The 144,179-nt window shown below is 40.4% G+C and overlaps 1 protein-coding gene across 2 annotated transcripts; it reads left to right on the top strand.

Moving 5' to 3' along the window:
• Nucleotides 1-26,653: 26,653 nt before the first annotated feature.
• SOCS5 (suppressor of cytokine signaling 5) lies at nt 26,654-85,461 on the top strand. Of its 2 annotated transcripts, none has more exons than XM_065891145.1 (2): nt 26,654-26,868; nt 82,374-85,461. In XM_065891145.1, exon 2 carries the CDS (start codon nt 82,386-82,388, stop codon nt 83,994-83,996), a length of 1,611 nt encoding a protein of 536 aa, XP_065747217.1. In that variant the 5' UTR covers nt 26,654-26,868; nt 82,374-82,385; the 3' UTR covers nt 83,997-85,461. The 2 variants fall into 2 exon arrangements, with proteins under 2 accessions (XP_065747217.1, XP_065747218.1); XM_065891146.1 differs by lacking the exon at nt 26,654-26,868 and adding an exon at nt 26,988-27,156.
• Nucleotides 85,462-144,179: the final 58,718 nt, after the last annotated feature.

Genomic DNA, 144,179 nt, shown 5'->3' with positions numbered 1-144,179 from the left:
CTCCAAACTTGTGGTGGCATACCCCGATGTGATGTATCCACACAACCCTAACTCTTACACTTTGTCCTTAGGAATCACTCAAGAGTATTGTTATTGCCATTATTTAGAGACCTCACTTGACCCTGGTCCTCCTGGATGCCTGCAAATCTCCAGCCCCGAGCCTCAGACCCTTGCCTCTCTTGACAGGGCTTTTCTAGGCTGCCAAACAGCTCCCTGTTGTATGTATTAGTTAATTTTGATCTCGTTCATGGCAGCTCTGCTGTGAAATGTCAGTCCTGTTAGTAGCTCACCATCAGGCTCTGTGCTTATCTTCTCAGAGTCGTACCTCAGGACTAACCTTTACCTTCTTTTATGATACCAGAACATTGACAGACTCTCTCAAATGCCATAAATAATAATTTTCTGAAACTCATCCGCCTTGTAACTGAAACACGTCATGAGCACCAGCCAATTCTTCTGAAACAATATTGATGTAAGTGACAGGCACACAAGGAAATGATAGGTATTTTTGCCTCCAGATTCAAATGGAGTGTTTTGATATTGTTTCTCAGACCAGAAGACTTACATGGTGGAGAACTTTCCTGGACTGAATCTTTCTTGCTTACTTGAATATTAAGAGAGACTTCCTCAAGGGGTCCAGACAGTGTTGCTCTAATTATTTAAATGGAGCAACATTAGTTCTTGTCTTGTTCATACTTGGTAACCAGCGTAACTTCTGCATGATGTTAATGTACTTTCCCACTATGGTTGGACCTCTGCCCTTGTGACTCCTGCTTCTGCACAATAGGTTGATGAGGGAGCCCGGGATTCTCCCAATCAGAGAAACCTGAGACGGGCCCCAAATCAGTTAGCCTAGGGAACAGAAGCAACGGGGGCAGGACATTGCTACCCAGCCCCAATTCCATGGCCATCCCATCCTCATTTCTTTTCCTGGAGTTGCCATGAGCTCCACTTGAGGTAGAAGCTCTGGTGCTTGCTCAGGAAGGAGATGCCTGGGGAACTATTCCATGATGAAAACTGGACTCCTTAAGGCTCTGCTGCATAGAGGTTTGGTCTAGCTTTCCTAGGATAACTCATCCCACCAGAGGAAATGAGCTCATCTGGTCACTGACCTGACAGATGGCAATGATTTGGGTCCAGAGTGCCAAGGAAAACTCCCCAGAAGATTGCTGCTCCTCCCTGCGGCTTTAGTGGCAGTGCCACATGGATGGATCTGTCTGCCTGGTAGCCTTCTCACACCCACAGAGTGTAAATACCAAGAGCAGCCACGTTCCTTGGGATCTGCATAGGGGATGCCTCTGAGGGCATCTGACCTGATTTGAGTCAGCAGAGGAGAATCTGTCAAGCCAGATCTCATTCGGGAAATGTGGAGCTGTTTTTAGACTCTGACCTGGTAGAGTCCATCCTGGAACCATGAGCTGAGGAAAATTGGCTGAAAAGAGTAAGACTCATTTAAGAAGCTGCGATGGAGGAACACCCATCCTGCCCTGGTGGCTGGCTGCCAAAGTAGATTGGCTCCAGGTAAGTCACTGGCAAAGAAAAGAATACTTCTTCCTGCTCTGCCTCAGTAAACTGTGCATGGATCATGAGCTGCTGGAGCAAGGGCACGCCGTGGAATTGGAAGGGCACCAGGAGGGTTTTGCAGCCTGTACTCCTGGGGCTTAATGAATTCTTCCATCTGATCTCCTACTTCCAGGAGGCTTCCTCTCCTCACTTCTCTCCAGGTACCGTGATAGGCCTTTCATTTGATATCGAACAGCTATTTCCATACCATCTCTGTCCATGCCTTCATCTAAGAGAATTTGTTGTGTTCTTGGCTGACCGGGGTGAATACAATCTGGGCTTTTTTTCCCCCAGTTTCTTTCACTTGTAACTGAGAAATGAGATTACCGTGCAGTAAGTACTCTAGGAAGAAGGTACACATATTTGCTGTTACCAAGAGTATCTAAATCCATAGCAATTCGTGTTAGAGGGAAAGGCACAGCAGTTTTCCTTTTTCAAGAGTTTTCCCTCTGATTGTTCATTTTGTCCTTGTAACTCTTAGGACCTCGTAGGAACGAGTCAAATTACCTCCATTTGACAGCTGAGGACAATGCAGCTCCACAGTGACTTGTCTGAGGGAGTCCAGAGAATTGGTGACAAAACTGATGTCTGGTCCTGATTTCCATTCCAGGGTTCTTTTTACCAATCTTCCTTATTTCATTCACTCAGTGTAGCAACTGAAGTGAAAAATTGCCTACTACATGACATGGTAGAAACAGGTTTGTAGTCTCATCTCCCACAGCCTGCCCACATAAACCATCTGTCCAGCCACACCAAAATAGCATCGTGTTTCAGGCTCTGCACCTTTGCTCCTGCATGTCACTTGCTTGAACTGCCCTCCCCCAATTCTCTGCTTAATGAAACTTAACCATCCCTCAAGCCCAAGCTCAACTGCCCTCCCTTCTATATTGCTCTCCTGATTATAGCAGCAAGAAGTAGTTTTTCTTGCTTGGGATGGAGTTAATAAAAAAGGGGCAACTTTGATGCCATCATATACTGCCTTGGATTATAGCTTTTTGCAGGTGAATTTTATCTCCCCCAAAAAACTGTGAGTCAAAAGGAGACAGAAATTTGTTTCACAGATCTTATGTTCCCTAGTGAGTCTTGCATAGACTATAAGCTCAGTATTTACTGAATGAGCAAATGCGACATGGAGGAGGTTAAGTGGCTCCTCTACAGTTTCACAGTACTGAGACTTGAATTCAGAATTCCAGAAGCTGGTCTCCATGTTCTTTCCACCAAGTCATGCTGAAAACAATGCAGTTTTCACTATGATTAGCCTCTTTGCAGGTCAAAAATGGTTGAAAGTAGGCTACTTCATATCGGCTCAATCTAATACAATGCATATTGAGTTATTCTGAAAGAACAGAATAGTTTAAATGATTGGGCTCAAAAGCTGAACTTCCTGGGCTGTTGGCTTGCATGAAATGAGCAGCCCTTTCCCAGGGATGCCACTTCCTTTCATAAGTTTGAATTGATTCTCACCATGAGTCAATATGGGAATAAAATATGGTGGTCATTAAGGTGCCTTCATGGGCCAAACAAAGAGGAGAATGAGAGAGTGACCCAGTGTTACCTTCTTTTGATCATCCACGCACTATTTACATCTGCGCTGACTAAGCATGCTCTGCCCATAGTGGACCAGTTAATGTAGATACAGAAGTAACACAAAAAATCCCTAATGGAATGCCAATCTAGTGACTATCTACGGCTACTGCAAATCATTTAAGTAAGAATCTTAAATTCAGCGGAATTTTTTGTCTCTCTTCTTTTTGTTTCATCTGAAGAGTTGAATTAAGGTTGGAACTCCAGGTATCATTCTATAAATGAAATGTATACGCAGTCTGTATACTGAATCAATCTATATACTGAAATGGAATCAAATAGAGATAATTATGCTTACTTGGAACCTCTCAGGAAGCTGCTTGGGGAGGGAGACTCCCAAGGGAGTTACTCAAGTGACAGCAGAAGTGTGCTCGCCTGCCTTCAGAGAGGGGTGGGGTGTGGTCAACTGTAGAGCTCTTCTGCTGAGCAGAGGGTACAAGTTTGGGTCAGAACTAAATTTCTCAAGGCAATAGAGAAGAGACAGATTCTATCCTCTTTCTCTTGTGGTTGTCAGGCTGTCTTTAAATAAATATTAAGCCCATATTTAAGATTATGTGTTTGAAGCAATACCAAATTGGCCCATTAAGGCAGCTGTCTGTCTTGGTCTAGCCTTGTTTATCGGCATCATTTTACTTATCAAAGGAAATAGGCCACTCCTTGAGCAGTCACAGAAACCACAATGGAACGCAGGTATCTTAACCCAGTCTTGCATCCTCTGCATTAACATCCCATTGCTAATACCAATTCATTCCATTTGTTTATTTATTAATGACAATTATCTGCATTGCTCAAATGACTTCCTCATCCAAATTAAATATTAGGATATTAGGTCAACAACATCAGTTTTCTGAAGGCCATTCCTCTCTGAAGTACAAAAGAGAGTTAATAAATCAAGCAAAGACCAACAGCCTACTTCCTACCAGGCGCTGTGCTGGGCACTGGATGTCACAGTAGGTTAGATCTAGTTTGGTTTATTCAGAAGACAACTCTGGTAGACAAACCAAGGAATGTTTTTGTAGAAGGATAAAAATAGTCTTTAGTACATAATCTTTACAAAATTATAGACACACCCTAAGCAGCTCTTGCTTCCTTTAACAACTCATTGTGAATTCTTTATCCACGCAGTTACCTACGTTCCTATAGCATTTATTTTGCTCATGTCTCCCGTGCTTCTTGGTATGATGAATTTATAACTCAAAGACTAAAAGTAGAATTTCCTCTTACATGTTCTAAAATTACTCCCTTCAAAGTTCAGTGGCTCCTTCTTCCCTTTAGTTTTAGTGATGGAAAATCTGGTGAATCATTCCTGATTACACAGTGTATAAACTTCATATTTTCATAAAATCTAATCATGTTTCTGTTCAGTCTTCTTTCCAAAGTGCTTCACCCCATTCAGTAAGTCAACAGTCCTCAAGTCATTTCTGAGACCTTTCTGGAACTTTTCTAGATCTTCATGTTTATATTGATGTGTATTGTTTCTAGGAGAGAAGGCAATAAGTACTTGAGGTATAGACTACCACAGTTCTATATATATCCAGGTTGATGTCTACATAGTTCTTTAATAATAAACAGGTCAAGGAAGACATACGGGAACATATGTATATGTATAACTGATTCACTTTGTTATAAAGCAGAAACTAACACACCATTGTAAAGCAATTATACCCCAATAAAGATGTTTTAAAAAAAAAACATAAAACGAGTAGAAGAACAAAAAAAAATAATAAACAGGTCAGTATTTCACACCACAGTTTGTCATTAATCCATGCTTCTTACCCAGATATTTCATTGCTATATAAATTTCCTTACTGCAAAAACAAACAAAACACCTCTACTGAAGCAAACACCTGTCTAGAACATTCCTTCAAAACTCCTTGTCTACTGCTACATTCTCTTCCCTGATTTTGGTTTTCTGTGTACACTTAAGCACTCATCTATGTGCTCAAAATAAACAAACATGCAAAACAAGAGAAAACCAACATATCCTTCCTTTTCTCCTGCAAAATACAAATCAACAAACCCTCTCCTTATTCCCTACACATCCAAATTTTTCTCCTGACCATACTTCTACTCCCTCACTAAACTCCATTTTCTCTTCTGGCCCATAGGGGTTCTTTGTCATCTTTCTTTTTTTTTTCCACTGGGTATATGTTGAAAACACAACAAAAAGAAAAGACTTCCCACTCTCCAACTAATGTGTAGCTGATGCAGCAAGGGGAAAGTAGGTCTCTTAGGCCAGATAAATTTTAGCAGTTAACAGTATCTTCTGTGCCTCGTACTTAAAAATACAGCTTTTGACATTTCATACTTCACAAACGTCAATTGTGAAACTTACATTTAGGTAATAATTAAATACTTTAAAAATAGACTCCACAACATTGACTATGATTTAGCATGGCGCCCTGTGTATAGAAAATGTATAGTAAATAATTGATGAGGCTTTACTCTGATAACTACGTGAGAAATACCTCACTATCCTATAGGTTATACTTCTTACTGCAGATGTCTGGTGGTAGTTTAGTCAGCTCTATGAATGTTTTTGTTGGATGGATAGAAATCATGTGGTGAATTGATGAGGAATGGATGGAGTGTATGGGTTTTAAGTTTTTAGGAGGTAATATTCCCTTTGGGACCTTCTAGATATTTTGAGGGCTAGTACTCTGCAGAATTAACACAAATATGACAGCGATATATATTTAAGTAAATTAATTAGTTCTAGAAAATGATGCGTTTTAATGTTTCATTGGTGTATCTTCAAAAAAGGCAGCATTGTATCCATTCACTCAGGAAAAGCTTTTTTTAAAAAAGCTTATTAAAATTGGAAAATTGTCCAGGGTGTCTTTAATCTTTCACTGAACTGTCCGCTCTAAGTACTTTTAGTCTAGGGAATCATCATTGCCCTCAAAACTTCCCAAAGAAAGCCTCTACTGAGTTTTTATCCTGAGTTTTCTAGTGACAGGTTCAATGCCAGTAGGGCTGCATGGACATGTAAGTGGGATCTTCACCTTTACATACTCAGGCCACTGAGTAGGTGGCATCATATTTCAGTACTGGGAGTGAACACAAAATTCACAGGGACAAATGTTGACCCAAGCATAAGAAGATTGTTGAGTCTAATATTCTAAAATATATAATTAGTCAATGACTAGGAACCCTTCCACACATCAGTCTGGAAAGATAGTCAAATACAGAATGTTTTCTTTTTCTTAAATGTCTGCACTAGTTAAGTAGACAATACTATGTCCGTTGCTAATTTTTGAGGCCTTGGACCCAATTTTACAGTATAGACATAAACAAAATATGAGGACAAAAAAAGCAATTTTTTGGAGAACATAATGAAAGTCCCTGTCAGAAGCTACATGTTGTTCATGAGAATCCTGTTGAAATAGAAGAATATAATAAAAACCAACTGTCCTTTCCTGCTGACTTACTTTTTGAAGAAAGCTGAAAAAACACAGACATATGACTTGTGATTTGAGAGATGCCCAAATAAACTCCTTCAACATATTTATATACAAATGACCCCACAGAGATCTTCAGTTTCTGCTTCAAAGATGCTATGGATTATGGAAGGATCCATGTGCACCCTCCTCCTAACTGGGCCTCTGAAAGGCAGTATGCTTCCCTGTCCTCCAGCTGCCTTATTCATCTCAGAGCAGTCCATAAAGATTCTATAAAAATTCTACAGAGTTGAAGATCACACCAGCTCTTATTTACAAAGCTCTCTGATACCTATTCACAGACTTTTGGTTCAGAATGAAAATGCACAGGACATACAGCCTCTTCCTAGAATATTCACTATTTTCCTTTTGCTATTTAAGAATAGGAAGTGTATTAATTTAAAGCAAACGTCCACAGAAAGCACATCATCCTCCAGGTAATTTGGTCATATCTACCAAATTTTAAAGCGAGGAGGGAATTCTGGGAAGATGGAGGAAGTGGTAGCATAGCTTTGAATGCCCCCGATCCCTTCCCCAAAACAAAGTAACTAGGAAGCAAAACTCAAAACCCTTGAAAATATTTACAGTAAAGCTAGGTGACAAAGTAGCTCCATGAATATAAAAATATCAATGAAAGGGGATAGCCAGAAGACCTGCATGTTATCAGCACCTATGCAGGAGGAAGCAGAGAAATCCAAGAGAAACAGCGTATCCGAAAGATCTGGGGACAGGAAAGTTCCACAATAGCTGAGGGGTATTCACTGGAAAGCATTATGGGCTCATGTGACAACAACCCTGAGTTCTTCAACAGAGAAATTGCATGGAAAAGAAACATTTGGAAGGGAAAACTGCATATTTAAAGACATTTAAAAGATACATCAAAAGTTTTTTTAATGGACAAAACTAAACTATCATGTTTATGGATGCCACTTGGGTGGTAAAACCACAAAAAAATAGAAGGAAGTGATTTCTATAAAAGTCAGAATAGTGGTTATTTTCAGGGAGGGAGGGAGTTTTGATCACAGAGCACACGGAGGGCTTCTTTCATTGCTGACAAAGGTCTGTTTCTTGATCTGGGTGATGGGTAAAGGGGCCTTGCCTTATAACAATCCATTAAGCTCTGCATTTACTTTGTTTGGTTTTCTGTATTTGTATTTTATAATAAAAAGAGGCTTTAAAATTTTTTAATGCACATATCCTTTGTCCTAGCAATTCCACTGCGAGGGATTTGTCTATAAGATATACTCACCAAAGTATGCAAAGATAGGCATGCCCATTGCATTACTGTTTGAAATTGCCAAAAAGTTGGGGGTGGTGGGGGTGGAAATGAATGTCTGTTAGGTGGGGACTCTGAATAAATTTTGATACAGCCAGCCATATGACAGAATACTATACAGTCAAGAAAAAAGTGAGATGGGTCTGGTCTATGGGTTCCCAGGCATACCATTAAGTTTTTAAAAGAGAGAGGCATACAACAATATTACCGTGATCCCTTGTGTGTAAATACACACAGAGACACACATTGTATTTGCATTTAAAATATTTGGAAGAATAAGAAACAGTTAAATTCTTTTACCTTTAAAGTTGAGGTGGGACTAGGGATGGAGTCAAAGGGTGAGAATTCACTTGTCATTTTATATGCTTTTATACTTTTCAAAAGTATGTATATATTTTACTTTTATAATTTTTAAAAAGCTGATGCCTTGATTGCAGTCTTGTGAGAGGCCCTGAGTGGGAGAAACCAGCTAAGCTGTACCTGGATTCCTGACAGAAAGAAACTGTAAGATAATAAATATTGTTGTAAGCTCTCAGTTTTGGGATATTTGTTACACAGCAACATAGAATTAATACGGTTGACTAAATCCCATCCCTTTTGGAAGTAGACCACCTAAGGAAAAACACTTGCCTTTGGGAGAATATCTGGCACATTGGGTGGATGTAGTAAAGTCACGATGGTTTGTTTTTTAGCAAATGTCCTCACCTGTGCCACTTTGTTTGGTTTCAACCCTTCCGGTGAGGTGACCTTATCTGTGAAGGCTTAGTTCAAAATGGGCTTTCTTTACAAATTCATTTTGTTTTCTGGCATTGAGTTTTTTCAATCTCATATTTAAAAAAAATAACTTTATTTATTTATGTATTTTTGGCTGTGTTGGGTCTTCGTTGCTGCTCGCGTGCTTTCTCTAGTTGCGGCGAGCAGGGGCTACTCTTCGTTGCGGTGCGTGGGCTTCTCATTGCAGTGGCTTCTCTTGTTGTGGAGCACGGGCGCTAGGCATGTGGGCTTCAGTAGTTGTGGCTCACGGGCTCTAGAGCGCAGGCTCAATAGTTGTGAGGCATGGGCTTTGTTGCTCCATGGCATGTGGGATCTTCCCGGACCAGGGCTCGAACTCATGTCCCCTGCATTGGCAGGCGGATTCTTAACCACTGTGCCACCAAGGAAGTCCCTCAATCTCATTTTTAATTTGAAAACTGCAATTTGAAAGTGATTTAGTTAAGAATCATCCCAGACTCCAATTTATTACTCTATACACTTATTATTTTCTGTCCTTGACTGCTTTTCTCCATTGTCTGCATTCTTCTACCTTTCTTTGAAGTTTTTCTTAATTCTTTCAGCTCTTGGATGGCGCATAAGAATCTACTTGAGTAAGATCTCATATTATTTCCACATTTCAACATTTTTTCTTTTCTTTTTCTGGCTGGAACTGCATTTTTTATATCATAGTCATTGCTCTGAAAGCTTGTGCATGACTTCCTTTTATTTCTCATTTAATTAAAAAAGAAGGAATAAATTCTACTTTAAGAGATAGACCATATGACCACATTTAGTAGTGGGAGAACAATATTTGCATTATTTTTTGCAGAATTGTCAGAATACTTGTTCTTTGAACAACATAAGGAATCCAGATTTAGGAGGTCTGAAATTAGAGGGGTGCTCTTCCCTCCTCTCCCCACCACATCTCAGAATGGCAATTCCTCAGCTATATGGGAGAATTTAGAAAGATAAGTGGAAAGGGAAGATTTCTGAATACCATTTTACTTTGTTTACCAAGTTCTGAGAAAGCCTATTTGGCATGAAACACAAAGGGATCCAAAGATTATTTTGACTGAATCAAGATTATAGGCTCTCTGGGACTTCCCTGGTGGTCCAGTGATAAAGAATCCGCCTTCCCAGGGAGATCAGCTCGGTGCTTTGTGACCACGTAGAGGGGTGGGACAGGGAGGGTGGGAGGGAGGGAGACGCAAGAGGGAAGAGATATGGGAACATATGTATATGTATAACTGATTCACTTTGTTATAAAGCAGAAACTAACACACCATTGTAAAGCAATTATACTCCAATAAAGATTAAAAAAAAAAAAAAAAAAAGAAGTGCAAGGCAGACTCAGATAAGGGCTGCATTAAAATATTCAATCCAGCCATGGAAAGACAGATGACAATATGCTGGTAGTAGTATTTATCTCTGGTAGGATCATGTTTTATCTACACTTTGGTATATCATATGTATACTTTATATTTTCCAGGATCCCTACCATAATTATGCATTACTTTAGGAAAAAATGTCTATTATTAAAGGCTGTGACAGTCCAAAATGATGATTCAGTTATGAATAAAACAGGACTCATGAATATAATATGTACTACAAAAAAAAAAAAAGAATCCGCCTTCCAATGCAGGAGATGTGGGTTAGATCCCTGGTCGGGGAACTAAGATCCCACATGCCGCGGGGCAACTAAGCCTGCGGGCCACAACTACTGAGCTCGCGTGCCTCAATGACAGAGCCCGCGTGCCACAAACTACAGAGCCCACGTGCCCTGGAGCCCACGTGCCACAACTAGAGAGAGAAAACCTGCACACAACTAGAGAGAAACCCACGTGCCACAACTAGAGAGAAACCCGTGTGCCACAATGAAGAGCCCATGCCACAATGAAGGATCCCGCATGCCTCAACTAAGACCTGATGCAGCCAAAAAAAAAATTAATTAAAAAAAAATGAACAATGTATTAAACACATTTAAAGCATTAAAAAGAAAAGATTTTAGGCTCTCTAAGTTACAAATAATAATAATAAAAAAACAAACAAAAAAATACATCACTTTTCCTTCTAAAATATTTAAAGAGAGATGCACGCAATGTGAGGAAAATGGCCTTAGAAGAGCATAGCAATATATGTCTTCTACCACAAAAAAACACACATGAGATCATGTCAAATAAGAGATCCAAAAAGCTGGCAACCAATCCTGCAAGGTTTTTACTTGCACTAAGTATTTTACCCCTTTCTAAGTGTAGCACAGACCTGACATAGTAAACGTACTCTTCACCAATCAAACCACAGGGGCAACAACAACAAAGACATGCATAAAAAATTTGTTAAATTTTATTTTGTTCGTTTGTTTAATTAGCACATGGCTCCAGAAAAGCTAACCGAAGACTCAGTCCTCTAGCTCTGTGGTGTTACTCTAAGTTGGTCCTCAGGGCAATTCAGACATCAGATATGGTACTTGAAGAAGAAAGATACTCCTTTCCAACCTAGAAGAAAATATTCAAGGATTTGGGAGAGAGCATATGATATTTTGCAAGGTGCCACCAGTCTTTCTCAATAAAATATCACCAGTGAAAAAACATGGAGGCCAGAAAGGGCTGGTGAGGGAGAAGTATGACAAGGAGGGTTGGCAAGAGTAAACCCTTGGTGAATTCAACCCAAGGGAAAATACAGAGAGAGAACATAAGTGAGTATTTCTCAAAAGTTTTTCTCACCAAATTCCTTTCATTTTAGAGTCGAGGAAACTGAAACGTGGGCATAGTGACCAAAGGCATACAACTAGTAACTGACAGAGCTGGTTCTTTCTACTATATCACAGTGCCTCTTCACGTTCCTAATTTCCTACCTCTGTTCTATTCTAAATTGCCCTTGTTAATTGGCATTAAAGTCTCTGCACCTAGTGTTTTAGACATATTCGGAAACTTTTTTAAACACGTTGATACATTCATTCAGGGCTGAATTATTTGTGACAGCAGTAACAACTCCACCCTGGGGCGTATCCAACAAGGTGAGGGATTCAGGAATCAATCATGTTGTGTTCCATTCTTCTAGGCTCTCCATATTTCCACAGAAGAGAAATCAGTTTCCTGAGCGTGCACAAGCCCCAAAAAGCCATCATAAGGGTGTCTGTGGAGAAAAGAAGGCAAAGTCCCATGGGTCCAGCCCTCCACAATCATCCTTAGAATGACCTTGGGGAACCTGATTCCTCCTTTGGCAAGGATGTATGTGGATTGGGTGATTTGGGAGAGGCAGGTTAACGAGCTATATGTATGTAGTTAAGTCTTTGGTCCTTCTTAGCATCAGCTGGCAAGACCATGTCCTTGTCGCACTGCCTCTGAGAGCCACTGCCTCTAGGCAGGGAGAGGAAGAGGGAGTGATATTGCCTCTGACTTTGAGAGTAACCATTACCGTTTCAGTGTGCAAATGACATGTTCCAATGGGCAGGGTAGGAGTGCACAGGATTGTCTACCTATCTTGTATATTATAGGCATGGTCTAATTCTTCCTCATATTCTTTCTTCTAATAATGAATTGTGAGAGAACAGGATGTACTGTTGTGCTTTATAATTCAGGAAAACAATACAGGTATTGGCTAACATTGACATGATCAGCTGCTTTTAAAATTTTTTTTTAAAGCCAGTCTGGCAGAAAAGCATTGGCCTATTGTGGGAGTTGCGTTGGCCCTTCCAACACTTTTCAGTCCAGTCCATCAATCAGCAGCAGAATTGCCAAGAGACCACATTACTACGCTGTAGCTCAAAAAGGTCTGTGGTTGTGAGTGGGTTGACTGGGAACAAAGTTATATCATTCCAATTCTGATTGATTAATGCTGAAGTCCTTGCTAAATAATGATTACCAGTCCCAGTCTCCACAAATCATTCAGTGGTGAATAAGGACTAAGTTAAACAAACTTGGGCCTGTGAACACAGATTCTTCTTGCAGTGGGGGGCAGAGGTGTAGAGATGGTAGGAGAGGGGAGAGAAAATCTAGATTTGACTGAATAAGTGAAGAAAAAACAACTGCAGTCTGGTTTCTCATGGCACCTTGGGCACTTCCCTTCCTTCTGCTGTTGCCTTGTCCCCATCTCTGCATTCGCCATCTCTCTGCAGTCAGATTACCTCCAAATGGTACCACCATAGTCACTCCCTTCTATCACCCTTGGCTCTTTCGTTACAGATGCCCATTACTAGCCAGATGGAGTTATTGCCTAGTCAAATGGTTTAAACCTCCCCTCTCTGAAGGCTTTTCTACCCAAATTCTCCAACTCCCCCCAATTCCTTCCAATTACTTGTTTCTAGCAAAGTACATTCCAAGTCATTCCCTTTGTCTCTTTCTCCCAATTTCTCTTCTTTTTCACTCCCATATCCAAGTATGCTCATGCGTGGAAAGATAGCATTCTTCTGCTTCGGTTAGATGGCCTTTTCAAAAATGCTCAGTGTATTTCCACCAATCCTGGACATGGAGTAGGTAGGGTATTAGAGTTGCAAGAATATTTTGGACAATATCAAATTTAAATATTGCTTTTCTGTTTGGGGTTCTTTGAGACATATCCAAACAATAATGGGGAAATTTTTTTTTTCAGTTTTCTGTAAGCTCTGGTTGCTTCAGTGTCAGCAATCTCAAGTGCTGCTTCTTGCCAGCTTTCCATTTGGTAGAAGGTGCTTCCTAAAGATGAACTTCTGTGAAGTCAGAACCAGCATAGACTGAGCCAAATCACGATTAAAACGCTTGCTGGCTGCTCCTGTTGCCAGTATAGTTCTGTGTCTCCACTTGTTGGAAAGCTATCTGCCTATCAATGTTTGCAAACGCCAGTACCTTTTGTTATAACAAACTCACAGTGTTCCTCTTCAAGAATGCCAGCATTCATAATTTTTAAGCCTCCAACTTTGAAGAAATGGAAGCCTCTGAATTTCTCTGCATTTAAAAGTAGAAATGGTAATATTACATAGCTAGAAATTTCTGTAAAGTGGACTGGCAATAATGTTATTTATGCTTTCAAAAATAGGGTTCTTCTAAATTTATGCCTGTGTATCAGTCACAAGCTAATAAATTCTTTGACTTTAAATGACTTTCTTTCTTGTCCTAGAAATCCTGAATGATTGCTACGATGTAGACATTTACAGAAGTTTGACTTGAGACAAAATGTTTCAAAACTCAGGTAGATGTAAATTATAATTTATTACTGGCAGGAAAACACTTAGTTCCAACATCTCTGACTGGAAAATTTTTGAATTTTCTAGATATGACAAATAAAGATTTATGAGGTATGATTTCACAGAAGAAAAAGCATTTTGATGAAAACTCTTTTTGGTAGGTAAAATAGGAAATCACAAGAGTAACCAGGATGAACTTCAGTGGAAATCATCTGTGAGCTTAATTGATCAAATGAAATCCATTAAACTCTGGGAAACTAAACATACATGTTTATTATTTAGTTTCTGGTATTGAGTCCTTTCCATTTCCCTACAGAGTTGTTTGTGGGATCTGTTATTTGGAAAACATGCTATTTTAACTTGCGTTGTCAATAACTTGATCCTGGTAATTTGGTAGAAAGGGCATTAGATTAGGAACCAGATGGCCAGGGTTTCATTCTCACTCTGCTACTCACCGAGTTTGTGACTCTGGACATCTCTCTTCCATACTTTGGACCTCTGTCTTCTCATCTGTTCGACAATAAGAAGAAATACCTGATCCTGTTGCCTCTTAATGTTGTTGTGAGGATCAAAGAAGGTCCTAGTTGTTAAATCATTTTGAAACTATAAAGTGCTGTATAATATAAGGCAGTCTACAGTCTACTCATTATCACCTCAGAATTCCTCTCAGATTACATTGCCTCAAATGCATTATTTAGCAAAAGCACAAACTTGGATACCATATGGAGTCCCTGTTGACGCTGCAGATGTTGGTTAATTTTAGATTCTAAAAGAACAAAAGAACAGAAGCACCACCAAGCAAATTAGCCTCTCTTTAGCTTTTTCTTCGAAATCTCCTATTAGACAAATACCAAACTAAAACTGGCATGCTAAATATTATAGAAAATTACATCATTTGAAGCATTGAAATTCTGTATATCCAAGCCTTTTTGCAGTTTATTTTTGCAGGAGTTTATCCCCTTCAAAGCACATCACCAATGAATTTAATGCTACAAGATTAATTATGGTTATTTCTTCGAGGACCAAGTAAGAGGATTTTAATCTTAAACTTTAACCTCAAATAGCACAGAGACAGGGGAAACATAAAAGTTTCAGAAGAGTCACAAAAAGACACGCAATCCATTTTGGTGGTCATAGTCTCTCTTGAACTAATGGAAAACTGAACTAAGCTCAGCTGGCCTTGGGTTCTGATTCTGAAGGTTCATATTTACGAGTGGGAATTTCCTTGTAGAACAGGTGTGACAGACTTGCACATACTCATGACAACCGCTCTTACAGCCTCATCAGTTTGGGAAGACCTGTTCTGCTCATGTGTGCCATCTGTAAGACATCTCTTTACATTGTGTCAAATCTGACTCCCTGCTTACACATGCACCAGCAAGAGGTGTTTTTGTAAAATATATAGATGGCATCTGTCTTTCTATCTCTTGTTTGTATACCACCCACTAACAAAAAATATCCTGGAACAAGCTGAGCATTCTGTAAGTGTCTTGAAATTATTTATATTATAAATATATAATGATTTTATATATATATATATATATAAAGGTCCAGTTGATATTCTAAACCTAGATTTTTACTTTTTATTTTAGAGGATAATCAATGTCCCCAAATTGTTCACTAAGTCTTAATGCCTTGAGATATTGACAGACTATCAATTTAATTAGAAAAAATTTTCAAACTCAGGCCATAAATGTTTCACCTACAAGACACTTGCTCCTCTAAAAGAGGCAAAATTTTCAAAGTATGTTTCAACCTATCTTTTAGTGATTGGGTGGATACTATACGATATTTCAAAATATGCTCTCATGTGGATTAGAAACATTAAAAGAAAATCCAAAGAGTAGATTTTATGACACAGCTTATTACGGATGCAGTCTAGGCTGATTATTTTCGTATTAAGTATACTATTAATCACCTCCCTCTCCTGCCCATATGCTACCTCTTTTAGCACAAAATGCCTAACAAGACGGGTGCAACTTGATTCTACGTTACATAGTTCTGTCAAACTGGAACAAAATTTTAACTCCCCCCAATATTTTCTCCTTGTGAAGGACTTTGGATTACTGCAGATGATTACAGGCCTAAACCAGAAATGGATTCAAACAACTCTCATTCACTGCTGAAACTGAACTGGAACTGACCCCCAAAATACATTGGCTTAATTCCCTATAAGAGGAATATGAATCAGGTTGCCATCTGTTCCCTTCTTTCTTTAACTTCACCAGTGGGCTGGGTTTAAACATAGAACTGGAAGAGTCTTTAGGGGAAGGGGAAGAGAATTCTGGTTTGGTGTCTAGACAGGTATGCTGCAAGGGTAGATTCACTCTAGATGCAAGAAGAAAGGAGTCTGTGTATTAGCTGGGGAAATCATGTAATTTGGCAAACCGTGGGAACAACGTGAGTTTAATTTGTCTAATTTTGTTTGAAGATGTTGCATCAACTAAAAATCCTTTGCTCTCCAGAGGTGAGAAACATAATCCAAAGTAGTTTAGTCAAAAAGGTAAATTTACTGGCTCATGTAACTGAATAATTTAGAGTATCTGGTTCAGGTGAAGCTTGATGCAGTGCTCAAACAGTATGACCTAGGACTTGGTTTCTCTCTCTCCATTTCTCAATTCAGCATCTTCAACATTGGCTCCATTCTTGGGCAATCTCTCACCTCGTGTACCCAATATCGATGCAAACTGCTACTTACCTCTAGGTTCAAACCCAGAGCCAACTTTTCTAGTAGATCTAGAATGGATCACTGTGACCAGGGAATAGGATATACTGATGACCTAGACCAAGGTCACATGTTTCACCCCTGAGGCATGGGGGTAGAGATATCGCTATTCTGTCCAAGCCCTGCGAGTATGGAGGACCAGAGTCCCCAGAACAAAATTACAGTGTGGTCAGTGGAACTGATGTTCTCTACAAATACTCAGGGACCAGGTGCACAAATAATTTTATCTAGTATTATTCCTCACTTAAGCAGGAATTCTGGCTATCTCCTAAAGACAGAGTCCAAGTCTTACCAACTGAAGAGAAAAAAGGAGAATGTATAATTGACATTTCCTCATGTTCACATAGAAGAGTTAGTGCTTAATGAAAACTTGAAGGATAAATATTGCAAATAGAGAAACCAAAATATATGAGAAGGAATTTAAAAATTAATTAATTTAAAAACAAAAAAGGGGGGGGGACGTAATGGCCAAAAGAGAGACTGTAGAATCCTCATGTGAGACATTTAAAAAATTGAAGATAGTTTCAGTTAGAGCTGGGACTAGATACTCTTCAGAGATATTGTACACTTCTAGTTCTACAATTTGTAGATTTTGTGATTTCTGAGGAAGAGAGCTTTAGAGCTAAGGAAAGCTTTCTAGATGGCTGTTGGCTGAAACTTGTCAATTTCATGGTTTTTTTTTTTCTTTTAATAAATTTATTTATTTATTTATTTTTGGCTTTGTTGGGTCTTCGTTGCTACACGCTTTCTCTAGTTGCTACACCCTTTCTCTAGTTGCAGCAAGTGGGGGCTACTCTTCATTGCGGTATGCGGGCTTCTCATTGCAATGGCTTCTCTGGTCGCGGAGCATGGGCTCTAGGTGTGCAGGCTTCAGTAGTTGCGGCACACGGGCTCAGTAGTTGTGGCTCACAGGCTCTAGAATGCAGGCTCAGTAGTCACGGCCCACGGGCTTAGTTGCTCTGTGGCATGTGGGATCTTCCTGGACCAGGGCTCGAACCCATGTCCCCTGCATTGGCAGGCGGATTCTTAACCACTGCGCCACCATGGAAGTCCCTCATGGTTTGTTTTTAAATACTTCCTTTCATGCTACAATTAAAATGAACAAGCAAATAAACAAACCGCCCCACACATAAAATGGAACCAAAGAGAAGTTCTGTGTGGAAAGATAATTTTATTTTCTAATAATGATAGTAATATGGATGGGCTATCTTCTTAAGATGTATACATATATTTTTTAAATGGCAGCTCTCACTGACACATTACTTGTACATATTTCTACATCTGTATATGCTCTCCTAAATATTTCATGTAAATTAAGTGCCCTAGGATTCTTCCATCCTGGTCTCATGTATCTGGAATCTAATAAATAAGAAAAAATATGAGTGGTGGCTAGTGTAAGTACAGGATACTTACTTTACATGGCTCAGTTATAAAGCACATTTACCGAAGTCTACCCATTTCACCAAGCCATTAAACCTATTTTCCAAAAGCAACTATGGAAAACTGAAGAATTACAAAGAGAAATGTAAAGGGGTGCTAATAAAAAAAGGCTGAAGGATATTTGACCCTGGGGCTAGGGTAGCACTAGAGCTGTTTGGGGCAGTGTATACCTTACAAGTTCTCAACTCCAAACCCATCAATCCCATCTGAGACTTCTTTCTAGAGATGCTTCTATAGGTTGAATTAAGAAAACTCAAGTATTTTCTAGAGCTTAAAATTCATTAACTGGGGCATAATCAAGCTGAATTTTATTCTCTTTTTTCTTCTTTTATAAAACATTATGCCAGCTATTACTGGTTGCAGGAGAAAGATTAAATATTTTAAAAATTTCCTTTTTGGGGCTTCCCTAGTGGCGCAGTGGTTAAGAATCCACCCTCCAATGCAGGGGACAGGGGTTCGAGCCCTGGTCCGGGAAGATCCCACATGCCACGGAGCAGCTAAGCCTGTGCACCACAACTATTGAGCCTGCGCTCTAGAGCCTGCGAGCCACGACTACTGAAACCCGCGCACCTAGAGCCCGTGCTCCGCAACAAGAAGCCACTGCAGTGAGAAGCCCCCGCACCGCAACAAAGAGTAGCCCCCGCTCGCCGCAACTAGAGAAAGCCCGTGCACAGCAATGAAGACCCAATGCAGCCAAAAATAAACAAATAAATAAATTTATTTTAAAAAATTCCTTTTTGGAAAAAATACAAGGATATAATTCACAGGCCAACGAATGAGGAACTATGCTTAATGGAACGTGAGAGTTAATCCTTGGAAAGCTAAGGTTCTACTTTGGAAATCTAGTCATACCACCTTAGAATATTCCTTTAGAAGATTTTATTAAAGTGTTTGGGAGACTTCTGGGGATTTATCCTACGGATAAAGCTGCAGACATACGTGTCAGGTTATTCATCACAGCATTGTTTGTAACAAATAGCAAAGATTGTAAACAGCCCAAGTGTTCATCAATAGGGGAATGGTTAAATAAACTGTAATGTAATGCTGTGCAGCTATTTAGAAGAATGAGGATGCTCTCTTAGTACTGATATGAAAGATCTCCAAGAGACGTTGTCAGAGGGAAAGCAAGATGCAGGTCAGGAGATATAATATGCCACCTCTTGTGTAAGAAGGGAGGAAGAGAAGAAAGAAGAATTGCTTGTACTTGTGTGAAGAAACACTGTAAGGACACATGGGAAAACAATATAAATAGTTATCTTGACCTATGAGGGTGGGTGGGCATGGAGAATGGGGTGGAAGAAGCAAGGTGGGAGGGAGACTTTTCGCCATATACCTTTTAATTTTGTTTTGATTTTTGAAACGTGAATATATCAGCTGGTCAAATATTAAAAATTAAATAAATACCAGAAAGAAAAAAGCTTGAGAAAAGTCATTCAGGAGTCATATGGTAACCTCATAAAAGTTCCAGTTACAATAAAAAGAAGAAGAAATCTGAATTCATCGTCAACCAAAGGTCTACTGTTGGCCTGGTACGAGTAGGTGGGTACAGTAGAAGCTCAGACCATACTGATTCCCATTCCTGTTAGCTGAGCACCTTGCTTCTGTCCAGCATCTTTAACCTACTGGCTGTTTTTCCATATCCTTCCTTCCTCTTCTCTTAAAAAAAAAAAAAGTCCAAGATCCTGGAAGATGCTGCTGACAACTATGGAAAGTTATTCATAAAGAGTTAAATTAAAGCTTTATCTAGAATGTGGATTGCTGCACGTATTCACAAAAGCCAAGAAAGTGCCCATTATCTTCCCAAGAGAATAGGCCTCCTGGTTCACTTAGCTGGACTAGACTAGGGGCCAATGCAGGGGACACGGGAGCTCCTTCCTGACACTCTCAGTGGAGACTAGGGGCTCCTTCCTGACACTCTCAGTGCAGAGCTCTGACATTGTGCTTAAAACATCCCACAGAAATCACCGGGGTAGGAGGCAGACCTCCCCACTAGCCTGGGTTTTTTGAGAGCAAGTACTGTGTCTTAGTGGGCTTTGTGTTCTCAGAGCCTAACACAGCGCCTCCGTAGGCACTGTGTCAACTCAGTAAACTGAACTTTTATCCACCTCACTGCTTAGCTCCTAATCCTAAGAGTGATCTTTAATGTCTTTCCCTCACTCACTGTCACTAAATCCATCAGTTAGACTGGTCAATTCTATCTGCCAAACATACACCCAAACCTACTACTCTTTCCAGTCTTCAGGCTACCACCCTAATCCAGACCACCACCATCTCTAGTCTGGACCAAGATCACTAGGCTGCTTTCTGATCCTCTCTCCCATTGCCCCCAGAACACATTCTCCATATGTAGTTAGGGAGATCCTTTTAAAAAACAATCAAATCATATCATACTCCTGCTTAAAATCCTTCAGAGGTTTCTATTACAATTAGAATACAATTTAAACTCTTTACCCTGCCCTTCCAAGCCCTGTCTGCTTCTTTGACTTCACCTCCTACCACTACCCCTCCCTTCCTCCACACCATGTCGGCCTTCTCTCAGTTCCTCACATCTCCTTTGCCTTCTCCTGTCTCAGGGCCTCTGTCTGTGCTCTTCCCTCTGCCTGGAAGGCTATTCCTCCTTCCTTCTGTAGGATTGTCTCTTCATTGCTGATGCTCAAAGGCCACTTTCTCAGGGAGGCTTTCTCTGACCACTCCTGTTCCATCAGCCCCACCCTCAACATTGTTCTATCTGTAGCACCTTTGACTCTACAGATTAACATCTTTATTTGTTGGTTTGTGCTTACTGTCCCCACTCCAACGTAAGTTCTGTGAAGGCTCTTGTTAGCCTCTGGATGACCAGTGCCTAGAACAGGGCTGGCGTTTAATGGCTCTAAAAAGTTTTTGTTGAATAAAAATAAAGGCATTTAAAATTAATCATGGATAGACTATATATTCCATTTCCTCAGAGACCTTTTGATGAAACTATTTAATTATAAAGGCAATAAACAATTATAAAAAGAAATGAGGATGTCATGATTGGCTTTTATATTGTACAAAGTAGGCTAAGAGAGTAAACGGAGAGAATATGATTCTGCAAGAAATGGTAACTTACGTCATAAACCAGTCTAGGCAACAGGCAGGTCTGAGCATTATGTTAGGTAGAAGGGATATAAAGATAACCAGATGCTGGTTTTGCACTCAAGGAGCTCACAATATATCAGAAGATACAGCTTTGTTATTATAGCTCTAATATCTGTATAGTGCAAATCACATTCACATTTATAATTATTTCATTTAATCACCAGAAGAGTCTTACGAGGGGGTTATTATTATGTGTTATCCCAATTTTACAGATTAAATAACTGAGGTTCAGAGAGGTTATGTGACTTGCCTCAGATGCACAGCAAGTGGTGAATGAGATTTTTAAGTTAGACCCAGATCTTCTGACTCAGCTCTCCTGTTCTATTTCACCACTCTGTCTGTTCAGTGTGATAAATGTATGTGCAGCATGCTGTGGGAGGTCAAGTGTAACAAACAGAAAGACTATTTTTATCTGGAGAGGTCTGAGAAGACTTTACCGAGGAAAGTCATATAAATGGGGCTGTGAAAGTTGGAGGAGTTTCCTGGTGGAGGAAGAGGCACATTTCAGACAGAGATCTGAGAAAATGCACAGAAAGTTGAAAATGTATAGCATGCTTTATGTGGCAGGGAGCAGAGGAATCCAGGAGGGGAGGTTGGGACCATACGGTGAAAGATTTTCAGTGCCACTTTGTATGCAGTTGGGCAGTCTCTGAATGTAGAGGTTTTAAACAGTCAGATCTGGGTTTTCAAAAGAAAATTAGAGTGGCAGATCGGATGATGAATTGGATCATGAAGAAACTAGTCAGGAGATTTTATGTTATCATGCAAGGGAGATGTGTCTGAATGAGGATACTGGAAATGGAAAGGACTGATTACAAAATGTTTGTGTGACGTAGAATCACTTTTTTGGGAGGTTGAAGAGAGGGAAGAGTGAAGATTATTTTTTAAATTTTCTAGCTTATATGACTCAGTAGATGACGACTACCTCAGCCAAATTGAAGAATACAGAAAAATGATTTGAGAAGGGAATTGGAAGTAGGAGATGGGGGTTTTCTTGTAGCTAAGATAAAGCACTTGCTTTATCTTTTCGTCCTGTTTGATTTGAGGTACCTGTGTGTAGTATCCACGTAGATATGTCAAGTAGGTAGCTAAAAGTATGGGCCTAGAATCTGAAAGCAAGGTTGAAGCTGGCAATCTAGATTTAGAGTAACCAAAATATAAGTTGTATTAAAATTCCAACTGCAAAAAGGGCACAAGGGAAATTTTTGGGGGTGATGTAAATTTTCTATTTCATGATTACAGTAGTGGTTACAAGGGTATACGTGTCTCAAAACAGATCAAACTGTACACTTTAAACAGGTTCATTTTATTGAATCTTAAACTCCTTGAAAAAAAAAACCCACTAAAAATAGAAGTGAACTGCCTTGTACAACATAGTGCTAAAAGTTTTTTAAAATGTGTTAATCAATTGTTTTAGAAAAAATAAGAGAATGAGAAATTGTTCTACATACATCAGTTAAAAACAACTGATAAGCAAGCAGAGAAAGCTGCCATGGTTCCAGTTGTTTCAGAAGCCAGTGCCCAATGTGCCAGTTTATGGGCCATTTGGGAGTTCTCCATTCGAAAACTCATTCCCTCCCCAAACCACCCTCCTCCATCCTCAGCCCACCCTTGTACCACCTGGGTTGACTTCCTCATTTGGAAGAACTGAGATAATAAAGGTACTTGAAGAATATAATATGACTCATCGCTGAACAAGAAATCTTTCTCCTTATTGATTGATTTTAGGCTTATGGCCAATTTGGCCTCCTTGTTTGGCACCATTCCCTCAGCATCACTTCTGAATTGTCCTTTCAATGCTCAGCTTAAAATCTATTTTGTTCAAAAAACCATTTTTAATTTGACAGAAGGAGGTGGTATCTGATACCTATATTCATCTCCCAGTGTGGACACATCTACCATGAGTATACAGTCACCAAATTTGCATATTTATGTTAGAATCTCAGTTCTGTCACTAAGTCTTTGAGACCTTGAAGAAAATAAGGATAATAAAAACCACCTTGCAGGGTGGTGTGGATCAAGTCAGTTAGCATATGTGAAAATGCCAAGTATGGCATTGAGTAGGCGCTCAATAAAAGGCAGATGCCTTGTCAAGCCTGACTATATTTGCTGAATTATTTAGTCTGTATTATAAGTTTCTTGAAAGTAAAAGCACTCTTTTCTGCACTCTGTACTCCCACCCTAACTAATACATCCTCTGGAGACATTGTAGAATGATGTTTAGAAAGCTGGCAGGTCAAGGATAAAGTTGAAGAAGATTTACACAATAAATATGTAGATGAGAAGAGATCATTCAGGGGACATGGAAAAAAGGAACTCCATTTACAGGTGGTGGCAAGGTCTTTCTTTACATTTCCTCTTTTCATTCATTTAAAATTTTATCTTGCCAAAAAGAGGGGACAGAAGGTCTCATTTTGATGAGCGGAGCTGCAGGACTGTGTGCCAATACACCTGGTATTGATTCATGCCAGCTGGGAGAGGAGCTTGGCTTCTCTGTGTTTTACTACTGTGGTTTTCTGGGCTGGGCAGCTGGGTGCCTAATAATGATAAAAACCATAATAATACTTCATAATTACGCACCGCCCTTTGCCAGAACTTGGGTTTAATTACAATGACTATGACGGAACTGGCATCATCTCACTCCCTGTTGGGGTGCAATACCCAAGGGCCTGGAAATAGAGTCAAGTGGCAACTGCAATCCTTCTCCTGCAGAGCCTCTCCTGGCAATTCACCCAGAGTGCTCTGGGTTTGAAGCTCGTCATCAGAAACAAAGAATACTTTTAAATTGCCCACATGTACTAGGCACCGTCAAGTAAAGTAGTGCTTATGATGCAACTCCTGCGCGACATGGGGCACAGCATCATGGAATCCCAGGCCTGGAAGGGACCAACAGAGGTAATCTCATTCATTATTACCCTGCCCCCTGCCATGAGGCATAGCTGCCTCTACACTCTAATAGATGAGCTCACTGACCTTCCACTCTGATTGAGCTGGAGATGCTTCTGTGGCAGCCTGATTCAGGGGTCAGGGGATTCACCAGTTCATTTCAACATGCATTTTGTGAGCACCTATTCTGAGCCAAGGCCCTGTGGAGGCATAAAAATGTATAAGGTGTGATCCCTGCCCTCAAAGTAGCTTATCTCCTAGTTGGCGGATTTGTATTAAGGCAGCTGTAACATAAAGATAGAGGGAAGTCCTGGCAGATGAAAGGAAAGAAAATCACTCCAGTTGAAAGGATCAGGGCTATCTTTTCTTCAAGAATACGAGGAAAGGATGAGAAGGTGTTGAGCAGGGTGGGGAGGCCGAGGGGCATGGGGGAGCGGGGTGGGGGAGATAGGTGAAGAGCTGGGCAACAACTTCGGGAGGTTCTTGCCGGTTTCCCTGTTTTTCTGGGGTGGGGGGAGATCTTTATAGCACATATCACCCCTGAATTATTTTTTTCCTTAAGAAATATAGCTTATTTATTTTATTTTTTAAATTTTTATTGAAGTATAGGTTGCTTTACAATGTTGTGTTAGTTTCTTCTGTACAGCAAAGTGAATCAGCTATACATATATATATATCACCTCTTTTTTGGATTTCCTTCCCATTTAGGTCACCACAGTGCACTAAGTAGAGTTCCCTGTGCTATACAGTATGTTCTCATTAGTTATCGATTTTATATATAATATCAATAATGGGTATGTGTCAATCCCAATCTCCCGATTCCTCCCACCACCACCCCCTTACCCCCTTGGTATCCATACATTTGTTCTCTACATCTGTGTCTTTATCTCTGGTTTGCAAATAAGATCATCTGTACCATTTTTCTAGATTCCACAAATATGCGTTAATATATGATATTTGTTTTTCTCTGACTTCACTCTGTACGACATTCTCTAGGTCCATCCACGTCTCTACAAATGACCCAATTTCGTTCCTCTTTATGGCTGAGTAATATTCCGTTGTATATAGCACCACATTTTCTTTATCCATTCCTCTGTTGATGGACATTTAGGTTGCTTTCATGTCCTGGCTATTGTAAATAGTGCTGCTATGAGCACTGGGGTATCACCCCTGAATTATTTATTTGCTACTTTACTCATATATGCTTTGTCTCACCCTACTCAGGAACTTTGTCCCTTTTGTTTACCACTATATCCTGAGCACCTCAAAAAATGCCTGGCACATTGTAAAATGCTTAGTAAATACTGGGCTAATGAATAAATGGCCCAGGTGAGGCAGTGGCTGTAGAAATTGAGACAAAAGGGCATTTAGTAAATATAATCAGCACGATGAAGTTCAAAGGGGTAGGGAAGTGTTACAGCTGTGAGGGAGTAGCCTGGAGGACTGCTCGCAGATTCTGGTGTGCTTAAGTGAATGAATGGTAATGTTATCAAAGAAGATAAAGAACAGATGGGAAGGAGCAGGTTTGCGGTCTTCTTAGTAGGTATTTGAGTTCTGATTTGGATATGTCAAGATTAGATTCAAGTGGAGATATCCAAAAGCACTTAGGTATGCAGATCGGGATCTCATTAAAGGTACACTCAGCCATCAAAATGGTTAGACCACCTAGTGTGCAGTAGCATGACTATGCACCAACTGAGGATCAGATCCTGGGACTCTCTTAAAAAGCCAACACAGAACCGATTTATAAAGGTTAACTGAAGAGAAATACAATCTGAGGGTTTATGGTCTTAGGTAAACTGGGGTGAGGGGTACGTTGGGGAGGAGGAAAAGGATGTAGTCCATAGAATCAACTGCAAAAGAGATCACATAAGAACGAAAAAGTGATCCTTGAACTCGATCATATGGATGTCACTGGTAGCCTTAAGAGAAGCACTTTCAGTGGGTTAGTAAGGAGTATAATTTAGCCTGTACTGGAAGCATGAATTGAAATAAGGATGAGAACTAGACAGGGTCTCATAGTCAACTTTGTTTTGTTCTGTCTGGAGGCGTTGTAATACGATCAGGGGTATGTCTAACACAGAAGTGTTGGGTAAATTTGTGAATGACGACAAGGCTTCTATAAGGCCAGATGGCCTGTCCTGGCGTCTGCACAATGCCTCAACTACGCTTTTATTCTTTCAGCCATTTCTAGGGCGGGGGCCCTTCCATACAAAGTGCAAGCAAAAAGTGGGAGACACTCCTCCATCTGATCATTGAGTCACGTTTGTGACAGCTGGGAGTGGGGATGGGAATGCTTGAATTAAACGAAGTGCCCAGGTTCCCATGGATCTTGGAATTTAGGAACAGGGAGGCTCCATGCTGGAGGGAGCTAGGGAGACTCATTCACAGTTTCCGACCGGGCACTCACGCCCTCCATTCAACATTTTTCCTTTCCTTTTCCCTAACAGAGTTGAAACCAGGGACAAAGCTTTCCTGCTTCTCCCACCTCAAGGTTGACCTTCCGCCCCCAAGCCCACCTCTGGACCTTCTCCGACCACGTGACCCTCTTCAGCCCCCGTGACTCGCCGCTGCCAACCCCTCCCCTCCGGCCGCAGCCCGCCTTATCCCGCCTCTCAAGCCCACGTGACCCCCTCTCTCCCACCTGACTGGCTCCTCCCTTTCCCCCGGGCCGGACCCGGCCGCCGTCGCAGCAGCCCGACTCCAAAATGGCAGCCGCGCACGGCGCGCACCCGAGCGGCCGGACCTCCCTGACTCCCGGGCCTCCCCGCTCTCGCTCCCTGCCTCCCTCCTTCGGCCCTCACCTACACGCCTTCGGATTGGCCGTTAGGAATCCCGCCCCTCCAGAGCCCCGTCTTCTATTGGTCAAGGTAGGCTGCCCTTCAGAGAGGCGTGCCCCCGCCGCCCCCCGCCCCAGGAGGTATTTTCCATTCCGGTGGGGGTTGGGGGGAGGGGGGAGGGGAAAAGGGTGAAGAGGGGGAGGTGGCCGGGGAAAGGGGTGGGGGCTTGGCGGGGGCATCCGGCGGAGCTGGGGTCCCCGGACTCCGTCCGGAGAAAGCGAGACTGCGCCCGCTCGGGCAGTCGGAGGGAACTGGACGGGACCGGCGGGCGGGCGGGCGGACTCGCCCTCTCGGTGACTGCGCCGTCCGGGCCCGTCCTGCCTGGCCGCAGGTGCCCCTGGATGAGGCCGCCCCGCGCGCCCAGACCGGTGAGTGTCCCCGGTGGCCCGGCCCTTGAGTGCTCCCTGGCCCCCGCACAGCCGTTAGCGGCCGCCTCTTCGGCCCCCGGTGCTCGCGCCCGGCGCAGTCCGCCTCCGGCCGGCGCCTCCACACCCCGGGCGGAGGCAGCGCCGGCCCTCTGGCCGAGAAGAGGACGACGGGCGGGGGACGGCGGACCCGGGCCGCGAGCCCCGTGCAGACCGTGCGGCGCGTAGTGGGAGCTTGCGCTCAGTGGGCTCTTGATGCATTTCGTTGAATTGTTTTTCTGGTTGGAGGAACGTAGGGCCCCTAAGAGGAAGGGGGTCGCTCCGGGCTAGCCGGAGGGCGTTCGTGATCTGGGTCGTGGTGAATCGTGGGGGAGGTCACCGGAGACTGTGGGGCATTTGCGCGCGTTGCAGGGGAGGGGGCACCCGCCAAGTCACTTGGGGCTCTAAGGCTCCGATCCGGGGGTCCTCAAGGTCGACGAGAAGAGAGGTTCATCCGGAGACGATAGAGGGAACTGGGGAGCTTGGATGGGGGAAGTGACTGGAGCACCTCCGGAGTTTAACCCGAGGTGGAAAGGGATGCGCAGGCGGGCGCTGGAAGACCCTCTGCAACTACTTGGGGTCCTAAGATTCTTTGGTGCTGGGATTTGGGGATTCAAGCAGCTGAAGCGAAATGACTTTCTGGAGAGGGAGTTGCATTTAAAAAAGGATGCTCAGAAACAGTTTAAGCACACAACGTGCTTGGTTTTGAACTTTGAGAGGCCGGGGTATTGGAGTCACGAGGTGATTTCTGACATTTTCTTTCGGCATTCCAACCAAAAGGTGGACCTTGGCAGTTATCTTTTATTTTAAAAGGTATGTATGCGTTCGATGGTGTTTTACCAGTTACTAGTTTTGCTGGAAATTCGCAAACTGCACCTTGAAATTCTTGTAGGAGCTTCTCCATCTGCTGAAGATCCTTTCTTCAGGTCTCTCCATCCATAGCAGTGGCTTACTTCCAATTTAACGTTTAGACTGGACTGTATTATTACAGTTTGCTACTGGCTTTTATTCTAGAAGATTAATAAGTAATTCACATGCTTTCTTTCCCTTGCTTTTAATTGTTTCTTTACAAGGTCATGCAATTTTAACTTTTTAAAGTGTTGGACTGGGAAGATGTTGGTAAGCTAGCAGCTCTAGAAAGCAGTATGCAAATTTGGGAATCTTAATGTCAGATGCTTAGTTTAATTTTAATAATCGTGTATTTGCATAATGCTCTTGAGAGTTGAGAACATAGAAAATGCATACCAGGGTTGGTCCACAGAATCCACCTCTGTGGCAGCCTACGGAGGTTCTTCATGTCACTGAGAAGAGGAAGCTAAGAATTGCACAGCTAGCTTTTTAATCTTTTCTTAATCATATATGTTATCTTACTAATTCCTCACAATTTGCAAAATAAAAGCTTTTTTTTTAAAGGGAGCACTTAAACATGTATGAGAAAATTTTGTAGATTGTATTTTCCCTTTGCTGTAAAATGTAATTCGTCAGAGAAAACATATCTGCAAAAAGGTGTTAATATATTCAGTTGGCACCTTCTTAGTTATTGAATAAATAATGGATAATTAAATTTTTTCTCCCTATTGTCCTTGAATTTTACTGTCCGTCTTTAGGGAGAATGTACTGGCACACAAAATAGTAGCCTAAAATATTGAAACCTAACACCTTTTAACATTATAATAGCTTTTACATTATGCACCTTCAGACTCATCTATGGCAAACCAGTGTTCAGGAAGGCTTTCTCCTATCACCTTTGTTTAGAATGGGCTGTTTTCTCCCATTGTAAAACTAAGGGAAAATAACGCTTAATGCCTGCAAAGTAGTGGTAATAACTAAACAGAATGAGAATGGGAAGCTTGGAAAAAAGATGTATGTGTATGAGTCACATTTCTTTTAGAGCTGGAAGAGTAGACCATGGATATGATTATGTTGCAGATCAGGAGACCGAGACCCAGACCAGTGGAAGGGACTAAAATTCTAGCTAGTGACCAGCCAGGATTGGTGGGCAGGTCTCTGAACTCTAGTCCAGGGTTTTTCTACTTTATGACATTCACATTGTTTATTTCTAAAGCATTCTAGTGCCAACTGTAAGTGGTTTTAGGATTATGGGTGATGTTGTTCCCTTCCAAGGATGGGGAAGTTTGGGTTGACTACTTTTATGCATGAAATGACATAAAGCAAGATGAGCTTTTATTGCACAGTTAAAAACAGTATGCTGCAGTGTTAGTGGAAGTGCTGATGTTCCCCTCTCATTGGGAAGAGACAGACTGTCATCTAGATTGAAGTATTAGATGAACTTCTTAGAGTAGGCTAGTGTGCTTTAAATTTTATGCTAAAAATTAATTGCTTAAAAATTTCTCAGAATTCAAAAGGCTCTAGTATTTTCAAGATAAATTATACAAAAATTATTATTTTAAGGAAGTGTGGGGGTTTTGTTATGTTAAAAGGGATTTTGGTACCTTTGCAAAGAGCAGTAGTAGAATTACATGGTACTTATGAAAACATGATTTTGATCATAGTTGTAGGAAAGACTGGATTTGTATAATTAAAGTTATGATCCTTGGCAAGTTATTTAACCATTATGTACCTAAGTTTCCTCACATGTAAAGTGAGGTTAATAAAAGTACCCACCTCAATAGGGTATTGGTGAGGATTAAAAGTGTTTCCTTAGCACAGAGAAAGGGTGCAACAAATATTAGACATTATTTGTCATGTTCATTAGGTATGTACAGGTACTTGTATGCTTATTTGTTTCCTTGCTGTTAACGAAGTCACTTTGTGGCTACAGAAAATTCCCAGATAAATACATGATCAGTATTTATCATATTTATTTTATAAATAACAGTCTGCTTTAAGGGGCACTTAGTGCAAATGATGCCCTCATTTATTATTTTTTTTTAGTCCTTACTCTGCTCACCTTGGACCTTGAATTAGGTGTACCTATCAAGGTAGAGTGAAGGTGGCTATTTTTCTGAATGTCATTGGGAGACCCTGTTGCAGTTTCATTATTCTAGAATTAAAATGTTAATAATTGATTTGCAGATATTCTACTGAAAATACAGTGAGTTCTGGAGTCCTACTGGCTAAACTTAGCTGAGGAAACCAGGGCTTTATAAGGTCTATTATTATTTGCAAACCCCTTCTCCCAGTGGAACCTTGAGAAAATCACTGAACCTTGTTTTCTGTTAAATGAATATTTTGATGACTTCATTCATTAAACTGTTAGGTTTTAGTGATAAAATTTGCTTAGCTCCAATTTTGTAACGTTTCGTTCTTTTTGATTTGCTATAGTCCAGGCCTAGTTAGTCTCAAGAACATGTGGTTTAGCAAATGTGCTTTATGGTGACAGTGGTGAATTTCTTCTCCTGGATATTCTGGAGTTCTTCCTTATCAGGTTCTGCAGTTGATTTTATAGCAGCTCGTCTTCCGTTTACGGTCCTCTTAACTTTTATTCAACCACGTTTTTGTGGTCTTTCCTTCTCACACATCTTTACCATCTGTACCTCCACGTAGCTTCTTACCAGCTGTCACACATGAGCTTACTTTTTTTTAGACCTCTTTTTTTTTAACATTAATTTCAGTTATTTTTAAAATGTATATCACATAATATTTAAAAATTGCCCTTATTTTTAGAGTTTCATTGAATTGAGCCCATTTTACAGGTTTGAGATTAAAATCAGAAACAGGTTATAGCTCAAAAGCATCTTTATTATGGCAGTAGTTGCTTTTTCCTATTTTGTTTTAGATCTCAGGCAGGCATTCTGTTGGTGGTACTTCAGATGATAAATACGTCCCTTTACTCTGAAGTAATGCTAACCAGCAGAGCTAAGAGAGTTACATGGCGCCATCAAAAGCTTCCAGTCATTTTTTTTCTTTCATTGATACAGAATTTTAATGTTTGAGAGTGACCAGCTCCTAATCTTCTTCTGATAAATTATTTTAATAAAGATTATGAAATTATTACAATTTGTTGGCCATTTTTGGCCTCATGACATGCTTTTAGGAATTCTGTAGAACTTAGACATGCAGACCTTTTCTTCACGTCTATTGCATAATCTAATTACATGAATAAAATATTTAATTAAATGTGATTTCAAAAGATACTGTAAATATCATGCTATAATAAAAACAACCAACCGTTGCTCAGTTTTTCATTAAGTTGATTTTCTTTATATATTTGAAAATAATAAACACATATATATGGAGTCTAAAAAAAATGGTTCTGAAGAACCTAGGGGCAGGACAGGAATGAAGACGCAGACATAGAGAATGGACTTGAGGACACGGGGAGGGGGAAGGGTAAGCTGGGACAAAGTGAGAGAGTGGCATGGACATATGTACGCTACCAAATGTAAAATAGCTAGTGGGAAGCAGCCGCATAGCACAGGGAGATCAGCTCCGTGCTTTGTGACCACCTAGAGGGGTGGGATAGGGAGGGTGGGAGGGAGGGAGATGCAAGAGGGAGGAGATATGGGGATATATGTATATATGTAGCTGATTCACTTTGTTATAAAGCAGAAAGTAACACACCATTGTAAAGCAATTATACTCCAATAAAGATGCTAAAAAAAAATTATGGCTTATGAATTGCCTGTTAGTCATATTGAAAATTCATGGGTACATGGACTGAGTAGATACAGACCATGCAAACTACTTTCTTAGCTTCAATGTAGATGTTAGAGAGTGAGAGTTAGAGATGTTAGAGAGTGAGATAGTCTAAATTATATTTAGAGGCTGAGTTGTGACCCAGGAAGGGGATCCAGAAGTCATGGAGATAACTTCCTTGAAGGCATTTATTGTAGTTACTGGCTGGCTACAAAGTCCTAGGAAGAACATGTTGAGTGTTGTGGGACATGGTTCTGAAAACAAGAATGATGCTGTACGTGAAAATAATTGTAAAAGGGGTTACCATTTTTGGACTGTTATGTTCCAGGCCAAGTGATTTGCAATCATTCTTTGATTTAATTTTCTTAACAGTTCTGAAAGGTGGGTGGCATTATCCAGTTTTATCAAAGAGGAAATTTGATTCAGGGAGGTTAAGTGACTTTCCCAAGTTGGCCAATATGTGGTACAATTGGGACTAAGGCCCTGGTCTTTTGATTGTTAACCCTAAACATTTCCGGGATATTAGGAGGCAGCTTTGAAAACTTCTAATCGTTTAATTTAGAGTTTATGAAATGTTGTTTTACTTCTTTGCTGTGGCAACTTTGGATGTCATTACCACAAGAGGTAGTATCTAGATATTTTGAGAGGATTTAGAGACATTCCTTAAATTCTTGATTGTTAAGGAAATCTAGGGATGTTTTGGTGTACAGTCTTAAACGCAGTGCTGGCTGCCCATAAAATGTTTCTCCTGTTGCCTTTATAAAATGCTGGATCATTAATGGGCATTAATAAGGGTAACATTAACAAAGAAAATAGTTTTCGGTGGGAAAAACTACAGAGTAGGCGTCCAGCGACCTGGGTTCTTCTACTGGTCTGAAAGACTGGTGTGAAAACATTAGGATAACATTGAAACAGCCTTAACGTTCTTGCTCTGGGAGTACGGGAAGGCCTGAGCTGTGTCTTAAGAGATGAGCAGGTGAGGAGAGGTTGTAGAGTTGTAAGCAGAGGGAGTACCAGTGTGTTAGGTGAATCACTGAGCTGTTATTTTTTGAACTGTAATTTCTTCAAATGTGAGTTAAAATATAAGAAAATATTTTACTTATAAGGGTAACTAACGTATTATATAGAAACTATTACACATATTTCGTATTTGTTGATTTTGGAATCCCCCAAAAATGAGGTTCTAAGAACCAAGTAAATGTGAAAGTGCTTTGTAAATTTTTAAGTGTTCTACCAGTAAGAGGCATAGAGGAATACTGATATTCTTGTGAAGGATGGACAAAGAGGATGCTGTGAAAACTTAGGTAGCAGGAAGAGAAAAGTACAAGAGGAGCAACAGCAGAAGTGGAGAAGAGAGGTGTTAGAAGGTGAAAGAAAGTATGTGAATAGATGGGAAGAAGATTGAGTTGTAGTTCTCTTTGTGCCTGTTGATCAAAAGGAGGGTTATAAGTCTGTAACTGAAGACTTTTAACATTAATTTATGGTAAGGAAAAAGCTTAGCAGGTAGTTGAAACATCTTATTCACTTCTCCATTTAGTCTACAGTGACCATGTTAACAAGGCTGTGAAAATAGGCTAATTGAGAGTTGGCTGTATTGTCTGATTGTTTCCTCACTTCTGTATAGGTTTAGCTAATGGCTTTAAATTGTATAAGGGTGCTCATTAAAATAAGCTGCACTGAGTTCCTGTTTATTCTAGATTTATTGAAAATAAAAGGGCATAGTGTGTTTAAGGAAAAGGGTGAGGTTTGATCTGTCAAAATGAGTGCAAAAGAAAATTAGGAAATCAGGGTAGAGCCAAAGTAGAATGGGAACAAAATGCCATAGTAGGAGTTAGGTTTTTGTGGGTTTTTTTGCTGTACACGGGCCTCTCACTGTTGTGGCCTCTCCCATTGCGGAGCACAGGCTCCGGACGTGCAGGCTCAGCGGCCATGGCTCACAGGCCCAGCCGCTCCGCGGCATGTGGCATCTTCCCGGACCAGGACACGACCCCGCGTCCCCTGCGTCGTCAGGCGGACTCTCTGCCACTGCGCCACCAGGGAAGCCTGGAGTTAGTATTTTTATTTTGTTTTATAGATGAGGAAGTGATACAAATAGTTTGGTCCTTTAAAAACTGATTATAGCTATAATGAAGAGTACAGGCTGGAGGAACAGAGATTTGAGACATTTATTCGTCAAGGAATATGTATGGCAGGGTGAGTGAATGAGGCATTTTCTGTGGCCTCTGGTAGGCAAATCACAGTCAAGGATGCCACTTAAGGCTCTGCCCTAGTTCAGGAACGAGATTATGATGGTCTGAATTAAGGAATTTGTAGCAGGGATAGAAACAAGACCACTGATTTCAGAGATATTTAGGAGTTTAAGTCCTCCAGACTTGGTTAGTGTTTGTAGGTGATAGAAGTTGAAGACGAGTCTAAGGTTCCTGACTTGGCAGGAGAATAATATGTGCAAGTTTGAGAGAAGGGGAATACTGAGTTTGCTTTCAGATAAGTAGTTACGCTCTTTAGATAAGTAATAACAAGATATCAGTTGGAAATAACGGGTCTAGCTCAGGAACATGGTTAAGTTTATAGATGTGATTTGGAAGGCATAACGTTTGTAGTTGAAAGTTTTGAAATTAGACAAGTAATGACCATAATTCCTAAATAATAATGCATGCAGAACAAAAAGTAACTGCCAGTGCTGGCCCTAAGTTCGAGAGTGTAGACGTTTTAAACTATGTATTTTAAATTTTGCCCACCTCCAGTCAAACCCCCACCGCATAGCTTTATAAAGAATATATAGAAATATTTGCTGCCAGAAATATTTTAGTGTCCTTGAAATAGTGTACCGCATCCTGTCTGGCCATCAGCATAACAGGGAATTTGTAGACAAATGCACTTCCTTATTCTTCACTTTAGTCTCTTTGGAATTCTCTTTGCTTCCTTGAGCTGGTGAGGTAGTCTGAACAGATTTTGAAGCCTGAAGGCTTTTTTCACCTTCTTTAAAATCTAGCCCAGATCAGCCCTATTCAGCCATCTCTTTGCCTCTTTCTCTCCTACTCCTACAGCCCTATGGAGCTCAAGGCTCTGGCAAATAAAATGGCACTCCAGGAAAGAAAAGTAAAAACAGCACAAGAGAAAGAACCTTGAAGAGGACTGTAATCTTTTCAGTTCTTCCCCAAAGGTTCTACTCTCTAAGCCAGGGGATGGAGTTGGTGAGTCATTAAGAAGTGATGTCCAAATTCAGTAAAATAAATACATCTATTGGGAGCAAGGTCTTCAAGTGCTGAGGGAATTTGGAAAGAATCTGAGGTGGTTTAGCACTTAGTGGAAAAGATGAGTTTTTGGTTCAGTTTTAAAGGAGGTAGAAAGACAAGGCTGTGCAGCAAAAGGTAACAATAACATTATTAAAGAGGGAGGGAAAACAGTATGTACCAAGGAAGTAGAAATTAAGAAAAAACAAAGGAACTGGCGAACAGGACTCTTTATCTAAAATGCATGGTTTGGGATGGAGTTAATGAGAAATTAGGGTTTTGTTAAATGATTGAAGACTAAAATTTGGAGTTAGTACTCCTTGAACACAGAGTAGAAAATTGAACATGAACAGAAGAGTATTGTAACATGATTTAAATAGCAATTAAGCAATTATGGAAGATGACAACTGTTATATATAGGTTATGATGTATATGGCACTGATTAATTTATATACCACCCAAATCCCTTATATTTTCTTTTTGTTTTCTTATTATGTACTTCTATACCCGTAGTTATCAAACTTTCCTGGGCATAAAGATTATATGAAGCTCTTGTTTGAAATATAGATTCATCCATGTTACATGTAACAAGTGTTTAGCTCCTTTCAGTTGCTGACTAGTGTTCCATTGTATGGATATACTGTAGTTTGTTTATTATTATTGTGGAAAGGGTTGTTCTAGTTTTCAACTGTTATGAGGAAAGCTGCTATGAACATTCTTGTATAGGCTTTTTGTGACGCATGTATTCTTTACTTGTGGGTGAATACCTAGAAGTGGAATTGCTGGGTATATGGGATAGGTGTGTTTAACATGAGAAATTAACAGAACAGTTTCCAATGTGGGTTTACCATTTTACACTCCTACCAGCAGTGTTCCCTCTTCCTTTCTTTTAGGGAGGAGTTCGGGTGCAATTGATGTTCTTCCTTAAATGTTTGTAGACTTCACCAGTGAAGCCATCTGGACCTGGAGTTTTCTTCGTGGAAAGGTTCTTAATTAAGGATTCAGTTTTTAAAAGAATAGGTCTAAGACTGCTCAGATTTTCTGTTTCTTTTTGTGTCTGTTTTGGTAATTTGTGTCTTTCAAGGAATTTGTCCACTTCATCTAACTTGTCAAATTTATCAGCTTGAAAATAAATTATATATTTTATGAAACAGTATTTCCTTTTAATGTGAGTAGGATATGTACTGATGTTCCCTTTTATTCCTGGATATTGGATTCATTTTCTCCTTTTCCCTCCTGATTAGTGTAGCTAGGGGTTATCAATTTCATCAGTCCTTTCATATAATCAACTTTTGGTTTTGTTGATTTTCTCTCTGGTTTATCTGTTTTCTATTTCATGATTTGAGCTCTTTTACTAATTCCTTACTTTCTCCATACTTGGGTTTAATTTGTTCTCCTTTTTCTAGCTTTTAAGGTGAAAGCTTAGGTCATTGATTTTTAATTTTTTTAAAAAATTATCAACACTTAAAGCTTATACATTTTCATTATCATTATATTCAAAATAGTTCCTAATTTCTCTTATAATTTTTCTTTGATTCATGGGTTGTTTCGAAGAGTTTTGCCAAATAATTTCCCAATATTTGGAATTTTCCAGGTGTTTTGTTACTGTGTTTTCATTTAATGCCATTGTGATCAGAGAACAAACTCTTAATAATTTCAATCCATTTAAGCTTTTTTTATTGTTTTATGGCCCAACACATGGTATATCTTGCTGAATGTTCAATGTGTACTTGAGAAGAATGTATATTCTCCTGTTGCTGGGTGGAATGCTCTCTAAATGTCAGTTAGGTTAGGTTGGTCTTTGTATATCTTCTATATTAGGTTAGGTTGGTCTTTGTATATCTTCTGTATTTTTACTAATTTTCTGCCTGCTTGTTCTATCAATTACTGAGAGAGCAGAGTTGAAGTTTTCACCTACAATTTTGGATTTCTCTGTTTCTCTTTTCAGTTCTATCAGATTTTGTTTCATGTTTCAAGCACTGTTAGAGCACTGTTAGGTGCATGCACATTTAGGATTGTTAAGTCTTGTTAATGAATTGGTCCCCATGTCATCATGAAATGTCCCTTTTTATTCCTCGTAATTTCCCTTGTTCTGAAGTCTCTGTGTCCTTTTGATTTTGCATGGTATATCTTCTTCCATCCTTTTACTTTTTACCTATCTGTATCGTTATATTTAAAGTGGGTTTCTTGTAAACAGCATGTAGTTGGGTCTTGCTTTTTTATCCAGTCTGACAATATCTCTTTTAATTTGGTGTGTTTACCAGCAATTGGCAAACTATGGCTGGCAGACCAAACTCTACCACTTGTTTATGTAAATAAAGTTTTATTGGGACGTAGTCAGGTTCATTCATTTACGTATTGTTTGTGGTTGCTTTTGTGCTACAGGTGGCAAGGTTAAGTAGCTGGGACAGAGACCAAAGCATAAAATATTTTCTGGTTCTTTATAGAAAAAGGTTGCCTACCACTAGCTTAGACCACTTACACTTAATGGAATTAAGGTTGGATTAAAATGTACTATCTTACTATTTGTTTACTATTTGTTCTTTTTTCCTTGGTTTCCTTGTCTTCTTTTGGACGGATTATTCTTTATGGTTCCATTTTATTTTTTCTGTTGGTTTATAACATTTCTCTTAAAAAAATTTTTAGTGGTAGTCCTTCTAGTTAATTAATAACAGTCTGCCATCAAATAATATTATACCACTTCATGAGTAATGCAAGAATTGTACATAATGTTACAATTTCTCCTTCCCATGTTTTGTGCTTTTTTGTCATACATTTTGATATGTGTGTTTTAACCCTGTTGCTGATCTTTTTGCTTTTGTCAGGCAGTTACCTTTTAGAACAATTAAAAATGAGAAAAATGTCTTTCTTATTTGTCTCATTTTAATCACTTCTTTAGATCTTCATTTCTTTGTGTAGATTCAAGTTTGTGTCTAATATCATATTCCTTTTGCTTGAAAAACTTCCTTTTATATTTCTTTTAGTGCAGCTTTCTCTCTCTTTCCCTCTGTCCCCACTTTGTCTCTCATTTTGCCTTCAGTTTTGGAACTTATTGTTAGTAGTTACAGAATTGTAGGTTTTCAGGTGTTTTTTCCCCCTTTGAGCACCTTAAAATGTTTTTCTCCATCTTCTCATTTGCATAGCTTCTGACAAGAACTCTGTGGTGATTTTTCTGTTTGTTTCCCCATATGTAATATGTGTTTTCCCTTTGGCTGCTTTTATGATTTTTCTCTTTATCACTGGTTTTCAGCAACTTTATTATGATGCTCCTTGGTATGGTTTTATTTGTGTTTATTCTTGGGGTTTATTGAGCTTCTTAGATCTGTGGGTGTATTGTTTTCATCATATTTGTAAAATTTTTAGCCATCTAACTTCAAATTTTTGAATTCCCAAGTATTTTTCTCCTCAGACTCCAGTCCTGCATATGTTCATTCAGCCACTTAATATTAGTTCACAGATCACTGAAGTTCTCTCCATTTTTCTTCTAATCCCTTTTTCTTTTCTTTCAACATGAAAAGTTTGTTTCCCAGTCTTCAAGCACACTAATTTTTTTTTTGCGGTACGCGGGCCTCTCACTGTTGCGGCCTCTCCCGTTCCGGAGCACAGGCTCCGGACGCGCAGGCTCAGCGGCCATGGCTCACGGGCCCAGCCGCTCTGCGCATGTGGGATCCTCCCAGACCAGGGCACAAACCCGGGTCCCCTGCATCGGCAGGTGGACTCTCAACCACTGCGCCACCAGGGAAGCCCCAAGCACACTAATTTTAAAAAATTCTCCTTTGTCTAATATGCTGTTATACCCATCAAGTTAAATTTTTATATCAGGTGTTTTTTTTTTTTAGTTCTAGAATTACTATTGATTTAAAAAAATAACTTCCACTTCCCTGTTAAGATTTTTTCTTTTTTTTCATTATGTCCATGTTTTCCTTTAAGCCTTTGAACTCTTTTCTAATAGCTATTTTGAAGTCCTTGTATTAAAATTCTCTTTATCCCTACCACTCCTGGATCCTGATTATAGGTTACCATTTCTTATTTTTTCATACATCTGGTAATTTCTTCTGGGGTTATGGTGTTGAATATTTGCCTTGATTTTTTTTTTTTTTTTTGTCTTCCTTTCTTGAGTATTAAGTTTTATTCTGGCAGGCAGTTGCTTTGTGGATCAGATTGATCTTTTGAGTTTTGTTTTCAGGGTTTTTTGGGTTTTGGTTTTGGGCAGTTCTAGAATAGCTTTCAGTTTAGGGCTAGTTTGGGCCCATTACTGAGGCATGCCCCTTCTTGTGTCTCACTTGATTGCCCCATGTGTTCATCAAGGTTTATTCATCCCAGCTGGTGGAAACTGAATGATCCTGGCCCTGTGTGAACTCTGGAAGTTGTTAGGCTTAGAGCTCCCTGGTATTTGTTATTTTCTTGAAGTTTTTCTTTGTCTAGCCTCATAGATTTACATAATACACACACACGCAGATTGGTGTTTAGCCAGAAACTCAGGGAGACCTCTTCTGTAGATTGTTGAGCGTTTCTGTTTAGTTTCTTCCTTTATGGTAATATGCCCTGCAAATTCTAGTCGTCTCAGACTCCACAAATTCTGAGCTCTGTCACCTCAACTCAGTGAGACTGTTGGCTCTGTTTGGGTTCCCACTCCTTTTGTTGTAGTTCCAAACAGAAAGGTGGGGCAATCTTTGGGTTCACCTCATTTCTTTCCCTTTTTTCAGAGGTCATATTTCCATACTGCCTGTTACCTAGTGTCTGAAAATAATTGTTTTATGTTTTGTCTAGTTTTCTACTTGTTTGTGTCAGGAAGACAATTTTGGACTTTGTTGGTCCCTTTTGCCTTCATTTTTGAAGGGTATTTATGCTGGATGTAGAAATTTAAGTTGGCAGTTCTTTTTTTTTTTTTTTTCTTGTAGCACTTTAAAGTCATGATTTCAATATTCTCTCATTTAAGTTGTTTCTGATGAGAAGTTAGTAGCCATTCTTACCATTGTTCACTTGTAATACGTCTTTCCCCCCACCTCTGGCTGCTTTAAAGATTTTCTCTTTATCTTTGGTTTTCAGCGATTTTATTTATTCTAGGACTAGATTAGCCCTAATACCAAGGCATGGCCTTTCTGAGATCTCTATCAAATGCATGTCATGTGCATTGAGGTCTCTCTACTCTAGCTGCCAGGAATTTGAACAACTCCCAGGTAGTTGTTCAGCTCATGCTCCATAGTTGCTCTTTCCCCAGATTTTGTTTGACTCGCCACATGCAGTTTTGCCTTGTGCACATGCAGCTTAGTCCCTAGGCAAAGGATTAGAAGATCTCGCTACAGGTTTTTGAAACTTTTTCTCTCCACAGCTCCCTTCTTTCTTGTATTCTGCTCCTTAAGTTGCATGCCTTCAGTAGCCTCAGACTTGGAGCTCTATTTTCTCAACTCAGTGAAATATCTATGTTCTTTGGGGGTTCCCCTTCCCTGTGGCACAAGCAGAAAGCCAGGGTGTTCGTGAGTCTTTGTTTCCCTTCTCTCCGAAATCACAGTCCTATGCTGCCTGTTGTCCAGCATCTGAAAATTATACTTAATATATATTGCCCCGTTTGATGGGCAATATGTATAAAATACTATTTTCAGATGTTGGACAACAGTCAACATAGGACTGCCTTTCACATCAGGAGGTCATAACTGGAAATGGGAGTATAGAATTTCATTTTAATTTTTCTTCTTTTTAAAAACTTTTTTGCCTCACGGCTTGTGGGATCTTAGTTCCTGACCAGGGATTGAACCCAGGCCCTTGGCAGTGAAAGTGCAGAGTCCTAACCACTGGACCACTGGGGAATTCCCTAAAAACTTTTATAATTTTTGGTACAGTATATCATACCTTTTAGAGTATGGCTTCATTAAAAAAATAATGCCAGGGCTTCCCTGGTGGCGCAGCGGTTGGGAGTCCACCTGCCGATGCAGGGGACATGGATTCATGCCCTGGTCCGGGAAGATCCCACATGCTGCAGAGCGGCTGGGCCTGTGAGCCATGGCCGCTGAGCCTGCGCGTCCGGAGCCTGTGCAACGGGAGAGGCCACAACAGTGAGAGGCCCACGTACCGCAAAAAAAAAAAAAAAAGCCAGCTCATATTTTAATTTGCAAGCCATACAGAGAGCTACAAAGAAGAAAGTTCAAAAGAAAGAAAGAGAGAAAGCTCAATATCCCCAAACCCAGAGTTTACCATGGTTACCTTTATCATTTCAGATCTCATATTGCAAATATGCACATAGAAGAACAATTTATTTTTTAAATGGATTTATGCAGTTCATGCTATTTATAATTAAAAGCACTTAAATTTAATTAACGGGGTAAATTTATTAAACAGAAGCAACACTGGAAAAATGGCTCAACCACAGATAAGTGTTTATCTACTACAAGAGATATTTCCTAAAAGATTTTTCTCTAAGGTTGTGAAATAAGATTATGGAAAAAGCCTAAGAGGTTAGAATCATTATGTCATAGTTGGCATGCTTCAGTAGGTCTCTCATATAAAAAAGAATCACGTGTTGGCAAATACCTGCTGTTGGTAGGAGAATAAATTGGTACAAATTTCTAAATGGCTATTTTAGCTCAAGCTGCTATAACAAAATACCATAAGCTTATGGTATTATAAACAACAGGTGGCTTACAAACAACAGAATTCATTTCTTACAGTTCTGGAACCTTGAAGTACGAGATTGGGATGCCAGCATGGCTGGGTTCTGGTGAGTCCCCTCATCAGGGTTGCAGACTGCAGACTTCTTGTATCCTCAAATGGCAGAAAGAGAGCTAGCTAGCTCTCTGACTGCTTCTTATAAGGGCCCTAATCCCATTCATGAGGGCTCCATCCTTGTGGTCTAATTATCTCCCAAAGGCCCCACTTCCAAATACCATCACATTGGGGATTAGATTTCAATATATGAATTTTGGGGAGATACAAATATTCAGTCTATTACAATGGCAATTTGGCAATATTCAGAATCCTTAAAAATGTTCACATCCTTTGCCCCAAATTTCATTTTTAGGAATTTATTATAAGCAACTAAGAGATGTGTACATTATGTGTACACATGAGTGTGTGTTATTCATTTCAGTGCTATTTATAATGTTGAAAAATTAGAAGCCTGTTAAATGATTAAATTATGATACAGCCATATAACCAAATACCATAAAAACATTATAAATTATGTTTTAAAAATTTTTTGTTTAGTATACTACTAATAAAAATAATTGGCAGGTGATAAAAATCATGAGCTTTAAGATGTTTAAGGGTATAAGGTATAAGAAAATATTCAAATATAGTAAATGAAAAAAGTAAGATGATATTTTGGAGTATCTTAAAAAGAATATATTTATTTTAAAGTAGGATGTAAAATAAAATATGCTAACTTTGAGTAGTTAAATTATGGGTTATTTTTCAATTATATACTGTTTAATGTTTTTCACATTTTCTACAATAAGCATGTACTATGTTAAAATCATACAAAAAACTTAATTTTTAAAATTCTGATAAATTGAATGATTGGGAGGATGAGGGAAGAAGGATTTACGTGATTGTAGTCTTTCTCATCTTAATCATATGCCTCTTCTCCATTTTTGCAGGTTCTTTAGCTTGAACTTTATCTGTATAGATTTAGTGAAACAGGCATTTATTCTTATACTGTATACGTAATATATATCCTAAACTTTTTCTAATTTAAGGCAGTCTCCCATGTTTCACAGTTTAAAATTTTGGGTTTCTATCAAGCACTGCTTTGTACACTTGAAGAGATGTAATATTGCTTTCTTTCCCTTTTCCATTTTTTTCCAGAGCTGTTTTTTTAAGTTTTCGTCCTGCTTTCTCAGCCAGCGTTACTGCCCACCTCCTTGCAGATGTGGATGCCCTTACGTTAAAGAAAGAAGTCGTAGTCTTTAGTTTTCTTAATGAAATATTACATTTGCTGTCTCAGTCCCTAGCATCTTAGGCATATGGAGTTGGTGCTCTTCAGGAACTCACTCTAGTGACTCAGCTTCACATTTTTTGCTATATATTGAACATGTTAGAAATCCAGTGGAGAAAGTTAATATTCTAAAGAAGAGACAAAGGAATGTTGTGGTTAATGAATAAAGAAATAGACATGTCCTCCAGGGAGGTATCATTTATACCAGACCTCAGAGAATGACCTTAACTTGAATAGTCTAGTGTCTATACCTCAGCAGTTACAGATCCAGAAAACTCATTTTGGTCAGGGGAACTGATTTCATGCTAAGCAAATTTATTGAAGACTCATATGCGAAACAAAGTTAATTTCTTAATTTACATTAAGGAATAATATGAAGCCATAATATTTTGATAGCCTACATCTTCATTGTAGGGCTACATCTACCAAAGGGATGTGAACAGTCGGGGTCCAATAATCAGACTGTGTTTTCCTGAAGGCTCAGGCAGTACATTCTTCTTCGATTACCTTATTTTTAGTCTTTGTGAAGGGCTCTATAGCTGTGGGCAAATTTTTTAACCTCCCGAGTCTCAGTCATCTCATCATTAAAATTGTGATAATAACTAGCTACTTCCTAGGCTTGTTGTGAGAACTAAATAAGATAATCTATGAAAAGTGACTAACCTAGTGCCTATCAGTTGCCATTCAGTAATTGTTCAGATGATTTGTTGTCTTCTGCTTCTAGATTTGAGGTCTGGGGGTTAAGAAAGGCACTCTTGTTCTTTTCTTTCCCTTTGCAGGCATTTCTGGGAACTCTATGGGGCTAAGTGGTGTTGAGGTACTAACACTACTTGATTTACAAGAATAGTGTTCTGAGTGATAAAGTTTAACTTAATCTAGTGAAGAACTGTAGTGAATCTTTGCCTAGGTTATGTTTCACTGTGAGATCTAGCCATTTTAATATTTTGAGACTAAGGTAACAATCATTCTTTTAAGGAATTCGGTAGTGTTTGCTTTTCCAATTTGACATTTGTAAAACAGCTTGCTATTTCTTGTAAAACAAACAAGTAAATTCCAGATAACAAATATAATAAGCTGTTTTTACTCGTTGCTGACAACTTAGTAAGGTTCGTGCTCTGTAGTTAATATTTCTAATTTATTATATTCATAGATTGTAATGTTGTAAAGGACCTAATCCCTTTCCCTTTCCTTCAGATGAGCTTACTGAGGCCCAGAGAACCAGCCTGAAACTAAGCCAGACAGCTGATGCATCATAGCGGGTCCCTGGGACTGTGAGGTGCCAGTGCAGCTGGGCCCAGGACAGTGAGGCCCTTGATACAAGAGTTTGTACTCTGGAGGAGGCAAGGAGAGCGGCCAGCTCCTTCTTTTGGATGTCAGCATCCTTTCTTTCACATGGTTGTGAGAAGGCGGTATTGAATTCAAGCAGTGAGCTTGCCATAGTCCTGAGTGGCAGACATCCTAAGTGAGTCCCTTCTAGAAGGAGGCCCTGCTTGCCCCTCCTTCCTTGCTTAACCAAATCCAAATCAGAGTGAATGAACAAATGTCCTTTTTGTGTCAGGTACCACGTCTACTAATTAGGCACTGTGGAGCAGTTGGGACTTACCTGAGAGGTTTTTTTTTTTTTTTTTAATTTATTTTATTTATTTTTGGCTGCGTTGGGTCTTCGTTGCTGCACGTGGACTTTCTCTAGCTGTGTCGAGCGGGGGCTACTCTTCATTGCGGTGCACAGGCTTCTCATTGGGGTGGCTTCTGTTGTTGCAGAGCGTGGGATCTAGGCGTGCAGGCATCAGTAGTTGTGGCACACGGGCTTAGTTGCTCCACGGCATGTGGGATCTCCCCAGACCAGGGCTCGAACCCATGTCCCCTGCATTGGCAGGCGGATTCTTAACCACTGCGCCACCAGGGAAGTCCCTACCTGGGAGTTTTTAATGGCAGAGCTGAGACAGGTGTCTAGACTCCAGCACACTCTTCTTTTTGCCATATCCCTGTCCTTACATCAGATGAATTTTTTTTTCTCTTCTGAATTACTGTTTGACTTATATGGGAGACTTGTTAAAGAATATTTTGACATCTGTTTAGATTTTATTCTCTAATTGTCCTACGTAGTACTTTCTTATTTACAGTTCCGGTTTCTCATTATCTCATGGTGTGTATTCTGTCCTCAGCTAAATCCTTGTGGACCTATACCGTTTTGATCTCTTTCCTGTGACCCTCAGGGCTTGGAATATTTTAAGCATTCAGTAAATTGTTGATCAATAAGTAAATATTTGTTATCAGTTTTTTAATTGCACCAGACTTTACATTTTAACATACTTTCAACTAGAGAAGGATCTGGATTTGCTACTTAAAGCTTGTAATCTCAGAAGATTTAAGATTGAAAATAGTTATAAAAGTGCTGTTGTCATTTGAAAGAAACTGAGTGCTCTCACAGATAACTAACTTCACATGCTTTAAGATCTAGGAAAAGTTAGGGACGGTGAGGTTGGTCACGTATTTAAATAAATGACTTGTGGTCATCCGGTGTGTTTTTGTTTTTTAAAATCACAATCTAACTTTTTTGGCAGCCATCAAAAAATATGTATGGTTATAGAGAATAGCTGTCTTGAATTATAATCCTCTGTGTGTTTTGGTGGACTAATTTGCTATGGGTTTATTTCTTGAGAAGAAAAAAAAAATTTCATGTCTCCTTAGGTTAGTTTACAGAGGGATGCAGGTATGACCAGTCTTAGCACGTGGTCCCAGTCAGCAGTCTTTCTTTTCCCCCCAGCTTTATTGAGGTATAATTGGTAAGTAAAAATTATACATACTTAAGGGATACAGTGTGACGATATGATACACATATACATTGTGAAATAATTACTGCAATCAAGCTAATTTATATATCCATCATCTCACATAGTTACCCTCTTTTGCGGGGGGGCTGAAAACATTCAGGATCTACCCTTTTTGCAGATTTCAAGTATACGATACAGTAGTATTAACTGTAGTCACCATGCCATACATTAGATCCCCATAAATTATTCATCTTATAACTGAAAGTTTGTGCCCTTTGACCAACATCTCCCTATTTCCCCCACCCCCAGGCCCCTGGCAATCACCATTCTACTGTTTTTATATATCTCACCTTTTCTTTATCCATCCTGTCAGCATTCTTAAAAGTGTGTGTTTTTTATATCAAGGAGAATCAGATGAGAAAGATCTGGATAAACCATTGTAAATCTATAATTGCTATTAGAAAAAATAAGGGACATACCATACTAATAATGGACAATAATGTCATTTTTATTTCAAGGACCAGATGAATATCTAGTATGAATGTGGAATCTTTCTTTTGACTTGATATTATTTGTTGTGTCTCAAATTATCTTTCTTACATGGTGATGTTAAATATTTATCTTTAGTTGTTACTAGGTATTAACAACCTCTATGGTTGGTTGAGGGATGTAATTGTTTCTGAGTCTAGAATTTATACTTATGCCATATCTTTGTATAATTTTTAAAAATTTAAGTCTCCTGTCTGCTGTCTCTGCATGCTCCCATTTCACTGGCGTTCACATTTATTTTGAGCCTTAATTTGTAAATAACTAGAAAGTTCTAGGATAATTTATACTGTGTATTTTTTTTTAAACAAGTTTTCATACTTTCTCTAGTTGCGGCGAGCAGGGGCTACTCTTCGCTACAGTGGCTTTTCTTGTTGCGGAGCACGGGCTCCAGGCACGTGGACTTCCGTAGTTGCAGCACATGGGCTCAGTAGTTGTGGCTCGCGGGCTGTAGAGCACAGGCTCAGTAGTTGTGCCACACAGGCTTCAGTAGCTGTGGCACACGGGCTTAGTTGCTCTGCAGCATGTGGAATCTTCCCAGACCAGGGCTCAAATCCATGTCCCCTGCATTGGCAGGCGGATTCTTAACCACTGCACCACCAGGGAAGTCTCTACATATTTTTAAAAGCTTTAAAAACCTTTGATTAATGTACAATAAAATTGACTTTTTTGGTGGGGAGGGCATATGGTTATTTAAATTTTACCTCGTATATAGATCCATGTAACCACCACCACAGTCAGGATACAGAACAGTTCCATCATGCCCCAGAACTCCCTCATGCTGTCCCTTTGTATCACACCCCAGACCTCTGGCTATCTTAACCCCAATCACTGATGGTCATATAAATGGAATCATACAGTATGTATACTTTTGAGACTGGATTCTTTCATTCGCAGTAATACTCTTGAAATTCATCCAAGCTATTGCATATATCAGTAATTCTATTTTATTGCTCAGTAGTATTCCATTGATAAACTGTACTACAGTTTGATTATCTGTTCACCTATTGAAAAACATTTGGGTTATTTTCAGTTTGGGGCAATTATGAAAGAACTGTTATAAACACTTATGTACAGGTTTTTGTGTGAGCACAGATTTTCATTTCTGTAAGATAAATACCAAGGAGTGGGATTGCTGGGTCATATGATAAGTGTATATTTAACTTCACAAGGAACTTGCCAAACATTTTCAGAATTTATGTCCCATTTTGCCTTCCTACTTAGAATGTATGCAAGTTGTAGTTGCTCTGCGTCTTCTCCAGCATTTGGCGTTACACTTTTTAAAAACAATTTTAGCTGTTATAATATCGTTATGCCTTTAATTTAGATTTCCCTAATAGCTAAAAATATTGACCACCTTTTAATGTAGTCAGTTGCCCTCCATCTAGCTCTTTGGTGCACTTTTTGTTCAAGTCTTTTACCCATTTTTAATCGGGGTCTATGTTTTCTTACTATTGAGTTTTGAGAGTTCTTTACATACTCAGAATTCAAATCCTCTGTCACATATGCCATTTGTAAATATTTTCTCCCAGTCTTGTAGCTTGGTATTCATTTTCTTGACAGTGTCTTTCACAAAGCAAAAGTTTTTAATTTTGAAGTCCAGTTTATAACTTTTTTTCTTTTATGGATCATGCTTTTGGTGTCGTGTGTAAAACTTTGCCTAACCCATGTCACTACAGTTTTATCCTGTAGATTCTAAACGTTTTATAGCTTTGTATTTTACATTAAGATCTGTGATCCATTTTTAGTTAATTTCTGTATAAGGTGTGAGGTTTAGGTTATATTCTTGCCTATGGATGTCCAGTTGTTACAACACTATTTTTGGAAAAGACTATCCTTCTTCCGTTAAATTGCCTTTGCAGACATCTTTGTCCAAAATCAGTTGCCATATTTGTGTGGATCTGTTTCTCAAGTATAGTCCATTGATTTATGTGTCTGTTCTTTAACCCAATACTGTACCCTCTTAATTACTGTAGCTTTAGAGTAAGTTTTAACATCAATTAGTATGATTCTTTCATTTTTATTCTTTTTAAGAATTATTTGGCTTTTTTAGTTCCTTTGCTGTTGTTTTTAGAACAAGTTTGTCTATATATACAAAAAATATCCTGGGGGGTGGTAGTTTGATCAGAACTGTGTTTAATCTACAGATTAAATGGGAAGAATTGACACCTTTACTATGCTGAGCTTCCAATTCATGAATGTGATACGACTTTCCATTTATTTAGATCTTCTTTGATTTCTTTAATAGTGGTGTGGCTTTGGCATACAGCTCTTATACCTGTTCTATTAGATTTATACCTCTGTATTTCAAATTTTGGGGAGCTATTATAATGATATTTAAAAATTTTGGTTTCTACTTTTTCATTGCTAGTATTATATATGTGATTGATTTTTGTGTATTGACCTTATACTTTATGACTTTGTAATTTTACTTATCAGTTCTGGGAGATTTTGTGTAGATTCTTTGAGATTTTTATGTAGACAATCATATTGTCTGCAAATAGGACTTATTTTTTTCTTTGTAATCTGTATGCTTTTTCTTCCCCCTTGCCTTCTCATACTTGCTAGGACTTTGAATACAGTGTTGAATAGAAGTGGTGAGAGTAGGTATCACTGACTTGTTCCCAATCATAGGGACAATGTATTCAGTCTTTCACCATTAAGTATGATGTTAGCTGTAAGCATGTCCTTCCTTCTACTTGATTTGGGTTTACTTTGCTCTTCTTTTTTTCTAATTTAAGGTGGACACTTAAGATTATTGATTTGAGAATTTTCTTCTTTGATAATGTAAGCATTTAATGCTATAAATTGTCCCCTGAGCATTGCTTAACTGCATTGTACAAATTCTGATGTGTTTTAATTTTCTTTCAATTAAAAATATTTTCTAATTTTCCTTGAGATTTTCTCTCTGACCTGTCGATTATTTGTAAGGGCATCATTTAATTTCCCAATTTTTAGAGGTTTTTCTGTTATTGATTTCTAGCTTAAATTCATTGTGGTCAGAGAACATATTTTGTGTTACTTAAGTTCTTTTAAATTTGCTAAGATTGTTTTATGACCCAGGATAAGGTCTGCCTTGATGAACATTCTCTGTGGACTTGAAGAGAAAGTTGTTGGGTGGAGTGTTCTACAAATGTCAGTTAGATCCAGTTGGTTGACAGTTTTGTTCAGTTCTCTATCCTTGTTGATTTTTTGTTTACTAATTAGATAGATTACTGAGATAAGCATGTTGAAGTCTCCAGCTATAGTTAGAGATTTCTGTATTTTTCCTTCCAGTTCTGTCAGATTTTTACTTCATGTATTTTGAAGAACTGTTAGGTTGCACATAATCTTCTTGGTGAACTGACCCTTTTATCATCATATAATGTCATTTTTTATGCCTGGTAATTTTCTTTGCTTTGAAGTTTACTTTATTTGGTATTAATATAGCTACTCCACCTTTCTCTCTCCTTTTTTTTTTTTTGTGGTATGCGGGCCCCTCACTGTCGTGGCCTCTCCCCTTGCGGAGCACAGGCTCTGGACGCGCAGGCTCAGCGGTCATGGCTCACGGGCCCGGCCGCTCCGCGGCATGTGGGATCTTCCCGGACCGGGGCACAAACCCACATCCCCTGCATCGGCAGGCAGACTCTCAACCACTGCGCCACCAGGGAAGCCCCTCCACCTTTCTCTTGATTAGTATTTCTATGATATATCTTTCCCCATCCTTTTACTTCTAACCTACTTATATTATCATAGTTGAAATAAATTTCTTGTAGGTGGCATGTAATTGGGTCTTATTTTTTTAATCCATTTTCATAATCTTTGTCTTTTAATTGGTATGTTTAGGTGCTTTACATTTAATGTAACTGCTTATATATTTGGATTGAGTGCTACCATTTTATTGTTTGCTCTCTGTTTGTTCTTTTTGGTTTTTGTTTCTCTTTTTCCCCTTTCTGCCGTGCCTTCTTTTTGGTTATTTGAACAGCTTTTGGAGTTCCATTTAAATTTATCTTTTTTTTTTTTTTTTTTTTACTATATCTCAATCTAGTGTTGGTGTGGGTGTGTGTGGTTGCTCTAGGGATTGTAATATACATATCTAAATTCTTATAGTCTACTTAGGTTAGGGTAAATATTTTCCCACTTAATTGGGATGTAGAAATCTTAATACTATATATCTCTTTACCCCACTCTTTTTTTGTTGTGTTGTCATATAACGTCTACATACAGAGAAAACTCCATCAGACAATGTTACACCTTTTACTTTTAACCACCAAACATTTTCAAGAATTCAAGAAGAGAAAAATAGTTTATTGTATTTACCCATATGGTTATTCTTCTTTTTCATAATTCTTTCTCATTCCATTTTTCCCTTGGCATCATATCCCTTCTGCCGTTTAGTAATTCTGTTAGAGCTGATTTGCTTGTAGTGAATTTTCTTGGTTTTACCTTCACCTGAGAGTGTCTTTATTTTGCCTTCATTCCTGAAGGATATTTTCACTGGATATAGAAATTCTGTGTTGATGGTCCTTTTCTTTCAGTCTTTTAAAAATATGCCATTTCCTTCTGAACTTAATGGTTCCTGGTGAGAAATGCACATCCATTCAAATTGCTCTTCCCTTATAAACACTGAATCACTTTTCTTTTTCTGTCTACTTTCAAATTTTTTCTTTGTTTTTATCAGTTCGACTTTTATGTGTCTGGGCATGGATTTCTTTTTTGTTTTGAATTTTATTTTACTTTTTTTTTATATAGTAGATTCTTATTAGTCATCTATTTTATACATATTAGTGTATATATGTCAATCCCAATCTCCCAATTCATCCCACCACCCCCCGCCCCCCCGCCACTTTCGCCCCTTGGTGTCCATACGTTTGTTCTCTACATCTGTGTCTCTGTTTCTGCCCTACAAACTGGTTCATCTGTACCATTTTTCTAGGTTCCACATATATGGGCATGGATTTCTTAGGGATTTATTCTGTTTGGGTTCTCTGAACTTCTCAAATCTATATATACATTGTGTCTTTTACCAAGTTTGGAAAGTTTTCAGGCATTATTTCCTCCAATACTTTTCTGCACTGCACTCTTTCACTTTCCTTTTAGGATGCCAGTGACTCCAGTGTTAGACCTTTTGGTATCCCAGAGGTCCTTGAGGCTTTGTTCATTTTTTTTTCTCCTTGTTTTTCAGACTTGATAATTTCTATCCATCTGTCTTCAAGTTCACTGACTTTGTTTTGTCATCTCCATTTTGCTTATTGAGCTCATCCAGTGAATTATTTCAGCTGTATTTTTTATATCTAAAATTTACATTTGGTTCTATTTCTTTGCTGAGACTTTTTTAAAGTCTTTTAAAGTATTAGGTTAATTATAAAAATTAGTACATGCTTGTTGTAAAATAAAGATATATGTAGAAGTATATGAAGTTTTAAAATCTCATTGTGTGGCTCTTACTATTAATGGCCATATAAATTGTTTTTACTTTTTGTCTATTGCAAACCAACATGCAAGTTTATATGTGTATATTTGTGTGCACACACTCCCACTTGTATGTCTATAGAGTAAATTTTAGAAGTAGAATTCTGGGTAGGCATCATTTTGAATACCCACAAAATAGTCCACATAACCTTTCCCCATTGAGGTGTAGTGTGAAGGTTATTTCTTGTTTTGCACTAGCATAAATTCTTGGAAAAAAAAATTTTTTTTGATCAGAAAAGCTTTTCTTATGTTTTAGATTAGTTCAGTAAAATGGCTTCCCAGAACTAGAATTAGTAGATTAAAGGTTATGAACATGCTTAAAGTTTTTGGTAATTTGTAAATTGATGTTACAAAGACTTGGTTGATTGACACTTGTAACTATGGAATTTAAGCTCAGGAATAAAGCCTTTGTGTTTCCACTACCAAAGAACAAGAGAGTATTGGCAATATGCAGAGACCTTCTATTCATTTCAAAAGTGTTTGTCCTTCTTGGAGCATTTTTATAATAGCTGCTTTGAAGTCTGTCAGATACTTCCAACAACTGTGTCATCTCAATTGTTGATGTCTCTTTATTGTACCATGCAAGTTGAGATTTTCCTGGTTCTTCATATGCCAAATAATTTTGGATTGCATACTGAAGTATTATGAGACCCTGGGTCTTGCTTAAATTCAGTGGTGAATATTCATTTTTGCGCTTTAGCAGGCAGTGGACCCTGTTGGTTTAGGCTGCAGGTTGCAGCTAGCTTTCTGTGGGTTGTGATTTCAATATCAATTTGGTTTTCAGAGCCTGTAGTGCTTTGCTGTTTGGATCTGTCCTGTGTGTACACTGCCCATTGGCCAGTTTGAGACAGGTGACTAGTTTTTTCTTTATTCAATTCGCAAAAGTTTTTGGTTTGCTATTTAGGATAAAGTCGATGCCATGTTCAGCTCTGGAGTGAGCCCAGGCGTTCATAAGCAACTTTATGGAGTCGTTTTTCTGAGTTCCTCCCACTCAGCTATTTCCCATATACTTTCTACTTCCCCGGGAACTCCCCATTTTAGTCCTCCAGCCAGAAAACTTTGTCTGCGGTGCTCACTTCCTGTGATTGTGCCCACATGCAGGGACCAGGGGTAGGAGCACAGAGAGGGGGAAAAAAAGGTTAGGAGAGGGTTTTGCCCCACCCTCTTGAAACCACAGCTTCTGGGATTGGAGAGGATTTCCCTCCCTCAGACCTTTAGGTACCTGTGGGCCCCCTGTTGTTACTGCCTCCCTTTTCCTGCCCAAGCCTGAACTAAAGCACTTCACGTGAAACACTGTCTACATTGCTGCCCACTTCCAGGTTTCCCCCAGTCGATGTGGCAGGATACAAGAGGGAAGAAAGTAAACCCACCCTTGGTTCCATGGCCCTTTGAATTTTGGTCTTCTTCCCCAATCTACCTGTTACCATTTCCTTTTTTTTTCTTTTTTTTTGCGGTACACGGGCCTCTCACTCTTGTGGCCTCTCCCGTTGTGGAGCACAGGCTCTGGACGCACAGGCTCAGCGGCCATGGCTCACGGGCCCAGCCGCTCCGCGGCACGTGGGATCCTCCCGGACTGGGGCATGAACCCGTGTCCCCTGCATCAGCAGGCGGACTCCCAACCACTGCGTCACCGGGGAAGCCCTACCATTTACTTTTTACAGTCTTTAAATAACTGCTCCATACATTTTGTTTAGATTTGATAGCTGTATTCAGTCGGAGGGACAGGGTGGAGTGTTTTTACTTTATCTTAGCTGGCACTAGAAAGAACCCTGTATTGTGTACTTTTAAGAAGGGCATTATTTATTCAACCAACATATGTCCTTATCATATGAGTCCTCACCATGTGCTGGACACTTTAAATGTATTATTTGTTTAATTCTCTGACAACTGTCCCCCTTTTAGACATGAGGAAATTGAGGAGTAAACTCTTAAACTAGGTCCAGAGGCACAGATAGTGACAGGCTGGGATTTGAACACAGGACCCAAGGTGTGTTCCCAGGACCAGCATCATCAGACCCACATGAGAACTTGCTAGAAATGCAAAATCTCTAACCCCGCCTCAGATCTACTAAATCAGAATTCTGGGAATGGGGCCCAGTAATTTGTTTTGATGAGCCTCTGTTAATCTGATATATGCTAAATTTGAGCACCACTTCTCTATGCTGTAGGATTTAACAATACTATGTTTTAGTTTCTTAGCAGAACTTTAATATAAGAAACAGAAGTAGCTTTTCACCCTTGTTTGAGACATATGGTAGTATGTTGAGTGAGAACTAATTTTCTTACTCATGTCACTAACATATAGCTTTAAAATCACACTTTGCTATATTATTCAAGCTTATGGTAGTTAAAATATAAATACTATGAATTTTAAAAATTTAAATGTGTGTGTATGCAAAGAAATCAATTTAGATGTGGTTTTTGACCAATAAATCACTTAGCCTCTGGTAATTACTGTTATATAATGCTCTGTATTTTAAATTTTAGGATATTATTACTGATTTCCCTCAATTTCAGGGTAGCTTTTGATACAGGTTTAGAATAATATTGGGTTGGAAAAAATGGCCCATATTTGCAGGATAGGTCCTATTTTGTGTAATTTTATTTTTTTCATAAAAGATTAAATGTATCATTATAACTAAATTTAATTTGCATATTCTTGTAAGACATTTTATTTTTTTTATTGAAGTATAGTTGACTTAAAATGTTGTGTTAGTTTCTGGTATACAGCAAAGTGATTCAGGTATACATAGCTATATATATTCTTTTTCACATTCTTTTCTATTATGGTTTATTACAAGATATTGAATATAGTTTCCTGTGCTCTACAGTAGGACCTTGTTGTTTACCTATTTTACATATAGTAGTTTGTATTTGCTAATCGCAAACTCCTAATTTATCCTTCCCCACCTCCTTTCCCCTTTGGTAACCATAAGTTTGTTTTCTATGTATGTAAGTCTGTTTCTGTTTTATAAATAAGTTCATTTGTACCATATTTTAGATTCCACATGTAAGTGATATCATATGGTCTTTGTCTGATTTCACTTAGTATGATAATCTCTAGGTCCATCCATGTTGCTGCAAATGGCATTTTCATTCTTTTTTATGGCTAATTAGTATTCCATTGTGTGTGTGTGTGTGTGTGTGTGTGTGTGTGTGTGTGTGTGTGTGTGTGTATAGGCTACATCTTCTTTATCCATTTATCTGTTGATGGACATTTAGGTGGCTTCCATGTCTTGGCTATTGTGAATAGTGCTGCCGTGAACATAGGGATGCATATATCTTTTTGAATTGTAGTTTTCTCTGGATATATGCCCCAGGAGTGGAATTGCTGGATCATATGGCAACTCTATTTTTATGTTTTTAGGGAACCTCCATACTGTTTTCCATAGTGGCTGCACCAATTTACATTCCCACCAACAGTGTAGGAGGGTTCCTTTTTCTCCACACCCTCTCCAGCATTTATTTGTAGACTTTTTAATCATGGCCATTCTGACTGGTGTGAGGTGATATCTCATTGTAGTTTTGATTTGCATTTCTCTAATAATTAGCAATGTTGAGCATCTTTTCATGTGCCTTTTGGCTGTGTGTATGATAAGACATTTTAAATAAATTTACGAATCAGGAAAAAAAGTCTGTTAGAGCACATCTTCAGAATCTGTTTTTTTTTTTTATTAGCTTACAATCCACATATACTTTGAGGTATGTAGATTAGATTAGATTAGTAGGTATATGTAGATTAGTTATGGAGCATTTTCTTTTGTGATAATCTCTCCTCTTACTAATAGAGTAGCTGGCGGTTGGGGCAGAGAAGATATTCTCTATTGTAGAAATAGGTTGTTTTTTGTTTTGTTTTGTTTGCAGTACGCGGGCCTCTCCCTGCTGTGGCCTTTCCCGTTGCGGAGCACAGGCTCCAGACGCGCAGGCTCAGTGGCCATGGCTCACGGGCCCAGCCGCTCTGCGGCATGTGGGATCTTCCCAGACCAGGGCACGAACCCGTGTCCCCTGCATCGGCAGGCGGAGGACTCTCAACCACTGCGCCACCAGGGAAGCCCAAATACCAAGTTCTTACCATAGACTAGATGCTGTTCCGTTATTACTTAGTATGATAACCACTTGTGAAAAGAAACCATGGATGTAAGCATATAATAAAAATGTGTTATAATCAGAATCAGATGGCTGTAGTTATACTGTAGTTCATGGACCTCATTTGCCTTAAAAGGCAGATTCTAATCTTTACCTAATCTAGAAATTAACAAATTATATGTATGCTTCCTCTTTTCTGTATTGTCCATATTCCTCTCTCATAACTCTCAAGACTCGTAGTCTTTTCTTTGTGCCAGGTATTTCTTCTAGTCCTCGTCATTTACAGAAATAATAGTGTGCCTTTCTCTAATAGAAATAAGGCTTTCTTTTTCTTCCTGACCCTGTCCTCACCATACCTTAATCCGTATTGCTTTGTTTTCTGACTGAGCCATTTGGCTCTTCTAGAATATGAAAGAATCACCAGTGAAGTCATAGTCATTTAATACAACCAAGTACAGGAATAAATCACCCTTTTTAAGCATGGCATGTAAGACCCTTTAGAGTCTTTCTTCCCGGCTTTTCAGGTTGCTTTTTCTTTTACTTCACTCCACCTATCCTGTACTTCAGCCATCTAAACCACTCCTCACCTTTGGAAAGCCAGATCCTGTCCTCTCTGTCTGCCTGAAATGCCTTTCTCCACTCAGCAGGCAACTAATTCATTCTTTAAAACCTAGCTCAAAATCACCTTTTCTGTGAAACCTTCCCCGACCCTCTGCATTAGTTACGATTAGGTACGGTGACAAGTAACAGAACCTCCAAAATAACAATGGTCTAAAAACAAGAGAGAATTTATATCTCTCCTATAACAGTGGACTTTGCAGTGTGGGGCTGAAATGACAGCTCTGCTTCATGATGTCATTAGGGAAGTAATGTCTACCTCATGGCTTCAGAATCTCTCACATTTAACCCTTGTCCTCACCATCCAAAATGGAACTATCTGTCTTATGCTCTATGATGTACCAGGGAACAAAAAATGGACTAAGGGCATTTGAGAGCTATCTCTTAACATTTCCCTAAAGCTCCCAAATTAGGTATCTGCTTGCATCTCATTGGCCTCAAGGAAGGCCTGGAAATAGTCTTTATTCTTGGTGGCTGTGTACCAGCTAATCGTATTATTATGGAAGAACAGGGATGGAGTACAGCTAGTAGTGTGCCACACTCCCCCAGCTAGAGGTAGTTTCTTTGTGCTTTGTGTTCCCGACAGTACTAATTAATTAGTATTTAAGTTGTATTAGAATTCATTTGTCTTCTTCACCAGATTGTGGACTTCTACAGGCATTCAGGAAAATTATAGCAGAAGTATCAGAGACAAAAGCAGGGAATGATGTTTAAATACCCATGTGAACAAGGGAATTGCTTATATAGAGCTGATTTCTTAGACTTACATTTTTTTTTCTATTTTCTCCATTTTGTAGAGGGAAGTGGACACTGACAATAGTAGAGGGCATGGCTTCTCCTTTTCAATAATGCCTCAAAATTGATCACACAGAGAGAACACAGTTATTTAAAAGGTGATATATTCTCTGTATTATACTGTTGTTTTTAAATTGTGGTAAAATATACATAAAAGTTACCATTGTAACCATTTAAAAATTTTTTTAATTTTTATTTATTTATTTATTTATTTATTTGCAGTATGCAGGCCTCTCACTGTTGTGGCCTCTCCTGTTGCGGAGCACAGGCTCCGGATCCGCAGGCCCAGCGGCCATGGCTCACAGGCCCAGCCGCTCCGTGGCACGTGGGATCCTCCCAGACCGGGGCACGAACCTGTGTCCCCTGCATTGGCAGGCGGACTCTCAACCACTGCGCCACCAAGGAAGCCCCATTGTAACCATTTTTAAGTGTACTGTTCTGTGGCATTAAGTTCACTCACACTGTTGTGCAACCATCACCACCATCCATCACCAGAACTTTTCTATCTTCCCTGAGATTCAGAACCCATTAAACACTCCCTGTTACCCCCTTCCCCAAGCCCCTGGCAACCACCATTCTACTTTGTCTATGAATTTGACGACTCTAGGAATTTTATATAAGAGGAATCTGTATATGTTCTTTTGTGACTGGCTTATTTCACTTAGAAGGTCTTCAAGGTTCATCGTGTTGTAGCATGTGTCAGAATTTCTTTCCTTTTTAAGGCTAAATATATTGTTATATATATGTACCACATTTTATTTGTCCTTTAATCTATCAGTGGACAATTGGATTGCTGTGTTACACTGTTGTTTTTGGTAAAATTTTTGTTTTCTAAAGATATTCTCCACACAAATAATGTCTTATTATAAGTTCACCACAACTACCCCCAGACACAAACCACATAATAACATATCTTTTTAAAAGGAAATTTAACAAAAATGCAAAGAAGATAAAAATAATCATCTATATTAGAAATTTATTTTTATAGGAAGTAATACCCCCTCCCAATCACAGTTTCTGAAGTATAAACTAAAAAATAAAATTAAGTTATGAAAAACATTATCCTGGTGTCAAATCTGGAAAAAGGTACAAGAGTGGAATTAGAAGAAATATAGTAGTTTTTCACAAGAAAATATTAAATTTTGTTATATTTAAGAGTCTCTTGATGATATGATAGAGACACAAAGGAGAGTGCAACCTCTGAATCCCTATTCTTTTGAAATATGGAAATTTTACCAGTGGACAGTGAGAAAGAAATGGCTATAGCTGTAGCCTGCTGGATTTGCTTTTATGATATTTCTCCAGCATTGAAGAGAAAAGGGTTATAAATGGGTGGAGTAAGGAAAAGTAGCTCCATTTCTCTCACCTCAGCTCCTTTGTTATCAGATGGGAGTTAGTTTAGTGACAATAATTATTGGATGTTTGATTGCCAGTAATGTGATTGATGCCTAGAAAATTCTGGGGTTTGGCCTCTATCCCACTGTATACATAGTCCAAATTGGTAGTTAAATTCTTACTAAAATTCTGAGTAAGCTTTCAAATAGTTACTTAAATAAAATGCATGTCCAGTGGTTTAAACTGGATCTCACAGATACTTTCCCATTGCAGCTGATTGTTTGGTCAGCTTGGCAAAATGGTGAGTCATACTTCTCTAGCCAGCCACAGACCAGCTGTTGATTTACTCAGTTACTTGAGCCAAGACCGAAGCACCAGAATAGAATAGAGCACCTTGGCTCTGATACCGTTTTATCTTTTTCCTAAAAGTCTGGATGTAAATTTCCATCCTTCCCCTAGGTGTTTTGAGTTACAAGAAGCAGTACTTAAATCTTTTAGTACTGTTGTAGAAATAAAATTGACATGCCTGAAAGGATCTGAGCAGGACAGAACACATTGTGGTGTTAGCTGTAAACTCTTTTAGGGAAATTAGAACTTGACGTAGACATTAAAAATAGAATTGAATGGTGGAGGACAAAGTAGTGGAGGTGTTTTAGAGCAAGAATTAAGTTTGGATATAAAATGAGGCCTAATTATGGATGGCAGTGAGTGATGGTCAGCCACGAGAAGCTGTGTGTGACTGTTGAATGTTCCTGAAAGGAAATGAGTCTGGCGGTGTTAGGAGTTAGGAAGAGTGGAGAGACTAAGGTGTTGCAGAAATCCAGGAAAGTGGCAATAGAAATCTGGACAAGGTTATTGGCAGTGAAAGTGCAGAAAAAAAGGTAAATTTGAGAGCCATTCTGGGAAAAGAAACTATAATTGTGTCACATGGAAGAAGAGTAAAATTAAAAAATGTCTAAGAAATTCCATGGTGTACTGATATCCCATTTTGGGGAGAACTCTTGAATTAACTTTAGATATGGTGAATTTGAGGTGCGATGGGGAATAGCCAAAATAAGACAGATTTTTTTAGGCTATTAGTGGACTGAAAAGCGGGTGGAATGTGTGGACTAGACTTGTGCTTCTGGTACAAATCTAGCTGTACTCAAGGAGGTAAGAATTGGTCCTAGAAAATACCTGATTATAACAGTAAAGGCAAGAACATATGTTCTCATAGCTTCTGCATACCTGAAAAGCTCTTAAATAAGTTTTTTTTTCCGCCCCCCATTAGCTTTATTTCAACTGAAGGGATTAGGTTAGTTAAACAGGTGTAATTCATAAATTACATCCAGGACACTGAAGTTCTTCTCCCATACTATTAAATAAGAAAGTAGAATCTAGATTGCCTTACATAGAAAGATGCAGAACAGGGGCAAAAGAACTTAGATTCTTTCATAAAGAACAACATCTTAGAATAAGTAGATGTTGTGGCAGAATAATGGCATACCAAGGAGCATTATGTTCTTAAATATTATAAGTTATTGAGTTAACTGTATTTAACTTGTAGTGTAATTTGTAACATTTGAGTAATCTAGTGTGCAACTGAACGTTTTGTGTTTTTCTTTAGTGGAGCCTTTAGCTGGAGATGCTGTGCCAAGTGTTTCTTTATGGCTTTCTCTCTCAGAGCGACTCTTCGTATATGTAGCAAAATATTTAGAACCCTGTGGGGTAAAGTAGAAAAGAAACTTGGCAAAAGAGTATTTCTCTTATAATTAGAAATTGTCTTAAAATACAATATGTTACAGCAATGATAAAGCTAATATATTAGAGAAATAATAGCTTAGTGTAGAGATGACTGGCATTTCGCTGAAGATACCTAAGGGGGTAAGGGGCGTTTCCCTAGTGCCCTAGTGCCTGCAACAAATACTGCTTACTGCTTTCTTCTCACTCGAACCCGTGCCCCCTGCAGTGGAATCGCGGAGTCTTAACCACTGGACCGCCAGGGAAGTCCCTCTTCTGTCTCGTGTACGCTTCTTTTTTTGCTCTTTATTCCTTCTTTTTATGGTGAAATATATATATAGCACAGTGAATAAAATAGAAAGGTACAGTTTAACGAGTAACTATAAAGCGTATTCACCACCCAGATCAAGAAACAGAACATTGCAAGTATACCAGAAGCCTGCTACGTGCCCCTTGCCAGTCAGACCCCACTTGTATGCATCCCGTCCTATCATCCAGAAGTAACCATATTCTCACTTCGGTGATAATCATTTCTTCCTTCTCTTTGAAGTTTATCACCAAGTATGTGTCCCTAAATGATGTAGTTTACTTTTGCCTCTTTTGTATACATATATACAGACGTATGTATATATGTCAATACATAATCTTTTGTATCTGACTTATTTTTGTGCCATTTATCCATGTGGTATGTGTGTATAACATTTTCATTTCTCTGATCTATTATTTGCATACTGTTCCACTGTATGAATATGCCATAATATGTGTATTCTGTTCCGTTTCCTAATATTGAAAAACTCAGCCTGTGACCATTCTTGTATATTTTTCTTGGGGCACATAGGCACCAGTATTTCAGGAGTTTATACTTAGGAGTGGAATGCTGGATCATAGGGAATTCACATCTTCCAATTCACTGGATAGTACCAAAGTGTTTTCTAAAGTGGTTATTTATACTCACCCAAGCAGGATATGAGCATTCCTGTTCTCCATTCTCGCCATCAGTTGGTATTGACACAATCAAGTGTTTTGGGCAGGAAAACTGTGTCTCTTATGATTTTATTAAGGAGGATGAGCCCCTTTTCATATTTGAATTTCTTTTTGTGAAGTGCCTGTTAAAAAGGTCTTTTATCCCCTTTTCTATTTGGTTATCAGTTTTTTCCTACTGATTTTTAGAAGTTCTTTATATTTTCTGGATATTAGTATTTTAGTCTCTAAACAATTTTGTGTATTGAGAATTTTGTTTCCTTCCCTGTGTTTTTGATGATTAGAGAAGCCTTTAATTTTAATGTCATATGACTTATTCTTTTCCTTACAGATTATACTTTTTTTTCCTGTGAAAATTTGCAGATATTTTCTTAGATTTGTCCTAAATACTTCATATCATTGATGCTATTGCAAATGGTATGTCATTTTACATTTTGTTTTGTTTGTTGCTGACAGGTAGGACCACAATAGATATTTTATATACTGATTTGTATCTACCAACGCTTCCACATTCTTGTTAATTCTAACAATTTTTTAGATAATTTTGAATCTTTTAAAATACACAGTTATTTCATCTGAGAATAATGATAACTGTTTTTTTTCAGATCTGTAGAGATGAATTTAAACAATGCCTTTTATTCCTTAACTTGCCTTATTCTGCTGATTACGACCTCTATCACAATGTAGAATAGGAAGGATGATAATAGGTATCCTTTGCTTCTTCCAGTCTCAGCATTTCTTCAAGGATAAGGTTAGCTGTCGTTTTTTGGAAATGCTCTTTATTTAAGTTAGGTAGGGTTACTTTTCAGTCTTAATTTACTAAAAATTTTCATCAGAAATGTATGTTGAATTTTATGAAATACTTTTTCTTTTCATTTTATTTCTTTTTTTTATGAAATACTTTTTCTACATCTAATGAGATTATCATGTATTTGTTGTTCTCACATTATCAGTGTGATTAATTTTCTAATGTTAATTCAACCTTTCATTCCTAGGCTGTATCTAACTTGATCATTTTTATATACTATTGGATTCAGCTCGCTAATATTTTGTTTTAAAAAACTTGTATTTATATTCATGACTGAGATTAGCCTGTATTCTTTCTTCTCATAGTGTCCTTGTTAGGCTTTGGTATCAGGTATATTAGCCTAATAAAATAAGTTGGGGAATGTTTCCCTGTTCTGATCTCTGAAAGAGCTTGTGTAAGATTGGAATTTTTTTTTTCCTTAAATAATGATAGAATTCACCAATGAAGTTATCTAGGCCTTGGGATTTTCTTTTTGGAAAGAATTTGACTACAGATACTTTAATGTTATTATATTTTATTTCCTATGGACTCTTGTTCTCACTTATGATGTCTTCTGTATGCTTATATTTGACTGTGTCTAATGCTTTTTGTTTTTAAAATTACTTGTGGGTATTCTTTGAGGCCTAGAATGAAGTTGTCTTCCTTCAGAGAGGGTTTATGTTTCCTTCTGCTAAGATATGTGTAGGTATCATTAGCCCAGAAACATTTTAAAAGAATTTCACAGTTTGAAGTTCCCTGGATTAGGAGTCCATGCAGACACAGACTGCAAACCCCTGCCCAGGCTGCTCAAACTTCTTAGGGACCTACATCCTGGATGTTCTATCCACCATTCTCTTTTTCTCCTGCTTCTCTCTGAGCTAAAGCAATCTTCCCTGCAATCTCCTGAGGGTGGGATTAGGCTTTAGATTCAGTTGTAGTTTACCTTTACCTGCGGTTATACCCTTTTAGGATCCCATTTTAATGTGGAGAAGAGTTCCCTTGCACTCTCTACCTTTTGAAGAATCTGTGTTTGAGAAATTTGTTGCCCTCATCCTATGATGCCAGTGAAACCAAAGACCTAATTTACTGAGCTCTATCTACAATTGCCCTCAGGACCAGAGTATCTTCAGGGAGTCCTGTTACCTCTCTAGGTTCCAGTTGCTCCTGGTTTGTCTGGCAGTTTCCCACCATCTTGTCAGCTTTTTATTCTAAGGTGTTTTTGGGTTTTTTGTATCTAAGGATTTTTAATTGTTTTCAGTAGGAGGGTTGATCTAAAAAATCCTAGTCTGTCATTACTAGAAATTGTAGTTCCTCTTAATTTTTTCCCCCCACTTAGTCTTCTATTTCTTTTGTTGACTTCAGCCTCCATGTTAATGACTTAGTTTCACAAACATTCATATATTGAGCATCTAATATGTATCAAGCATGGCACAAAACAAAGTCCTTGTTTTCTTGAAGCTAACACTGTAGTGGATTCTGGATTGTGGGTAAAGTTGCAGCACCATTGGACAGCATTTTCCACACTGATTCACAGAGCGTTGGTGACCTGTGAAATCCTAGTAAGGTTGCCATTGTCAAGTAAATTTGAGAAATAATGCCCAGGAGGATATCCTCTCTTAGAGAGCTAAGGCACTAACGTATTTGAACTGAAACCGTTATTTGTAGAATACCTCTTAATATCTCATTAGCATACTAGAATTCCAGGGAACATGATTTATGAAATGTTGGAGTAGGACTAATGTATTAAACATCTCTATATTATTTACATGTTGTCACAGAGCAATTTCAACTTCTGCTTTCCCATAGTCATGTCTAAGGGGGAACATCTGCTGAGGGAATAAAGCAAGGCAGCTGTGCTCTGCATTCTGAACGACTTTCCTTACTTGGCCGTGGGTAGTTAGACTAGCATGGGTACCCAAATCAAAGATGCCAGACATAGGTCAGTCACTGGCCAACCAGAGAAAGTGCAGAAAGTGCTGAATTAAGTTCTCACAGATCTCATTGGTTGGTTAAAGAAATAGAGCTCCTGCTTTGAACTTTATGTCTAGATGTACTGGGATTGGCAAGTAAGGGAGAGTGGTGGTTTCTGTAAGGATACATATGATGATGCGGGTCACAAAACTCATAAAAAGAAACGTATTTGGCAGTTAAGCAGTGGAAGAAGCAGAATTTGAAAAGTCAAGAGAAAGAGAAGGGACCTATGATGGACCAAGAATTAGCGAAAGGTATGGCAGGGTGGCAACTATGAGATAGAAAAAGAATCAAGCGGAGAAGCAGAGACCAGCTTGTGTATGAATTCTTGTTTCCCTTATCATCAAATTCATACTTATAATCAGTTCTCCTCCCCCACCACACACACCTACTACATCTGCCAACCTGAGTGTCAGTGCCCTGCCACCAGAAGAGACTGATACATAAGGAAAGAGTTGGATTCATAAGACTGATGTATGAGTTGAATTCATATCAGTGTTGCTTTTTTGATTAACATTTTTATAACAATGGAATACCCACCATTCCTACCCCTGCTTTTTTCTTCTCTTTTTATTACATTTTGGAAACTCATCTTCTAAGCTCAGCTGTGCTAGCAGTGTTATTGTTGTATTGCATCACATAATCTATTTCTGTTGGTTATTCTATAAATCAGGGGTCCCCAACCCCCGGTCCACGGCCCAATACCGGTCCGCGGCTTGTTAGGAACCAGGCCGCACAGCAGGAGGTGAGCGGCGGTGGGGCGGGGAGCGAGCCAAGCTTCATCTGCCGCTCCCCATCGCTCGCATTACCGCCTGAACCACCCCCCCCAACCCCCTCCGTGGAAAAAATGTCTTCCACAAAACCAGTCCCTGGTGCCAGAAAGGTTGGGGACCGCTGCTATAAATAGTATCTCCATATACAAAAGAATGCACATTACTTACTCTTGGTACTCTTTGGCAAAGAATATTTCCTACTTCCCAATCCAATGTTATTTGCTACTGATCCCCAGTACTGTTTGAGAATCACGTTGGCTTTAGTGGAGATCTCCATATTTGTTATTCCTTTCTCCACTGGTTGTGTTCATCTGCCCCTCTAACCCCCATTTCTTTGTGTCTTTTTCCTCCACACTCTTCCCCCACCTTTTCTTTAAAAAGTTTTCTTAATACTTCATTATTTATTTCTTCTGCATTTTACACATAATTTTGGGTTTATAATATGAAATTAGATTGGTCTTTTTGAAGATCTACTTCCTTTTTATTTATTATTATTATTATTATTATTTGCAGTACGCGGGCCTCTCACTGCTGTGGCCTCTCCCATTGCGGAGCGCAGGCTCAGCGGCCATGGCTCACGGACCCAGCCGCTCCGCGGCATGTGGGATCTTCCCGGACCGGGGCATGAACCCGTGTCCCCTGCATTGGCAGGCGGACTCTCAACCACTGCGCCACCAGGGAAGACCCTACTTCCTTTTTAAATAACATTTTTCCAGCCAGGAAATTCGTACATTTGAATGTAATGTCTTGGAAAGTACAGAAAAGAAAAAATGAAATTACAATAATCAAAAACCACCCAAAATAACCACAGTAGTATTTCCTATCCATAATCTTTTTATTAAAATATGTTTATATGTATATGTTGAGGTCAATTTATATACTGTTTTATAACCATATTTATTTTATATCATGAATATTTCCAGAACATTAAATGCTCTAGAAACATGGTTTTAATGTCTATTATTCCAGTAAATGAAAGAACTACAATTTATTTAACCAGTCCTCTATTAACTGAACAATACAGTTATTGCCAATTTTTTTGCTAATATTATGCCAGGTGAATATCTCTTGTATATAAACCTTTGTGTCTTTATCTGATTATTTTCTTGGAGTACACTTCTATTGTGAAACCTTGAGTCAAAAGGTATATACATCTTTTCAAAGTTTTGATACATAATACTATATAAAATTTCCTTCTTGAAATGCCATGTGGATTTATATCCTCACATCAATGTGTAAAAATACTAGCTTCGCAATACCATGCTTAGATACTACCATTAAAATGTAAAAGAGGGCTTCCCTGGTGGCGCAGTGGTTGAGAGTCCGCCTGCCGATGCAGGGGACACGGGTTCGTGCCCCGGTCCGGGAAGATCCCACATGCCGCGGAGTGGCTGGGCCCATGCGCCATGGCCGCTGAGCCTGCGCGTCCGGAGCCTATGCTCCGCAATGGGAGAGGCCACAACAGTGAGAGGCCCGGGTACTGCAGGAAAAAAAAAAAAAAAAAAGTAAAAGAAATAAAAACAAACTTTGCCAAGTTGATAAGGGAAAAATCTTATATCACACTTTAATCTAGATGTCTGATCAATTCTAAGAATGACCTTTTTCATATATTTATTGGCCAAGTGTTGTGATTTTTCTGTACATGTCCTTTGCTATTTTCTATTTGAGGTGGTGTGTTTTGTTTTATCTTCTAAATGTATTAACACTTGGTCATATGTTGAAAATTTTCTCCAACTTATCACTTGTCCTTTAATTTTGTTTATGGCATTTTTTGACATGTAAAAGTTTTAAATGTTCATTCATTAAGTATTTTGATAATTTCGTTTTGGTCTCTTTCTTCAGCATTTTGTTTAAATAGACTTTCCCATCTCTTCTTTGAGAGGTTAAATGGTTTCTTATATTTACTTATTTATGTTGAGTCTTTTTACAATTCATTGAAATGCTCACCCATTCTTCTAATATTGGAACATTTGAGATTACAAACTCTTAGATCCAGATGTATAGAGTTTTCTAGTTTCAGAAAATCTGTTAACTTTATTTTTACTCCCATCTACTTCCAAAAAGAAGGGGAAAAATTAATTAACAATAAACCTACACTTGGACATTTAGTATGATGATAATTGATTTAGACTTATGCAGGGGCATGTGAGGGATATCTCAAAGTCTGTCAGAAATTTATAAACTAAGGCCTTCCATTTGGGTTTCCTGTTAGTAATAGCAGAAAGGAGGAGGAACAATGAGTTACATGTTTCGCATTGTCTGCTTAAAGGAAACATATCAGTTTTCTTAAAAGAGATTTGGCAGTGAAGTCAAAGACGAATTTTTTGTGTGGGTATTTATGTGAAGAATGATGTCTTGATACCACTTTTATAGAACATAGAATAATACAAGGCAGTTTATTTTATAAACTCTTAATAAAAGTTAAGGGCATAATATTAAGTTCTAATTATGGTAGAGTACTATGTCTGCAGGCAGTCAAAATAATACAAACCACACATGTGTCTTTCTGGTGAAGTAGTTTGATAAGGGGTAGAGCTTAGACAATCTCTGGTTAGATATTTCTTAAACTAGCTCTTTCAGCATAATAGTTGAGATTTTTAAAATTCAGATTTTGATTCATATGTATTTGTGATTTCTATTTAGAAATAGCAATTGTGGAATGATTCATACACATTAGGTCCACGTGTTTAACTGGAAAGTTTGACATTTTATTGTGAGAATTAGCCTACTATTTGAGAAGGTGGAGAATTATCTCATATAAGTGGGTTTCCAGAATTACCTGCAATCAGTTATACAATTTTTGCTTGCTACACTTCAAACAGTTATAATGTGAACAGTTTAATAGTAAATCTTACTTCATTTCAGATCTGACAGAATGTCTAAGAATTTTTTGTTTTTCATGAGGTACTGCTTCCTTCATTATCAAAGAATATTGAGAATTAAGTGTACTTTAAGCTGCTCAATTCATCTTTGAAACTATTTAAACTTACTTTATCTGTGAAATAACCCTCATTTTTAAGCTGTGTGTAAGGGAAGTAAATATATCTTAAACTGTGTAGGAAGGTTTTTTTTAAGGGGAAACAGGAAGGGGAAAGTTTGTGTTGACAGAACAGTATTACTTTTATTAGTTTTCTTTTTTTTTGCAGCTGACACTAAACTTGCAGTGTTTATATTGAACACTAAATCAGCACCTGACTGAAACATGACTAGCTAGAGAGTTCAAGACTATTTAGATAACTCAGTATGTTGGATGTTAGGGGATTATACTTTAATCAGACAGTAGTGTGATTAGGAATCAGTTGTATCTGATGTGCTACCGCTAGACCTGAAATAACTTGGAGTCTATTTGTGGAATGCTGTGATTGTATTTTAAATTCTAATATTTAAAAAAGTCACAGATCGTTGAGGTTAGTTAATTCAGTTGCTTGTAGAGGAAGGACTACCTGGGCTTGCTAGAGACAGAGGGTTGCTTATCCTCTTTAACATCTCCCATGAAAGACTCCTCACAACTCTCTTTTGGTTGTTTATTTACATTTTTAACTATTTGAAATATTAATTTTTTTTCTAAGAGTTTCTTTGTTTTTATCTTCAGAAGGATTGAAGAGTGACCACTCAGAATTCTCCTTTTTAGAAAAAGACTTTTTATATACATGAAAACAACCCATTGGTTATGTTATTTTTCCAGGTGAGATGATTTCAGCTATATCTTTACATTCCTAAATTATAATACTGATAACTGTTGTTTTTTGCTCCTTTTGTACTGAGTTCTTAAGATGTAGAGGAAGCAGCCAGATATCGAGTCCCTTGACTTTTCTTAGCTGCTTGAAATTCTGGGATCAATTTTATGGCAGATGTTCTAGAGGGGAGTGAGAGTGGAGGAAGGTGCACTATTTAAGCAGCTGTTTCAAGTAATACATGCAAATGATGATGAAGACTGAACCTGGGAGAAGGGCAGTGGAGATAGAGAGGATGGGAGGACCTGATAGGGCTCTGGAGTGGACTGTAGACCCCATTTTTCCAGTTCATCACTGCCTAGGGGAAGTATAAATAAAGGCAGTGGTAACTCTAGGATATCTAGCATATTTTGCCCCCTGCAGTTTGAATCTCCTCATCCTTCTGGAACATACAGAAGTTAGGGCTTTGGCTAAAGGCATTATTTTAAAGAAATGTCCCATCAGCCTGTTTCCTTACCCTTTTAGGTCATGTTCTTTGTTGCATCCATTTTAATTTCAGTTTCCATATGTTTGTTTTTGGCATATAGATCTTGTATCCTGTAACCCTGCTGGGTTTTCTTTTCCTTTTTTTTAAAAATTTTTTTTAAGATTCCTTAGGGTTTTCTATGTGGACAATCATGTCATCTGAAAATGGGTAGTTTTGTTTCTTCCTTTCCTATCAGTTTTGCCTTTTTTTTTTTTTTTTTTTTCCTTGCCTTACTGTGATGGCTCTCGCTTCTTTTTTAACCCTAACCTCTTGCTCTGGACACAAGTGATTAGAAATCATAGTTGTTAGACAGATTGACTTTTGCCTGGAACAGAAGTCAGGGTTGCCTGGGTTGGTGCTTTTCTTATGCAGAGATTTTTAATTACTGATTCAAAATCTTTTAGAGTTATGGGCTTTGCTTTTTTATTTGTTTTTGAGTCAGTTTTGAAATTTTATGTTTTTCTAAAAATCTAGCCATCCGTTTTTAAAAAGCGTTTTAATTTATTGGCTTAAAGTTCTTCATCATGGTTTCTTTTAAATGTTTGCTCCTTTTTTAATGTCTTACATTGTGTATCCCTGTAGTTTGTGACCCCAGGCTATTATGCTTTCTAAGGTTTTTTTAGTCTCTTGCTCTGGTCTGTGTACTGGCTCAAAGCACTTATCTTCTCTCTAAAGCCCCTGCCCCCACTGCCCTTTTCTCATTTGCAGTTTCCAAACTGCTAAGCACTTCTGCGTGTAGTATCAGTAAATGTTAAAATGAATATATATTTTTATCATCTTTTTAGATTACCTGTTTTTCAACTTTTGATAGGTGAGGTTTTATTTCATTTCTGTTAACAAACTAAAGGTTTTTTGATTGTCCTATTTTTTTTTTAAGGGCAGTTGCCTTTTTAAAAATATTTATTTATTTATTTGGCTGTGTCGGGTCTTAGTTGTGGCACGTGGGATCTTCGTTGCGGCGTGTGGGCTTTACTCTAGCTGTGGTGTGGACTTTAGAGCACGCACACTTAGTTGCCCCGTGGCATGTGGGAGCTTCCCGGACCAGAGCTCGAACCTGCGTCCCCTGCATTGGAAGGCAGATTCTTAACCACTGGACCACCAGGGAAGCCCCTTATTGTCTTATTTTTAAAAAATAAAATACATGGGGCTTCCCTGGTGGCGCAGCGGTTGAGAGTCCGCCTGCCGATGCAGGGGACGCGGGTTCGTGCCCCGGTCCGGGAGGATCCCACGTGCCGCAGAGCGGCTGGGCCCGTGAGCCATGGCCGTTGAGCCTGTGCGTCCAGAGTCTGTGCTCCGCAGCGGGAGAGGCCACAACAGTGAGAGGCCTGCGTACCGCAAAAAAATAAATAAATAAAAAAAAAAATACATAACATAAAACTGGGGTATATTGCTTGGAATTTCTGGTCTGTAATTTTGGTCAGAGTGCTTCTCTTGGAATTAGTTTTCTTAAATGGTTAAAAGGTATCCTGTTTGTCTTTACCTCTCCCAGTACTCCTTCCAAATATCTTTCTAAAGCATAGACTAATTTCAAGATGTTTAAAATTTCTTTTTACTTAGGCCAGTTTGAGGATCTAGATTAAAAAACAAAGGAAGTTGTCCTGATTATGTTTTTTTTTCTTTCTTTCTTTCTTTCTTCGATTCATTACAAGCTGTCAAATTATTTGAAGACCTTGGTTTCTTCAGACCTATAATCTGGCATAGAAGAGAGTAGTATACTTTAGTTTGTAAAGGAATGATAACTGTATTCTAAGTGGTTTTAGGTAAACAACAGAAGGAAAGTGTTACTATTTAAAAAAAAATCATTTTAGTCCTTAGAGTCTTTGTATTTCTTGTGATACTAAACTACTAGAGTTACAAAATGGTTATCCTTCCTAGAGAAGGAAATGGTCCAGATTACAGCTGCTCACTTACCATTGGTAATTGAGTACACTTTGTAAATTATTAGCAGGATCACAGTGAGCTCATTGTTAAGCAGTCCCAAATCAGAGATCCTTTTCTGGGTTAAGGCTAACCAGTGTGGCAGCTTGATCCACGAGGTTTCTCAACTGAGAGTTGAGAGTTGCTGTGTTGGTCTTCGTTTCTTTCTAAGTTCACCTTTTGGTCGTAAGGGAGATTTGTGTGTTGTGGGGTAGGGGTGGGGTTGATGCCCTGTGCTCTAGGGAACGTTGCAGGCATTGCCGAGACAGCACTAATCACATACTGTTATGATGCTTAGTAGAAAGTTCTGCTTTTTGCTGCTGTCACCAACATGTAGCTTCTGCTGCCCTGTGGATTGGTCGTATAACAGAAGCTACCATTTTTGAGCCCCTGTTATAGACTCAGCTGTACGTACCTTTATGTCATGTTATCCTCTTAAAAACCCTTGTAAGAGAGGGGTAGTTGTTCCTATTTTTAGATGGAAAGGCTGAGGCTTAGATTTCACACAGCTAGTGAGTGCCTGGATTTGCTTTTAGGGCTCTCTGAAGCGAAAGCACACGTTCTTTGTGTTCCACCACAGTCTGCCAGTAATGCTGGCCAGATAAGAAACATTTCAATGAATAGTATGTTTGTTAGTATATTACATAAGATACTTTCTCCATAGAAAAGGAAGCATAGCTTAGGATTTTATGCCTCCCTAGTGTGCAGTATCTATATGGTAAAATTTAAATTGTGGTGGTGTTAAAGACTAAAAAGGAATTTTGAAGCAAAAAAATGAATAAGGATTATGTTCCTGGGCCTTGCCCAGTACTACACAGATTGGCTATGCTTCGTTCAGGTTGTAGATGAGCTATAGCTTCAACTGCTAAGGAACACTGAAATCCCTGTAATGTTTCCTAGGGAATAGTATAGAGGTTTAAATGATAAATAATAGAACTTGCAATCCCGCATGTGTTGTGCATAGGAAAATACTGACATTTGTGGCGTGTCCTAGAAGAAATGAAAGGGAGAATCATTTATAAAAAGAAAGAGAAGCTAAAGCTTTATGCTAGATAGTACTGGTAACATTTGAAAAGTTCCTGTCTTTTGAGTGTCTCCTGGGAGCCAAAGGCTTTATAGATATGGTTTCTAATCCTCACATCCAACCCATGAGGTGGATATTGTTATCCTCATTTTATCAAGAGGGACACTGAGGTTCAGAAATATGAAGGACTACATCAAAGTTCACAGCATTCGTAAGTGGTGAAGTTGGAATTCAGCCTCCTCCCTACCACACCCCCTCAACTGACTGTCTCTTGCCTATGCCCTTTTCATTATGTTGCCCCTAAGCAAAGTTCAGGCAGAATCACTACAGGGTTTAAGAATCTGGGATTTTGATGGTTCAGAGCGCCCTCCTGTATGACACTGGAAATTAGAATTGTGTGAGTAAAATTGAAGAAGCAGAGATGCAAATTTTAGATACTTTTTTTTTTTTAATCAGAAAAAGAAAGAGCTCTTAAATTGTCTTTTTTTGGGGGGGCAGTATTAATGCAGAGTCTATATAACACTGTTACTCTTAATTTGATTTTATGTCCTTTTTCTTTTTTCTTCTTTTTTAAGATGTACTACTGTATTTCACTTAATATAAAGAAAGAAATATATCAACTTCTTAAACTTCTTTCATCCCTTGAAATTAGGCATGTGGTTTCAAACATGTTCTTTTTTTTGATAATTTTATTGTTTTTATTTATTTTATTTTTTAACATCTTTATTGGAGCAAACATATTCTTAATTGACCATATAGTTGAAAGTAGTATTCTAGAAAAGAAGTGAAATTTAGTCATATAGATCCATTAGTTATAATAATATCAGAACATTTTCAAGTGGTATACAAGCCTACAGAAAGAGTTATGACTTTCATAGTAGATGATAGGCATAGAATATAGACACCAAAACATTCACAATAGGCCTGTGAATATACCTTTTGCTCTGGGTTCTTTTGGTCAGAGTAATGTTTCACACATTGCAATTAAAGTGGAGCAAGCCAGTAGTTTTCTTTTGAGTGTGCACGTGCTAGGTTTGTCAAATTGTAATATCAGTTCCATCCTTTAATGGAACATTTTGATAAACCACCAAATTGCCATACAGAAAAAAAATCCCCCAAAGATTAATATGCTATTTTCTAAATAGTCTAATTTTCAGTTTTGAATTCTTCTTTTACCTGAAAGCCTTTTATTTTCCTAGTGGGTATTTTTTGTTTAATACTTGGTTATTAATTCCCATTATGGTCAAAATGTGGCTGTATAATTTTTAAAATTTTATTGTGCAATGTATCGTGTACAGGAAAGAATGTGTAAAATTGTAAGTGAAGTCTAAAGAATATTTAGTAAGTAAAAATCATACAGCCTTTACCCAGCCAAACAAGTAGGAACTTAACAGTGTTTTAGAAGCCTTCTGAGTGCCTCTCACTAATTCTATATCCCTCCCCACAAAGGTAACCATTTACCTGCCTTTTATATTCTTACTAGATATGTATACATATCTCAACAACATATTTTGGACTTTGCCTGTTTAAAAGATAAATTGATTCATAGTGTATATATCTTAATTTCGTATCTTTCTCTAAGCATTATATCTTTGAGATTCATATGTATAGATGCAAGTAACGGTAGTTTATCACCCCTGCTGTATAGTGATAGATTATCTGAATATACACTCAGACTGATGAGGTTTCGCTGGGATGTCTCAATGACAGTCTCAACTGCAATGTTTCCTAAATTGAATTTATTAACTCTCTTCAACCCTTCACTTGCCAAAACTGCTCTGTCGATTGTGTTTTCTGTCTCTGAAATAGCATCTCTTTCCACCCATTTGCCCAAGCCGGAAACTCATTTTTGACACCTCCTCCTCATTCCCCATTTCAAGGCATTCTTTAATCCTGCAGGTTTATCTTCTAAACATTTCAAATCTATCTCTATCTCCACTATCACCACCCTAGTCGAGTTCTTACCTGGACCTCTGTAGTAGTCTTTGTGCAGTATCAACATCCTTTCTTAGGCTCTTACCGTGGATTAGAGGCCTGCCTACCTCTTCCACTTCATCTTGGCACTCTTCCCTTCACTTGCTAGTCTATGTTAGCTTCGGCCATTGTTCATGCCATGCTTATTCCTGCTTCAGGACCTTTGCAAATGCTGCTGCCTCTACCTGTGGAACACTGTCCCTAATTCATTCTTACTCATCCTTTAGGACAAAATTTTAAAATACCACCTCCTCGGAGAGAAGTCTTCGTTGCTCACCATCCCTTAATCTAGATCATGACTCCCTGTTATCAGTAGGACTTTGTACTACTCCCACCTGGCACTACTGTAAAATTAATTAAATGATTATTAAGGAAGACCTCTCCTTTGATTCAGTCAGAGACAGTAGTCTGCAGAGTCTAATAAAGTAAGAAATCATAAAAAGGGATGCATGCCTTAAAATTTTTACTCTAAGAACATGACTGCATGTTCATTTGTCAGTCTTGTTATTAAGGGACAAAGGCCTTTTCTTTGGGAGTAGGTCCATTAGCTGCCAGTTCCATATTGTTTATCTTTCAGAAACCACACCCATAATATATCCTCTCAGATTTACAGTTTGGGTTTTTTAAAAGTAGAACAAGAATTTAGACTCTTCTGATACATTCTGAGTTTAGAATCCTTATGTATTTTTGCAATATTTTTTCCAATTTTTAAAACTATTTTCTTGCCTGTATCTAATTCAGCAACATAAGTATCTCACTTCTACTGAGTATTTCAAAGTCATTCTACTCAGTCTTCCCTACTCCCCCGCATTCTGTTAAGTTAATTAACAAATCAGCTAATTACAATAATAAGTATAAATGGCATGAACAGGTCTGGAAGCAAAATAAAAGTATAACTTAGCTGATGGGAAGAAGTCTCCAAGTGTACTAGGTCGGTGGACTCCACGGTTTTTGAGTGCACATGTACGTGGTCTACTGTATTGATATATTATCTATAGTGCAATACTGTAACTCTGAGGTTGAATTATGTAGCCATTTATTACCCACAAAACAGCAATTTTATATGGTTGAATATAATATTAAATAACAGTATAAAAGATAAACAGGCATCCAGTTGGATAATATAGATCATGTCACAGTAAAGTATGTAAATAATTTTTAAATAATTTTCTAAAAAACTCCAGTGGTTCTCAGATTCTTTTAAGGGAGTATAGCTATGATAGCCATGCATCCCTGGATTTCTGGGTCAGTCTTTAATATTTAACACTGTATTCTTTTTTTCTAAAAATTATTGAAATGTCACCAAAATATCACTCAAAAATGGAATCTCCTGAACTGCCTCTTGTACCTGACTTTAGCACAGAAATACGTTAATCAGCCATGTGTCCCAGTTTCTGTACTGTAACTGAAGAGCTTTCTATTGGAAAGGTATTACCATGACTTAAGTAGCCTAGGTAGACTAAACAGTAGAGGAGGGATTTTAGTTGGGTCACATTCTTCCTCTTTACTCACTGTGGCATGCCATGTAGTCTTAAAACTTACTGAATTTAATTTATTTCTAATAAAGTGTGGATCAAGTCCCATTGAAATGAACTGGGAACTATTTCAATTATTTTGTTTTGTGGAAATTTTGTAATAGATACTGCTTGGTATTAAGAGGGCCATTGACTATGTATGGTCTTTACTTTTTTAATATATGTAAATTTTTGTAGTAATAGAATTTGACCTCTGATATTTCATAATTCTGATTTATAGCTTATCCTGTTAAGTATCATTTTTCAGCAAAAGCTAGTTTACTTACTACATTATTATAAAACCAATTTTAAATTATGATTGTCCTTCAAGGAAGGAATGACTTTTCAGAAATTTGCTTTGGATAGTTTTAAGCATAACTCTGCAGGTATAGAAATGTGAATGATGAACTTTCAATCTAGAATCAATACAATTGAAATTTAACACTTTTTTATAGCCCTGTGTAACTTTATATAAAACCATAAAGTAACAGAGTTTTAATTTAGTTCTCAAAGGGTTTCAGCCAAACACATTCCCAAAAACTTAACAAGAAAACAAATAAAAGAACCTCAGACTGACATTGTAAATATTAATAAGATAGTTGAAATGCCTTCCTGATTCTTACATGGACTCTTCTATGAATCACTATCAGTGATTTTCTTCCCAGTATTACAGCTGCCCACATAGCATTCCCCATCTTAGGAAAAATCTACTTTCTGTCCCCAAAGGGGTGTGGAAGCATAATAGTCTTTCTTTAAATTAGGGTATTTTGTCACGATGCAATCTAGCAGCAGTCTCCACGTTAGGAACAGAGAAACCACTAAATATCACGCTCTGTCTGTGAAACTGAACCAAAGGCTTAGTGTTAGAAACTGCTACTGTCACCTGGCAAGGACAAATGTTTTCTGCATGTCCCACTTGTTTATACAGCTTACAAAGAACTGTATATGGAATAAGTGGTTTTAAGTTTGGTCGCTTTCTAAAATGGACAGTCATTTTTTTAGGTATAATTTGCTTGTCAAAGAAATATCTTTAGGTAGCTACAGAATTTATCTTATAAACATGGAGAAGAGAGATTTCTGTACTTTTTGAATATTGCTCTTTTAGTTTCTGCAGTGGTGTGGTTTATAATCTTACATACACTAGACCAAGGTCAACAAACTTCTTCTGTAAAGAGCCAGAGAGAAAATACTTTAGGCTTTGTAGGCTACCTGTGGTCTCTGTCGAACGTTCTTTGTGGGTTTTTTTGTTTTTGTAATCCCTTTTAAAAATGTAAAAACCATTCTTAGCTGAGTCTATACAGAAATAGGCCACAGGCCAGATTTGCTTCTCGGTCTATAGCCTGCTGACCCCTTCTCTAGATCAGTACTGTCCAACAGAAATATAATTTGAACCATATATGTAACTTAAAATTTTCTAGTGGCCACATTTAAAAAGTAAAAAGCAGATGAAATTAATTTTAATTCTATATTTTACCAGTTGTATGCAAACTATTGTTATTTCAATATGTGGCACTAGCCACATTTCAAGGACTCAGTAACCACATATATCAGACAGCACAGCTCTAGACCAGAGCTATTTAAAGTATGGACCATGAACTGGTGCCGGCCTACAGTTTGTTACCAGTTTATGACAGGTTAAGTATAGAAATTGAAGCAAGAATTTAAAATATTTTATAGCAATTTAACCGTTACTTTATATCTGTTCAATCTAATAAGAAACTTGGCACTTGTATTTCATATATCCTTTTTTACATTTCTTTTTTTTTTTTTTTTTTTGCGGTACGCGGGCCTCTCACTGTTGTGGCCTCTCCCGTTGCGGAGCACAGGCTCAGCGGCCATGGCGCGCAGGCCCAGCCGCTCCGCGGCATGTGGGATCTCCCCGGACCGGGGCACGAACCCGCGTCCCCTGCATCAGCAGGCGGACTCTCAACCACTGCGCCACCAGGGAAGCCCCTACATTTCACTTTTTAAGCAATTTATTATTATATCTTACAAAAGAATCAGTCTGTGAAGTTAAAAAGAAACTGGCTCTTCACTACATATAATTTTTTTTTTTTTTTTTTTTTTTGCGGTACGCGGGCCTCTCACTATTGTGGCCTCTCCCGCTGCGGAGCACAGGCTCCGGACGCTCAGGCTCAGCGGCCATGGCTCACGGGCCTAGCCACTCCGCAGCATATGGGATCTTCCCGGACCGGGGCACGAACCCGTGTCCCCTGCATCGGCAGGCAGACTCTCAACCACTGTGCCACCAGGGAAGCCCACTACATATAATTTAAGAGGCACTGTTCTAGGCAGTTCCTCCTAAGATTCTGCAGGCCTCTTGTATACATGGCAAAAATAAAAAAAGGAAACAGTGATAAGATTGTGGTAGGTAGTTTATTTAGTACTATTCACATGCTACCAACCACTACAGAGCAGTGTCCTTTTACTTGTCTCTTTCACAGCTACCATTGGAGCCTCTGACCAGGCTACCCTAGGCCAGTGGCTTTTTTACACTGCTCTAGAATCACTCAGAGAGCTTATAAAAAATAGCAGTGTCCAGGCCCAACTCCAGGCCAGTTGAATCAGAATTTCTTGGGAGGGGGCCTGTGTACAGTTTAAAAAGCTGTATATTTTTCCAGTTACATCCAGGTGATTATATTTTACAGCCAGCATTATTGTATGGATTCCCTCATCCCAGAAAAATTTGCTCTTTCTCTGTTTGGAAGAAATCATTAATCTGGGTGGGGGATTTTCTGTGCAGGACCATTCACTCTCTTTAACAGCAAAAGGGAGACTTTCCGGTTAAATATGTCAGATTGAACTTTGGCATTTTATCTTTACGCCCTCCTAGAACCCCACTGAAATGAAAGGAATAAAAAACATAGAAGGCATAAATCACAAGTAGAAAGCAAATGAGAGGAGAAAGAAGTAGGCCTGATTGGTCAACAAGTTTTTGATAGAAGCAGGTTTGTAGAAATTAGTAGAACTGAGAAAGCTGATCTAAAAACCTGATGTTAAAAAGAAGCAACCCAGGGCTTCCCTGGTGGCGCAGTGGTTGAGAGTCCGCCTGCCGATGCAGGGGACACAGGTTCGTGTCCCGGTCTGGGAAGATCCTACATGCCGCAGAGCGGCTGGGCCCGTGAGCCATGGCCGCTGAGCCTGTGCGTCCGGAGCCTGTGCTCCGCAATGGGAGGGGCCACAGCAGTGAGAGGCCCGCGTACCGCAAAAAAAAAAAAAAAAAAGAAGCAACCCAGTTTATGCTGCTGGCTCAGAAATTCAAGAAACCAGTTACCTCAGAAGGTAAGGGTGGAGTATGGAGCTGAAAACAGGAACGGTGGGAAGTCTGTGTATCAGTCTCCCATGTGTCCTCCTTCACCCTGAGCAGCCTGGAAACGATTGTTCCTTTACCTTGGATAAAACAAGAGGTTAGAGCTGGGAGAAATTTAATCTAAGAAGTTATTCGTAACTGAAGGGATATCTTGTGAAAATAAGGACAACTTTTGAAAAACAGGGACTAAGCGAAAGTCTGAATGTTGAGGTTAAGACCTCACCATTCCCTTTTCCCTGTTCTCAGAGCGTGGCAGTCAGGTGTCTGTGCCCCAGACAGGAGATTGGAGCATTTCTCTCTGGGATGAGCAGCCAGGAGACAAGGTTTACAGATGCTAACTTCTGAGGATTCCCTAATAAAAAACCAACTCATTGTCTCATCACCTTGTAATAAAGCCAGTTGACAAGCACCGCCCACTCACCCCCACCTCCCCAAGTGGACAGAGCTTCTGATCAGCATGTCAGTGGTGATGCATCATCAGACGCTTGCGGAAAGCCTCTGAAGTAAATAAAAAACAAAGACCTAAAGATTTAAGGAGAAAAAAATAAGGTACTAAGAAGAAAGAGATAAAAATATTTAAAATGTTAAAAAAACATTTTACACTTTGTATCTGTAGAGAAATGAGATATTATATCCAAGAAGCTAGAATAGGATGCTATTAAAAAGAACATTCAGGACTTCCCTGGTGGCGCAGTGGTTAAGAATCTGCCTGCCAATGCAGGGGACACGAGTTCGAGCCCTGGTCCGGGAAGATCCCACATGCTGCGGAGCAACTAAGCCCATGCGCCACAACTACTGAGCCTGTGCTCTAGAGCCCGTGAGCCACAACTGCTGAGCCTGCGTACCACAACTACTGAAGCCCGCACGCCTAGAGCCCGTGCTCCGCAACAAGAGAAGCCACCACAATGAGAAGCCCGCACACTGCAACGAAGAGTAACTAACCCCCGCTCGCCACAACTAGAGAAAGCCTGCATGCAGAAACAAAGACCCAGCGCAGCCAAAAGTAAATAAATAAATAAATCTATTATTTTAAAAAACATTCAGAGAACAAGAAAATGGTCTTGGAAATTAAAACTGTGATAGGAAGAATTGTAACTGCAAGAGAACTGTTAGAGAACTGTTAGAAAGTAATACCAAAGAAATCTACCAATAGAAAATGAAAAGAAATGCAATCTTGAAGATATATGATAATCAAAAGATGAATCTAAGTGGTCGAGTGTCTAATGAAAAGGATTTGTCAGGAGGGAGGGAGGGAAGGTGGGGGAATAAAAAGACACTGAAAGGGCCTGGCACAACGAGTGTAGAAAAGGTCCCACACTAAGGAGAAAAAGAAGAGGTACAATTTTTCACGAAATAAAAACAGGTCACATACAGAAGACTGGGAATTGGTGTGATATTAGACTTTTCAACAGCCATGTTGAAGCCACTAGCCAACAGTGGAATAATGCCCTCAAAATTTTGGGGGTAAGTTATTTCCATCACCCAATAGAATATTATCAACCAATAGCAATATGAACATGTTATCTAGAAACAATGAGGAACATAGCAGCAAGAAACAGCTAACAGAATTCAAAGTAATTTTCCTTGATTCCCTGGGAGTGGGAATCAAGAATGGAGAGGATGTTCCAGGCAATGCTCTTCTTTGTTATAAGCCTCGTAGTAGTATTTGACCTTTGGAACTACAAATGTATGAATTAGGTAAAAATAAAAAGCAACTCAAAGAAATGAGAAGGAAGCCAGGCTAGAAGGGACCAGGGTATCGGAAGAGTAGATCTACAAATTTTGGAGTCAACAGGAATGTAGCAGGAATTAGTCCTAAAAATAACAGGGCTATGAGTGAAATCTTAATATAAAAAAACAGTAAGTGATAACAACAGGCATGTTAAGTTCGAATGGTGTAAGCCTCAGAAAAGGCTTACAAAAATTTTTTTTTGCAAGGAGGAAGAGACAGAATGTTCTGACAGAGTTTAATAAGATTTAACAGTTCCATCTAATAGATTTTATTAGAATATATACCACTTAACAGTATGCTTTTAGTAAAGAAGAATCTGAAAGTACAATTTATGATTTTATAGACATAAATTCTCTATGTTGGCATTGTCACTAGTCCAAGAGCACTGTTAGTCCAAGAGCCCTTTCTGTAAGAAACTAAAGGGAAGATATGTAACTCATCTTAAGAAAGTTTATTCTTTATTTTTCTTGATCCTACTCAGCTTCTTGAAAAATGCAGGTATTTCTGACAAAGAGGATTAGTCAGTTATGGAAGGATCAGCTGTAATGACTCTCACCACTATAAGAAACAACTCAGATAGTTTTCCGATACTGATTTTAAACTGTGCAGAATAGTACCTAATGACATAGTAAACATGAACAAAAAATTCAGCGGAAAAAGTGCCATATTTACTAAATGGCAAAATAGAAAAAGAACACTTTTTAAAAACTTCTGGCTGTCATGTTGTGACAAAACTAGTTGAATTTTAAGTTTAGGCGTTTCCATTTCATCTAATGTTGACTTTTAGGTTACTGAATGAGACAGTGTGCCTATAAATGTTGTAGTTTTAAAATAACTCACTTATAAAATGCCATAAACTGCTTTAGATTTTTTTTTTTTTTTTTTTTTCTCTACGCGGGCCTCTCACTGTTGTGGACTCTCCCGCTGCGGAGCACAGGCTCCGGACGCACAGGCTCAGTGGCCATGGCTCACGGGCCCAGCCGCTCCGCAGCCTGTGGGATCTTCCCGGACCGGGGCACAAACCCGCATCCCCTGCATCGGCAGGTGGACTCCCAACCAATGTGCCACCAGGGAAGCCCTAGATTTTTTTTAAAGGAGTAAGAATAAAGATGCCAAATTGCATTTTTTTTGTTTTTTATTTACTAAAGTATCATAACTTTTTTTCTATTACTGTTATTTTCAAGCTGTTCCAGGGTTAAGAATTGGGAAGCTTAAAGACATCTTCCATTTAAACCCAAATTTTATTTTCTTTTGTCCTATTTTCCATTATACTCAAACTGCTTCTTCAAAATCATGGATAAAATTTGTTATGTCCTAGGGCGAGGAGGGCAGATATGGAATGTTTACAGGTGATTGACCTGTAAGGTTTAGACTGCCAGATGAGTAGAGCGGCGGTTAGTTGGTAAGTGAAATTGGTAAGATTACTACTTAAAGGTTTTTTAACTAATGCATTACAGAAATGTGGCCCTGATTATCACTTTTGAGAAGTTGAATGCAGATACCTTTCAACAATACAGAACATACTTTCCCTTCGTAATACTTGAGGCAGTACCTAAATTCTTCAAAGAAAGGAGACAGAAATCAATGTCATAATGAACATGCATAGGAAAAAACCAACCAGAGTTTAAGGGTTTGTTTCCTTCCCCCGAGTTCTGAGTAGTCTATCTGAAAGGACGTGCATAGCGAGGACTAGCTTGAATAATAGTGCCACAGAAGGGCCTGCTGTCCTTACAGCTGCCAGACACTGTAAGAGCCTCATCACGTTAGCAGGGCAATGTAAGCTGAATTTCTGACCAGAACCCCTGAAATTTCCAATGAGAAGAAGGGGGGTGGGTGGGTACTTACTGCCTTTTCTGTTTTCACACACTACTTTGATTAACTTATTTTCTCCTTTTCCTGTTTTTGTCTTTAGGTCTTATAATCAATGGATAAAGTGGGGAAAATGTGGAATAACTTCAAATACAGGTGTCAGAATCTCTTCAGTCATGAGGGAGGAAGCCGTAGTGAAAATGTGGATATGAACTCCAACAGATGTTTGTCTGTCAAAGACAAAAACATCAGTATAGGAGACTCAGCTCCTCAGCAACAAAGCAGTCCCTTAAGAGAAAATGTTGCCTTACAACTGGGGTTAAGCCCTTCAAAGAATTCTTCAAGGAGAAACCGAAACTGTGCCACTGAAATTCCTCAGATTGTTGAAATAAGCATTGAAAAGGATAATGACTCATGTGTCACCCCAGGAACAAGACTTGCAAGAAGAGATTCCTACTCTCGACATGCTCCTTGGGGTGGGAAGAAGAAACATTCCTGTTCTACAAAGACACAGAGTTCACTAGATACCGATAAAAAGTTTGGTAGAACTCGAAGTGGACTTCAAAGGAGAGAGAGGCGATATGGTGTAAGCTCTGTGCACGACATGGACAGCGTTTCCAGCAGAGCCGTAGGAAGTCGCTCTCTGAGACAGAGGTTGCAGGATACTGTGGGCTTGTGTTTTCCCATGAGAACTTACAACAAGCAGTCAAAGCCCCTCTTTTCTAATAAAAGAAAAATACACCTTTCTGAGTTAATGCTTGAGAAATGCCCTTTTCCTGCTGGCTCGGATTTGGCCCAAAAATGGCATTTGATTAAACAGCATACAGCCCCTGTGAGCCCACATTCAACATTTTTTGATACATTTGATCCATCCTTGGTTTCTACAGAAGATGAAGAAGATAGGCTTCGAGAGAGAAGGCGGCTTAGTATTGAAGAAGGGGTTGACCCCCCTCCCAACGCACAAATACATACGTTTGAAGCCACTGCACAGGTTAACCCGTTATATAAACTGGGACCAAAGTTAGCTCCTGGAATGACTGAAATAAATGGGGACAATTCTGCAATTCCACAAGCTAATTGTGACTCCGAAGAGGACACAACCACGCTGTGTTTGCAGTCACGGAGGCAGAAGCAACGTCAGGTATCTGGAGACAGCCATGCCCACGTTAGCAGACAGGGAGCTTGGAAAGTCCATACACAGATTGATTACATACACTGCCTCGTGCCGGATTTGCTTCAGATCACAGGTAATCCCTGTTACTGGGGAGTGATGGACCGTTACGAAGCAGAAGCCCTTCTGGAAGGGAAACCTGAAGGTACATTTTTGCTCAGGGACTCTGCACAGGAGGACTACCTCTTCTCTGTGAGCTTCCGTCGCTACAACAGATCCCTGCATGCCCGAATTGAACAGTGGAATCACAACTTTAGTTTTGATGCTCACGACCCGTGTGTGTTTCACTCCTCCACCGTAACAGGACTTTTGGAACATTACAAAGACCCCAGTTCTTGCATGTTTTTTGAACCGTTGCTTACGATATCACTAAATAGGACCTTCCCTTTTAGCCTGCAGTACATCTGCCGTGCAGTCATCTGCAGATGCACTACGTATGATGGAATTGATGGGCTCCCTTTACCGTCAATGTTACAGGATTTTTTAAAAGAGTATCATTATAAACAAAAGGTTAGAGTTCGCTGGCTAGAACGAGAACCGGTCAAGGCAAAGTAAACCCTCCTGTCCCCAAAGGGCATTAACTAGATCTGCTTTTATGCGCATCGGGCAGTGCGCCTCTAGCAAGCACACATATCAGTGTTGGGTTTTTTCAGCACAGTATGTAAGCTTAGTGTTAGTATTTGTCAGGTGCAATCTGCTGTTACTCAGATAAACGCGGTGCCTGTCGAGACAACAGAGGATACAGCTGCAGGTGTTCGGTAAGGCTACAAAAACGTTCTGCCGATTTAGCTGACAGTTTGGTTTTTAATGGCTGTAGTTAACTGAGCGAAGCAACTCTGGGGCATTTGCTATGAAGAATTCTATTTCTTACTGAAGAACAAATTATTAATATTGGATGAGTATTTCAACAGTGTGACTAATGTTTGAAATTATTATTTTTTCTAGGGATTTTTCTATAACCTTCCAAAAGTAGTGATGTTTGTAGTTACTATAAATCAAGCTTTGGAAGTCCAAAAAATAAAGACTGCCTTCCTTTTAGAAAAAAGTGCAGTTTTCTGGCCACAGGGGCGTAGTGCGGTGCAATTCACGTAAGTGTTGGTAGTCTCCTTTTCTCTTCTGCAAAAGGTACTGTTAAGTAAACCAGCTTTCTAAGTAGTAGTTCTTAAGATTTCAGACTTATGAAAAGTTGGTAGTAGAATTTTTTTTATTTAAGGCCTTAAGTATTCACTTTTTAATGAGCGCTTTAACGTAACACATTGGGAACAGCTGCTGCAGGGTAGGCCTGCGTGTGATTTTTTTAAGGTGACATGTGCAGTCATAATCGCTGATTCATTAAAGGTGGACCTTTTTCTATGCCCGTGATGAGTTTGTGAACCACGAAGAAAATGAGACTGAAAGATACCCAAACAAGTCAGGTAATACTACAGTGGTTGCTGACTGTTGAGATTATTGTTAAACTGGAATTCATAATTTAGATGGCAGCATTTATCTCTTTGTTGTAAACTCTCATAGCCGAATTGCTTAAGTACGAGTTATAGAATTTCGGTGCACTTAATTTTTAATGGAAAAATCTTAAACCTAAATTGCTGATTTAAAAGGTACTGTACAACCGCTGTATCTGTAAATAACTTTACTTAGCACCTTTTTGTCACTTAGAATAGTATGCAGTACTACTTGAGTGAGCTATTTTGGAAGTAGTACCAAGTTCTAGTGTTCGCTTCTTAGTGTTGGACTGAATTTACAGCTCCGTCCTGGACATTTTGCACTAAAGTAGTCGAATCCATTCTTCTGTCTTTTTGTTAACGTGCTCTGTACCACTGGTGAGTGCTCCTTAGTTTCCTTACCGGCTGCTACAGAAAGTTCTTTTACATCCCAGTGGCTATCGCCAAGGCCACAAAAAAGAAAAGCTATATTTGTATGCAACACTAACCCTTTGACTGCTAATGTATGTTTCCGCTTGCTGTGCCTTGTTACGGCTGCTTTTTTGTGCTAATAAAGTACGTTTGGTGTTCTCCTTGTATATCTGCCGTTTTATACATTTGCAACAATTTCTCTTGTAAATGGAATGGTTTGGGGTTTTTAAATAAGCATTACCTGACAACGTACTATATAGTTAATGCAGAATTACTGAACAGTCTAATATTGACTTATTCCGACTAAGCTAACTCTAAATTTAATTCTATACATCTTGCCAATCATAATCACATATACTGTGGAACACTATCTATAGTTACTGCAAAATACTGTATAGTCTAGATTATAACAGAAAATGAACAGAGAAATACTGGCTAAACCTATTGATTTCTCTGCTTTTAAGTGAAAGGTTGAAACTATCGATGACATGTTATAATAAATGAATAATATCTGTAGCCTCCCACTGCATCAGAAACAAGTTAAGTGAAGTCTTGTAAACTAATAATACATCAGCACCATTTATTGGTTTGGGGACCATTTTAATTAATAACAAATGCCCAAAATGTAGAACTTTAACCAAAGACTTGTCCATTTTAAAGCAAAATGGGGACTGAAGGGACTTACAATTCCTGTTGTTTCTAACAGAAGTCCCTGAAGAACATATGCCAAAGTGTCTGAGAACTTCATCCAAACCTACTTTAAAGCATTATGTGCAGTTAAGTTGTTATGACGTAATTACAGTCCGTTTTCTTGAGCTTGTAACGTACCTGGAAAATAAACCTCTTGGGGAAAAAAAAGTTCATACTGATTATTGGAGAAAGACTATATATGCAAGCAAGATCTTATTTTAAAGAGGTAACTTGAAACTCCAAGAAAGCACTTGATGTTTTGTATGCTTGTAGCAAATTGATGTTTTAATTGTAGTTTTATAGAAAGTATTAATGCTTTTATGTATTTCAGAAATTTCATATGTTAAATGGAAATTGTTTTAAATGTGTAAATATTTGAGTTTATGCAAGCATGTATGTTACCGTGCTAAAAGTCACTTATGTTTCGGTTTGTGTGTAATATTAATATGCAACTTTTGGTTTAAAATTTTTTCGTAAACAATTAGTGGCTTACATTTTAAAAAAGAAAAATCACCAGCATGAAACTGCACCTAAGTCTATATTCACTGTGTCTTTTTCTGAATCCCGTTGTAGCCTGTCAACTAAATTTGTGTTTTCACGGTCTTTTTGAAGTGCGTTTTAATGAGAACTAGGAAATTCTTTAGAAGTTTAGACACTTCATAGTGAAGTAATTATAATTTAACCCGAGGAAAGATTGCTCTGATTCATATCCATTCTCATTCTTACGTTCACTTATTCATTCATTCACACTCCCTATATACATATGCATATATATATATATTTATGCTGTTATTAATTTCAACATTAATATTGCCATCTGATTCAAAATCATGTAAAGGCCTCATTCTATATATATATATATATATATATATACTATCCTTGTACCATTCATACTTGATTATCTACACCTGAAGTTTAGTCTTACAACTATAATCGTGTTTGTAATACCGTTACCTTAAAAAGAGAAAGCATTCATTAGTATTTTCTTTACTGGCTAAACACAGTAAAAAAAAATTTTGAAGAAACAGCTTGGTTTAAATATAGTTACTAAGAGTCATAATTAAATTTATACTTTTTAGACAAAAATTGAGCCCAAGTAATCATACTCCACAAACTGATCTGTGTTCCTATGGTCCATGAGAAGGTTTATATAAGATTTATAGTGGCTTGAACTATAAAAATTGATACTTGAATTCTAAGCTTCATTTTGACAAAACTCAAAGTTTATGAACATTTTTGACATTTTGACCTGGTTGCTATTCATTTTCCATCCTAAGCTTCCTTTGCTCCATGGCACTAAATACTAGTTTGGTAAGTTTTATTGAGATTGATGTTAGATCCCTTATTTTTGTAGCAAAGAACGTTACAAAGTTCCTTTTTGGTAGAGGCAAAGGGTCTAGAGTGAGTCAGAACTCTCCTAGGAAAGATGCAGAGCCTATATCTATCTCTGGGAGTGTGTTACCACCACAGATCACACCAGTTCCTTCATTTATTCTGTACCGCAACACATAACAGTTTTACCTAGATGAAATTAGGTAAACATGCACACTAAGGGCTGACTTAAAGGTGAGAAACGTTTCCAAAGGGGGCAATGCTGCTTGGTGCATAAAAACTACATATCTATGAGGCTCAGGTTTTGTTTCATATTTTTGCAACAGGCAACAGAGAACACAGTCTTTTATAATGTGGTATATTTCTAAGGAGATTTGGGGTGGGATTTCTGTGGGAGGTGGTTGGTTGTTGTTTTGGAGGGTGGGGCGTGGAGGGATTGTCCTTTCAAAGTAGGGATCAGTTGGAACAACTGTTTCCATGCCCAGGAAGCTTGATTGAATATTTAGACTCATTTCAGCCATTCATCCAATAAATACTCATTGAAGACCCATGTGCCAGTCACCATTTTAGGTGATGGGTATATATTAGGTGGGTATATATTAGGTGATGGGTATATATTGGGTTACAAGACAAAGTTATAGGGTCACTGGAGAATAGTGACCTTGAGTGATGAGAAGATGATCACCAAGATCAAAGAAAAGAGTATTTTAATGAAAGAAACAAAACTAAAGATCTCAAAGCAGGAGTGAGCTTTTATACTGAAAGAGAGAATGCCAGTAAGACAAGTCCAGTGAGTGTGGTGAGGAATGGTGGGTGATAAGTTTGTAGAGACTGGCAAGGGCCTGATCACTTGGGACTATGGGCCCAAAGTAAGGAATCTAAATTTTATTCTGAGTCTGACGGTAAGTAAGGGAGTGACATGGTCTGCTTTATATCCCTTTAATAGTTGGAGAACAAGCTATAGTGGGGCAAAATTAAGGTGACTGTTGCGGTTTCCTAAGTGTGAGATGGTGACAACCTAGACTGGAGTGGAAGTCATAGGGAGGAGTTTTTTGGTGGAAAAACCTGACAGGATTTGGTGATGGGTTAGATGTGAAGAAGAAAGAAGAAATCAAAGATGAGTCCGATTTTGAGCAAAGGATGGTGATGCTGAGATTTCAGAACAACAGTGGAAGAGCAAATTGGAGGGTTTAAATCAAATCTTGCCTTGGATATGTTGAGATTTGAGATTCCTATTAATTATCTCAATGGAGACAGACATTGGGTAGACAGATGTATGAATGTAGAGTTAAGGGAAAAAAGTAAAATACGGGGAGTTGCTATATGGATAATATTTAAAACTATAGGACAGGATGGTAACAGCTAGGGATTTTGCAGGGGGTTAAGTATTTCTTCGGGGGAAGTAATTATGGCGGCATTTATCTTCGTTTGTCGATTCAAGATTCTGTATCCTTGAAAGCCATCTGCTTTCAATAGAGGACTTGCCATTCAAAAAGTTTTTAAATACTGGAATCATAAGCCTTGCACTCAGTTTTAAAACTTCATCCATGTCAAATTGGTTGTCATGTTTTCTATGTCAAGTTGGCTTGTGTATCTTTTTTAGTACAAATTTTTATATGAGAAATGCAAGTTTATTATGGAATACTTAGAAAATACTGAAGATTATAAAGAATCAGGACCACGGAAAAGTCCATATTATCATTTTCTCTACCATCACCAACCCCGACCCTGACCCTCTCAACTCCCATTTTGTAATCTTCCAGAGGTAACGGCTATTAACATTTATTATATTCCCTTCCACTATTTTTAATGCATTTCTAACAATTAGAAGATGAAAGTTTATGCAATATGGATACAGATAGATGACAACATACCAAGGGAGGAAGAGAATTACAGGCCTTGAATCACTTTTAGAGAGTATACTCAGATGTGCTCCAAATTTACTTTTTACCTGATTCAGTGTGGACCTAGGTTTCTTGAGACTTTTAAGACAGGTCATTGAATGGATAGAGTAACTGACACTGCTAAGGCCCAGTCACTGAAGGTTTCTTGAAATACAATTTCAGTAGAAGATGAGAACCCTCATCTCATAGAACTTTTAAACTAATGGGGACAGAGGCAAATACATAAATGTGTAATGACGAGAATATATGAAAATAAGCGAAAAGTAATTGAGCAATAACTGGCTGTGTGCTTGGTAAGGAAAAACACAAAAGTGACCCACATGGAGGCAGGGTGATTCAGTGCCTTAGATTTGTTTCATCACAAGAATGTTTAAGAAATTGACTTAGTGGATGGTGGAGCAGTCAGGTGTGGAAGTGTAGTGGTAACAACTGATGAGGGCAGGGTGTGGTAGAAGAATTTGTTGAGTGTAGCATTTGAGTATACTAGACTGAAGAGTCTGAATTTATCTAGGTTCGTAAGCAAGGTAGAATTAGGAATTCTGCCAGCAGCTGTAAAATGGATTATGACCAGGAGAGACTGGAGAAAGGACGCCCTGTGAAATTTGCCTGGGTCAGATTGATAGCACTGGAATTAAGCTGAGGAGTACATCAGAAAGAAATCACACAAGGGAAAAAAAAAATAGCACCAAAAATTTGGGGTAAGGAAAAGAAGCAGTTTGCTTGCCTAGAAGATTGTTAGTTAACTGTGTCATCATTTCTCCAAATTCAAGCAAATTCTAAGAAAGCCAAGCTAGTATCTCCCATTTAATATGAATATGTATCCTCTCTATTTTTAAATAAAACTAAATATGTGTAGTATATTTTTGAAAGGCACATTTTTTAATGCAAAAAAAGTAATATTTAAATAAGGAAAACTTCATCACTCTTAGCTATACTTACATAGAGAAATTAGGAAAACGATGTAAAATCTAAACATCAAAACTTTTTTTCAACCTGACAAAAATGCTGAGAACAGGTGGTAAAATAAGATTTAAGAGGGTGTTACTGAATTTAACCCCCCAAATGCTATTGTGATTGATGTATTTTTTTCTCATTCTTAATTTGAGTGAGTGAAACCTGCACTGAGTTTTTATTTAGTAGTCAGTCTTACATTTAGAAATGTATAGTATTACTGCCTGATATTTCTGCCTCTAAGTATTTACTAAGCATCCCTCTATAACTGGAAACCCAAGATTTTAGGTTATTTTTTTAAACAATATAACTTTATCATTACACTGAATGGTATAATACTTTCTCATCTGTCTTAAAATACAATTATGCACTTAATCCTACTTTTTTTTGCTTCTATTTTTAAGATGAATTATTTTAAATTTATAGTGATTTTTGTAAACATTTTAATATATTTTTAAAAATTGAACTGGAATAATTTAAAGCTTTTGTCATCTAATTTTATAAATATTTTTTAGGTATCCTTGGGTGTAATACAGGCAGTATGGAATTTTAATGACATTATAGGAATAGAGAAAAATTTTGGTATACAGTAGTAGTTACAATACTGTGAATGATAAAATCTGTAAATTATATTTTTAAAATACTGTCTTTCGGCAATTTTTATCCAAATAATAACAGGATTAGAAAACTAAAATTAATTTCTAAAATTTGGCTATGCTAAGTTTCTCATCTTTCAAGTAGATAATCTTAGAGGCAGTATAGTTTATTGGTGAAGTGAACAAAATAAACGTTAAGGGCCTACATTTGATCTATGAATTCTGCCAGAGGCCGAGTGATGTACCTAAAATAATCCTAGAGGGAAAGCTGCCAGAATAGCTTCCTGGCCCAGCAAACAAACCATATATAACCTGATGCAGCAGACGGATTACTATGTAATACATAAGATTTACCTGAGCTGCTGTGTTCTAATCCTCTACTTGTCTTTGATACGTGACTTAAAGGCGTTAAGTACTTGTCCAAGGTCACAGGAAGAGTGAATGTTGGAGCTAGGTTTTAAACACGGGTTGAGGCCAGAACCTAAGCTCTTATCAATGATACTTTAATTTTTGGATCCTAATTTTGTTAGCCAAGTTCATATCTCTTCCAATGCTCTGTCCCTTACTTTCACCTCAAGGGGACAATAGATTTTCAACAACTGATAAAAACAGATTCTAAACCGTTGATAAAACTGTTGAAACAACAGGCCTCTAGAGTTTCCTTAATTCATATTCTCCAGTTCATTATCTAGGGAGTCACCCACATATTTCTCCAACTTTTTCTAGCACTGCTTTTCCCCCTTGCTCACTTCTCTGCTGTCATGCTGGCCTTCATATGATGGCTCCAGCACTCCAGTATCGTTCCCACTTCAGAGCTTTTGCACCTGTTGCTCCCTCCTGAAATTCTCAACCTTTCCTCTCTTCCACATAGCAAGATAGGTTCTTTTCATTCTTTATCTCTTAAGCTTAAATGTCACCTCCTCAGAGAGACCTGATTATGCCATTTATAGGAGATCTCCCCATATTATTCTCTGTCTCTGCCTTGCTTTTGTTTTCTTCATAGATTTTATTACAAAAAACTTGCAAATATGTTATTCATTTGGGTTTGGGTTTTGACTTTACCTCTTGAGAAACTCAGAAAAGAGACCACCTCTACCTTGTTTGCTATTTTATCCTCAATGCCTAGCAGAGTACTAACCCAGGGTAGATTATTAATATTTGTTAAGTGAGTGAATGAATTAATCATCCTCTTGTATATATTTATCCACTTTACTGACAAATATATCATGAAAACCTTATTGCATGTCCTCCTAAAATCTAGATTTCTAAGAGGGAAGTTTATAGTGATACAAAGCTTACCTCAGGAAACAAGAGAAATCTCAAACAAGAGAAATCCCATAGCCACCTCTAAACACACCCTTTGACATGGCCCTGCCTACCAGAGGGACAAGACCCAGCTCCACCCAGCAGTGGGCAGGTGCCAGTTGCTCCCACCAGGAAGCCTGCACAAGCCCCTGGACCAACCTCACCTACCAGGGGGACAGACAGCAGAAATGAGAGGAGCTACAATCCAGCAGCCTGAGGAATGGAGGCCACAAACACAGAAAGTTAGACAAAATGAGATGGTAGAGAAATGGAATGTTCCAGATGAAGGAACAAGATAAAACTCCAGAAGAATAACTAAGTGAAGTGGAGATAGGCAATCTTCCTGAAAAAGAATTCAGAGTAATGATAGTAAAGATGATCCAAGATCTTGGAAAAAGAATGGAGGCACAAACCAAGATGATACATGACATGTTTAACAAAGAGCTAGAAGATTTAAAGAACAACAGAGATGAACAATACAATAATTGAAATGAAAAATGCACTAGAAGGAATCAATAGGATAGATGGGGCAGAAGAATGAATAAGTGAGCTGGAAGACAGACTGGTGGAAATCACTGCTGCAGAATAGAATAAAGAAAAAAGAATGAAAAGACATGAGGACAGGGACTTCCCTCACGGCTCAGTGGTTAAGAATCTGCCTGCCATTGCAGGGGACACGGGTTCTATCCCTGGTCTGGGAAGGTCCCACATGCTGTGGAGCAACTAAGTCGGTGCACCACAGCTCCTGATCCTGCACTCTAGAGCCCACGAGCCACAACTATTGAGCCCACATGTCACAACTACTGAAGCCTGCGTGCCTAGAGCCCTTGCTCTGCAATGAGAAGCCACTGCAGTGAGAAGCCAGCGCACTGCAATGTAGAGTAGCCACTTCTCACTGCAACTAGAGAAAGCCTGCTCGCAGCAATGAAGACCCAACACAGCCAAAAATAAATTAAAAAAAAAATTAATGAAGACAGCCTCATAGATCTCTTAGGCAACATTAAATGCACCAACATTTGCATTCTAGGGGTCCCAGAAGGAGATGAGAGAGAGAAAGGGCCTGAGAAGATATCTGAAGAGATAATAGCTGAAAACTTCCCTAACATGAGAAAGGAAACACTCAAGTCCAGGAAGCACAGAGAGTCCCATACAGGATGAACCCAAGGAGGGACATGGTGAGACACATATTAATCAAATTGACAAAAATTAAAGACAAAGAATATTAAAGGCAACAATAGAAAAGCAACAAATAACATACAAGGGAATCCCCATAAGGTTATCAGCTGATTTTTCAGCTCAAATTCTGCAGGCCAGAAGGGAGTGGCACGATATATTTAAAGGATGAAAGGGAAAAACCTACAACCAAGAATACTCTTCCCAGCAAGGCTCTTGTTCAAATTCAATGGAGAAATCAAAAGCTTTATAGACAAGCAAAAGCTAAGAGAATTCACCACCACCAAACCAGCTATACAACATATGCTAAAGGAACTTCTCTAGATGGAAAAGAAAAGGCCACAACTAGAAACAAGAAAATTATGAATGGGAAAGCTCATTGGTAAATGGCACAAAAGACAAAAAGGCACAGGAGACAAAACACCTGTACTCTGAAAACTATAAGATGCTGATGAAAGAAACCACAGATAGAAAAATATACCATGTTCTTGGATTGGAAGAATCAATATTGTCAAAATGACTATACTACCCAAGGCAATCTACAGATTCAATGCAATCCCTAACAAATTAATAATGGCATTTTTCACAGAACCAGAACAAAGATTTTCTAAATTTATATGGAAACACAAAAGACCCTGAATAGCCAAAGCAATGCTAAGAAAGAAAACCAGAGCTGGAGGAATCAGGCTCCCTGACTTCAGACTACACTACAAAGCTACAGTAATCAAAGCAGTATGGTACTGGCACAAAAACAGAAATATAGATCAATGGAACAGGGTAGAAAGCCCAGAAATAAACCCATGTGCCTATGGTCAATTATTCTATGACAAAGGAGACAAGAATATACAATGGAGAAAAGACAGTCTCTTCTATAAGTGCTGCTGGGAACACTGGACAGCTACACGTAAAAGAACGAAATTAGAACATTCTCTAACACCATACATAAAAATAAACTCAAAATAGGTTAAAGACCTAAATATATGATGAGATACTATAAAACTCTTAGAGGAAAACATAGGCAGAACACTGTGACATAAATCACAGCAATATCTTTTTGGATCCACCTCCTAGAGTAATGAAAATAAAAATAAACAAATGGAATCTAATTAAACTTAAAAGCTTTTGCACAGCACAGGGAAGCATAAACAAAGCAAAAAGACAACCCACAGAATGGGAGAAAATATATGCAAATGATGAGACTGACAAGACATTAATCTCCAAATAATACAAATAGTTCATGCAGCTCAATATCAAAAAACAAACAACCCAATGAAAACATGGGCAGAATATCTAAATAGACATTTCTCCAAAGAAGACATACAGATGGCCAAAAAGTGCATTAAAAGATGTTCAACATCACTAATTATTAGAGAAATGCAAACCAGAACTACAATGAGGTATCACCTTACACCAGTCAGAATGACCATCATCAAAAAGTCTACAAACAATAAATGCTGGAGAGGGTGTGGGGAAAAGGGAACCCTCTTGCACTGTTGGTGGGAATGTAAATTGGTACAACCACTATGGAGGACAGTATGGGTGTTCCTTAAAAAACTAAAAATAGAACTACCACATTATCCAGCAATCCCACTCCTGGGCATATATCGAGAGAAAACCATACTTTGAAAAGATACATGCACCCCAATGTTCATTACAGCACTACTTACAATAGCCAAGACATAGAAGCAACCTAAATGTCCATCAACAGAAGAATGGATGAATAAGATGTGGTACCTTTATACAATGGAATATTACTCAGCCATAAAAAAGAATGAAATAATGCCATTTGCAGCAACATGGATGGACCTAGAAATTATCATACTAAGTGAAGTAAGATAGACATAGACAAATATTATATGATATCACTTATAAGTGGAATCTTAAAAAAAAAGGATACACATGAACTTATTTAAAAAACAGAAACAGACTCACGGACTTAGAAAACAAAGTTATGCTTATCAAAGGAGAAAGGTGGGAGTGAGGGATAAATCAGGAGTTTGGGATTAACATATACACATTACTATATATAAAATAATCAACAAGGACCGTCTTTATAGCACAAGGAGCTCTACTCAATATTCTGTAATAACCTATATGGGGGGAAAAAACCTGAAAAAGAATGGATATATGCATATGTATATAACTGAGTCACTTTGCTGTACCTCTGAAATTAACACTACATTGTAAATCAACTATACTCCCAAATAAAATAAAAACTGAATTTAAAAAACAGCGTTAAAAAGCATGTAAAAAAACCCACCATACGATTATCTCAATAGATGCAGAAAAAAGCTTTTGATAAAATTCAACATCCATTTATGATAAAAACTCTCCAGGAAGTGGGCATAGAGGGAACATACCTCAACATAATAAAGGCCACAAACCCACAGCTAACGTCATACTCAATGATAGAAAAACTGAAAGTATTCCCTTTAAGATCAGGACCAAGACAAGGATACCTACTCTCACCACTTTTATTCAACATAGTTTTGGAAGTCCTAGCCACAGCAATCAGAGAAGAAAAAGAAATAAAAGAAATCCAAATTGGAAAGGAAGAAGTCATTGTTTGCAGATGACATGATACTATACATAGAAAGTCCTAAAGATGCTACCAGAAAACTACTAGAGCTCATTAATGAATTCGGTAAAGTTGCAGGATACAAAATTAATACACAGAAATCTCTTGCATTTCTATACACTAACAACAAAAGATCAGAAAGTGAAATTAAGGAAACAAGCCCATTTACCACCACATCAAAAAGGATAAAATACCTAGGAATAAACTTACCTAAGGAGGCAAAAGACCATACTCTGAAAACTTTAAGATGCTGATGAAAGAAACTGAAGACGACACAAACAGTTGGAAAGATATACTGTGTTCTTGGGTTGGAACAATGAATATTGTTAAAATGACCATACTGTCCAAGGCAATCTACAGATTCAATGCAATCCCTGTCAAATTAACAATGGTATTTTTCACAGAGCCAGAACGAAAAATTTCTAAATTTGTATGGAAACACAAAAGACCCCAAATAGACAAAACCATCTTGAGAAAGAAAAATGGAGATGGAAGAATCACACTCCCTGACTTCAGACTATACAACAAAGCTACAGTAATCAAAACAGTATGGTATTGGCACAAAAACAGACACATAGATCAGTGGATCAGGATGCAAAGCCCAGAAATAAACCTACACACTTATGGTTAACTAATCTATGACAAAGGGAGCAAGAATATACAATGGAGAAAAGACAGTCTCCTGTATAAGTGGTACTGGGAAAACGGAACAGCTACATGTAAAAGAATGAAATTTAAACATTCTCTAATACTATATACAAAAAATAAACTCAAAATGGATTAAAGACCTAAATGTAAGCCCAGATGCTATAAAACTCCTAGAGGAAAACATAGGCAGAACACTCTTTGACATAAATCACAGCAATATTTTTTTGAATCTGTCTCCTAGAGTAATGGAAACAAAAGCAAAAATAAACAAATGGGATCTTATTAAACTTAAAAGCTTTTGCACAACAAAGAGAACCATAAACAAAATGAAAAGAAAACCTACAGAATGGGAAAAAATATTTGCAAACGATGTGACCGAGATTAATTTCCAAAATATGCAAACAGCTCATACAGCTCAATGTCAAAAAAAACATACAACTCAATCAAAAAATGGAAGAAGACCTGAAGAGACATTTTTCCAAAGAAGATATACAGATGGCCAATAGGCACATGAAAAGATGCTCATCACTGTTAATTATTAGAGAAATGCAAATCAAAACTACAATGAAGTATCACCTCACATCAGTCAGAATGGGTATCATCAAAAAGTCTATAAATAACAAATGCTGGAGAGGGTGTGGAGAAAAGGGAACACTCTTGCACTGTTGGTGGGAATGTAAACATACAGCCACTATGGAGAACAGTATGGAGGTTCCTTAAAAAACTAAAAATAGAGTTACCATATGATCCAGCCTGGGCGTATATCTGGAAAAGAAGAAAAACTAACTTGAATAGATAAATGTATCCCATTGTTCATAGCAGCACTACTTACAATAGCCAAGAGATGGAAGCAACCTAAATGTCCATCAACAGATGACTGGATAAAGAATATGTGAGATATATATATATATGTAATGGAATATTACTTAGCCTTAAGACGAATGAAATAATGCCATTTGGAGCAACATGGATGGACCTAGAGATGATCATACTAAGTAAAGTAAGTCAGACAGAGAAAGACAAATATCATATGATACCACTTATATGTGGAATTTTTAAAAAATGATACAAATGAACCTACTTACAAAACATTAATAGAATCACAGACATAGAGAACAGACTTGTGGTTACCAAAGGGGAAAGTGAGGGTAGGGATAAATTAGGAATTTGGGATTAACAGATACATACTACTAACACTACTACGTATTAAACAGATAGAAAACAAAGACCTATGGTTATAGCACAGGGAACTGTATTCAATATCTTGTAACAACCTATAATGGAAAAGAATCTGAAAAAGAATAGATATAGATACAGATGTATAACTGAATCACTTTGCTGTACACCAGAAACATTGTAAATCAACTATACTTCAATTAAAAAATACAAAAAAAAAGAGAGAGAGAGAGAGACAAGGAGGTAACTAATATGATGGCCCTCCTGTGGTGAATGGGGAAACCCATGGATAATACACAGAATAAATGAATCCTGGAAACACTAAGGCAATAGTCTTAAGTAGTTGGAGGTGAAACTACAGGCCCTAAGTTATATGTTACTGAAAGTTATCTTTTTTAAAAAATGGAAGACAATACCCTTGAAGAAACATTGTATGAGATTTTAGGGAGTTGGGATATGATGGGGTTAGAAGACTTGGGTTCAGGTTCGGAGGCCACCACTCATGTCACCTTGGTCGAATCACAGTTTCTCTTGGCTTTTGTTTCTTCTCATGGTGAAGGAAATATCTGTGCATTTCACAGAATCACATTTTGGAAATTATCTCAAATAAGAAATGACAGAAAAAGCACCAACCATTAATTTTCAGAATGCTGGCCTTTGGGAAATGAACATTTCGTAATATGTGGCTTAATGTAAGACAGAGATGATTTACCTAAAATAATTTTTTAACTAAGAAAGAAGCTCTTTATATAATGTTTTTCTTCTGAAGAGCTCAAGTTTATTTCATAGCTGTGTAGCTGTTCTCGGACTGCCGGGGTTGTGCTTCCACTCAGCTACCTACTAACTGGTAAGTTTCTTAACTCTTCTCAGGCTCAGTTTCTTCATCTCGGGCTCATCTATCTACCCTATTGTGGTGTGGAAATATATTCAATAATCCTTGAGAAGTACATATCACAGTGCCTGGCACATAGTAAGTGCTCAGTAAATATTGTTACTGTTTTTTTATCCTTCCATCCGTCATTGATTTCATTAGCAGACACGCAGGACTGTAATCTAGACCTTCTGACCTAGACCTTTTCTGTTAAAGTCTTGACTAAAATGTGAATTCAGCCAGTGGTTCTCTTATATACTGGTTTAATATGGTTAAATATGGAGTTTTATTGAAGGACATAATCAAAATGTTGAAACATTATCTCTGAATCTCAGAAAATTACTGGGGAGCAGGTAGGATAAAGCAAACCATAATTCTACCCAAATTTTTATTTCATTGCTTATAAGAAGTAAGATGTTTTTGTTTTCCATAAAACAAAAGATTTTATTTTTGGAACTGATAGAAGTATAGTTACTATGAATTTAGTTCATGTTTTCACATCCCAGTAGAAATGTGGCAATACACATAGAAAAGTTTCAGGAATTATTTTTCTCCAAATGCACCATTTTATTTTATAACCTTGGCTATGACTGTAGGGCCAGGAAACACACACACACACACACACACACACACACACACACGGCATAGGCATTGCTACAGGAAGCCGTAAGATCTGGTGTAGCCATCTTGTACCACCAATACAGATTACAACAGTGTCATCCTGTGAGAAATCCACATTGCTATCGATTGCTGCCTGAGACTTTAAAAACCAATGTGGCTCCTTTCATGACTGACATTTCTAGGAAAATCCCCTAGCTTCACTTTTCATCTAATTTGTTTGTCCCCTCCCCACTTTACACGCTGAATCATTGCTATTCGTTCCTGTGGGCTTTGTGAGGGCAGAGACCACACTACCACATTCCCAGGTGTATCCCTAGTGCCCAGCCCACTTCATGGCTCATGGAAGGCACTCAGTAAATATTTGTTCAAAGAGTAGATTAATCTTCAAATATTAAGGAATGTAAGTATCTATTTTGCCTACATTTAAAAAGCATAAAACACAATGTTTTGCCCTAACACTTAAATCTCTTCAATTTGAAGGAATTAAAGAACAAGATAGCATTGTGTAACTGCTAGCTTTACCTTGTCTTATGTCAGAAATGTTAATAAAATCATTGTACTTTATTCTAACCTTATGAGTTAATTAGCTGACTACCTTATAGTTAAAAGTCTCTTAATTTTGAAATTGAGACTTAACCTTTTTAGGCCTATTGCATCTTTCTGCCGGTTATGTAACTCCTTTAAACCATAAAGAGATTGCATTCACACCTTTTGATTCTAGAACTGCTGGAGGTTTAGAAGATGTCAGTTTTGCCTTGAGGTTGCAGTGCCTACCATTCGTTGAGAAGTGGGGCTCAGAGGACCTGCAGTGTATCAGTTAAAGGAGGAAAGAGCTTCCACCTAATCAACAGCAAGTATTTCCGGAAAGAGAGACAAGAGACGGTGGGACATAGGTAAAGGCCACAGAGCTGTCCCTCCTGAATGTGTCTATCTACGCTGGATGGATATCAGAGTGGTATTTTCATTCTCTAAGGCAAAATGTTTAGACTCTTGGGACCGACGCTGGAGCAGTTTCTACTGGAACGTTCTCAAAACTATATGACACTTTTAAGGCAGCAGTCTGCAACCTATTTGGCAGCAGGGACCGGTTTTGTGGAAGACAATTTTTCCGTGGGGCAGGGGGGCAGTGGTGGATGGTTCAGGTGGTCATGCGAGCGATGGGGGGCGGCAGAGGAAGCTTCGCTCGCTCCCCCGCCACTCACCTACTGCTGTGCGGCCCGGTGCACGGCTGGGTACCGCTCCGTGGCCCGGGGGTCGGGGACTCCTGCTTTAAGGAATGTCTCTGAACGCCACTATACAGATCAAGCCAAAGAAAGCACTGTTTTGATTTTAATGGCTTGTGACTTCTAGTGCGTGTCCTGTCCTTGGGTCCTGGCCACTGTGACACTGTGTGTGCTCTTCACTGCAGAGGCGTGTGTTTCTCCAGGTCTGTCAGCATGGGAAGGAAGGTCAGGGTGAAGGAAGGGTATCCTGAAACAAACCACTTTGACCATATCATTCAACTGAAGCCCAGTTCTACCTTAAGTCATTTGATTCTTCTTTGAGTTCAAGAAAGCTAATAATACCAGAAACATTTTGAGGAGGGAATAGTTCCAATCTCTTTGGGTGATTCTAGTACCTTCAGGTTAAAAACTTGATATTATTTGATCCTATGATTATTTTATTATGTTATTAAATGAGAGGATAATATTGAATGACCCAAAATATATTTAATTTGAAAGTTTTGGTTAAATATATTAAGTGTTTTAAAATAGTAACTGTCTGGCAGGAATAAAAGATGCAGACATAGAGAATGGACTTGAGGACACGGGGAGGGGGAAGGGTAAGCTGGGACAAAGTGAGAGAGTGGCATGGACATATAGACACTACCAAATGTAAAACAGATAGCTAGTGGGAAGCAGCCGCATAGCACAGGGAGATCAGCTCGGTGCTCTGTGACCACCTAGACGGGTGGGACAGGGAGGGTGGGAGGGAGATGCAAGAGGACGACGGGACATTATGGGGATATAAGTATACATATAGCTGATTCACTGTGTTATACAGCAGAAACTAATACAACAATGTAAAGCAATTATACTCCAATAAAGATGTTAAAAAAAAAAGTAACTGTCTGGATCTCCCAAACTCACATCTTGGAAAAAGAATATCTCCATGCCTACCAGGAGTCTCTCTGTCCAATAAATGACTCCTTCAAGAAATGATATGGCCCCCACCCTCACAATAGGTCTGTTCTGGTCCCTACCCGACCCTCAGGAGTGTCAGTTGTGTGGCCTTTTACTTGTGTCTATGTTCTTTTGTCTCTTTCTGGAATTAGAACCACTTCCTTCCTCTAACTGATGCACACCTCATGTCACTTGAGCCCACTGCCCTGATAATCCTAGGTTCCCATCAGTTTAGGGCAGCAGTTCTCAAACTTTTTGGTCTCAAGACTCCATTACACTCTATAAAACTATTGATGGCTCCTCAAAACTTTTATTTGTTGATTTATCTATCAATATTTACCATTTTAGAAATTAAAACAGAAATTAAAATATGTATTTATTTCCTTTTAAAAATCCATCATACATTAACATTTTTTGAAAAATAACATATTTTGAAGAAATTTAGTAAGAAGAGCAGTATAATTTTAAGTTTTGAAAGTCTGTTTAATATCTGGCTTAATAGAAAATATTCTTATCTGCCTCTGCATTCAATCTGTTGCTCTGGTTAAAGAATATGAAGATATGTAGTTGAAATAGGAAAGGAGTATTTTAATAGCCTTCTAAAATAATTGTGGCTATTCTTCAATAATACTAGAGCGAAACTCAGCAGATCATAGTTTCTTAAAGGCTGGTTACAAAGCAGAGTCTGAAACTGTATCAATGAACTTTTAAAATTTATTACATTAAAACCCAATGGTCTGGACTTCCCTGGTGGCGCAGTGGTTAAGAATCCGCCTGCCAATGCAGGGGACATGGGTTTGATCCCTGGTCTGGGAGGATCCCACATGCCGCGGAGCAACTAAGCCCATGCACCACAACTACTGAGCCTGCACTCTAGAGCCCGTGAGCCACAACTACTGAGCCCATGTGCCACAACTACTGAAGCCCACGCTCCTAGAGCTCATGCTCCACAACAAGAGAAGCCACTGTGGTGATAAGCCTACACACCACAGGGAAGAGTAGCCCCTGCTCGCCGCAACTAGAGAAAGCCCGTGCACAGCAACGAAGTCCCAATGCAGCCAAGAAACAAAGCAAAACAAAACCAATGGTCCAATGGTCTATCTTGCACTCTGAATGAGTTTTGTAGCATCATGCATTCGTTATTTTAAAAATATTAGTTCACTGATTTATGCAGTTCTTCCAAACATTTACTCACTTTAATATATAATATCCAAAAAATCACATTTGATAATAGCACCCCAATCTCATCTGTAAGTATCGGGCAACTCATAATATTTGATACAAGTTCTCCAAAATTCTAATTTTTGATTGAAAGCTCAAATTTTATCATTAGCAACAAATACTTTCAATTATTTACCTTGAAGTGACATTTTCAAGAAAACGTCTAAAAGATAGTCTGGGGCTTCCCTGGTGGCACAGTGGTTAAGAATCCGCCTGTCAATGCAGAGAACACGGGTTCAGGCCCTGGTCTGGGAAGATCCCACATGCCGCGGAGCAACTAAGCCCGTGTACCACAACTACTGAGCCTGCGCTCTAGAGCCTGCCAGCCACAACTACTGAGCCCGCATGCCACAACTACTGAAGCCCGTGTGCCTACAGCCCGTGCTCCGCAACAAGAGAAGCCACAGCAATGAGAAGCCCATGCATCGCAACAAAGAGTAGCCCCCACTCGCTGCAACTAGAGAAAGCCTGTGCACAGCAACAAAGACCCAACACAGCCATAAATAAATAAATATTAAAAAAAAAAAAGATAAAGTCTGAATAACCACAGCTTGTCAGTCATTCTTTCAAGTAAAAATGGTGTTCCATTAAAAAGTGGCTAGTTCAGCTTGAAATTCAGTCACACAAGTGCTTTTCATGGAAACAATTTACTTCGAGACACAGCAGAATGCTTTTGTGCACTTCCTATTTTGTCATACATAATATTAAAAAGATGTGTACTCAAGAGCTGAAATTGAATAAAACATCCTTTCTACTGCTTCATCAAGGACTTTCTTAGGTGGAGCTGGCTCTTTACGTTTTGCCAGTGCATAGCAGTAAAGAATAAAATAACTCCAGAAAGTGAGTCTTATCTCTTGTTTTTAAGCCAACAATCCATCCTTAAAGATAATAAAAGTGTCCTATAGATATTTCTATTGATTGATTGACTAACTGATTGCCATGCTACATGGCTTACGGGATCTTAGCTCCTCGACCAGGGACTGAACGCGGGCCATGGCAGTGAAAGCGCCAAGTCCTAACCATGGGACCACCATGGAATTTCCTATTTCTTTTTATTTAGAATAAAATAATGAATTCTAAAGAAACCATATGAGACTTAAATTTCTTAATTTGAAAAGTTTTTGAAAAAATTTTAAATATTATTGCAACACCAACAAAGTATACTTATTTCTTGTTGAGCTTCCAAATGTATGCAAGGAAAACTTCAGGATTTCAAAACAATACATTGGACAATAAGTTATACAAATTATAGCAGGTGTAAGGAAAGATAGTAAGAACATTGTCCAAGTATTATGAACAAACTGAGCTAATCTCTGAAAATGCACAGATTTATACGCTAAACCTAACACCTTAGAAAATTCTAGAATACACAAAGCACATCTTCCATTATTTGCCAGAACAATGATGTCATCATACACCATGTGGCCTCTGGAAAACTCCACTATATACCTGTGAGAGAATGAAAGTGAAAAAAGCAAATAATGTCTTAGCATTATTATAAATTACTTTTGACCTCACAGACCTCCTGGAAGATCTCAGAGCCCTCAGAACCCCCCAGACTACACTCTAGGGAGCCATCAGTTTTTAATGCATTTAAATTATCTTAAATATGCCAAGGGGGTGCGGTATGCTACTTTTTCTTTATTTGATGCACCTTAAAAAGCCTAAATTAGATTTTAGGATTTACTGATGCCTTGAATGAAATAATCAGTGGTTCCCAAGGTTAACAGTCCAAGAGCCACGGATTCAAACTTAGATCCAGCAACTCCTTCCACCTTTGCAGTATGAATCTGGAAGCCTAGTCAGTTCTGGTAAAGAAGCTAGAAATAGCTATTTGATAAATTTATGAATTTAAATTTCCACATGCTAATCCTCCAGATCCCTTCATAATCACTAATTTTCCTTCAAATGGGAAACTGAAGCAGCTAGAAATGTTTGTATATGGTTGGAATTTAATCACTTTATATTTTGAACATTCCTTCTGAAAGAAATTTCCTTCAATTCAATACAAAATACATGAGTACCATACACCCAACACTAACTAGGCACTTCAGGGAATAAAACAGGTACATACTCCTCCTTCTCAATTAATTTTTACAAATACTTACTGCATGAAACAAAGGATGTATAGTTAAATGTTGCCTCAGATGTAGGTTATAAGCAATAAGAATAGAGATTCGGGGGTCACACAGAGAAGGTGATGGATAGAGACAGGGTGGAGGCCCATTCCAGGGGATTCATGGTTTGGACTAAGGAACTGAAGCTGGAAGCTGGAGCCAAGCCTGAGCGATTGGAGGTCATTGGGACTGTAAATATTTGCACACAGCCACATCCAGAGCTGGAGAGGTGAAGGGAAAGGACTGGAATAGTTCTTTCTTCTTCTCCCTCCTACCCTCCAATTGCCTTTAGTTGAGCCAGGAGGAGAGAAAGTAAACCAAGGGACATGGGGGAGGAGGCAACTCCAGAGTGAGTCATAGCCAAAAGAGGTTTTCAAAATAAAATGACCCGAGAGCATCAGGACACCATTGTCCGTGGTAGACCAGATGCACTGCTTAGATCTCCATCCCAGAAGGGACCTGTTACCCATCTACAGGAAGCACTGGCAGTCAGCCTCCAACTGTCAGCTCCTTCAGGTTCAGCCTCAGCCACAAAGAGCCACTTCGCTGCAAAAAGCTACCATGCTCAAAGTCATACCCTTCCCAGGGCAGTTTGCATACATTAACAGAGAGGCAGGGATGTAAAGGCATAGCCATCCTAGACGACTCTGCAGAATGGTATTTGCTCCAAAGCTCCCTGCTGGATTGGCTGAGGCCTTGATGCAATTCAGCTTCTCCTTCTGACGCATGCTTCTTTCTGCTTCTTCTCACAGGTGGGATCCCTAAGAATATCTTGCACTCCAAATTCTGCCCCAGTATCTGATTGTAGAGAATCTAACCTGTGACATTCTCTCACCCAGAGCAGAATATATATATATATATTCATGTGTATGTATACGTGTACACATTTATGTATATGTACATATGCCTATGTATACGTATAATATTTATTAATTACTTTCTCCATTCAAAAGTACACTGCCTACAGATTATCACCAAATTGTGTTTTCAACCTATATTCTAAATATAGCTGTTATTTCCCCCTAATGAAAACCTTTGTTGCCAAAAAATTTTTATAATGGCAAAATTATTTATTTTTCCCACTAATCCCTATGTAATTTTTGACCATTTTGGAGATACTAAGATCCTAAATATGCACCATTTGTTCAGAACAGTAGGGTCAGATATAAACATATACAATCAACTAGTTTACTGGTAATTGTAGGCAATAGCTATAACTTACATATGACACAGCTATGAATGTTGGTACCAGGCTCTCAAAACTTGACTGGGGGATGGGATAATGTTTATTTTTTATTTTACTTTTTATGTTTGGCCACGCTTCTCGCCTCGTGGGATCTTAGTTCCCTGACCAAGGATCGAACCTGCACCCTTGGCAGTGAAAGCACGGAGTCCTAACCACTGGACCACCAGGGAATTCTCAAGAGATAATGTTTATTTAGAACAGAACGTCCAGCAGTTATACTCAGCTTCAGATCCCTGCACCTAGCGTTACTGTTTTGGCCTCGGTAATATTAATCATAAGTAAGAGTAATTCTTGGTAAGAATGGAAAATATTCCAGTTGTAACTTCAAAAATGTATCCGGAAGATTGAGAGTCACTTTCTCAGCAGTGCCTGGTGTAAGCCTTAGTTCTGACGCCTCTATTTAGCGGCACACTCCGTCCTTTACACTCGTGTGCAGTGCAGACGACCAGGGTCTGATTGAACTGGATCTGTCTGCAGGAAACTCAAGCAAGCAAGGTCAAGCCTTTTCTGCAAGACCTTCCAACAAAGGAGCTGGACTAGAGGATCCCTAAGGTTGTTCTTTTCCTAACATCCCAGGTCCCAAGTTCTGTGTTATGTTGACACATCGGTTATTTTGAGTCCTGAGAAGTAGATTAAACTATGATTTTTAAATGTTTATTTTAGGCAAGGCTTTTTATATAAAACAACGACAAGCAAATGTGACACCCCTAAAATTCGTCATGAGAAATAGGTGTTCGTTTGTGAAGCCCAGGTGGGAGGCAGCCCTGGGCTGGACTGGAAGCCCAGCAGAGCATCTTCAGCGCTCTTCCCACGTCTCCCCTCTGCGCCCTGCCTGGTGCCTCAGGCCTGCCTCTCACCGTCCTGCCGCTCTCACCACAGCTCCTGGATATCTTCTAGAGTCGCTGCTCCACTGACTCCCCAGGGCCACAGAATGCAATCCGGATCCCACAGGTTGGCATGCAGGACCTCTGTGGTCTGACCACTGGCCACCTTTCTAACTGCCCCCGAGCCTCTCTCCCACCTATGCACTCTATCTCTAGCTGCTCTGGAGCCCTCGAGACATGAACACATCACTCACTCTCTCAGCTCTGCCTTTGTGCCCGCTGTTCCTCTTTGTCCTCACACCGCCCTTCCCTCTGTCCACCCAGCCCCATTTGCCTGCCAAAGCCCTGCTTAACCCCCTGCCCCGTTACCTCCCTCTGTTTTTCCCTCTGACTCTTCCCACCTGCTCTGGATTTCCTTTCTACTCTGTTCATAACGCCATTACAACCAGGTGTTTTGCGTTAGAGACCATTAATTTTTCACACCAGACACCTCACTTGAATGTGAATGCCTGAGGAGCAAGGGCAGGATCTGGTTCACCTTTGCGTCACCAGCGCTGTCACAGTGCCTGATACACAGCGGGCCGCAGTCACTGCTGCACGTAGAAAACTGAATTAACGGCCTCCGGCCACCACAGCCCCCGCCCAGCTCTGCTGAGAGAACTGTTTTTGTCTTGTTTTGTTTGCTTACATAAATTCTTTCCTTCTGGCCAAAGCATCTCCAACGAATGGGAGAAGTCTAGACAGTGACTTTTGGACAAATCATATGCCAACTCCAATGCCCAGCATCTAATAAGCAAGTACTAAAACTTCACTGAATTAATGACTAGGGCCCCCATCGATAGGCAACGCTATGCCTTTCTTTTCTAACCCAGTGGTACCTCAATTTCAGGCTAGCGGGAAGAGATATGGCGGAGGGAGAAGTAGGCCTCTCAATGCCCTCAAGTCATGGCATATGGGGGTTACTGCAGTCGAAATGTTTTGTGTCCCCCCCACCCTCCCCTGGCAAATTCCTACGTTGAGATCTAACCCGCAAGTTGACGGTATCAGGAGGTGGGGCCTTTACGATGTGCTTAAGTGATGAGAGCGGAATCCTCTTATAAAAGAGACTCCAGAGAGAGCCCTGGCACCTTCCACCAGGTGAGGATACAACGATAAGTCTGCAACCCAAAAGAGGGCCCTTACCTGACCAGGGTGGCACCCTGGTCTCAGACTTCCAGCCTCCAGAATAGTGAGCAATGCATTTCTTCTGTTTTTAAGCTACCCAGTCTCAGGCACCTTGTTAGAGCAGCCTGAGTGAACTAAGGCAGGGGGCTACCTGCTCATACACCTGGCTAAATATGGCTCCTAGAGGGTAAGAAAGGCATTACTTTAACCCTTTTCCTGGGCTCTGAGGGTATTAGTATTAGTTTAGTAAACTGAAGCAAAAAGGTATAGTAAGCCTTGGGAAACTGGGGTTGAGTGCTGGTGTGAAGCTGAAGTTGGTAGAGTCTCCCTCATCTACAGGTTTCATGGATGTGATTGATGTTTGGCTCTTACCAAGTGGGGCTGCAGGGAGGTTCCAAGGCGGCCCTTTCACTAGGACTAGGAAACAGAGAAGGTGTGGGAAAATGTGTCTGAGAAGCTCACCCAGCACAAACATATTTGCTGCTAAACTATGAAAATTGTTAAATCCATGCCACTAGCCTGTTATTTAAAACACTGTGGTAAAATTGCCTGCTGAAGCAGAAAAGAGAGCTTGTGCACCTCTTGAGGGAGCGTTATGTGCTCAGGTGTGAGTCCCTGCCTCCTCCTCTCCTCAGTACTTAGTATTTGTGTTTCCTAAGACCCTGTGCTGCTCTCTGCTCCATAAGTTTCAACTAGGATTTGAGCTCCTTGAGAACAAGGTCTTTCCTATCATCTTCCTCTTATGCTGGGCACACAGCAGCGGCTCAATAGATGAGCATCTAATTAGACAGGAAGATGTTAACATTGCCAAGGGTGAATTGCCACCATGTGGCAGCATGGAGAGTCCAAAAATAGCTCCCTTTATTGCTCTGCACCAGATATGCCTGTTATCCCTTTTAATCCTCATAAACTACCCTGTATGGTAAGTGCTCTTATTATCCCAGTTTACAGATGTGTACACTGAGGCTTGCAGAAGTTAATCAGCTAGTCTGAGGTCACAAAGCTAGAGATTAGTGAGGGTAAATTTTAACTCAAGAACTTTCACTTCTGGTGTTGCCTGAGAAAGATCCTACAGGCCAGCCCTCCTGAAGATAATAACTATAAACTCTGAACAGAGTGCAGATGATAACTAAATTAGAACACAGCTATGTGAAAGCACTGGTGAGTGAACAAAAGCAGGCAGATTCTGGTGAGGACTCCATGCTTGGAGGAGGGGAGTTGTATGGAATGAGTTGCCATTTCCACAGCTTTTAGTCTAGAGCCAGACAGTCAGTGTGGCACATGGGACAGTGGGAGTGCTGGTGGAACAACTGCTGTCTTTCTGGGGAACCAGAAGACTAAACATGGGGGAACCACAGATGCTGGAAGGGACTCCCAGAAGAGAGAGAGCTGAAGAAGGGATCCCCAAATTCTGCCTGCCCACATCTCTACTGACCCCTGAATCACACTTATGCAGAACAAACTCAAAGCAGCTCTGTTGAGGACAAAATATCTGAATTGAGATTGGAGGTAGTGGGCAAAAAAAGGATTTGCTGCAGTTTGAGTCCAACAAAGATAACTGTCTGCTTTAAAAAGAAAAGAAAAAAGAAAGAAAGAAAGAAAGATCTTTTAAGAAACGAAAAGAAAAGAAAGAGTGCTTATCAGGGTAAAATAACATAATCCATAATCCAGAGTCTCCATAAATTAATGTTCATAATGCCTGGGATACAGTCCAAAATTACTCGAAATAAAAAGATACAAAAAAATGGAACACATTCTCAAGAGAAAAGAATATCAACTGAGGAAAGAACCTGAGGTGAATGGGATGTGGAATTAGCTAAAAATTTTAAAGCAGCTATCATAACTATCCTCAATGAAGTAAAAGAAAATATGCTCACAACGAAGACAGAAAATTTCAGCAGAAAAATAGAAAAAATGATATTCTTAAAAAATTATATGTAAATATATAATATATATAAAATATATAATGGCTGAATTTTTAGAAAATCTACTGGATAAATTTAAAAGCAGAATGGAGATAACAGAGGAAAAAGTAAGTGAACTTGAAGATAGAGCAATAGAAACTATCCAATATGGAGGACAGAATTTTTTGTGTTTTTTTTTAAAAAGACTGAAAATAAATAAATAAATAAAAGCCTCAGGCATCTCTTAGATAATATTAGTCGAAAATGTGTGTAATTGAAATTCCAGAAGGGGAGAAAAAAAAATAGGGCAGGAAAAAAATACTTGAAGAAATAATGACTGGAAATTTCCTCTATTTGTTTAAAACATAAAGCTATAGATTCAAAGTATTCAAAGAACACCAAGCAGGCTGTGCTAAAGCACGTTATAGTCAAAATATTGAAAGTTGAATACAAAGGGCAAACGTTGCTGAGGTAGCAAGAAAAGACTAGCATATTGTGTTCAAGGAAAAACAATTCAATAAATGGCTGACTTCTTATCGGAAATTATGAAGGCCAGGAGAGAGTGGAACAATATTTCCAAAGTGCTGAAAGGAAATCGGTCAGCCCCGAATTCTATATCTAGCAAAAAAAAAAAATCCTTTAAGAATGAAGGTAAAATAAGGACATTTTCAGATAAAAGAAAACTAAGAGAATTTGACACCATCAGACCTTCACAAAGAAATGCTAATGGAAGTTTTTCAGGCAAAAGGAAATGATATCAGAGTGAAATTCAAATCATCAGAAAGGAATGAAGCAAAAGGAGTGACTAGGCAGCATTAGAACCTGCTTCCTATCTTTTGGCCCAAACCCCTCTGCTAGCGCAAAAGTCAGAGACAGGATTGCCAGGTTTCCATACAATCCATGTCATTTTGTTAAAACTACTGATAAATACCATTTACAATATTGTACCATTTACAACATGATAAAAAACATCAAGTACCTAGGAATAAATCTAACAAAAAATGTTCAAGGAAAATTAAAAACTACAAAACATTGCTGGGGGGAATAAAAGAAAAGAGGAGGCTATGCTGGTGGAGCACATTTGGTGCACCCCCTCTGCAGGTTCTGCCTTGGTGGTCTAATGCCCCAATTTACAATGGGGAGCAGATGGGAAACACGGGCCTCTGGCTGCTCTCCAGCTCTTGAGTTTATGTTACACATCCAACTACTTAGAAACAGTCTGACTTCTCTCTTGCTAAGTCCATATTCTAAATTTCTAGCCAATTGGCCCACTCCTGAAATAATTAACCATAACCATGCATTATTGCATAAAAGAGCTACCAGTACCAATTGATTTTACCAAATGAGTTGGTAGGAGGCCGTTTCTACAAAGTGAGCAGGATGGCAGCTCATTTGGTGTCTAGTACAGTAAGAAAAGAAAGAAGAAAACTCTCTTGATGTTCCAGCAGGCAAATGCTAGGGTGAAACTACATCTTAGGAAAGTCTCCTTATTGGGAGGGTGCAGGATGTGCTAGTAAGGGGGAAAAGAGAAGGAACAGGAGGAGCTGGAGACCAGAAAAACATTTGGAATCAGGCATGTAAGATGCTGGCGGGGATAATCAGCAGGGATATGCAGGTGTAGCCACACCAGTTCTTGTTAATATTGAAACTTCCATAATGGTTGGTCACGAGTGTAACAGTAACTGCATCACGTGGTAAATGAACGATATACATTTTGGCACGTGGCATTTATCTCAAAAACCACACAGCAATGCCATTTCAGAATATTGGTCTGGTTTGGGCAGTGGAGTTCAGAGCTGAGGGGAGGAGTACAGCTTGGAGGGTGGCAGACGTCCTGCTGTTTATTTCAGGTGTTGGGGACTTGCTTATTCTCCACGATCATTTACTTTTCTAGAGCCCTCTCCAGTGTTCTCATCCATTTCCTCCTTCAGGACTCACAACGTTCCTGAGCAGGACTATCAGTACCTCCATTTCGATTGAAGCGGAGGGTGAGGCTTAGAGGTAGGGGTAGCCGTTCAGGGTTGGCTCTGGGGGCAGAGCCAGCTTTCAGGTCACCAGCGATGACATCAGTGCCCGCTGTGAGAGCCTGCCTGGGGGCCTTGGTCACGGTGGCACTGTGCCCCCGCATTGGCCCACTAGGAAGTCCTCTGCGGGCTCAGAGGACAGTATGTGCAGATGACTTCCTGCCTTGAGCACCTGAGACTCTGCCCAAGGGCTTTGTCTGGGCCCAAGCATGCTTTGCCTGTGGGCAGGTTAGACTGAAGGTTTGGAGGAGTTAGTTCTTTTCAGGGCCACCCCTCAAACCACAAAGGACGGTACTTCCCAGAACTTCTGCTGCCAGTGTCCTTGTCCCCATGGTGAAACCAAGCCACACCCCGCCTCTGCAGGAGACCCCCCAACACTAGCAGGTCCCCCAGGCCCACCAGAGATAGTGATCGTTGAGGAAATCACTGAGAGCACAGCCACACTTTCCTGGAGTCCAGCCACTGACAACCACAGCCCCATCTCCTCATACAACTTGCAGGCTCGCAGCCCCTTCTCCCTGGGCTGGCAAACAGTAAAAACAGCCGTGTGGATGAAAGGCTCTTGGTGCCGCAGCCAGGAGTCAGTGCTGTGCCTCTGACGTGGGAGAGCCAACTTCAGGACACTGGTCCACAAGAGACCTCCCAGCTCCACGTAATATCAAACAACAAAAATCTCCAGAGATCTCCATCTCAACACCAGCACCCAGCTTCACTCAACGACCAGCAAGCTACAGTGCTGGACACCCTATGCCAAACAACTAGCAAGACAGGAACACAACCCCACCCATTAGCAGAGAGGCTGCCTAAAATCATAATAAGGCCACAGACACTCCAAAACACACCACCAGACGTGGACCTGCCCACCAGAAAGACAAGATCCAGTCTCATCCACCAGAACACAGGCATTAGTCCCCTCCACCAGGAAGCCTACACAACCCACTGAACCAACTTCAGCCACTGGGGACAGACACCAAAAACAATGGGAACTATGAACCTGTAGGCTGCAAAAAGGAGACCCTAAGTGCAGTAAGTTAAGCAAAATGAGAAGACAGAAAAACACACAGCAGATGAAGGAGCAAGATAAAAACCCACCAGACCTAACAAATGAAGAGGAAATAGGCAGTCTACCTGAAAAATAACTCAGAATAATGATAGTAAAGATGATCCAAAATCTTGGAAATAGAATAGAGAAAATGTAAGAAACATTTAACAAGGACCTAGAAGAACTAAAGAGGAAAGAAGCAACGATGAACACAATAAATGAAATTAAAAATACTCTAGAAGGGATCAATAGCAGAATAACTGAGGCAGAAGAACGGAAGAGTGACCTGGAAGATAAAATAGTGGAAATAACTACTGCAGAGCAGAATAAAGAAAAAAGAATGAAAAGAACTGAGGAGAGTCTCAGAGACCTCTGGGAGAACATTAAACGCACCAACATTTGAATTATAGGGGTTCCAGAAGAAGAAGACAAAAAGAAAGGGACTGAGAAAATATTTGAAGAGATTATAGTTGAAAACTTCCCTAATATGGGAAATGAAATAGTTAATAAAGTCCAGGAAGCACAGAGAGTCCCATACAGGATAAATCCAAGGAAAAACACGCCAAGACACATATTAATCAAACTATCAAAAATTAAATACAAAGAAAACATGTTAAAAGCAGCAAGGGAAAAACAACAAATAACACACAAGGGAATCCCCATCAGGTTAACCGCCGATCTTTCAGCAGAAACTCTGCAAGCCAGAAGGGACTGGCAGGACATATTTAAAGTGATGAAGGAGAAAAACCTACAATCAAGATTACTCTCCCCAGCAAGGATCTCATTCAGATTTGATGGAGAAATTAAAACCTTTACAGACAAGGATAAGCTGAGAGAATTCAGCACCATCAAACCAGCTTTACAACAAATACTAAAGGAACTTCTCTAGGCAAGAAACACAAGAGAAGGAAAAGACCTACAATAACAAACCCAAAACAATTAAGAAAATGAGAATAGGAACATACATATCAATAATTACCTTAAATGTAAATGGATTAAATGCTCCCACCAAAAGACACAGATTGGCTGAATGGATACAAAAACAAGACCCATATATATGCTGTCTACAAGAGACCCACTTCAGACCTAGGGACACATACAGACTGAAAGTGAGGGGATGGAAAAAGATATTCCATGGAAATGGAAATCAAAGGAAAGCTGGAGTAGCAATTCTCATATCAGACAAAATAGACTTTAAAATAAAGACTATTACAAGAGACAAAGAAGGACACTACATAATGATCAAGGGATCGATCCAAGAAGAAGATATAACAATTATAAATATTTATGCACCCAACATAGGAGCACCTCAATACATAAGGCAAATACTAACAGCCATAAAAGGGGAAATCAACAGTAACACATTCATAGTAGGGGACTTTAATACCCCACTTTCACCAATGGACAGATCATCCAAAATGAAAATAAATAAGGAAACACAAGCTTTAAATGATACATTAAACAAGATGGACTTAATTGATATTTATAGGACATTCCATCCAAAAACAACAGAATACACATTTTTCTCAAGTGCTCATGGAACATTCTCCAGGATAGATCACATCTTGGGTAACAAATCAAGCCTTGGTAAATTTAAGAAAATTGAAATTGTATCAAGTATCTTTTCCGACCACAACGCTATGAGACTAGATATCAATTACAGGAAAAGATCTGTAAAAAATACAAACACATGGAGGCTAAACAATACACTACTTAATAATGAAGTGATCACTGAATAAATCAAAGAGGAAATTAAAAAATACCTAGAAACAAATGACAATGGAGACACGACAACCCAAAACCTACGGGATGCAGCAAAAGCAGTTCTAAGAGGGAAGTTTATATCAATACAATCCTACCTTAAGAAACAGGAAATATCTCGAATAAACAACCTAACCTTGCACCTAAAGCAATTAGAGAAAGAAGAACAAAAAAAACCCAAAGTTAGAAGAAGGAAAGAAATCATAAAGATCAGACCAGAAATAAATAAAAAAGAAATGATAGCAAAGATAAAACTAAAAGCTGGTTCTTTGAGAAGATAAACAAAATTGATAAACCATTAGCCAGACTCATCAAGAAAAAAAGGGAGAAGACTCAAATCAATAGAATTAGAAATGAAAAAGGAGAAGTAACAACTGACACTGCAGAAATACAAAAGATCATGAGAGATTACTACAAGCAACTCTATGCCAATAAAATGGACAACCTGGAAGAAATGGACAAATTCTTAGAAATGCACAACCTGCCAAGGCTGAATCAGGAAGAAACAGAAAATATGAACAGACCAATCACAGGCACTGAAATAGAAACTGTGATTAAAAATGTTCCAACAGGGCTTCCCTGGTGGCGCAGTGGTTGAGAGTCCGCCTGACGATGCAGGGGACGCAGGTCCGTGCCCCAGTCTGGGAAGATCCCACATGCCGTGGAGCGGCTGGGCCCATGAGCCATGGCCACTGAGCCTGCACGTCCAGAGCCTGTACTCTGCAACGGGAGAGGCCACAACAGTGAGAGGCCCGCATACCGCAAAAAAAAAAAAAAAAAAAAATATTCCAACAAACAAAAGCCCAGGACCAGATGGCTTCACAGGCGAATTCTATCAAACATTTAGAGAAAAGCTAACACCTATCCTTCTCAAACTCTTCCAAAATATAGCAGAGGGAGGAACACTCCCAAACTCATTCTACAAGGTCACCATCACCCTGATACCAAAACCAGACAAAGATGTCACAAAGAAGGAAAACTACAGGCCAATATCACTGATGAACATAGATGCAAAAATCCTCAACAAAATACTAGCAAACAGAATCCAACAGCACATTAAAAGGATCATACACCATGATCAAGTGGGGTTTATTCCAGGAATGCAAGGATTCTTCAATATATGCAAATCAATCAATGTGATACACCACATTAACATATTGAAGGAGAAAAACAATATGATCATCTCAGTAGATGCAGAGAAAGCTTTCGACAAAATTCAACACCCACTTTTGATAAAAACCCTCCAGAAAGCAGGCATAGAGGGAACTTTCCTAAACATAATAAAGGCCATATATGACAAACCCACAGCCAACATCATCCTCAATGGTGAAAAACTGAAACCATTTCCACTAAGATCAGGAACAAGACAAGGTTGCCCACTCTCACCACTCTTATTCAACATAGTTTTGGAAGTTTTAGCCACAGCAATCAGAGAAGAAAATGAAAGACAAGGAATCCAAATCAGAACAGAAGAAGTAAAGCTGTCACTGTTTGCAGATGACATGATACTACACATAGAGAATCCTAAAGATGCTACCAGAAAACTACTAGAGCTAATCAATGAATTTGATAAAGCAGGATACAAAATTAATGCACAGAAATCTCTGGCATTCCTATACACTAATGATGAAAAATCTGAAAGTGAAATTAAGAAAACACTCCCATTTACCACTGCAACAAAAAGAATAAAATATCTAGGAATAAACCTACCTAAGGAGACAAAAGACCTGTATGCAGAAAATTATAAGACACTGATGAAAGAAATTAAAGATGATACAAATAGATGGAGAGATATACCACGTTCTTGGATTGGAAGAATCAACATTGTGAAAATGACTCTACTACCCAAAGCAATCTATAGATTCAATGCAATCCCTATCAAACTACCACTGACATTTTTCACAGAACTAGAACAAAAAATTTCACAATTTGTATGGAAACACAAAAGACCCCGAATAGCCAAAGCAATCTTGAGAACAAAAAACGGAGCTGGAGGAATCAGGCTCCGTGACTTCAGACTATACTACAAAGCTACAAAGTAATCAAGACAGTATGGTACTGGCACAAAAACAGAAATATAGATTAGTGGAACAGGATAGAAAGCCCAGATATAAACCCACGCACATATGGTCACCTTATCTTTGATAAAGAAGGCAGGAATGTACAGTGGAGAAAGGACAGCCTCTTCAATATGTGGTGCTGGGAAAACTGGACAGCTACATTTAAAAGTATGAGATTAGAACACTCCCTGACACCATACACAAAAATAAGCTCAAAATGGATTAAAGACCTAAATGTAAGGCCAGAAACTATCAAACTCTTAGAGGAAAACATAGGCAGAACACTCTACGACATAAATCACAGCAAGATCCTTTTTGACCCACCTCCTAGAGAAATGGAAATAAAAACAAAAATAAACAAATGGGACCTAATGAAACTTAAAAGCCTTTGCACAGCAAAGGAAACCATAAACAAGACCAAAAGACAACCCTCAGAATGGGAGAAAATATTTGCAAATGAAGTAACTGACAAAGGATTAATCTCCAAAATTTACAAGCAGCTCATGCAGCTCAATAACAAAAAAACAAACAACCCAATCCAAAAATGGGCAGAAGACCTAAATAGACATTTCTCCAAAGAAGATATACAGATTGCCAACAAACACATGAAAGAATGCTCAACATCATTAATCTTTAGAGAAATGCAAATCAAAACTACAATGAGATATCATCTCACACCAGTCAGAATGGCCATCACCAAAAACTCTAGAAACAATAAATGCTGGAGGGGGTGTGGAGAAAAGGGAACACTCTTGCACTGCTGGTGGGAATGTGAATTGGTACAGCCACTATGGAGAACAGTATGGAGGTTCCTGAAAAAACTACAAAAAGAACTACCATATGACCCAGCAATCCCACTACTGGGCATATACCCTGAGAAAACCATAATTCAAAAAGAGTCATGTACCAAAATGTTCACTGCAGCTCTATTTACAATAGCCCAGAGATGGAAACAACCTAAGTGTCCATCATCGGATGAATGGATAAAGAAGATGTGGCACATATATACGATGGAATATTATTCAGCCATAAAAAGAAACGAAATTGAGTTATTTGTAGTGAGGTGGATGGACCCAGAGTCTGTCATACAGAGTGAAGTAAGTCAGAAAGAGAAAGACAAATACCGTATGCTAATACATATATATATATGGAATCTAAGAAAAAAAAGATGTCATGAAGAACCTAGGGGTAAGACGGGAACAAAGACACAGACCTACTAGAGAATGGACTTGAGGATATGGGGAGGGGGAAGGGTAAGCCGTGACAGAGTGGCATGGACATATATACACTACCAAATGTAAAATAGATAGCTAGTGGGAAGCAGCCGCATAGCACAGGGAGATCAGCTCGGTGCTTTATGACCACCTAGAGGGGTGGGATAGGGAGGGTGGGAGGGAGGGAGACGCAAGAGGGAAGAGATATGGGAACATATGTATAACTGATTCACTTTGTTATAAAGCAGGAACTAACACACCATTGTAAAGCAATTATACTCCAATAAAGATGTTAAAAAAGAAAAAGAACCAAAAAAACAAAACAAAAACCACAAAGGACCAGAGTGGGTGGAGATACCCCAGCTTCCTCGCTGTTCCAGCCTCCTCATCCTCAGTGGGGTGACTCCGAGGTGAGTTGTACACTCACCCTCTGTGGGTCCTCGGCAGCATTGCCTCTCAGTTGCCCGAGCTCGGGCCCAGAGCTCAGTGACGTAACCCTGAGTGGTGTCCTCCCTTCCCTCTTTCCCTCAGGTCTCTACCATGCTTCTGGGAATCATCTCCCAAATAAACGACTTGTACCCAAATCCTTGTCTAGAGCCTGCTTTGGGGGGCACCCACACTGGGACAGATAGCAATCCTGTCCAAAGGCACCAGGTGTCTGAGCCAGTGGACCCCTCTGCCCGGACTAGTTGGGAGACCCTTGGCGGGGGGGTGCTCAAGGAGGGACAGGATGGGGCTGTGAGGTCAGAGGACGGCATTTCAGGCAGGGGGCCTGGCATAAGCCTAGTCTGGAGGATGTGTGGGATGAAGTGGGAGGGCGGGGGGCAGTGGGAGCCTTCAGGGTGGTGGGGAGGGAATCGGGGGTGAGACCCTGCCTCTGCCAGTAAAGGGGACTGTGCCAACGGGCCTCGGAGCAGATGCCAGAGAGGCCACAGTCACCCTCTCAGCTCAGTCAAGGCTTTTAAGGGCTGGAATTGGAAATGCCATTTTCTGGCTTGCTGTTGGCCCAGTTATTTCTTGTTTTACACTTTTCCTCTGGAATTTCCATTGTCCTTACTCCTTAGAGGAGACTAGACTTTTGTGGGTAGTAAAATTATGTCCTCCAGGTTAAATGTCATTTCAACAAATGCCATCATTACATTTTTCGGTGCCTGGCCATTTACGTAGCTCTTTCATTTTGTGCTGATAAAATAGCCCTTTGCAGTCAGAAAGGCAGGGGCTAGTATTTCCATTTCTGAGACGCTGGCTAATGTGCCCAAGGTGACCCGGCTATAAGTGGCAACACCAACAAAGGTGAGAGGGGGCTCCCAGAGCCTGGCGTGTGGCTTCACTCCTGCAGTAAGACAGAGTGGGGAGTGCGGCCCCTCCACGGGGGCCAGTCAGCACTATGACAATAGTGGGCAGGGCTGGCGCCCTGGGGGCAGAGAACCAGCGCCTGGATGCAGACGTCTGAGGCTCAGGCAGTGTTGTTCACCCTGATTCCACGACACCTGTCCTCTCAGGCCCCCACTGCAGCTAGCTGGACTTTCTAAAAGAAAGCTCTCTTTACCAAGAAGATTTCCAAGCCTAGTTCCCACAAGTGGGTCTGGAGATGGCAGCATTTGGACAGAACATTAGCACTTGGCCAGTGTCTGGCCTTGCCAAGGGCGGGCAACCTGGTGACTTGGGGCCCAGCTCAGGATCAAGTGTCACCGGTCTCAGGTCCATCTGAACCTCCCAAAGCACAGACAAGTGGCCAACTCTTTGTAGGTTCTGTATTTTTATGGCCTGCAGCAGCTTCCAAATATATGTGTAGGATGTTGAAAATGCTTGCTGTTCCTTCAGGGAAGTCCCCCAATGCCCTGTCTGCTCGAACTCCTGCCTCTTTCTCGTGCCCACCACCTTCCGGGAATTACAGCCTGTCTTGACCAGCATTTCACTCTAACCTTCTGAGTTTCCTCCCAGGAAAGTGAGGATTTAACAAAGCAAATTATGAGACTCCTCTGCTGGAATCAGACAAAAAGGAAGATCTTTAATAAGGGAATCAATGATGAATGTTACACCGTTAGGCCTAGTTCTCCAAGATGGCAAAGGTGACAATGAGAATTAATGTTCTCTTAGCTCCTTTTCAAAGCTTCAAGTTCTGAGTCTAGCTGTTGCCTCACGGAAACATTTTCTCTGTGAATTCTCTAACATTCCAATTGCCATGAAATTAACCTGGATTTTAGAGATGACATTTTTCTTCTCTTTGGAGAGTATTGTAAGAAGCCCATCTCTGAACGCAAAAGAATGGCTTTTGTCTCCTCCTTTCTTCCACTAAGGAAAAAGATGTCAGCTGGCCAATCTTGTTTCATCCTTCACAGCCTCGCCCCCATGAGAAGCTGACGCTCTGCCCATCTCAGGTACAACTGCCTAGACCAGGTGGACCTCTGACCTAGGGTACCTCTCTCCAGCCTGCTGAGTTGTGGCCTGGTGAAAAAGATGATCTGAGCCACTAAGATTCCTCCTTCAGGCCATACGTAGGGGAGACTGAGAGGCTGCTGACATTTTGGAAATGGAAACCAAACCAGAAGGTTGTGGTACAGAAAGGGGAGAGAAGCAGGTGATTGTCATTATGGTCACACACGTGATGAGGGCACGGAGGAGACCCTGACAATAGCAACAACTAGAGGCCATGGGTTCCTGCAAAGATGGGGAATGTGGCCTTAGCTTGGGATGGCTTTCCCATCTCAGTCCCAGCTCCCTTGAGAGCTAGCTGAGTCAAGGCTCCCGTTCTAGGGGTCACCATCCCTTCCTCACAGATCCTTGCAGTAAACCCCTCTTCCCTGAGCCAGTTCAAGGAGAGTGGAGAGGTCTATTTCTGAAACACATCTGCTCATCAAGTGAAGGGGTTCAGATCTTTTACACTTAATGTAATTATTGATAGAGTCAGGTTCATATCTACCATCTTGCTACTTATTTTCTACTTGCCCCTGTTCTTTTTTTATTCTTTTTGTCTTCTTTTACATTAATTGTGCATTTTTTTAGTATTCCATTTTATCTCCGCTATCGGCTAACTATATCACCTTGTCTTATTTTTTAGTAGTTGCTCTAGGATTTAAAACATGCATAGGGACTTCCCTGGCGGTCCAGACTCTGCGCTTCTACTGCAGGGGGCACCAGTTTGATCCCTGTTTGGGGGAACTAAGACCCCACATGCTGCACTGCACAACCTAAAAGAAAAAAGTTGCCCAATATAATAAATAACTAAATAAAATATGCATAGTTAACGTACCACAGCGTACCTTCAAATACTATAATATGCTTCATACATAATATAAAACCTTTCCAACAGTGTGCTCCCATGTTTCCATTCTGTACTTTGTGCTAGTGCTGTCATATATTTCACTATTGTATACGCTATTAACACCACAATACATTCTTTTGATTTAAATCATTATTCTTTTAAAATTTTTTTTGTAAGGGGGAAAAAAAAGGTCTTTTATTTTTACCTACATTATTTACCATTTCCCAATCTCTCCAGGCCTTTGTGTGGATCCAAGTTTCCATTAGGCATCATTTTCCTACTGCCCGAAGAACTTTAATATTTTTTAAGCTCAAGCCTGTAAATGCTCTCATCTTTTGTCTGTCTGAAAAAGTCATCATTTCACCTTCATTTTTAAGTTACTTTTTTGCTAGATTTAAAATTCTGGGCTGACTTTTTTTTTTTTCTTTCTTTCAACACTTTAAGATGCATTCCGCTGTCTTCTGGGTTGCACTGTTTTTTATAATAAATCTGTGATAAGTTTTATCTTTGTTCATCTGTACAAAATGTATCTTTTTCTCTGGACGCTTTAGAAATATTCTCTTTGTCACTGTTTTTCAGAAACATGATCATGTTGTGTCATGGTGTAAGACATTTTGACCTGTAGATTTATAGTTCTCGTTAAATTTGGCAAAAAATTTTGGCCATAATTTCTTCAAACATTTTTTCTGTTTCCTCCTCTCTTCCATCTTTCTGGAAGTCCAATTTCACGGACACTAGACTGCTATGTTATTATTGCATGGGTGATTGGGACAGTGCTGGGCACTTAAAATGTGTACATTTTTATATGTAAATTAAAGCTAAGTATAGTTGATTTAAATCAATGAGATACTATATAAAAGCCCCCCAGCACGATTCATGGCATACAATAGGTGCTTAATAAATATTATTTTTCATCTCCCCAACATCACCTCTTGAATTTCCCTCTATGTTCCTGCTATTTTTACCCTCTTTACACACTCTGCCTCTCCAAATTCCTCTCATCTTTCAAGGTGCAGCTTGAATCCCTCCATCCTGAACATTTTCCAGGTTACTCCAGGTCACAGTTCAGATCTAAGCTCTCACTGTTTGTTTCCCCAGAAATAAGCATTGTCGTATATTGACATGTGTCCTTCATCATGTATGGGTACATCTGTGTCTTGCCTCCCCTTTGGTTTTGAATTCCTCAGGGATGAGTACTACTTCATCCCCCTGCAACTTCATCACTACCTGCTCCCACACTGCCAAGAGGCATTTTCCATTGTCCATCACCTGGGATAGAGCCTCCCAAGCATCCTGGAGCCCCAGAGGTCTCCTGCCTCTGGTCAGCCAGCTCCCGGGGGAAAGAAACTGCTCTAGAGTGACAACGTGGTGGTCTGAAGGAAAAGGGCCTTTGGAGCCCAACCATCCTAGTCCGAATCTCAGCCCTGTCTGCTTCCTACCTGTATGACTCTGGCCAAGTTACTTAGCTAAACTGAGCCTCAGCTTCCTCCTCAGTTGCATGCGTGTGATTGTTGGAGGGAGAGAATTGTGTCAGCGCCTGGTTGCTATCTGCTGGTATGAGAGCTGGGTTAATGAATGCAGTGCAGGGCCCCAGCCCGGCAGGCAGTACATGGAGCTGGTACTCTTATTCAGAGAACACCTAGACTCGTGGAGTTTTTGCCAGTTATGAACTCATTTCCCTAGGCTGTGTCTAAGGGCTCTGCATCCCTCTCAAAGGCTTATTGTGTTTCTTCAGCCCCATCCACACATCTGGTTGCACTTACTGATCTAAAAATGTATCCATCCTGCTTGCTATTTTCACATTTCAGAACACGGTGCAGCCCCAGGGGGGAAAAAAAACCTCATAAATACCATGCATTAAAAAAATTAATGCCGTGCATTTACATCCTTCCAAAAAAGGAAGGTCTAGGCCAAAAAACATAGCCCTCTGTAAGCAGCAGGCACCTGGACAGCTCTGTACAACAGAGGTTGACACACCAGGGTCCCCAGGACTTGAACCTAGTGGTCCAAGGCTGGGAAAACCCTTCCAAAGCAGCGAGGAGGACTTCCAGGGCAAGAAATCCAGAAAATAAGAGGTTCTTTTGACTGCCTAGTGAAGGTTTACTTCCAAAGATGGGAGGAACAGCAAGGAAAGGTCAAGAGACAGGACACCTGGTTCTGCCTTTCGATTTCCTGAGTGACCAAGAGCACGCCTCTCAGTGTCTATGGGCCTCTCCTACCCATCTGTACATAGCTGCTTATGTCTCCACTGCAGCTGTGATTCTGTGAATGTCTCTGAAATGAATGAGGCAGGGTGTGTTTGTATGAATGAGTCTGTGTGTTTATATTTGTCCATGTTCTCAGTGCCTATTACAGTGCCTGGAATGTAGCAGATACTCCACAAATGTTTTTTGAATAGATGAATGTTATAAGGTTGAAATTGTAAGCCTCTATTTAGATATGCACTTTGCCCTCGACTACTATGACATTAACAAGTAACTTCATCCCTGAGCTCCAGTTTCATTTGTAGAATAGACAATAGGCCTACACGTGATGATTGTGAAAATTAATAAAGGAAGGCCTCATTTTAAATGGCATTGAGAAGCCCTGAAGGGGGAGCTTTCATGTACACACCACCCGTTGCATTTTATTTTACAATTCTGGGCAGGAAGATGCTTATCTTACTAACCCAGGAAGAGGAAGGAAGGTTTTCTCTTCACCCAGCAAAAGCCCAGCCAATGAGTAAGTATCACAACTTACCACCCAGAACCCTCACTTTACTCCGATGGACTTTCATTCAAAGAAGCTCCTCCCAACTTCCTCCTTTTTCTCTATGAAGTTACATTCCTCTCCTTTGTTCTCCAGACCTGCCCATGATTTGCCACAGCTTGCGTGTCCAACATTGCAATTCCTCTGCTATTCCCAAACAAACCCATTTTGCTAGTAAAATAAGTGGCTGTTCTATTTTCAAGGTAGAAATGGTCAAATGAAATGTTCATAAAACCCATAAAGAATGCCTAGGGACTTCCCTGGTGGCGCAGTGGTTAAGACTCCACGCTCCCAATGCAGAGGGCCCGGGATGGATCCCTGGCCAGGGAACTAGATCCCACATGCATGCTGCAACTAAGAGTTCACATGCCACAACTAAGGAGCCTGCGAGCCACAACTAAGGAGCCAGCAAGCTGCAACTAAGGAACCCACCTGCCACAACTAAGACCCAGTGCAACCAAATAAATAAATAAAGAGTGCCTAATATGGAGAGGGTGATCACTAAATGATAGCTATCATGGTTATTGCTGCACCTACCACAATTCTGCTTGTTACTTTTTGAAATGGCTGTAGGAATTTCCTCTCTTGTCTCTTTTTCCCCCACCCTCCCACTCCCAGTATAATGGCACAGAGCCTGCACTTTCTCACTAAATGCTCTGTCTCTGAGGACCTGACCAAAAGAACTGACTTGTGTTGTAGTAAGAGATTAGATTCAAGTTAGAGCTGAACAAGGGGTGTCAGATATTGAGAGAAGTTATGAAAAGAGATGGGGAAACTTTCCCCAGGAAATCTGTTGGAATATATAGATGTTTTCATCAGTGACTGGCTCCCGTGTTGACCCACGAGGAGCCATGCGGGACTATATGACTTTCACTTGATGGCCTCCACAAGCCATGAACAGCTCAAGGACATGTGATGAGACCAGTGGGCTCAGCCAGAGATGCTCTGTGTGTGATCTGCTCCACAGCAACCCACAGGTCTGTGAGTTTACAGAACTGCTGAGATGCATTAGTGCCACCCACGACAGGATGAAAAGCAGTACAGCCCTGCCTGGTTCCCAACCAGCCCTGATGCCTGACTCTGAAAGAGGGAATAGAGAAGGGCCTCACTAGACCTGCTTTCTCATGAAACTCACATGTGCTGGGTCTTTCAAGAACCTCCTCGCAACCTTTAAAGCCAATCTAGGACACTTTGGAGCCTCACTGGGATTCTAGCACAACTTCAAGGCCAGGTCAGGTGGGGTCATGGGCCTACAATGACCCCTGCTCTCCTCCTGCCCATTTCCCCATGGGCTCGGTTTGTGAGGAGAGAAGAGGAGTCACGCTCTAGGCTGAGCTCAGTGGCCTCCAGAGGCTCTTCCATCAGTGCTGGAGGCTGCCAACCATCACCCAGGGCCACTTCACTCAAGGAGCTGGGCCCTTGGTCTTGGTAGGAGAGACTGGGATGAGGGTAGGTGGAGTACAGGGGAAGGGCTTGTTGTGAGTGAGGTTGGGGCAGAGAAGAAACAGAAAACTTCTCTGCTTGTGTGTCTTACCTACTTCACTAGCTCTGTTTGTGGCAGATGAAGATAGGGACGGCTGACCTAAGACTGGCAGGTAGTGCGAGGAGCAAGTTAAACTGGGCTGAGCTGAGCTAAGTGGAGTTGGAAAGACAGATCCTGCCCTCATAGGCTCCCCTGGGCTGAGGCATCCATTCTGTGCAGAGATTGGGTTTGTTTTCCTCAGAACTGCTTCTGGCAAATGAAGAAGAGAAACGCTTTACTTATGGACAAGACACCGGGAAAACCATCTTAAGTCCCCAGAAGCAAGTCTCCGGCAGGTATCCCCACAAATCCCCTGGGCTGCCTCCACTCCCACTGTGCCTTCCCTTCCCTCTGCTCTCACTCGTCTTCCCCCATGGGCCTGGATTCTTCCCCACAGGCCTTTCTGGAATAACCCTGTACCAGCCAGACTTCTGCACTTACCTGGCTGTATTCTACCTTACACTGACCCCCATTCTCCATTTGTCTTGTCTCTCTGGGTCCTTCCCCTGAATAACTGACTGCTACAAAGGACAGACTTGTAATTCTTTGGTGTCTCCTAGAATACAGAACTCAGTATACAGTAGGTGCTCAATAAACGCTTCTTGAATGGATGACTGAAAGGTTGGATTACCTCATAACATAAGATGCAAGTCTAGAAAGTTTGGGTCATAACAGGTGTGTACACTCAACTTACACCTTAAGGCTTATTCCTGAGAAACTTGGGGTTTCTCGGGCTCCAGCTCTGAGAGCCCTGAGGCTGGTGAGGTGGGCTTGATTACGGGTAAGGGCATTAGGCCGGTGTGCCAGCCCTGCCACCAATTTGTGTGTGATCGAGAGTAAGTCATATAACCTTTCTCCACATCCCTACCTGTGCAGTGGGTCACCACCACTTGTATAGAGTGTTGTGGGCAGAAAATGGGGCAGAGTTTTGAAAGAGCTTTGGTAAATGCTGTATAAATGAGGGAGATTATTATTCTCAGGGGCTCGTGAGGGATTCATTCAACACACCTTAGTGAGAATCTACTCTGCATCAGATACTAGGAATGCAAATATAAATTTGCTTCAGACCTTGCCTGTGCGAAGCTGGGGAGAGAGACTCAAATACTAACAGTAGGATAAGCATTACAGAAAAGGGGGAAGGAAAGCATATGGGGGTGCAGGCAGAGTGGCATTTGAAGAGGCCTTGGAGAGTCATCAGATGTCACCAGGAAGAAGGCGGGGAGAGGCAGTAGCTCGAGCCTGACAGTAGGCTGAAGGTTGAAGGCGCGGATGGGAGCAGTGAATGGTGCCTTGTGGCTACAGCAGAGACGCTGGGAAGGCGGCAGCGCTGGTGAGCTCTGAGACTCTGGCGGAGTGGGGTAGAGCAGGGTGGTGGTGTCGGGGGAGGAGGTTGCAGAACCCCTCTGCGACTCTGGGCAGGTGCAGGCACAGGTAGGGCCTGGAACTACTGGGTGTGCAGGGAGGCCTAGCCCTCTGGGGAGCTCAGAGTAGATGGGCAGAAGCACAGTGTCTGGTCCTTCCTTCTCTTAAGAGCTCCAAGGGCAGGCAGGCCAGATTACTGCTCCTCAAATGTGTAAAACTCTTCTCACCTCTGTGCCTCTGCACAGGCTCTCCCTTTGCATGGAGTGTTGTTAATGGCTCTCACCCTCCAAGTCCCAGCTTCCATGTCGCTCCCCCAGGGCCCTTCTGTCTTTATCATGGGTGCCCCATTGTTCCTTTCATGGCACTTAACACAATTGGTCCTTGGCTTTCTCGTAGGTCTCTCCCCACTAAAGTGTCAGTTCTGTGAGGCTGGGGACTTTATCCCTCGTCCAGAGCTGTTGCTGGAACCTGGCACACAGTGTCTGGTGCATAGTAGGTGCTGAACAACTGAATCCGTGGCCTGACGGGAAAGCGTGACTTGAAAGGCATTAGGTTTAAACCTGCAGTATCGTCCATGGGTTACAGTGGGGATCCATATCCTCCATAGCAGAGATCAAGAAACCAGGGTCATATTCTTAGTCTTAAATATGTGTCACATTAAATTTCACAGTAGGTGACAAGGAGAACCGACCACCAAGCCCCAAGGCTGAAATCTGGCTTTCCACCCCCCACTCCCCACTCAAGTACTGAGCCTCATGTCCTAAGTCCTAAACCCCAAATCTAGCCAGAGTGGGTAGTCCAGGGTAGACACAGTCCTAAATCCAGCCTGGTCAAGGGAACCATGCTGGTACAGGAGGGTCTCCCCCGGGCCACGGCCAGCTACAGAGAATGGAAAGAACAGGCTTCAATGGGCAAAAGCTGCTATTGCCTTACTTAGCAACATACATGTCTTTTTAAAGAACACATTTAAATAAGTAATGCAAACTGTGAAAATCTATGGCTAAAAATGAAAGGGGAGGAGTGGGAATAAAGACTCTAACAGATGGTTGCCGGGCCTCCCCTTGTGACAGGTGGGACGGAAGCATCTGCACCAACACATCTCGAAGTCTTCTGGCGGCGCGTTGTTTGGCGCCCTGCAGAACGAGCCCTACGCCCAGACCGCACCGCCAGCCCAGCCTAGAGCAGCTCCGGGAAGGAGGACCTCAGCCTTGGCTGGGCCTCACCTGTGGCCACAGAGCTGCTGGCGGGCAACGAGAGAGATCCAACCGCAGGTGGGGAGGAAAGACCCGGCACACACGCGCGCACACACACACACACACGTGCGCGCGCCTCCTGCAGCCCCAGGGCCTTCTTCCCGTCTGTTCCACCCACATCTGCTCTCTGATGGCCAGGACTGTGGGGTCCTTGGAAAGATGCCACCTGGTCCACTAACTGGTTCACATAGGAGAGTTGTGAGCCCCCAGCCAGACTGTGCCCCACTGGGAGGTGGAGACCAGCCCAGGTCCTTCAGCAGCCCCGTGGCCAGGCACAGGCCTCTCATGTCCCACGTCCGAGGGGGCTCAGGTACAGCCATCCTCATTTCCCAGCACGGCCATCAGTCTGGGGCCAGGCTCTTCTCCACGGTCACCACTGTGTGTCTCGGGCAGATGTCCTCCAGCCCCTGCGTGTGTGCGCGCTGAAGGCCGGATGCCGATGCCGGGTCCACAGGGAGTCCCGCGAGGGGCTGGCGGGGAGCTCTCCCAGGAAGCATACCCTAATCTTGGAGATGCCTGCCACGATCAAAAGCACTCGTCAGGCCAGCCACTGTGCTGAAATCTTTACGTGCAGAACCGCTTTAAATCTTTACAACACCCTATGAGGTGTGTCAGCATCTCCATCGCCATCATCATCTTCATTTCATATAAGAGGAACCTGGACACAAAGAGGGCAAGGAGCTGGTCCACGGCCACAGAGGCAGTCATGGCGAGCAGGATGCAGACCCCACGGTCACGCCAAACCCCAGTGAGGCTGTAGCAGTGCTGCACCACCACCCCGACCTCGCCTGTCTCGCAGTCACGGGCACCTGTGCAGAGGCCACAGAACCCACAGGACCGTGCAGGCTCAGGGGCTAGTTCTCCGGGTCAAGTCATTGCCCCTCCCTGAGCCTCCACTTTCTCATCAGTAATACAAGGGTGGTGAGAAAAGCTACCTCACAGGGTAACTAGAGGAAAAATGTGCTAATACATGTAACAGACTTTGGACAGACACACTCAGTAAACGTGAGCCTCTGTCACTACCATGAATAATATGAGTGTTCCAATGGAACATTCCAAATCCCTGCCTGATCCAGAGTCCCTTCTCTGGGGGGGTCCATGTACTGACTTGCAATATCTGCTGTCCTTTTGACATCTCCCTCCAGCTCATTCTTCCACCTTCTGCTTTTCCCCTCCTTCTACGCCCGACTTGCCATTGAATCTGTTTAATTCATTTTAATGCTCAGATCTGCAGATCCCTGACTGTGACAGATTGAGGGGGTGGGGTGGAGGTGGAGAACGGAGGCGCTTGTGTAATAGGACATAAATAAACTTGCACATGCTTCTCTGTTTTACTTGCAGGTTTTCTCCCATCACGGGGCAACCTCTGCTTTGTCTTCTCTTGAATCGGTGGGAGGAGGTTTTATTCATGCCCGTCCCCCCAGCACGCAGCACAGGAGGCGCCCAGCGCGTGATGCACTTGGTTCTGTGAGGGCCCATGTCTATGTCGGGTGCTGTTTGTTCTCAGGACCTCACACACTCGCTCACTGACGTTCTGATACCATCTTCACGTCCCCACGCCTGGCAGATAACGATAACAAGCACTCTGACACCTGGCTAGCAAGGAACGGTGTTCAGTTTCTACCCTCCTAATGGGCACACCATGTTAAACTCCAGCTCGGTCTCGGTGACTCATTACTGCCCCCCCTTACCTCTGGCCTCACTCCTCTCTAACATTTAGGGAGGGGGTTTCAGTGCAAACTTTCAACTTGATGAATGGCTCAGGTGAGAGTGACAGGTGAGCACACACCTAAAGGGACAGATGTTCTCCTACAGGGTTTGATTTGAGCAGCACCAAGAAAACCCCTCAAATCATCAAAAAGCATCTCCCTCAGCAATGGAAAGACATTCCCTTGCATTGCTTTTCCAAGAAACTCTCTAGAAATTGCAAATCATGGAAGCTTAACACATCACGCCAAGTCACGGTCAGATAGGCTTGGGTTCACATCCTTGTCCTGTCATTTTTGGAGCAAATTCCTGATGCCCTCTGAGCCACAGCTTCCTCAGTGAAGGGGCACAACTCGCAGGCTACCCCTGGGGGCTGTGGGGAGATCAGCCAGTTCAAAGATCTGCTGTTTAGTGGGTGCTTTCCTCACTCTAAGAGCCCACCTAGTACAGGCTACTACGGAAAGAATTTCAAGGGAGAGAGAGGAGGGAGAAGAAAGGAAAGAAGGATGCTTTTAGGGTCTGTCAGGCCTGGGGTGGGACAGGGTGGTGGGTGGAGGTTGGGAAAGGAACGAGATGTTTACCGGCACAGTCAACAAACAAGGATTGAGACTATAAAGCAAGGCATTGTGCTAAGTGCTGAGGAAGTAAAAAGGAATTTTTATTTATAAGTTATACTCCACCTACTTCCCAAAAGGATTTGAAGGTGACTCACAGTGAAAACCACATATGCAACACGATCACTAAAACTGAAACTCAAATCCATGGAAATGAAGAAAGGAAACCAACACTGATGATCACCATGTACCAAACTCTTGAGTGCCATCAGTCATTTAATGCAACGGCCCCATTCTACAGATGGGAAAGGCGAGAGCAAAGAGGCGGGCCCAGGCCAAGAGCAAGTACCAGCACGACGGGCTCGGGGCCATGAGGCTTTAGGAGCCCGTGAAAATGTATAAAAGGTTCTTTCAAAATCAGAACAAGAAGAAAAAAGTTTAGGTCGAAGAAAATGTTTTGATATATAATGTTAATATATACCAACATAATCATAAAATATATTTTTTATACCAACATAATCATAAAATATAATTTTTACTATTTTTTAATGGAGGAAGGGGCCTACAAATGTAAAAGTGCTCCAAAAGTCATCATGCAGCCCCAAACTTTGACCTGCCTAGCTCCAAACCTGTGAGTGAGAATATTTGTTGTTACTGAGTATCAAGTGCAACTCAGCTCTGAAACGAGAGAGAGGGCATGATGAGATAAATAATTCTCAGTTTCATAAGAAGGATGTGAAGTGGGGCACATGTACTTACTTTACAATGCGATTGTGGGGGGAAAAAATGTAGTCTTCTCATTTTCTTTGTAACTAATCAACAATTTCTTATCAGTTCCACCAGGGAGCTGACCCCTACTTGGCTGGGGGGGTTGACTAAATTTTGTCCAATTTGATAAACTTCCAATCTAATTCAGTACTAAAATTGTCTTTCTAAGTAATGGATGACTCCGTTGAATCTCAACCTTTGGGAGACTGTTTTCTCTGCCTCCTGAACCCAGTGTGGCAAATGGTTCTGACAAGATCCTTGTGGCAGCCCAGGAGAAGGTCTTTGGGTTCCTGGGTCATGCCTGGATCCCCACTGCTCTCCACTGCTAGAGGCTGGACCAGCCTTCTCCCTGAACTGATGGACCACTGCGGTGGGACAGGCCCCATCTCGCTCCCTAGGGCGCTGTGTTGGGATGCATCGGTGAAGTCTGTGGTCCCCACCAGCTTCCCAAATGAGCACTTGGTCCTGTCCTCTGCCGCCTGCTGGCTCTCCCAGCGCCTCCTCGGGTGCTGTCCCAGGCTTCCCTACCTACCACTCCTGCTACGCATCCATGCCGTCCTGTGGGGTGCTTCAGGACTTGTCGTCTTCCCCATGTGCCTGGGGGCAGATAGAATACTAGCCCAGACACTCACTGTCTCCTTCATACTGTTATGGATTGCTCAAAAACTCCAATAGGTTGTGCCCTGACATATGGGTAGGGAAAGAGGAGGAGGCAATAAAGAAAGTGGCAGAGGAAAAACCCTGGTGCCCGATCTACCTGTTCTCTCTCCATCCTCCTTTTCCTTCCCACTATCTATCAGAGGAGAAGAAACAGGATTTCCTCTCTTCATTTTCTAAGAACTAGTCAGGCAGGCCTAACTCTTGATACATTCAATGAGAGTTAAAGGAATTCAGAAAACCTTTTCTCTTAACAATGATTACATTCCATCCACGAATCTTGCTACAGACCCAGGAAAAATCTAATCGGAACGTACTGATCTAATATTCTATCTGCCTTCCCCTAACCTCCTGCTCCAAACATTGCTTCAGTGGACAAGAAATCCCAGAACAATAAGATTTATAGGATGTGAAAATTCATTTAAAAATAATTTCAAAGACTGTTAACCCTGTTGCAGAAACATGTTAGTTCAACAGGAGAAACCAACTATGCTGTACTAAATCCCCAAAGAAATGTATTCTCTGGGTCCTTATACAAGGAATATTGAACAACACAGTGAACACCATCTTCAATGCTTTTTTTTTAACCTACTACATCACAGGTTTATTATAAAAGGATATAACTCAAAACAGCCAGATGGAAGAGATGCATAGGGTAAGGTAGGCAGAAAGGACACAGAGCTTCCATGTCCTCTCCAGGCACACCACTCTCCCCACATCTGCCTGTGCTTACCAACCCAGAAGCTCTCTGAACCCTGTCCCAAAAGGGTGTTTATGGAGGCTTCATCACACAGACGTGATCAATTAAATCATTGGTCATAGGCAACTGATTCAACCTCCAGCCCTCTCTCCTCCACAGAGGACAGGGGTGGGACCTTCAATGCTTGTTTTGCAAACCTTCTTCCAATAGATATTTGTTATATCAAATGTCAAAAAAAGTAGACTAGAACCTTAGGCATTTCTCTATAAAAGGGAGCTCATTAGGTGAGTTCAGCTGTGCTATACCTGGTGTTCTTACAGCTGGATGCAGCTTAAACACCCAGAGAAGACAGCACAGCACAGCACGCCTAGGTCTTTCAGGCAGGGTTTAGATGGGGGAGCACAGTCACTGTCCTTCTCTCCCAACTTGAAGGAGATCAGGGAGAGTTTCAAAAAACCAACCTCTCAGCCATGACAGTATTTTTAAGATTAGTCATGATTCAAAATGTGAGCCAGAAGTGGTTTGAGAGTTTCGATAGGAATTGAGTTTGGGGAGGAAATGACCCTACAAGTATGAAATGTTGGAGAATAAGAGATCAGACTCCAGGATCTTTTAGATTCAGGCTAGAGATATGCAACTACTAAAGGTCACCCAATACAAATATGACTGTTATTCCGGATCAGGAGAAAGACTCTAGAACAGCGGTCCCCAACCTTTTCGGACCAGGGACTGGTTTCATTGAAGACAATTTTTCCATGGACCAGGGAGGCTGGGGGATGGTTTGGGATGATTCAAGCACATTACATTTATTGTGCATTTTATTTCTATTATTATTACTGGGTGGGCCAAAAAGTGCTTGGGGGCTTCCTCTAGTTGTGGCGAGCAGGGGCTACACTTCTTTGCGGTGCATGGGCTTCTCATTGTGGTGGCTTCTCTTGTTGCTAAGGACGAGCTCTAGGCACGCGGGCTTCAGTAGTTGCAGCACGTGGGCTCATTAGTTGCAGCATGAGGGCCCTAGAGCGCGGGCTTCAGCAGTTGCGGCGCGTGGGCTTAGTTGTCCACAGCATGTAGGATCTTCCTGGACCAGGGATCGAACCTGTGTCCCCGGCACTGGCAGATGGATTCTTAACCACTGCGCCACCAGGGAAGCCCTGGTGTTATAAGTAAAAATAAAACACACATTTTTCATTTTCACCAAGAACTTTATTGAACAATGTATTCACCCTTTTGTTCCACTACCTTCTGCCATTTTTCAGGCAACTTCATAATTCCATCTTCCCAAAACTTTTTATCTTTTTGAGCAAAGAACTGCTCCAGGTGTCCTTTACAGTCTTCCAGGGAAATGAAATTTTTTCCACTAAGAGAATTTTGTAAAGACCGAAATAAATGGAAATCCGAAGATGCAGTGCCTGGTGAATACAGCGGGTGAATCAGAACTTCCCAGCCAAGCTGTAACAGTTTTTGCCTGGTCATCAAAGAAACACGTGGTCTTGCGTTATCCTGATGGAAGACTATGCGTTTTCTGTTGACTAATTCTGAACGCTTCTCGTCGAGTTGGTCTAATTGGGAGCAGTACATGTTGGAATTAATCATTTGGTTTTCCGGAAGGAGCTCATAATAGAGGACTCCCTTCCAATCCCACCATATACACAACATCACCATCTTTGGATGAAGACCGGCCTTTGGTGTGGTTGGTGGTGGTTCATTTCGCTTGCCCCACGATCTCTTCCATCACGTTGTTGTACAGTAACCACTTTTCATCGCCCGTCACGATTTGTTTTAAAAACGAAACGTTTTCATTATGTTTCAGTAGAGAATCGCATCTGGAAATATGGCCAAGAAGGTTTTCTTCACTTAACTTATGTGGAACCCAAACATCAAAGCGACACACATAACCAAGCTGGTGCAAATGATTTTCAGTGCTTGATTTGGATATTTTCAGTATGTCAGCTATCTCCCGCGTGGTATAACGTTGATTGTTCTCAATTATTGTTTTGATTTGATTTCTATCAACCTCAGCTGGTCTACCCGACTGTGGAGCATCGTCCAGCAAGAAATCTCCAGCACGAAACTTCGCAAACCACTTTTGACATGTTCGACGGCACCTTCTCCATACACTGCACAGATCTTTTTGTGCGTTTTTACCTTTCTCGAAATAATAAAGCATAATATGCAGAAATTGTTGCTTTTTTTTCCATCTTCAATATTAAAATGGCCACACAAAAATTCACCGATTTTGATAAGTCTTGTTTTAAATGCACGCTGATATGACAGCTGTCACATGCAATCTAACAAAATTGTTTCAAATGAAGTTAGAGACAACGAAGTGCTACTAGAGCCATCTTACAGAAAAAAGCGAAAGAACCTTTTGGCCCACCCAATACATTGTAATATATAATGAAATAATTATACAACTCACCATAATGCAGAATTGGTGGGAGCCCTGAACTTGTTATCCTGCAACTAGATGGTCCCATCTGGGGGTGATGCGAGACGGTGACAGCCGAAGTGCGTGGCTTATGTCCAGTCTACTCTGTAATCTCGTTTTGGTCGCTGTCACCGCAGAAAACTCTGCTTCACAAAGATAGGATGCTGGAAACGGAAGCAGGCTTTATAGTGCTTTTGTGGCAATCTCAGGCTATCCCACCTTGACTTTAATCCAGAACGTCTGGAGATTTGAAGTTGTCTCAAACACACTTTTAAGGCCACTGTCATTTGTGATCTCAAGCAGTTGATCCTCTTCTAGCATAGACAAAGTCGATTCACCTGGCTTATTCATGAACGGGTCTTGGATCCATTCCTTCCCCGTCTGGGGGTCTTTTGTGGTTGGGAAGTAATGCTCAAACTCTTTTGAAAGCTGAGATAGGTGATCATGCACCAGCTGGGAGGAAGAAGGCCCTGGCTCAGTCTCTTTCAAAATCTCTGCTAACGTTTGAAACATGTCAAAAATCCCAATGTTCACTTATCGCCCCCATAATTCATTTGGCTTTGAATGCAGCCACTTCATCTGCCGACTTGAACACAGTTGTCGTTCTCCCCTGAAGGGACAGATTGAGTTCGCTGAGCAGGTTGAAGATGTCACAAAAGTAAGGAAGTTTTGTGAACCATTCTGTGTCATTGAAATGTGCTGCCAGTGGTGACTGTTTTTCTAAAAGAAATCTCTGGAGCAGCTCTAGTAACTCAGAAACCTGGGCAGTGATCTACCTTTAGAAGCCATCTCACTTCTGTGTATGAGAGAAGACGTGTGTGCTCTGCATCCTCACAGAGCTGCGTGAACAGACGTGGGTTAAGGCATGTACTTTAATGTGGTTGATGATTTTAATAACATCCTGCAAAACATTATTAAGTTCAGGTGACACTTATTGGCTAGCCAGCATTTCTCTAGGGATGACACAGTGCGTAGACTCACATTCAGAAGCGACCTCTTTGACCTGAGTAGTAAAACCAGAAAGCCATCCAGTCATGGCAGCCACTCCATCCGTGCATATACCAACACAAAATGACCAATTCAGTTTTCTTGATATGTAATCATACAAAGACTTGAATAGTTCTGCAGCTGTGGCGTTGATTGGCAACAGGAGTGCACATAACATATCCTCATGCACATCCTCCTGAAAAATATATCGCACAAAAACGAGCATTGTTGCCTTGTTGTCAACACCTGTAGAGTTGTCAACCTGGATTGCTTACCACGCTGACTCATTAATCCTCTCTAACAATTATGCCTCCATATCCTCTGCTACTTCATCAATTTGTCTAGTTATGGTGCTAGCCGAAAGAGGAACGCGTGCCACCTTTTGAACTGCAGCCTCTCCTAAAAGTTCATGACAAATGTCCTTAGCGGCAGGCAGGATCAACGCTTCACCAACAGTAAAGGGCTTCTTAGCTTTAGCAATGCAATTAGCCACTAAGAATCATGCTCTCCGTGCAGGCACATTTGATGAAGTGGTGGCCTTCAATAATTGCTTCTGTTCTTCGTGTTCACATTTTTTTCTTTTGAAAAACTCCAAAGCCTTGTCTCTTAATGCAGTGTGCTTCATCTCCATGTGATGAAGCAGTTTTGAAGGTTTCATGGCTTCGCTGGATAGCCAGTCGCCACATGTTATACAAAGCGGGCTTGGAGAACGTGAATCACCTGTTGCAATGAACCCATAATTTAAGTAGGACTCTTGGAATTTTCTTTTAAATGCAGCTTTCTTTTTGTTGGCAGTCTTAGAGTCTTCTGCTGTCTCATCATTGGGTCTTTCCCTCTTTTCAAAGAAGCTCCGGTGACGTTTGTTTTTTACTCATTTCGGTTAGGGTTAGCTTGTGGGCTTACCAAAACTGTGACTGAGACAAGTGAGCAGTGAGGGAAAGAGGCGCAGACAGAAGTGGTAAATAAAATAATGAGCGGGCCACGCACAGACTGAAATAAGTGTCGGATTCTGACTTAAAGCCTGCCACCAGATGCAGTTTAATTGTCACTTGCCACTCACTGGTAGGGTTTTGATATGAGTCTGCAAGCAATTGACTTATTACGGTCTCTGCGCGGTCAAACCTCCCTGCTAATGATAATCTGTATTTGCAGCCGCTCCCCATCGCTAGCATCACCGCCTCAGCTCCACCTCAGATCATCAGGCATTAGAGTCTCATAAGGAGCACGCAACCTAGATCCCTCGCATGCGCAGTTCACAGCAGGGTTCGCGCTCCTATGAGAGTCTAATGCCGCCGCTGATCTGACAGGAGGCGGAGCTCAGGCGGTAACGCAAGCAATGGGGAGCGGCTGTAAATACAGAGGAGGCTTCACTCACTCACCCACTGCTCACCTCCCGCTGTGCAGCCTGGTTCCTAACAGGCCACGGACAGACACAGGTCCGTGGCCCAGGGGTTGGGGTCCCCTGCTCCAGAAGACTGTGAGTACCTGCCTTGGCCAGAAAGAATATATCATGAGGAAAATCAAGATCTTTGCACTGGAAGGGACTCAAGAGATCAACTCGCCCAATCACTGCCTTCGAGATGGAGAACAAGACAAGGATGGTCACTATCACTACTTCTATCAACATAGTACTGGAAATCCTACTCATTTCAATGAAGAAAGAAAAAATGTAACAGCTAAAATTGAGAAAAAAATAAAACTTTAAATATGTACAGATAATATTATTGCATAAACAGAACATCCAAGAGTCTACAAATAATATTAGGCCTAGTAAGAAAGCTTAGCAAGATTGCTGGGTATAAAATTAACACACAAAAAATGATTCTATTTCAATATATAACAATAGACATGAAAAAATGAAAAATTTTAAAAGTGATCACTTACATTTACCACAAAAATGAAGTATTTATGAATGAGTCTAACAAACTCTATGCTGAACTTCTATAAAACATTATTAAACTTTATTAAGAGACATTTTAAAGGATGTGCTAAGAAATGCAGACGTATACTATATTCATGGATGGATGAGTTGGTATTGTAAAGATGTCATTTTTCCCAAATTTATATATAGATTCAATACATCTCAATCAAAATCCCAACATACTATTACATGTGGAATCTGGCAAGCTTATTGTAAAATTCATATGAAAGTATAAGAAGAAGAAAAACAAGGTGAAGGAATTGTCCTATCAGGTATCATGACTTACTACAAAGCCATAGTAATTAAGACAGTGTGGCATTGGCACAGACATAGAGAAATAGATCAATGAAACAGAATAAAGAGCCCATGAACAGATCCACACATATATGGATACTCGATATATGACAGAGGTAGGATTACAGAGCAGTGGGAAAAAGACTTAAAAAATGATACTGAAAAATGAGTTATGGGGAAATGTGTTGTAAGGGAGGAGTAAGTCCCTTGTAGGGTCTTTAAGGATCACTCCAACATAAATTACACTTAGATAGGCATATGAAATAAAAGGATTTATTATACTCACAGGTCCTAGAAGAGGGAGGCGTGGCAGGCTACGCAAGGTCAGTTATATCTCAATTTAAAAAAAAAGAGGGCTTCCCTGGTGGCGCAGTGGTTGAGAGTCCACCTGCCGATGCCGGGGACACGGGTTCATGCCCCGGTCCGGGAAGATCTTACATGCCGTGGAGTGGCTGGGCCCGTGAGCCACGGCCACTGAGCCTGTGCGTCCGGAGCCTGTGCTCCACAACGGGAGAGGCCACAACAGTGAGAGGCCCACATACCGCAAAAATAATAATAATAATAAAATAATAATAAAAAAATAAATAAAAGGAATGCAGGGACTTCCCTGGTGGCATGGTGGTTAAGAATCCGCCTGCTAATCCCTGGTCCAGGAAGATCCCACATGCTGTGGAGCAACTAAGCCCGTGCACCACAACTACCAAGCCTGTGCTCTAGAGCCCGCGAGCCACAACTACTGAGCCCACGCACCGCAACTACTGAAGCCCAAGCGCTCTAGGGCCCACACGTAGCAACTACTGAGCCCACGTTCTGCAACTACTGAAGCCCACACACCTAGAGCCTGTGCTCTGCGACAAGAGAAGCCACCGCAATGAGAAGACCGCGCACTGCAACGAAGAGTAGCCCCCACTCGCCACAACCAGAGAAAGCCTGAGCACAGCAACGAAGACCCAATGCAGTCAAAGGAAAAAAGAAAAAGAATGCATATAGTATATTACTTATTTACCAAGCCTAAAAATAGACTAAACTACTACCTTAAACTACAGTTGGCCCTCTGTATCCATATGTTCTGCATCCGTGGATTCAACCAATTGGATATCAAAACCATTCGGGGAAAAAAATTCCAGAAAGTTCTAAAAAGCAAAACTTGAATTGGCTGTGCTCCAGCAACTATTTACATGGTATTTACATTGTATTAGATATTACAAGTAATCTAGAGATGATTTAAAGTATAATAGAAGGATTGCACAAGTTATTTGCAAATATTACACTATTTTATATGAGGAAGTTGAGCATCCTAGGATTTCGGTATCTGTGGGGCTCCTGGAACCAATCAATACTGAGGGATGAGTGTATATGAGATGCTGTTATTCAACCATTTTTGTTAAGACAAAATGGCAACTTCCTACAGTTTACCCCAGTATTGTTTAGGGTGCATACACAGATGGTAAAATCATAAGGAACGAAAGGTAATGATGAACTGAAAGGTCAGGATAGTGTTACCCCTCTGGGGAGGAGGGAGGGAGATTTGACTGAAAGAGGTGGAGGTGGGGGAGGGGAGACTTCACAGGTACTGGAGAAATTCCACTCTATTTCTTGACCTCATGGGTGTTTACAAAGATATTTGCTTTATAGTCCTTCCTTAAGCTATAAATAAGTTTTATGCATTTTTTAAAAGGAAAATAAGAAAAATATAGATGCCGATTCTGAACTCAGGGCACACTAGCCAAACAAGTCTTCTACGGTTGAGAGGCAGAGAGAGCAGGGTACCTCCTGCTGGAAGCCAGGGGGCCCACATTGCAGACCTGCAACAGTTGCCTGGCACTGATGATTTGTCTTGTTTTGTTTATCCCAGATGACAATTGGTAATACTTTTATTATCGCGCTTATAATGTATATTGATATATACTAAATTAGTTATGTGTGTTTCCCCAATAAAGGGTGAGCCCATTGAGGGCAAGGACTGAGAAGTTTCCATGGATGGCCCAGTGAGGCTGAGTACCTGGCACACTGTAGATACTCGATGAAAAACGGGCTGAGAGGATAAATTCCAGAGGAATGGATGGATGGACAGATGGATGGATAGAGAGCTTAATGGTTGCAGGTCTTTACTGAGTAAGGGATTTTATTTTCAGAACTAGTGAAGAGAGTTTTACAGCTAAACACTACGAATAGAGTGGCTTTATATGTGCAAAAGTATAGTATAAACGGAGTATAGTATAAACTATATTTAATGATTTAGGGACTGGGACAACACACGCTGTGTTTTGAATACTCAGCGATGCCCCCGTCTAACTATGCCGCTAAGACTTGCTTCTAGGACTTGCCAGCCACACAGGGCCTGCTATTTCCTTGCACAGCTGCAGGGCACCTACTCACTTCGTGTTTATGTAAATAGCACTCCCTGAGTTGTGCAATGAGGAGCTTCTCAAAACCTGCCTTTGTTGGGGGAACTGTAGAGCAAGGGGCACAGGGATGACTCAGGAAGGGGGCTGTCGGAAGATCACCCTGTGTGCAGGCTGGTTCCTTGATGCATCCTCAGTCTTGGAGGCTGCACTCCGAAGACACAGTGCAGGGAGACAGCTTCCTTCTTCACTCTCTCCCCTTCCTGTTCCCCTCCTTCTTGCCTGCTTTCCTCCCTTTCTCCCCTCCTCCTGTCCTTCTCTCTTTTCTCTCTTCCTCTCTTTTTCTCTCTTCCCTTTCCCTTCCTTGATTCTCTTTGTCCCCTCTGCCTCTCTCCATCCTTGCCCTTGTCCCTGTCTCTCTCTCTCACTCCCCCTTTCCTTCCCCACCCCTGCACGCGGCACTCTTTCCAGTCCCCTATTTATCTTTCCTACTGTCAGTCAGCTGGACCCAGTGTAAAGAAACCCAAACATTTTACCTATCTTCCCTCCCCTCCCCTCCCCGAGGGACAATACTGCCTGTGGTTTTCAGGAGGCTGAATTCCCTCTGAGCTCTTCACCCCATCTATTCTCCATCCACGCCCACAGTCCATTGACCCCTCTGGGTGGCCTGGAATCTGCTCCACCAGGTGGCCACGAAGCCCCCTTGGGCTGGCCTGGGACCCCCTCCCAACCACAGCCAGAGAAGGGGCCATTTGTTACTTCTAAATGTATCCATCCTCAGCTCCATGAGCAAATGCCTCGGTTTCTGGACCCCATAATAGAAACAGATTTTGGCTGTCCTTCTCTTCACCCTAAAGAAGGGCTGCTTTTGCAATAAGGGGCATCAGAAAATTGTCGTCTGCCAGGAACACATAGATGTTTTTTCTCCACAGTCTCTGCCCTGGGCTGATTTGGCCTGATTGACAGGAGAGAGAGATCATGGGATGAGGGTAGAAGGAGGCTGGGAAGGGGGCTGGAGAGAGTACACAGAAGCAGAGAGAAAGAAAGATCAAATTCCAGAATTTTAGAACTGGAGGAGAAGGATGGTCATCCAGTAGGGCTGTCCCAACACACACACCAGCCATTCTGCAGAGGAGGAAACCGAGGCCACACAGACAAGAAGCAGTCTGCTTCCACCCTTTCCCACATCAGTAATTGGCAGAGTCTGGACCAGCCGGCAGGTCTCCTGACTCTAATCCCAGCCCAGCATCGCCTGACTCTAGGCAAAAAAAGCTGACTGTCTTGGCAGCAAAATGAAACCTTTTGATTTACAAGGAATTCTGAGATATCTTCCAGTTGACAGTCTGGAGAATTGCATAAGCCCACACTTCTGCGGGGCAGCATTTAATAAAACGAACACATGAGTTATTCATTTTTCATTAAGGATGACATGCAGAGAGTCCATATCTAAGGATGAAAAATAGGTCCCATGGTCCCACGGAGCACTTGTCTCAAAACACAAACATTGACTGTCATATTCATTATCTCTTGTAACTCTCACAGAGACACGGAAAGCTAGGCAATATTGCTCTAGTGTTAGAAAGGAGAAAACTGCGGCTCAGACAGAGCAGGTAACCAGCCCACGTCACCCAGCTAGGGAGTGACAGAGTCAGATTTACATCCCAGGAGGCTTTGGATCAGCTTCAGTAAGCTGTCCAGGCAGGAATGGGAGGCTCCTGGGCAGGGCCTGCGGTCTAATCGTGCAGATGCCACTCAGAGCAGGGCCCAAGCTGCAGACACTCGCTCCAGATGGATGCTTCAAAGACAAAGGGGCCCTGGGTCCTGGTGAGGGGATCCTGGGCTTTAGTGTTCAGTCAGGCCCAGCTGGACAGTGGCCAAGCCTATGAAGTCTAGGGGGCGGTGGGGCCGTGAAAATGTTGCCTGACGGGCTCTGCTTGCCCATTCCCCAGCCTCGGAGCAGCTTGGCACCTGCATCAAGAAACCCAGCCAGGGCCCCATCTCAGATGCAGGTACAAGTGTGGGCCTTGGAGCCGGGCAGGCCCGAGTTTGAATCCTAAGCCCGCCACTCAGTAACTGTCAGACCCTGAAAAAGTGCTTCAGTGGTCACATAACAATACCTGCCTCTGGGCATCGTACTGAAAATTATTATTAACAGCAACTATTTAATAGTCGTGACAACTGATATGTATTGAGGGCATTTTATGTGTAAGCATTTTACCATGCTACCTGAGTTAACCTTCAGTACAACCCTCTGAAGTGTACTATTATTAGCTCCATTGTACCTATGAGGAAACGAAAGTGCAGAGAAAGTTACTTGCTTGCCCAGACCATAGAGTTAGCAAGTGACAGGATCAGCCTTTGAACCAAGGTCTGTGTGCACCCCCAGCCCACTGACATGAATATAAGCAAAGTACTGAGCACACAGAAGACACTCAAGAAATGGGAGTTCCAGTCCCTTCATTTTCCCCTAAAAGCCCAGATTCCCACAGTGCCCTCCGGGACTTGCTTTTGGGCTTGCCTACACAGAGTTCTCTGGAAGTCAGGAGAAAGCTGGAGGTGGGGGGACGAGGGGGGATCTCTCATTCCAGGCTCCCCTCCCCTCCCCCCCGCTTCCTTATAGGGTTTGGCAAAAGCTGCTTCACTCAGGGCCTCTTGTGTTGCTGGAAACAATGCAAGTTTATTTTGGCACCGCAAAGGGAGTCCGATTCTCCCGCTCTGGATGGCTGTGTGGGAAGAGGACCCAGAGAATGTGGCCCAGACCCCGTTAGTTCCCGTTATCCTCCCAGCACGTCCGTGGCACAGGCATAGCCATCACATGCAGCTTGGAGAAGGAAGTGAGATAAGAGCTTTATTTCCACTTCATACAGATAAGATTTGCCCGCCCCTTCCATGTTCCCCCTCCAAAAAGAAGTCAAGCTGAGGGCATGGTGCTGCAGTTAACTGCCCACTCTTATCCTATCCCGCTCTTATCTCAACCCTGTGGGCCCTTCATCTGGCAGTGTCCTCACCGGGGCATCTGGCTACCTGTGCTGATTAAAGTCATCGACACTCAGAGTTGCAGGGGATCGCCTGCTCCAAACCCCTAGCTGGCTTAGGTTCACAGTCAGCCAGCGCTTATCCAATGCCAATCCCGGGCCAAGCAAGGAGTACTTTTGCATCTGTGCGTTCATATTTCAGAATCCTCATACTGCCCTTTTTCAGAAAAGCCTTCTTTCCCCGTTTTCACAAAAGCGGAGCCTGTGGCTCAGGGAGGTGAAGCAGCTGGCTGAAGGTCATGGAGCGAGTAGGTCAGAGGTTGAACCAGGATGGGGTCTTCCAACTCGGACACCAGCCTCAGCTGTCCCAGCCCAGGAGGCATCCCTTCTGCAACCCTCTCAATGGAAGCTTCATCCAGGCTTTGTCTGAGCTCCTCTGGTGTTCCCTGAGAAAGCCTCATCTAAACGGTCTTTCAGGTGAGTTAAAATCTGCCTCCCTGTCACTTTCTCTCACAGGTCCCCAAAGTCCTAAATCTAACTCCAGGAAAAAAGGGGAAATCCAGATCTCTGCCCTTGGCCATACCCATTCTTCAGAGATGGGAAAATGGCTCCAGATGGTCCCTCATCCTGTCCCAGGACTGGGCGTGGGTGGGGCTGGGAACCCTCCCAAGGAGACTGGCCGTCGGAACACTGGCTCTGTGGGCCTTCTCTGGCTTTCTCTTCTGACTGCCCCACCTGGCTCTGGGTGGGAGTTAAGGGAAGCTTGAAGCAAAAGGTGCAAGCAGGTGAGCCTACCAGGAAGGCCCCAGGTGAGA

The sequence above is a fragment of the Phocoena phocoena genome, chromosome 14 (genome assembly GCF_963924675.1).
Source record: "Phocoena phocoena chromosome 14, mPhoPho1.1, whole genome shotgun sequence".
In the NCBI taxonomy this organism is placed as follows: domain Eukaryota; kingdom Metazoa; phylum Chordata; class Mammalia; order Artiodactyla; family Phocoenidae; genus Phocoena; species Phocoena phocoena.
This window is presented reverse-complemented; position numbering and strand designations above follow the sequence as displayed.

Coding starts and splice junctions, on each gene's coding strand:
- SOCS5 (XM_065891145.1), top strand. CDS start 82,386: ATGGATAAAGTGGGGAAAATGTGGAATAACTTCAAATACAGGTGTCAG.